At 39.9% G+C, this 144179-nt stretch overlaps 4 protein-coding genes and 1 long non-coding RNA gene across 6 annotated transcripts in view; 3 read left to right on the forward strand and 2 right to left on the reverse strand.

Annotated features, from left to right (window-relative positions):
* RPS10 (ribosomal protein S10) overlaps positions 1 to 571 on the forward strand; it is a 6725-nt gene extending 6154 nt beyond the window's left edge. The window contains exon 5 of the mRNA XM_063297627.1: positions 1 to 571. This exon is cut by the window's left edge and continues 517 nt beyond it. The gene's annotated coding sequence lies outside the window, so the exon portion shown is untranslated.
* A 6229-nt stretch (positions 572 to 6800) lies between these two features.
* LOC134493235 (uncharacterized) lies at positions 6801 to 9655 on the reverse strand. The gene is made up of 2 exons (XR_010067569.1): positions 9569 to 9655; positions 6801 to 8977 (listed from the first exon to the last, which is right to left on the reverse strand). It is a non-coding gene; the product is annotated as an uncharacterized LOC134493235 (long non-coding RNA).
* Positions 9656 to 10135: 480 nt separating this feature from the next.
* NUDT3 (nudix hydrolase 3) lies at positions 10136 to 47283 on the forward strand. Its single transcript, XM_063297625.1, has 5 exons — positions 10136 to 10260; positions 32761 to 32871; positions 36500 to 36544; positions 36907 to 36991; positions 42495 to 47283. The coding sequence occupies exons 1-5, from the start codon at positions 10162 to 10164 to the stop codon at positions 42665 to 42667; spliced, it is 513 nt and encodes a 170-aa protein (XP_063153695.1). The 5' UTR covers positions 10136 to 10161; the 3' UTR covers positions 42668 to 47283.
* Positions 47284 to 60680: 13397 nt separating this feature from the next.
* Positions 60681 to 79696, forward strand: SMIM29 (small integral membrane protein 29). Of its 2 annotated transcripts, none has more exons than XM_063297629.1 (6): positions 60681 to 60755; positions 60941 to 61030; positions 65137 to 65309; positions 66946 to 66971; positions 74144 to 74249; positions 77483 to 79696. In XM_063297629.1, the coding sequence occupies exons 3-6, from the start codon at positions 65199 to 65201 to the stop codon at positions 77543 to 77545; spliced, it is 306 nt and encodes a 101-aa protein (XP_063153699.1). In that variant the 5' UTR covers positions 60681 to 60755; positions 60941 to 61030; positions 65137 to 65198; the 3' UTR covers positions 77546 to 79696. The 2 variants fall into 2 exon arrangements, with proteins under 2 accessions (XP_063153699.1, XP_063153698.1); XM_063297628.1 differs by having other exon boundaries at positions 60747 to 60827.
* A 2525-nt stretch (positions 79697 to 82221) lies between these two features.
* Positions 82222 to 110883, reverse strand: HMGA1 (high mobility group AT-hook 1). The gene is made up of 5 exons (XM_063297630.1): positions 110494 to 110883; positions 98214 to 98322; positions 95416 to 95499; positions 88120 to 88173; positions 82222 to 83560 (listed from the first exon to the last, which is right to left on the reverse strand). Exons 2-5 carry the CDS (start codon positions 98313 to 98315, stop codon positions 83504 to 83506), a joined length of 297 nt encoding a protein of 98 aa, XP_063153700.1. The 5' UTR covers positions 98316 to 98322; positions 110494 to 110883; the 3' UTR covers positions 82222 to 83503.
* Positions 110884 to 144179: the final 33296 nt, after the last annotated feature.

The following is a 144179-nucleotide window of genomic DNA, read 5'->3' on the forward strand; positions in this document are numbered from 1 at the left end:
GCCCAAGATGGCTCACATGAAGGTTGGTCTCACTTTGTTTTATTCTCAGAACAACCACCCGTATGAAGTGAGTTGGGCTTAAAAGTGTGTGACTGGTCTGAAGTCATCCGGTGAGCTCTATGGTCAAGTGAGGATTTAAACCTGGTCCCAGTCCCAAAACTTAATGACTACACTTTTCCTGGTTCTAGCCCTTATAACTGCTGGAAATGGAACATTAGTTGGGGAACAATCTCTTGACAAGCAGTTGTAGCCATTAATCTTTATGATAACTGTGTGTCACAGCTCACTATCTGTTTTACCAGTGGAGAATTCAAGTGACCTGCACAAAAATACCTGATGAACCAAGTCTTTGCTGGCACCTGAACTCCAGTGGAAGTCAGCTGATCTTCAGTTTGGTGTTTGGAAGCACTACTGAAAGAAAATATGAGTAATAAGCGTATTGTTGAATAGTAAAGATGTGTATTTACTATTTATGAACTCACACAGGATTTGCTTCAGCTATGTGATAAAATGGGCTTGATCAACAAAAGCTTTTGTGAAATAAATTTGCTAATCTTTTAAGATACACAAATTTTTGTTCGTTTTTACTATGCCAGATCAACAGAGCCACTTCATTTGGAAACTAAAATGTCCAGTGATTCAGGAACTTGTTACGGTTTCCAACATAGTACATAGTTGGCTACGAGATACTGCATTAATGTGAAAGGAGTATGTTACTCTTGTTAATGTACATGGCTATATTACAGTATTCCAAAACTAGGTATATTAAGCTTACTCTATTCATTTTACTGGACAGATTTGATTAAAATCAAGCAATTTCTGCCTAGCATTCAATAATAATGTTAAAAGGTACTTATTTTAGATATATTAGGACTTAGATATTGTTGTGCTTAATAGCCTGTTATGTCTAAATGAAGCATGTAGCTGGATATACAGCCTCCTAGAGATTTAGGTGGCTAATTATACAGTTTGGGCATAGACACTTTATTTGGATGTATACAAAGTATATCTACATATATACTTCAGCTATTTTTATCACAGCAGCTATGTCTGAACATTGAGCTAAGCCTGTGGTGCTATTTGAGACAGTTATTTCATTTTGCTGCTTGGCCATTTCTGTGTAAAATACATGTACAGTTGTGATTATGAGTGAAACCGTATGGTTGCTACAAACCTGAATTTATTTTTAATAACTTGATATGGACCTTAACAAAAATCCCATTCAACATTATTGATTGCATATGGTGTTTTGGCCCTCGCTTATAGAATGTTTAGACTGAAAACCAAAACTTGTTTACTAGTTATCGAGTGGCTTATAGTGGAGAACCAAGCATCCTGAAAACAAAATACAGCTTATCAAAGTGTCTTAAAAATGCCCTGAGATACTCAGTAACCCCTCCCTCGCCAGAAATCATTATTTCAAACAAGCAACTGCACCAGTCAATTTTGAATTTAAAAATTACAGATCCATAATAGAGCTAATAGACTTGCTGATATTTGAAGAACATTCTTGCTTTATTTTAGATGAAGATGCAGCCTATTAAATACATTATTAACATTCAGATCAAGATTATTTATGAAGATAAAGCTTCAACGGTTTTAGAAATGTCCCATGTAGCTGGTCCTATAAATAATATTTGTTTTACTGAAGAACAGTTGTGACTGTCCTTTGGCTAATTAATGCATTTGTTCATATTATCCACAATTCATTGGTCAGTACCAGAATAAGGTAAGTGCCATTTCTTTATTTTTTTTAATTTGAAAAATAAAAAAAGTACCAGGCTTGATATAAAATGAACAAGAAAAGTAAACAGGACATAATCAAAAATACATTTTAAATGGAGTGTGTGTGTGTGTAGTATTGAGGAAACAAATTTGACTGAATTTGTAGTTTTTCAGAGCTTGGTGTTAGTTTTTCAGCTAAATAATTTTTACCTTTCTATATACTACTGGGAAATATAGAAGAGAACCAACCTCAAGTTCATTGTGTAATATCTGGGGCCATTTTTCTCAATTTCTTCAAAATCAGTCAAAAGCACTACGCTGGGGATTGCTACCAAAAATAATACATTCCATTTGGTTTACATCAGTAGCTATTTCTGACTTACGGGATTTCCAGTTATTGCAAGCAATTAGCAAATCCAATGTCAGCTTTACTTCCATAATTTCATCAGTATACATTAATTAGTTATTCATGTGAGGTAGGCTGAACTGAGAGAGCCAGTTTGGTTTGGTGGTTAAGGCAGCAGGCTAAAAACTGGGAGACTGATGGCCTAGGAAGAGAAAAGGTTGAGCTCGTTCAGTGTGACTCATTCAGTCATCCAATGAATTTCAGTGTTTGAGGAAGCTTAAGCCTGAGTCTTCTCACTGCTAGACCTATACTTTTAAGCATCACTACACTGTACTGGCTCTAACCCTACTAGTTATTTGATAAAAATGATTTGAATCTCTAGAGAGCTCTACTGTAGGATTCTGTGGCTTCTGGAAGGATGGCATATCATGAGCATATACACCAGCAAGCTGGAGGCTGAAATAACTTCTGGAATTGATCCTAACCTAAAAATAGCTGCTGAACGCTGATAATGTCTTCTGCAACTTGACCAGTTCTTGTTCTAATCATTGTGATCATGGATGGCTAACTAATAAGCTTGCATGTCATCTCAGAATATGAAATCACACAGAGGATGATTCTGGTGACAAAATAGGATATTGTTTGAATAGGAGTTACCAGTATTGCAAAAGTTGACAGCATTCTAACAAGTTTAGCATAGTAAGTTTTAGACAATTATCCAATTACAGGTAGTCCTAGTTTAGCAACCACAATTGGGACTTGCAACTTGGTTCTTAAGTGAAGCGGCCACTAAGTGAAACCATGATTGTGCTTATGATCTTGCTTCAGCTTTCCTTTGCTTTACAGACCTGCAAAGGTCATAAATGCAAGGATTGGTCATAAAGTTACTTTTCCATTGTAACTGCAAATGTTCACTAAACGAGGCAATCTGTCCTGACTAAGCAAAGACCACGCCAAGACGAGGAGGAAGTCTCTAGTGTTTTATTACTGCTACAGTAGACAGAAAATCCTACCAAACTGAAGAAGCATGGGAAAACCCAGACAAATAAACCTCAAAAGTCAAGGCGGGTCTGTTCTGGGTTTCTTTGAATGACAGCTCAAATTCTCTAAACTACGCATGCGTTTTCCCCCCTGGATAGGGGCCCCCTCCTCACCATCAGTACTCACGACACAATCGCTAAATGAGGACTACCTTTATATATTCCGATACACTATCACAAAGTTTGTCTAATTACGTTGGCTAACATAATTAGCTCAGCTTTGGAACAGATGGATTTTTCCTTTGATGGTATATTGATTTTATTGGACTATTTAGGTATATATTGAACCACTAAATCTTACTGATGTTAAAGCAGCAGCTACATTTTTAACAGTATTAGTAAGTGCTGTAGTTCATACTGTATATCTAGTGATTCCAACAGAACATGTTTTTATTTCCTATTCAAATGGAATACGTTTGTTCACTAGGAATTGGCTTATGAATTCTGTATCTTCAGGTAAAGCTCCAATATTACATAGTTCTGCCCATATCTGGATATCTCTGGTTTGTCCTAGATAAACTTCTTTCCTGCACTGGAAATGTCCTGTTAATTTTGGAAGAGAATCTCAATCTGTACAATCCATTTAGGAAATGATGTTCCTTCAGTCGGCTGCTGGACTCCTGGGCAGAAACCAGCTAGAGTTGCAATACAGAGCTGGCAACTGATGGGTAGCATGCAATATCCTGATCATATTTGCCAAAATAACTGATTTCCAATAGCACATTTTTCTCAACAGAAGATGTAAATGGAAATTAGAGGCCAATAGGTGGCAAATTGAATTTCTACCCTTCCATGCCCCTTTTTAGATAAGTTGTACAGCCAAAATTTGGCCAGTTTGAGGTCTTGATTGATAGATTGTTTTCATTTATGTGGCCACCTCTCTCCCACAAGGCGACTCTGGGCAGCATACAATGAATGTTGGCATTTTGGGTGGATTATGGTGTTTTTAAGGATGGAAGTGAGTAGTTTTAATCCCAGAAGCTTCCTATTCCTATCCCACTTTCAAACCCTGAAAAACCACTTTCCATGTTCCTTGTGGTCAGGGAAAATGGGAAGTGTTACCTACCCCTATGTTAATGAAATATATCTGAGTATATTTTTACCTATCCTAACAAGGCATATTTTAGCATTTTTATTTCTTCTACATTAGTAAAGGTAAAGGTTTCCCTTGACATTAAGTCCAGTCATGTCCAACTCTAGGGGGTGGTGCTCATCTCCGTTTCAAAGCCGAAGAGCCGGCATTTTTCCGTAGACGCTTCCATGGTCATGTGGCCGGCATGACTAAACGGAACGCTGTTACCTGCCCGCCAAAGCGGTACCTATTAATCTACTCACATTTGCATGTTTTCCAACTGCTAGGTTGGCAGGAGCTGGGACTAGCAATGGTTAGAGGTGGGCAAAATGTTCATTTCTTTAAAAAAAGGCAAACTATTTGCGAAAGATAAATATTTGGATTCAAAATAAATATCAGATATATTAATCCATACTTGGCTTAGTTAGAATTGTCTCCCCAAATTCTTTGCACTTTCATTTTTACCCCCAGCAAGCAGGATCCTTTCAACTTTTTAAATTATTAATTCTTTCATGATCTTCTAGCAGACATCCCTGCTTTTTCCCTCTTCATATTTTCCTAATTTGTCCCATGGTTCTTGGCAACACTGATTACATTTTGATAGAAAACAAAATGTAGTCTAGAGAAGAGCAATAAAGATGATGAGGGACTTGGAAGCTAAATTCTATGAACTATTTAAGGAACTGGGTACGTTTATGCTAAAAAGAGAAAGCTAAGGGGAGGCATAATAAAAGTCTTGGGCTGGCTGTGGATTTATTCTCTGTAGCAGTGTTTCTCAACCTTAGCCATTTCAAGATGTGTGGACTTTAACTTCCAGAATTCTCCAGCCAGCATGCTGGTTGGGGAATTCTGGGAGTTTAAGTCCACAGGTCTTAAAATGGCTAAGGTTGAGAAACACTAATCTGTAGTGCTCCAGGATAGGACAGGAGCCATTGGGTGGAAGTTTTCCAGGAGGAGATCCAAACTTGAAATGAGGAATTTCCTGTCAGAGACCTATTCAGCAGCAAAACAGTCTTGAAATGAGGAATTTCCTGTCAGAGACCTATTCAGCAGCAAAACAGTCTGCCTCCTGGAGCTGTGGGTGCTGTCAATGAGATTTCCAAATAAAGGTTGGACAGCCATTTGTACGGGATGGTATGAGGATTCTTGCCATGGGCAGGGGTTTAGACTAGATCTTGAAGGTCCCTTCCAATTCTATGATTCTATGTGTACCTAAAAGCTAAGCTATAACCCACACCATGGCATCCTTTAAAGATGGCCTGCATGGCTGCCAACAGAATTCCAGGTACAATTCAAAGCTCTAATGTTGACTATAAAGATTTCCATAGTTTGGCAGCAAGATACTTTCAAGGCTTCCTGCTTCAACTAGAGTCAAACCTTCCAAGACAGGTTTTCTAGAAGAAACTGGTTGAGGGGCCTTGTTTTTTCTGAGGGGAAGAGGGCTGGGGTCAGAAAATTCTGCTTTGAAGCTATGGCACCAACACTGGAACAGCCTCAGCCTAAAAATAAGATTGGTTCCTTCAGTAATGCCCTTCCAGAAACTGGTGAAAACTTAGTTTTTCTTGAGGGCCTTTGGAGAGTGTCAGTAGTGTTTTAACAGTGTCTATTATTAATATAGAACTGATAGTTGCCTCTGTTGTTGATGTGGAAACCAAGTCTGAATGGGTGCAAATCATTCTATCAAGACAGCTTTTGCAAACTTGCTTTATAGTCTCACTGATGTAATTTAAAATAAACTATATTTTTATCAGATACTTTTTAAATTACAGCATGTGCTCAATGAAACAAAAACCAACTCACATGGCTATACTGGCATCCTGAAGTTACTTGTACCAATATAGTTTCAGAAATAATTTCTCGAACAAAAAAGACCCACAACTCTTCCTAAACTGTACTACTTACCAAGTATGGAATTTTGTTCAGCAACAGGGTCTGTTTAAAATATCTGGTCACCACCAGCCAACAAAGCAGCATGGTTAGCTCAGGGCCCTTAATAGCTTTGATGTGATTCACTGCTGATATTTTGTAACAGTCTGTTACAATGTACTGTATGAACATAATGGGGAAACAGATCGTTTGTACCACAGAGATCCATCTGTGAATGGGCTTTAATATACACTGGACAGAAAAGTACCCTGTATTTCTGATTTATTTTCTTATCAAGAACAAAGAATAGGGGAAGTGGGTATGTATTTTGAGGAAAAAAACCTCTATAATGAGGTACAATAGTGCATTTTGTAAAGTTTTAGAGATGCTTTTTCAATCCTCTCCCATTAAGCATCCTCCTCCATTAAGCATCTGTAGTTTGCACATGGTGGAGACAGCAATGTGCACATGGCAACAGCATAAACACAGCAGAATTCTAATGTGATTCTATTGTTAATAAAACATAATGCAACTACTCCAAAGCATTCTTCAGTTCACTGGGATGTATTTTCAAATAACTAGAGGTATGCAGGCAACTAAAATTAAATGCCAGTTCAACAGTTTGTCATGAAGAAGTGCAATATGCTTTGAACCCAAAATGTTTCATGTTTCAAATTGAAACTCCAACACAAGCCTTGGCATTGATACTTGAAGTCAGGTCCTTCTAGCATTAGCAGCTTACAAAAAAGTATTGTATTTGATATTTTTTTAATTAAATCCCAACATGTCTCATGCAACTAATTTGAGAGCATATCCAACATATACTTTCAAAAAATGTACAACTATGGCAATACCTCTCCACCCTTATTGTGTCTGCAGATAGCCACCTGGCAGCCTTGTTTAGGGTGACCTGAGCCCTTTCGGATAAAGAGGACTCAGGAGTTCACATACAAGGCCATGCAGAGGAATTTGCAGAGCATCTGTCGGACAAAATCACTTAAATTCATTGATGCCAGCCTTGAAGCAGGTCCTGCAGAGATGTCTGGGGCACAGTCTTTCCCTGTTATCAGGGAGTGGTTTGAACAGGGTCCTCATGACTGTGAGCTTGGCCACCTGCTCATTAGATCCATGCCCCACCTGGCTGCTAAGGCTGCACTGGGGGTGATGTGTGGTTAGGTTCTAGCAGTGGTGAATTCTTCCTTGAGAGGGAATTGTTCCTCCACCTCTTAAGCAACAGCTTCAGTGGATCCTGGATGAAGTGGATTATCTGGACACCTTTCAGTCAGCATTCAGGCCTGGGCATGGGATGGAAATGTCATTGATCACACTTTTAGATGGTCTCTGGCAGGAGCAGGAAGGGGGTAGTGCAACCATCCTGGCTGTTCTTGATCTCTCAGTGGCTTTTGATACCATAGGCCATAGTATCCTTCTGGATTGGCTCTGTGGGGTGGGAGTGGGCAGCACTGTATTGTTCTGTTCTCTTCCTTTCTGTGGGACTGATACCAGTGGGTGTTGATTGAGAGTGAGAGGTCCTACTCTCTCCCCCTACTATGTGGGGTTCTGCAGGGTTCAGTACTCTCTCCACTGTTTTAACATTTACATAAGATAATCCATCACCATAGGGTGAGGTATTATCAGTATGCTGATGATACTCAATTATATAGCATGCCCCTGGCAAACTACACAATGCTGTTGATGTCCTGTCCCTGTGCCTGGAGGCTGTGGGAGTCTGGATAGGGAACAACAGGGTTCAGCTGAACCCTGACAAGACTGAGTGGCTTTGGGTTTTAGGGCCTTTTGGATCTGGGGCCTTACCATCTTTGGAGCTAGATGGAGTCGCACTGCTCTAAACAGACCTGGTGTGCAATATGGAGGTCCTTCTGGACTCAACAACTGCTCTGGCAGTTGTGGCTAGGAGGGCCTTTGTACAGCTTTGTGTTGTGCGCCAATTGTGCCCCTTCCTGGATCAGAAGGTTTTACTCCCAGTTACTCATGCACTAGTGATCTCTTGAATGGACTACTGTAATGCACTCTACATGGGGCTTCCCTTGAAGAGTACCCAGAAGCTTCAACTGGTGCAAAATGCAGCAGCGTGGGCTGCTGTTTGCCCCTAGAATGGCACATGTTAAGCCTGCTCCATAAGCTGCATTGGTTGCCAGTTTGCTTCCAAGTTCAATTCAAGGTGCTGGATTTGACCTTTAAAACCCTACATGGCATGGGACTAGTTATTTGAGGGACCTCTTCTCCCCAGTTACATCTACCCGTCTATCAGGTCCGGCAGGAGGGGCACGTTATGGGTCCCATCCACTAGAGAGTTCCATCTGGTGGGACCCAGGAAATGAGTTTCAGTGAATTTTATTTTCAGATAAATATGTGCAAATTCAGTTGATAAAGTCAGATGCAAGCTCTAATGGCAGCTTTTCCTCAAAAAGTGTATATAGTAATACAATTTTAAGGATGTAAAAGAGAAGTAGCCTAATTTCATATATTGGGTCTCAAGTTACCCATTAACAGGGCAGCTAGCACGCATACTCTGCATTTACACTTTAGTTCGCATTTTTCTGAGCTGAGTCCTGCATTGGAAACTACATCTGGCTCAGATAAGGCTCCTTTCTCACCTAAGTAAAATATTGGCGCTCTCATTAAATTTTGAGATAATTAACTATCACAGATTATGGGTTAAGAAAAAATAGCTATGCATGTTATTCAATATCTCGCTCTTTTTCAGCCATCATGCATCAGGGTATGCATGGCTTATATTGCACTGCTGTCACCTGCTCCTTTACAGGGCAGAGGTTAACTTTGTTGCTGAGGAAAGGCTTTTTTCTTTTGGCAGACATCTTGTATGCAGAGCCCATTCCTGTCAACTCGGAAGGAAGTTTGCCTTCTCTGTCCTCATAGCAGCACATCCGTGTTCCTGCTATTCACCTGAGAATGAAAAGCCATCTTATGTCAAGGAAAGAGAAAGAGGTTATGTTTCTATGAGGGTTTGGGGCCAGACAAGGCGACTTTTTAAATAAAGGAACTAATCCCCCGTACTGTATGCAGACACCCCCGCCCCATCACTGACATTCATCAGGATGAACCCACCTGCTTCAGGGTACCCTTACGGTAAAGGTACGAGAGCAGAACAGGGCGGGGACATTATACGTTGTGAGTGACAAAATCTTACAGCTTGAATGCTCGGAAAATGTGATTTCCCCACGAACGCTACCAGAAGATTTAGGCACTCGCCGGGATACGAAGTGTCCATTCCTTTGATAGTAACTACAAATGGGCCATTCTCGTTTTTTCTTGCCACCCCAAAGGAGACACCCTTTAATTAAGCCTATCTGAAGCCGCCTTACCCCTCCCTCCTCTTTACTGAAGCTTGTAACAAGACTTCTTTCTCTCTACGCATTTGGCGTGCCGCTGCTTCTTACAAGCTGGGCATTGTTTCTCTCGCGGTGCGCGGTTTGCGCAGCCCCGCTATTCAATCTGCGGCCCTGGGCAAAACGCTACGCCAGATGTCTTGCTTACTGTGGTTTTCGCGTACGGCGACAGCGTAAGAGTTCCACGGCAGCAGAGCACATATGGTAGCCCTCCCCCGTGTTCTCGACACTCTGACTTAGCGCGGCTGGGCTCAAGCCTCGCGTTGGGAGACGCTCTGCAACGGGTGTCCGGAGCGGAAAGGGGCGAGTGATTCCCAATCCTCGGTTACGCTGCTTGCGTAGTAGGCGCTGAAGAAGAAATTCTGGGCAGCGCTTTTCTCCACCCGCTGCCTCTGCGCCGTTGACGTAGTATGCCCCAAGATGGCGCCGCGGTCGTCGTCGTTGGCGGCGGTGGCCGAAACGCTGGCAGAAGCTGCGGTGCCAGTACTGGAAGAGCAGAGAGAGGGAACAAGGCGGCGGGTGGACGGCGGCAGCATTTGTAGCGAGTAGCGGTGCAGAGGGGGCTTCCCCTCCCTCTCGGCCGTTGTGTGAGGAGGCAGAGACTCACTGGGATAGCGGGTCCCCCGCCCCCTTCAGGCAGGGAGACTCCAACCTACCCGCGTGCGGAGCCGACACCCTTTTCTCGGCTCATCTCGCTGCTGCCTCCCTGGTGGGCCTTCCCACCCCTTTCCCCGAGCAGAGATGATGAAGCTCAAGTCCAACCAGACTCGAACCTACGACGGGGACGGATACAAGAAACGGGCGGCTTGCCTCTGCTTCCGCAACGAGAGCGAGGAGGAGGTCGGTGAGCCGCGCATAGGCTAGGTTGGAAAGGGAGAGCCGGAGGAGAGAAGTGGCGAGGGTGCTGCCGAAGGGCGGGGGGCGGAGAGGAGGCGAGGAACGCCGGTGTCCGGCAGGAACGGGACACCCGACATGAGAGGGGAGGTCTGACGAATTGGAGGGCTCTGACCGGGGGGAAATGGGGGGCGGAGACGCTGGGTGGTACTCGCCGAAGGACGGAGGATGGGGAGAGGGGCGGAGCTTGTGAGGGTGGCTGGTCCCGAAGAATTAGTCGGCTGAGCAGGGAGTGTAAGAATGGTCTCTCAGTGCCCCTTCGGCCCGAGCTTGCTAGCAGTTCCCTTTCCCCGTCCGGCTCTTACAGATGCATGCTGCAGTTAGTAAGAGCGTGACGGACGGAGTTCCTTGGTGGCTAATACTACGAGAACACGCGGCTGTTACTAGGCGAGAAGTGACTCACAACAGTCCTTGGCGCTCTCCCCTTTGTGAATCGTTTGTGAGAGCTGCAAATACTTTTGGGTGAAACGGCACTCTGTAAAAGACGGTACTCCGTTCCCCCCTTTCTCATCGAGGGAATGTGCGCACTGTGGACAGTATTGATCTCCTGCAGTACAGTAAGATACTGTGTTAATGCTAAATACTGTAAGGCTTTTTGTGGGAGTAATGACTTATTACAAATGCCCACGGTTTCTCAGAAAAGTTACACATCTGCCCAGGAGAAATAAGGGAGGAGGTACATTTATCAGGGAATTATAATTGTGTTCTTAAGAAGAATAAGAAATATGCAGTATGGTTCTTTATATATTGATGCAGTAAGCCCTATATGTTTCATTTGGCTTTCTGCCAGATGTATTGCATACTTTGGTTGTAGTCTGCAAGGGGGTGATGCATAGAAAATACTGGCATTAGAATTTGCTAAAGAGGAAAGGGTGTTTTTATTTGTTACTGTTATTGTTAAATTTTGTTAAAATTGTGGTTGTTACACATATGCCACAAGTAGACTGCAGAATGGCAAAGACTGCTTGAGTGAGGAGCAGGAATACTTTCTTCTTCTAAAATTATGTAAAACATCAAATGAATTGATTCCATTATATACACAACATTTTATAGTAAAGTTGTGCTTGCTTATAGCTGTTAAAAATCAGAAATAGCAACCAGCAAAACACTCGTATGGAGTAAGAGTAAGGTTTTTAGAATGAGAATAACAGGAAAAATAATAATACCTCTTGGTATCTAGAACCTTTTCAATAAACTCTCTTAAGTGTAGGAATATTTTTGAAAGTATAGTTAAGAAAGTCAGTGAGTTTAGCATACTAATGGGAGAAAGTCTTTCTTCCCAAAGGAAAAAAGCCTGCAGAATGAAAGACTTTCATCAGTGAAGGGTGATATAAACAAATATGGTACAGTGTGTGAAATTTAGCACAGATCTGCTGCTTCCATGGTCAGTTGAGCACATTACATAAAGTGGCAAGAAAGAAACTTAGCTCTGGATTTATAAGAGACCAGGTCAAAAAAAGTATTTGTCAGAAATTGCCAATAGATGGATTTGAAAGGAACATGACTTGATTATCTTGACCCATTTTCTTTATGTTCATTGAAGGAATACATCTGTACATTAATTCGTACTTGTATAGAATTCAACATGTTGCAGTATTTTGGAGTGCAATATTTAACTAAAACACCTGGTTTCTGATAAGAATGTGATCAGAAAAGTGATATAATTTAATTATAAAGTAATTTGTGGCATATATTTTAACTAATGTGTTAGTTTGTGAAGCACTATGTCTCAATCTAGAGAATAACTTTCTAAAGTAAGTCAGGTATTGTTATGCATTGCACTTTGGGATATGAGAATGAGAGAGCATCTTGGCTTCAGCCATATAATGGCTTTAGAGTAGAGTTGAGGGTAAAACTAACATCTTCCCAGAAGTTCTGTGTAAAGAGTGTAGCTCTATGGCTTCTCATTCCCATTTGCATAAGTAAGTATCTGTTCTGTTTGAGAAATGTTAGAGCAGAAAATACAGTAGTCTCTTGAAGATTTCTGGGCAATCTGTAGCAGCTCAGATTGTGTCAGTAGGCCAAAGTCAGAAGCTTGAAATTGATTGTGCACCTGCAGGCCATCTGCAGGGTGGCACTGCAAAACAGTGGAAAACAAAGCAGTTTCCTGTACCTACAAGTTGATAGCGCATGGAATAAGGTGCCTGGACCCTTAATAGGTTACATGGTGCAAGTGTATCTGGTTTTTTTTTTTTTTTTATTACTGTTGTCTAAGTTCATTATCTTTATCATATTTGCAACTGGAAGGAAGGGGAATAACATTATTAGGTAGGGAATGAAGTGGAAAATAGGGTTCAGCATGAAGAAACACTTAGAAGTGCTTCATGTTATCTATTGTCTTATGCTTGATATTATTTATTGCACTTAATAAGTAATGTTCTATTTTAAAAGTTCCTGAACTGTTGTGTCAAACACAATAAATAATTTATTATCAAATAATCATGTTACGATCTAGGATAGCTTCTAAGATGTACTGTATACAAACTAAAAATCACAGCATTAATTTTAAAAATGTTTTAATATGACTTTTTAAACACTATTTTCAGTTAACTAGGAATGGAACTTATACTATTTCATCACCATAATAAACATTAAACTACAAACTGGTATAATGATAGACAAACACCAGTAGAAATATAATAATATAGGAAAATATACAAACTCTAATACAATTAGATAAAGAAAATAGTATTGTGAGTAATAGAAAAGAAATAACTTTGCACCAACAGAAAAAAAATAAACCCATAAAATCAGTTAATTCCAAAAGCTTTTGATCCTGTAGTTTGTGAGAAGGACACTTTTAATGTTGCCATCTCTACAAGCAAGCTATACTCCTGCTGGGCATCTGTTGCATTTCAGTTGGTGTGAGTACATAATGCATACTGAATGATATGCATGGGCAAGCATTTACAGAAAGAAATGGTCTTAAGTGTATGGTAGTGTATAACTGAGCAGAGAAACACATGTAACTGGACAAATCTGGCACTTTAAAAATAAGGGTTAGTGTATCAGTACTTTTAGTTGATAGTCTTTTTTACCTAAAATCAGTTTAAAAAAGAATTCTTGCAAATGAATATGGTAATAAATTTCAGGTTTTTTTCTCTTTAAAGTGGAGTCCCTTGATGATCTCTCTGACCAGTTTTATGTAGATGTTGAATAACATTTGAAAACCAGAGCAGTCTTAACATTCTGCTAAGTCACTTACAGCTTAGCATAATAAATGACCTGCCTCAAAAATAAAAACAGCAACCAACAGTTATAAATGTACAGATCCCAGAATTATTTTAAAAAAACAACACTCTATCGCTATTAGAATCATTTAATGAATGGCCAGAGAGAACAGAGTGGTCTCCAGGGCTTATAGTAAAGCAACCTGATGATCCCTTAATGAAAACCTTTTCCAGAGATAGAACCACTGTGGAGAAGAGTCCTCTACCTTGTTATAATTAACAGCTTTAGAAGTGAGCCACACCAAGTACAATGTAATACGGTCCTTATACCAAGGCAGGTTCAAGGTTCTCCTCACAAAGTATGATCCCTGAATGGATGCTTGATGGACTGCCTTTGCAGTACAGAGCTGATTGATCACTGAGCTTGTTGGGGAACTACTGTGTGGGCTTTAAATGCAGAGTACCTTGTGCTTACTAATAGGTAAGCTTTCTCAAAAGGCACATTAGTTTTGGTATGCTCTGTCCCCTGAAATTGATAAAGTAATGTGCCAACTATTAACACTTTTTAGGTACCAGCTGAAGACCTATCTCTTTCTCCAGGCCACCTTTGTATGAATGTTGGATGGTTTTGGTTTGTTTTTGCCCTTGTTTTTTCCCTCATTTTTATTCTCTCTGAACACATGCATGCATTTGTATATAAAATAATTACAGTGTTGGAAATGGTATAAAATATATTTAATGATATGCATAATTTGCAGTAGATGTACAGTCATCTGATTTTGTACAAAATGTAAATAATGAAACTCTGATGAGCTTCTGAAACATTGAAGTTTCTGGATCTGTTTCATTATTTAAAAACATGGTAGTGAAAGCCCAAAGATAATGGGTTCTAGGATTTTTTCAGACTCCTTATTGCCCAAATACCTATTCCATAGGGTTGCATTGGAGGATTTTTTTTTTTTTCTAGAATAATTTTTTCCCAAGCCCCCAGCTGGATCAAACCCATTTTCAAACTCAGTCTATCTTTTACTGGCTTGTCTGCACCAAATTTGATCCAATTTGTTCATCTTTGGAGATTACCCTGCTGACAGACAAATGGACAAATGAGCCCCTTTACCTAATTCTTTTCAACATTTTCTTAGGTTAGAAAGAATAAAAATGAGGTATTTACTTTTGTTAGGAAACCTAAATATTATGTGTAGTACAGAAATACCAGAAGATGACATTCTTCTACTTTGGGATGAATGGGTGCTAACATACGTTGCCTTATAGTATTCAGCAAGCTATTAATATTTTGTGTTGCCATAGCGTTATGCATTTAAATATATATTTTTAGTATTAGTATATACAGAGATGAGCTCGTTTTGTTTTGCACTTGGGATAATGGCCTGCACAAAGTAGCATTTCAGAAATGTTAGTGCTTTGGAAACGTTTCTAGCCCCAGACTGTATAGTAGGAAACACTACACTCTGTGTATACCTCAAAGACGATCAGAGCCTCTTTTTCTCAGTTCCTTTTAAGATGCTACCTTAGCAGCACACAAAGAACTTTGTATCTGAGCTTTTTCAAAGGATTTCTTCTGTTGAGCAATATTCTACATACATAAAACGAGAAACTTCATCATGCAAGAGAATGAAAAATTCTGTGCAGGTCTTAGAGCCTTGCCTTTAATCGTTTGTTTCAAATTAAAATTAAAAATACATTTTAAGGATTTGGGAGCAAACAGCTGCTCTATGGTATAAGTGTATCAGAATACTTATGTACCTTCAGTGTTCTTCTGCAGTCTTTAGTAATTGTTCAGATGTAAAAGTCAGATAGTTTTTTCAGTTTTCATTAGAGGGTTAACTGTCACTCTTCCACATTAAAAACATTTAATGTTAATTTTGGTAATTTTTGTACCCTACAGTACTCTCATAACATAGGAAAACTAAGATTTTTGTCCCTTGCATTATTTTCGAACTGGTCCTTGCTAATGAATTAACAAATGTTATTATTCAATAAATATTATCCTTACTAAACTATATATATATATATATAGAGAGAGAGAGAGAAACAGTTGTAGCATATGAAGAAAATCTGAAAGAGCAAAATGATGATGATGCTTAAACTATGATTGACTTGTTAGGCCTTACTTAGCCAGGAGAAGACAATTCCGCAGGTGAAAAGTATTCTGACTGTTTTAAACTCTCAGGTTGGAGATGGTTGTTCTGTCTCCTTTGTTTGAGCAAGTGAAAATATAGATAATTCACTGTTAAAGAACAGGAATGATTTTTAAAAAAATCTTACATTTCCAGCTAGAAATTTCAATTCTTAAGTGGAAATTATATGAACTATTGAAGTCAAGGCAATGGAAGATCAAGAAAATTTTCTGCTAGAACTGGCCCCATACTGATCAGATCTGCAAAACATATACCACAATCAATACAAAGGATCTGCTAGTTAATATTGGAGTACCTCCAGGTCACAGTATGTTAATGTTTTCTACTACAGATTAAGGTTACTATGGTAACTAATCATTTTGGCCCGGTGAAGAGGTTGAATTTAACTGTCCCCTTTTCAGTTGTTAATTTTTGCACCTGGGGGGAAGAACTTGCCTGGACTTGTTTTAGTTTCAGTTTCCCTTCTGTATAGGCATGTAGAGAGTTAAGCAGCTCTCACTGAGAGCCTGTAAGAATGCAGAAGCTTTTAAATATGTTTTGCTTTCTGTAAATAAAATTATTTTTATAGAAATGCCTGGTGTGTGACTTTTCTGACCTCTCCTGGGCCAAAGGCTTTCCTAGCAATCTGCCAACAGGTTATGGGCCCAGTAAACAGCCCAGTAAAACCCAGAGAGAATAGAGTGATCAGCTCCACACCTCATGCGCAATTTAAAGGCAGGTAGCAAAGACCTGTGAAGATTTTCTTTGGAGCCACCTGGAGATTTTCCAGCAACTGCCGGTCTACAGGACAAAGAAGCCAGCTGAGGTGACTTGCAAAAGAAGGAAGAAGCCATGGCTACCTCCCAGCCCTCAGCGATGCCTCTGGAGAGCCTATCAGAGACCAACTATTGAATTGGGCCCTGAAGATGGATCTTCACAGAGAGAATCTTTGGCTGCCAACTGGTGAGCAACCCCCCCAAAATCCCAGTGCTGAATGGCTGAGACAGGATGAGCGGGCTAGAGCCACCATTATCCTGGGAGTTGAGGACAATCAGCTAGTCCACGTGCGAAGTATGCAGTCTGCAAAGCAACTTTGGGACGCTTTAAGAGACTTGTATATAAAGGCAACAGCAGGGAGTAAAGTTACCCTGACAAAAAAGCTGTACAAAGCCTACCTTGCAGAAGGAGATAGCCTTCCTGAGCACCTGCATTATATTCAGCAGCTGTTTGTTGAGTTGCAGGAGAGAGGAATGGAATTTACACCTCTCACAAAATCCTATATCCTCCTGTCCTCACTGAATGAAACATGGGACACACTGATTGGTACCCTGGAGGCTATGCAAGAAGCAGACCTCACCCCATCATATGTTACACAGCACTTGCTGAATGGGAGAAGAGAGAGGAAAGATCCCCCCCCCCATCTCTTCTGGAAAGTGGCAGTACCAGAAAGCAAGGGAAAAGAAGGGAAAGGAAGCTGAGGCCACAGCACTAGCCAGCCAGCGATGCTTCACCTGTGGTTCAGCTGGACATTTGCAGAAAGACTGTGCCTTGAGACCCAAGACTAGAAAGACAGAGAAGAAGAACACAAGGGCAACACAGAAGAAGGCTCTTCAGACAACCCAAATTGCACAGGTTGCTGAGAAGGGTAATTCTGATGTATGGGTGTTAGATTCTGGGGCCAATTGTCATTTATGTAATTGTAAAAGCTCTTTTGTGTCACTGTCTAAAACTGAAAGACAAAGTGTATCTTTGGCTGATGGGTCTGTGACTAAAATTATGGGACAAGGTGACTTGTATTTATCCTGCTTGGGAGAAACTGTAAAAGGTGTGTTGTATGTGCCAAATTTACAATCAAACCTTTTATCTGTGGCACAATTGGCTGCAACAGGGTATGTCATAGCGTTTAAGAAAAATGGTTGTGAGATACGTAAAAATGGAAAATTGTGTGCTACTGGTATATTAAAAGACTCCTTGTACATTGTGCAAAATGCAAGGAAGCCAAGCTGCAAGGCTGCAGTTGGCAACACGCCATATTATGACCAATGTGTACACCTGATGCACAGGAGATTTGGTCATGCTAATTTCAAGTATATAGCACAAATGCCACAGCTATGTGCTGACCTAAAGATAAAACCCTGTGACAAATACTTAGATTGTGTAGTTTGCAAGAATGCAAAACACTAAAAGCTCCTGTGAGTAAGCACAGTGACAGAGTTACAACTAGACCTTTGGAAATTGTACACTCTGACATTATTGGTCCTTTTGCTCCAAGTCTTGGACAAGCAAGGTATGCAATGACCATCATTGATGATTTCTCAAGATACACATTTATCTACATCTTAAAACACAAAGATGAGGCATTTGAAAAATTTAAAGGTTTTGTGACATGGGCAAATGGAAAATTCCCTAGGCCTGTATCTGCACTCCAATGTGAGAGAGGAGGAGAGTACCTTTCTCACAAATTCAAAAGGTTCCTAGTGGAAAAGGGGATAGAACAAATTCTTTCTAACCCTTACACCCCTCAGCAAAATGGTGTTGCTGAAAGAAAGGGCAGAACCTTGCAAAATGCGATGGAATGCATGCTTAAAGATTCACATTTATCTTTTAAGTATTGGGGAGAGGCAATATCTACTGCCTGTTATGTACAAAACAGATTGTATAACTCTGTGATTCAGGACACTCCATTCCATTTGTTTTCTGGTGTGAAACCAAAGGTAAACCATCTTAGAGTGTTTGGTAGCACTGCTTGGGTTCATATTCCAAAACAACAGAGAAGGAAAGGAGGCCCCACAACAAAGAAAGCCATCTTTGTTGGCTATGAACAAAGCCAAAGGAGCTACAGGTTCATAATGGGAGAGAAATTAATAATTAGCAAAAGCGCTTCTTTTGCTGAACAAAACTGGGGGAGATTAAACTCTAGCTCTCCAGTTGATCTGACCACCACAAGAGAACAGCAAGGACTTGCTGATGGTGATCTTTTGCCTGATGAGGACATTAAACCAGAAAAGCAAACTGAAGATCTGTCTGATGAGACAGATGCTTCTCAGGAAAGTGATAGGAGTCAAAATTTAAGCCCTGTATTACCTCGCAGATCTCAGAGGAGTAATAAAGGCGTTCCTCCATCACGTTTTCAGGCTGAAACAGTAAAGGCTTTTCACATATTCACAGAACCTGAGTCTTTAGAACAAGTGAATGCTTTACCACCTGAGATTGCACAAAATTGGCATTCTGCCATGCAACAGGAGTTAGCATCCTTGAAAGAAAATAAAACATGGAAACTGGTAGATCTACCTCCCAATGAACACTGTCTAGGTTGCAGGTGGTTTTCAAACTGAAAAGGGATGCTGATGGCAAAATCCAAAAACACAAAGCAAGGTTAGTTGCAAGAGGGTTCACTCAAAGGAAAGATTTAGACTTTGACAAGACCTTTGCACCAGTTCCTAAAGAATCAATTAGATTACTGTTAAAAATTACTGCACTCAAAGGAATGTCAGTTCACCACTATGACATTCAAACTGCATTTCTCTATGGTGATTTAGACCACAAATTAAACATGCAGCAACCCCCTGGCTATGAAAAAGGGGAGAATCTAGTCTGTGAACTGCAGAAGTCCATCTATGGGTTAAAACAAGCTGCTGGATCCTGGAACCAAAAATTAGATGAAAAACTGCAGAATTTTGGTTTTGAAAAAGGAAAAGCAGATCCATGTGCATATATGAAGAAAGACAAACAAGGCTGTATGTATCTGTGCATTTATGTTGATTTGCTGCTGTTCACACCAACAGAAAAACAAAGGCTTGATTTTGAAGCCTGCATGAAAAGCCCTTTCACATTAAAAAGCCTTGGAACTATAACAACCTAGGTTTGGAAATACACAGGAAGAAGGATGGTAGCTTTCTGTTAAACCAAAGGGGAGATAATGTTAAAATAATGTGAATGGAAAGACAGAGTTGTCAAAGAAAATTGGTTTGCATCTTATTCTGTAGTATAAAAAGGGGAGTGTTAATGTTTTCTACTACAGATTAAGGTTACTATGGTAACTAATCATTTTCGCCCGGTGAAGAGGTTGAATTTAACTGTCCCCTTTTCAGTTGTTAATTTTTGCACCTGGGGGGAAGAACTTGCCTGGACTTGTTTTAGTTTCAGTTTCCCTTTTGTATAGGCATGTAGAGAGTTAAGCAGCTCTCACTGAGAGCCTGCAAGAATGCAGAAGCTTTTAAATATGTTTTGCTTTCTGTAAATAAAATTATTTTTATAGAAATGCCTGGTGTGTGATTTTTCTGATCTCTCCTGGGCCAAAGGCTTTCCTAGCAATCTGCCAACACAGTACAGCTTTGCTTATACTGTATAGCAGTGGTGTGCCGAGAGAGTTGTCAGAAGAAAATCTTTTCTGCAATCTCATCAAAGTCATTGTCTAAACCATGCAAAGCAAACCCTTGCTAAGCCTGAAACATTCTGGAATGAAGTGCTTTGAACTGATGAAACTAAAATTCAGTTGTTTGGCAACAACCACAAAGAATAGATTTGGAGGGAAAAAGTGAAGCATCTAACAGCTTGCCAACAGCTTGTTATGTGCAGGGTGGCTTTATTGGGTTTGTGTGGCAGCTGGCAGCACAAGAAATACTGTGCATAATGGATATGGCTAAATATCAATATATATTTTAAAAGCTAATGAGTGAAGTGAGTGAAGACATTATGATCCAAAACATATCTCCAAATCAACCATGAAACATTTATTGGAAAGAGATAAAGGTTTTAGAATGGATTTCACATTTCCCAGACTTGAATATTATTGAAAATCTGGGTGAGAACTTCTGTTCAGTTAGAAATTCATTGGAACATTTGGCCGAGGATACCTAAATTTTGGCATGCAACTGTGTATGTCTCTGATGTCTGTCTGCGTGATTTTTAAAGTAACTTATCAGAAATAATCTCTTAATTCTTAGTTGTCAGCCCTGGGTAGAGTTAGAAGATAATTACATTACATAAAACATTTTATGGAAGTATTTTATTATTACATGTTCAGCGTTTCAGGAGTTGTGAGCCTAGAGACTTTTCCATAGGCTTGTTCTCGTTAAAGACTACATGGTTTCTGAGAAGAAAATAACAATTGGAACATCTTGCTTTGTAGTGAATTCCACTGCTTAACTATTACTAGAAATTGAACATGGTTTCATCTCACCACCCAATTGCTTCCCTCCCCCCTTTGGTAAAATAGTCTCCCTTTCTTACTTTGCCTACAAAGAACTATTTGCAAAGTAGTGTTAAACTTTCTCATGTTCCCTTTTTAAATCTGTTCCTGACAGTTAAATTTCATAGTATCTGAATTTAAACTTGCCAGCAGATTTCACAGAAAGGAAACAAAAAGAGTAGTTACAGAGTTGTTCATTAGATTAAAACACGTAGTGGAAAGCTTCCTGAATAAATTGAAATCATTATCTTGTCTCATGATGATAGATAAAACTATCAGGAGGAATGTGGCAGAGTCTTTTCACCTCTTAGCTGAGAAAGATACTTCTTTATTATTTTAGTAAGTAGAGCCTTAGAGCTATGAAACTTATTTCTGTTATACTATGCCATTTGCTGCTGGGCTTTTATAAAAGTTTTAATCCATATTTTCTCTCTGCCATTTGATCCCTTGGTTGACAAATCATGAGAATGCACTTAGTCTTAAGATATAAATCTTGGTTGTGCTCTCATAAAGTCATTTGAACAGTTTAATCAGTATAAATAAAAGGAGAAAACTCTTTTACCTGAAAGTTTGAAAAAATATTGTCTGAATCTTTCTCAGTGGAGCTTTTCAGTACAGTCCATTCACCTGGAACATGATCTCTGTGAAATTAGGTTTAGTATTTTAGCTCAAACATTTAGTTTTAACTTAAATGTGCACTTGACACACCAGTTCAAATCAGTGGGACATAATTCTGGATTTCTTACCTGATACTTGCTGAATAACTACTTAATTAGAATAGTTATTTCAGGATTCAGTTGTTCCTTTGATGATAAACATGCAAAAAGTTGCATTGATTGCATGCGCCCAGAGCAGAATGCAATGCATTTTTAAATATTGGAAAAACAGTGAAAATTTGATTGTTCTCAAAAATTCTTAAGATTCTTTTTCTGTTCTTTAAAGATTGAAGAAGTTACAGTTACATTATGGGGGATGGGAGGAAACAGTTCCAGAAAGTTTACTTTTGATGTCACTTAATAGTTGATCAGATTTGTGAGGGGGAGCCCTGGATAACTGAACATTGTATTGCTCATTTTAGTGCCTGTTTTTGTATTTTAAAGTATTATGTCACCTAATTTCAGCTTTTATTAAGCAGATCCTTTAATTAGTGTCTTCATCACTTATTTCCTTCTCTTTCTCTCATCCTTCCTTTACTGTAGGGCCCTTTTAAGGCCTATCTTCCTCTCTCTCCTTTTTCTTTTTTCTTTAATTTAAAAATAAATCAGAAAAGGCAAGGAATTTGGCAGGTGCAAATTATACTGGAGAGAGCACCTCTTTCTCTTTGTACTCCACACTTATTGAGATCTCCTGAACATGTTTGTCTGCAGTTGAGATGAGCTCATCTGATAGCAGCTAAGGACTATGCCTGTAGTGTTGCTGTTGCAGTTCTTGGAATTCATTCCTTGGAGAGTTGAGTTTGAAGAGTTTTATTATCTTTCAAAGTGACCCTTAAAACATAGTTTTAAACTGGCCGTTTTATTTATTTATTTATTTAATCATTGATGATGTTAGTTTTACTTCTTTTGTTTGTTTTTATATCTTGATTTTAAATTTTTCATTGTGAAACACTGAGAGATTTCAGTAATTGGTGATATTCAAAATTACTGTACAGAATGAATGAATGAAAATTGTAAACTCCAGTTGCTTAGATATCTCAATCCTGTTTAGGTCTGTATAAAATGGATACCACCTTAGCTAAATTCAGGAGATAATATAGTGAACATAACTACTATCTTGTTTGGTCAGGCCAAAGATTGTTCAGTGTGACATCTTTAGTAGTATTCATCTGGATGCCTGTGGGTGGAGGGCTGACAAATACAGAGCACAAATGTGATAGATTTTCTTCATATCTGATATTCAGTATCATATTTTTGAACATATACATTCCATGTTGTTTTTCTATATATTACTAAAAATCTCCTGTTTGTGTGTAACCTTTAACTGGGCGAAGCGGTGCATCTTAGGGTAACAATTTTTGAACCAAGGTACCTCAAATGGGCTAACTTACAGAATGAGTCCAAAATCCAGAATCTATGACTCCTGTGGAATTGAAATTTAGAAATTTTATAAAGCATTTCCCTGGAGAAGATGCTGATGCTAGGGAGAGTGGAAGGCAAAAGGAAGAGGGGCCGACCAAGGGCAAGATGGATGGATGATATTCTAGAGGTGACGGACTCGTCCCTGGGGGAGCTGGGGGTGTTGACGACCGACAGGAAGCTCTGGCATGGGCTGGTCCATGAAGTCACGAAGAGTCGGAAGTGACTAAACGAATAAACAATAAAGCATTTTATGACATAAAATTATGTCTTTCTTGGCTTTGGATTTTCTTCTCTTGGCAATTTCCACAGTTTGTTCTGACATCCAGTTTGCTATCTTCTGTTCTTCGTTTTCGGCAGTCTCTTTTCACATTCATCCTTAATGACTTCTTTAAGTTCATCCCACAATTCCTCTGCTTCTCTATCATTGAGGTTCAGGACTTCAAAACGTTTCCTGATGTTCTCCTTGAAAATGGTGGGTATATGTTCAAGATCATATTGTGGGAACTGATTGGCTTCTTTTTTAGCTTAACTAGGAACTTATACATGAACAGTTTGCAATCTGTTCCACAGTCAGCACCTTGTCATGTCTTTGATGCTATAATTGAACTCCATCTCTTTTTCACAATAATTTAGTCTATTTATTATCTGAGTAGTAAAAAAAAAATCCCAAAACTCTGGATTTTCTGCCTTGAGAAATTATGGTTGTAACAGGCATGGGGGGTTGCCAAAATAATTATTTTGAGAATTTGAGAAAGTGATATTAGTATTAAGGACTGGCTTAAAATATATAGTTTATCTTCCTGCCGAAGACTCTTATAAAATTCACAATACAGTAAAATATAATCCATTTCAGGATCAGTACCACTACAGGGACAAAATCTTTGAGTGATGGGAATTTTTTGAAATCCACCTTTAGCATACTTGATGGCAACACATTTAATCTGGCTTTTGAAAAGTCTATTCTGTATTTGCTTATATACAGTCATGGGAAAAAGTAAGTTCACCCTCTGAGTTCTATGGTTTTACGTATCAGGACATAGTAAAAATCATCTGGTCCTTAGCAGGTGTGATGACTCGAACACTTGAGCATTCACTCAATTATGACTCATAAGCTTGTGCTTATAAATCTATTTAATGAAGCGAAGCGTTCAGTACAGAGAAAAAGTTGCGAATAGAATTTCCCATGTGTTTCTACATTTTAAAATCACAGTAACTTCAAACTTCCCCTCCACTGCCCTCTTTGGTATGTGCCCCCTCCTTTTTGTGTGAGCATCTGGCTGTAATGATTCTTCCTAGATGACCTTGGTGCAAGGAGCAGCTAGCCCAAACAAGATGATTCCCACTGCATCCACGCTCCCCCTCCCTGCTGCCTACTGGTCAACTCGCAAGTTGACATGGGTTGCTGGAAGATGGATGTGAGTCTGATAAGATGTTCTGTGAACATTTGATTGGGGAGCCTGACAGCAGGTCTTAAAATTAGGTAAAGACAACCTCAGATGAACAACAACACATGACATATTACACTGTGTCATTATTTATTTTACAAAAATAAAGCCAAAATGGAGAAGCCATGTGTGAAAAAATAAGTACGCCCTATGATTCAGTAGCTTGTAGAACCACCTTTATCAGCAGTAACTCGAAGTAATTGTTTTCTGTATGACTTGATACAGAATGATCAGTCCCTCACATTACTGTGGAGGAATTTTGGCCCACTCTTCTTTACAACATTGCTTCAGTTCATTTAGGTTTGTGGGCATTTGTTTATCAATCAAACCTTTATTGGCATTATAAAAGCAATAAAATACAAAAGGCATTAGCATATCAGAGTAACAAAGAGCGATACTCATTGAAAGATTTGGTTACATTTCCTTTTAAGTACTTCCTCTAGGAATTTGGCAACAATTTGGGTGGTTTCAAATACAGCATCACTCAGCAGATATTGGCAAAATGATACAGTATCTACAACATTTAACGACTATTTACTCTGTAAAGGTTTTAAGAGTAATTCATGCCGAAGAGAGACAAATAAGTGGCAGTCAAAAATGATGTGACTAATTCTATCCAGACCGCCACAGAGACAGAGCCTCTCATGGTTGGGAATGTGTTTGTACCTTCTGAAGAGTACCTCGAAAGGAAAAGTGTTTACTCTGGCCAGAAAGAAGGCCCTATGCTGAGATGGTACCACAAGATCATGTAAATAATGCACCATCTTGCCCAGATGATTTTCTATACCAAGCGTAGCAGGTGAACAGACACAAGGTTGAGCTGGTCTGAGTTTATGATATTCTAAGTCCAAAAATCTCTGTTTAATAATACTAAATACATAGGTTTCATCCAAGAGATATAAATCCTCAATTGCAATCCCGATTTGCCTGAGCTTGGACATGATATGTTGAGTCCAAAGTGAAGTATAGTTCTCTTTTTTAAGATAACAGACTTCGAGGAGCAGCTCTAAATACAATTCTAAGCCAGTATTTAATTGTTATTATCCAAGCTTTAGTTTCAATTAAGCTTTTACCAGTTTCTAAGCAAATTGTGGGATAGGAGACGCAATTAGGAGCCCCTAAAAGCTGCCTCAAAAAGGATGCCTGAATACCCTCTACTTTGGAGTTAAAGACTCTTAGCCAAATAGGAATACCATATAGTATTTGAGAGAGAGATTTGGCTTTAAAAATTCTAATTGCTGCAGGTGCAAATTGATTACCTCTTGTAAAATAGAATTGTTTAATCTGGGCAGCCGAACAGTTGGCCAAATGAATTTATCTTATTACGATGAGCTACCCAAGAAAGTTTATAACTAAATGTAATGCCAAGATATTTAAAAGTTTTAACTTGTTCAATTTCTGTACTACCCATGAACCATCTCAGCGAATGCCATCTTTTGGCAAATATTATTACCTTTTATTTAGAGAAGTTAATGGTGAGTTATGTTGATAATAATTATAAAATGCCTCCAAGTATCTTTGTAAGCCCACTCTCGAACAAGAAAGGACTATAGTATTGTTGGCATAAAGTAACAGTGCTGTGGGAAGACTGCCAAGACTGGGGTGGGGATGACCATTAACTGAGCTAAGGGAGTGAGCCAGATTGTTCAGAAAGAGGTTGAAAAGGTGAGGGGCAAGAACACAGCCCTGCTTAACCCCCTTCTGAGTGGGTATTCTCTCCGTTAGATGACCCTTGATCGAATATTTAACTTGACAAGAGCTTTTCTTTTTCAGCCATTCCACTGTAGATTTGCTGGTGTGCTTGGGATCATTATCCTGTTGCATGACCCAGTTTCAGCCAAGCTTTAGCTGTTGGACAGATGGCCTTACATTTGACTCTATCATACTTTGGTATACAGAGGAGTTCATGGTCAACTCAATGAGTGAAAAGGTGCCCAGGTCCTGTGGCTGCAAAACAAGTCCAAATCATCACCCTTCCACCACCGTGCTTGACAGTTGGTATGGGATGTTTGTGCTGATATGCTGTGTTTGGTTTTCGCCAAGTGTGGTGCTGTGCATTATGGCCAAACATCTCCACTTTGGTCTCATCTGTCCAAAGGACATTGTTCCAGAAGTCTTGCGATTTGTTCAGATGCAACTTTGCAAACCTAAGCCATGCTGCCATGTTCTTTTTAGAGAGAAGAGGCTTTCTCCTGGCAACCCTTCCAAACAAACCATACTTGTACAGTCTTTTTTCTAATTGTACTGTAATGAACTTTAACATTTAATATGCTAACTGAGGCCTGCAGAGTCTGAGATGTAACTCCTGGATTTTTTGCAATTTCTCTGAGCATTGCATGGTCTGACTTTGGGGTGAATTTGCTGGGAAGTCCACTCCTGGGAAGATTGGCAACTGTCTTGAATGTTTTCCACTTGTGACTAGGTGTCCTCACTGTAGAGTGATGGACTTTAAATTGTTTGGAAATGGCCTTATAACCCTTCCCAGACTGATGGGCAGCAACAATTGCTTCTCTAAGGTTATTGCTGATGTCTTTACTCTTTGGCATTGTGTTAACAACACCTGAATGCTCGAGACCAGCACAGCCCTAAAAATTCGGCTTTTATAGAGGTGGTCACACTTGATGATGATCAATTAATCAAGGGCGCTTTGATTGGTAATCAAGGGCATTTGATTAGCAGCACCTGGCTGCTACTTAGCCTCTTAATATGTATGGAAGCAGTAAGGGTGTACTTACTTTTTCACACATGGCTTCTCCATTTTGGCTTTATTTCTGTAAAATAAATAATGGCATGGTGTAATATGTCATGTGTTGTTGTTCATCTGATGTTGTCTTTACCTAATTTTAAGACCTGCTAAGGACCAGATGATTTTTATTATGTCCTGATACGTAAAACCATAGAACTCAAAGAGGGTGTACTTACTTTTCCCCACGACTGTATAAGCTACTCAAATATTTAGTGAGTTGAAAAATATATCTGGCCTGGACATTTGATTGGTCCACCCCCAGCGACTGATGGACCCAGCAGGGTTTCAGAGGGAGCTGGGGGTTATACCCGGGGATCTGCTGCATGGTCCAGCAGAGGCCCTGGCTGCTGCCTGGAATAGGGAGGTGGCTGGGGCCTTGGACAGGATCGTGCCTGTGCGGCCTCTCTTGCCCCATCGAACCTGACACTCCCCTTGGTTTACGGAGGAGCTGAGGGTTCTGAAGAGGGTTAAGAGGTGCCTAGAGCGCCGCTGGAGGAAGACAAGGGCCGAATCTGACCGAACACAGATTAGATCTGCTATTAAGGCCTTACTTGTGGCGATAAGAGCGGCGAAGCGTCAGTACTTCTCCGGTCTTATTGTGTCTGCAGAATGCCGCCCGACGGCCCTGTTTAAAATTACGCGATCTCTTTTGGGGAAGGTGGGCTCAGTGACCCACCTGCAGGGCTGTGCAGAGGAATTTGCTGAGCATCTGCAGGACAAAATTGCTCGGATCTGCTCCAAGTTAGATTCTAAGCATGAGGCGTGGCCTGGGGAGATACCAGGGGAACGTACTTGCCCAGTTATCTGGGAACAGTTTGATCCTGTTGGACTTGAGGAAGCGGACAGGATCCTCCGGACTGTAAATGCCATCACTTGCCACCTAGATCCATGTCCCTCCTGGATGGTAAAAAACAGCTCAGGAGGTGACGTGGTTGGGTCCAGGTGATGGTTAACAAATCCTTGAAAGAGGGGGTGTTTCCGGCTGCCTTTAAGGAGGCGTCGATACACCCCCTCCTCAAGAAACTATCGCTGGACCCTATTGTTGTGGACAATTTTCGTCCAGTCTCCCACCTTCCCTTTTTGGGGAAGCTGGTTGGGAAAGTGGTGGCATTGCAGCTCCAGAGGGTTCTGGATGAAACGGATTATCTAGACCCCTTTCAGTCAGGTTTCAGGCCTGGATATGGGACAGAAACAGCATTGGTCGCACTTATGGATGACCTCTGGTGGGGGCAGGATGGAGGCAGTGCATCCATCCTTGCTCTTCTTGACCTCTCAGCGGTTTTCGATACCATCGGCCATGGTATCCTTTTTGGCCGGCTCAGGGAATTGGGGTGGGTGGCGTGGTCCTGCATTGGGTCATCTCTTTCCTCCAGGGTCGGTCCCAATCGGTAGTGATAGGAAGTGAGAGATCTGACCCTCGGCCTCTTCTTTGTGGGGTGCCACAGGGTTCTGTCCTCTACTCCTTTTCAACATCTATATGAAACCACTGGGTGAGATCATCCGTCACCATGGGATGAGGTGTCATCAGTATGCTGATGGTACCCAATTATACATCTCCATCCTGGGTGAAGTAAGTGATGCTGTGACTGCCCTCTCTTGGTGCCTGGGGGCTGTAGGGGTCTGGATGGGGAGCAACAGACTTCAGCTGAACCCTAGTAAGACGGAGTGGCTGTGGGTTAATGGCTCTTCCGTATCTGGGAAATTGTCATCTTTGGTTCTGGATGGGGTTGCACTGCCCCAGACAGACCTGGTGCATAATCTGGGGGACCTCCTGGACTTGTGGCTCCTGCTCGAAGAGCAGGTGGCAGTCATGGACAGGAGAGCCTTTGCACAACTTCGTGTCATGTGCCAGTTATGCCCTTTCCTGGATCGGGAGGCCCTTCAAACAGCCACTCATGCCTTTGTTATCTCCCACGTAGACTGTTGCAATGCACTATACATGGGGCTACCCTTGAAGAGTATCCGGAAGCTACAGCTGGTGCAAAACGCAGTCGCGTAGGTTATTTGTGGTGCCCCTAGATCGGCACACACAATACCTCTACTACGTGAGCTGCACCGGGTACCAGTTTGCTTCCGGGTCCAATTCAAGGTGTTGGTTATCACCTTTAAAGCTCTACATGGCATGGGGCCAGGTTACCTGAGGGATGCCTCTTCCCCATTACATCAACACGTCCCACCTGATCATGCAGAGAGGACATGCTGCGGACCCTGTCTATGAGAGAATTTCGTTTGGCGGGGTCCAGGAAGCGGGCCTTCTCTGCAGTAGCTCCTGCCCTGTGGAACACACTGCCCCTGGAGGTGAGGTTGGCCCCATCACTCCTGGCCTTCTGGAGGAACCTGAAGACTTGGCCCTGCCATCTTGCTTGGGGCGGAGAAAGGAGTAGCTCTGCTTGGGGATGGCTGGCACCCTAGAACGCTCCTCACATACATGAACTGTGTTAGATCTCACCACTTGGACTTTATTTTTACTTCTGTTTTTGTAGTTATTTATTAATGGTATTTATATTTTTATATATTGTAATGGTATTTTATATTTACTGTTTTAATTGATTACCTTTGTTGTAAACCACCCAGAGTCCCTCTGATGGGAGGAGATGGGCGGTGACAAATTTGATTGATAGATAGATAGATAGATAGATAGATAGATAGATAGATAGATAGATATCTGTAGTTAATTCCAGAAGTTAAAGGTAAACACAGTACTTTGGCTTTAGCGATTAATTCCTGCTCTGAATTGTCCCATAGTCTTTGTTTGATGAGATGAGATGCTGATGACATACCCCTGGAAAATAAATAATTGGGATCCATGCCAATTTGACTAATCTTTTGAGCCATCTGTTTAAACCATATATCTACAAAGGATTCATTTAGGATTTCCTGAAACAATCCTTCCTTGTTTTTAAAAACAAATACTTGCAACCAAAATTTAATAGTGCTTAACTAAGCCTTTGTTTTCAAAGGACATTGCCCAGTTTCCAAAAGAATAACAGACTTTGGAACACAGCTTGGGACACTTAAAAGAGAACTTTAAAATTTCACCTGCAATTGTGCTAAGTTATTATTAGTAAATGTGATCCAAATTGAAGCTCCATATAAAATTTGAGATACAATTTTGGCATTAAAATTTTTCATTGCTGCAGGAACAAATCTTCCTCCTTTTGAGTAAAAAATTTTGAAGCAAGTGTCATAGTAGATTTTGCTTGCAGAAGTATTGCTTTACAATGATGTTGCCAGATTTTTAAGTATGGCTATTAAAACAAGGTTTTTAATAACAAATCAATGAGCTGGGGTTTTAAGTGTTTTATGTAATATTTATTAATATTTTATTTCTTAAACTGTTTTATCTAATGCCAAGTTTAGATCATATTCATTGCTGTGGGTTGATGGCTCCTCTGTATCCGGGAAGTTACCATCTTTAGTTCTGGATGGGGTTGCACTGCCCCATTCAGACCCAGTGCGTAAGTTGGGGGTCCTGCTGGACTCACGACTCCTGCTCAAAGAGCAGGTGGCAGTCATGGCCAGAAGGGCCTTTGCGCAACTTCGTGTTGTGCACCAGTTACTCCCTTTCCTGGATCCTGAACAGTCACTCATGTTAATGTTTTCTACTACAGATTAAGGTTACTATGGTAACTAATCATTTTGGCCCGGTGAAGAGGTTGAATTTAACTGTCCCCTTTTTGGATGTTAATTTTTGCACCTGGGGGGGGGGAAGAACTTGCCTGGACTTGTTTTAGTTTCGGTTTCCCTTCTGTGTAGGCATGTAGAGAGTTAAGCAGCTCTCACTGAGAGCCTGTAAGAATGCAGAAGCTTTTAAATATGTTTTGCTTTCTGTAAATAAAATTATTTTTATAGAAATGCCTGGTGTGTGACTTCTCTGATCTCTCCTGGGCCAAAGGCTTTCCTAGCAATCTGCCAAAAACTCATGCCCTGGTCATCTCCCACATAGACTATTGTAATGCGCTCTACATGGGGCTACCCTTGAAGAGTATCCGGAAGCTTCATCTGGTCCAGAATGTGGCCGCATGAGCAGTTATTGGTGCCCCAAGATCGGCACATGTGATACCACTGCTGCGCGAGCTGCACTGGGTACCAGTTTGCTTCTGGGTCCAATTCAAGGTGTTGGTTATCACCTTTAAATCCCTACATGGCATGGGGCCAGGTTACCTGAGGGACCGCCTCATCCCCCTAACATTGACCCGCCCCACCCGGTCATGCAGAGAGGGCATGCTACGAACCCTGCCGGTAAGGGAATTCTACCTGGCGGGGTCCAGGAGGCAGGCCTTCTCTGCAGTGGCACCCGCCCTCTGGAATATTCTGCCCCCGGAGGTGAGACAGGCCCATTTGCTCCTGGCCTTCCGGAAGAACCTAAAAACCTGGTTCTGCCGCCTCGCTTGGGGTGGGAGGGGCACCAGTTCATCTTGGGGGTGGCTAGTATCATAGATCTCTTCCCAACAAACAAGATTTGTGCTGCTTGGATTTTATATTTTATATCTATTTTATTTTTTTATTGATCTATTTATATTGTAATTTATATGTTTTAATTGTGATTTTATTGTAAACCGCCCAGAGTCTCCTTTTTGGGAGAGATGGGCGGTGATAGAAATTTGAAAAATAATAAATAAATAAAATATATCTGACTTGATTTTGGGCCTTTGGGCCTTAAATAAAAATTGAAATTGAAATATAGTTTATCTATTTTTGAAAAGGCTTTTTTCCCCACCTATTTTCTGATTTGTGGAAAAAAAGCCTCATGGCCCCTGACAGAAACAGTCCTTCAAGGGTGGAAACTGAATAGGCCCTCCCTACTACGTCTTCCTGGATAGGCAGAAATCCCTGGGAGAAGGTATCCAACATGTCTGTTGACACTTTCAGAAAATTATAAGTAGATGGTGGAATAAAACAGCTTTGTAAAAGTCACACTGATCATTCCACAGTAAGCTTCATATGTTAGGGTGGCAGTTTCAGTAGTTTTAATGCTTTCTGCCATATTCTTTAGAACAGTGGCATATGTATGATTTCTTGGAATTCAGCTTGGCCTTTGTTATAAGCAAAATTTAAGAATACTCGTAGATGAATGCTGCCAAGGTTGGTGACAAAGTATTTGTAAATGTGATTTGTTTCATAACTACACCCTTTGCTACTGTTACAGTTGTCCATAGTGTATGTGCTTTTTGGTGATCGTTAGGCTCTGTGCTTCATCTTACATTGAGTCATTTGGGAGAAGTAGGGTGTGCATGTATGCAGAAGTAGAGGGGAAAAGTTTGTCAAAGTTGACAGTTATCTCTCTATTTCATGTGAACATTTATATAATCATTCCGGTAAAAACTGTTCTGCTTCGTATCTCAAAGCTGGTTCTTAAACGGAATTTAATTTTTGCATATTTCCATTTTCAAATAAGTTTGGTGTTTAAAGGGCTTAATAGAGTAGATTGTCTGCTTCTGTTCCTGCCTGTTTTTGATGTATATTTCAATCAATCCACTTTAATTTCATTTAATAAAGACAGAGAGTGGAGTCAAGTACAGCTGGACTTTAGAAAAAAATATCAGAATACTCTCAGGAATTGAAAAATTATCCCTAAACTATTTCTAGTAATTTTACATAGCAGGATCACATCCTGAAATTGTAGAATTGCATAATTAAGGTGTAAACATATACACAAGCTCTGTTGTTATTTATAGGTGCTGTTAGTTAGCAGTAGTCGTCATCCTGACAGATGGATTGTCCCTGGAGGTGGAATGGAGCCTGAAGAGGAGCCTAGTGTGGCTGCTGTGCGAGAAGTTTGTGAAGAGGTATGTCTTCAAATCCTGCTTGGATTGGAAGTTGTTGTCCATTCTTCCTATTTGTTCCTTTCATTTTTCAAAATTGTCCATGTATTAATAGTATAGTATTCTTTATATACCTGTTAATGAGCAGCAGAATTTGTATACATGTTTGTAATAGTTGTTATGAACTGTGGCGTGGAATTTAAAACTTTTCCGTTGAGAAATTATCTCTATGAAGTATATTGTTTTCATAACAGTTGTCTATAGAAATGTGGTAGAGGGAAGTCCATTTATCTTGAAAGCTCACAAAATAGTTTGCTTTTATGTAAGCCCTCCTCTCTTCAACATATTCATGATATTTACAGATGTGATCCCCTTCAAATTTATCTCAATTTTTCATCTAGTCCCCTGAAGTAATAAAAATTACCAGCGATTTCATTAACAGAACCTTAAAAACATGTGGGTCAATTTTTTATGCATCTGATGATCATCATTAACCCATACAAGGTTAATTCCTGAAAAAGAATTTTAAATCTATCAAATAAGAAAAATAATGGTCATTTTTGTCTTTTGAATGATAGTAGATTTGGATTTCCAACTTGAGAGTTGGATTTGTCCCTTGAATCAAACTGGGTTGTATCTGAAAAGAATTAGACTACATGGCATGGGACCAGGTTATTTGAGGGACCACCTCTCCCCGTTACATCTGCTCATCCCATTGGTCCAGCAGCAGGGGCATGTTATGGGTCCCATCCGCTAAAGAATTCCATCTGACAGGATCCAGGAGGTGGGCCTTTTCTGCTGTGGCACCTGCCCTTTGGACCATCATTCCCACAAGGTGAGATTAGCCCCAACCCTACTGGCATTTAGGAAATCCCTGAAACATGGTTTTTTCAGTAGGCCTGGGGATCCCAGAGAAACTGGTGATCTCATAAGTTGGTTATACTATGTGTAGGATGCTGGTCCATTCTCCCACGGTTTTATTTATTTATGTTTAACTGTTTCAACTGTTGTTTTAATTGTTTTTAACTGGTTGTTTATTGTATGCTGCCCAGAGTCATGTTTGTGAGGTGGGCAGCTATATAAATCTAATAAATAAATAAATTTTCTGAATTGCTAAATCAAGTTTCAAATAAAAATATTGCCTTATTTACTTTCTAAGCTAGGCCCATGTTAACAAATCTAAGGAAGCCCTATGCAATATCTCTTACTGCATCTCTATAGTATTTGGCCAAATTTATTTTAAAAGGCATCATTTGTGGTAGAACAGTTGGATCACCCATTAACAAAACATTTCAGCATATTTATGTAAAAACTCTAATATATTCATTTATCGGTTTAGAATACATTTTTTTCAGTTAGATTATTTGTGTTTTCTCACAAATAGACAGTATTTTCCCCCCAGTGCTATAAATCTATCTGATCCATTACTGAGTTGACCAGTGCATTTATTTGAAGTTTAAGAACCATCATGGGCTATTCAGAATAATATTGTAGAAGCCGCTTTTTTAATTCTTTGTCCTATATAATGTTCTTTACAGACATCTGCCTCCTGAAATTTCATGTGCAGTAGTGAAAGTTTGTGATAGTTTGCTAGTATTGTGGCCTACCGGGTGATTTCAGCTTCCTCTAAGTCCTAATAATAGTTAAAGAGATTCTGATTAAATGGACAACACCCCAGAACAGCATGCCGTGTCATGTTTTTGACACTTGTCCTGTTTTTGTTGGGAAAAGTATGTGAAGCTTCAGATCGATTTATTTGATGAGGTTTCTGTCTCTCTCAATTCCCATGGGCTCTGAGCAGCTTACAAAAGATCATTTAATGGCACCTCCTTTAGCAGCACTGACTTCAACTGTGTTTCTTGTATTTGTTAAACAGTCCCGAATATGTGTTTGGAGGTATTTTGGCCCATCTCTCTTTACAGAAATACTTCAGCTAGTTGATAGGGTTGTCTTGAAGGACTTGCTCGCTTTGGGTTGTGACACATCTGAATTGGAATAAGGTCAGGACCCTTGGTCATTCTAAAACCCAAAGTTTCTTCTATTTCAGTTCACAGACGGATACCTGGACATACTCATGTAGAAAATACTGGTACATTCCAGAATCCATTGTTTCCTCAGTGATTGCAAGCTGTCTGGATCTCGAGGCTGCAAAATAACCCCAAACCATGATACTCCACAGCCAGGCTATCATAACAGCCTGAGGACGTAACTACCCAGGAAGCTTAATTTTTGCCAACATTAAGATTAGCTGCTTGTTTTGAGCAGAGTGACACAAACAGTGACTCTCAGCCCTCATTTTGTGATGACTGGACTACTACCATTCTCCAAGGTCTGGGGTAGGGATTAGGTTGAGGAAGATTTGGTTTGAGACAAAGGCATATAATCCTTTGTGGAAGGAATTTGAATGAACAATTATAAGTGTGAAGAAGGTGGAGACAGTGAAAAAGAGAAAAAGGGTATGTGGGGAAAGAAGTGTGTGGAAGTGGTGAAGAAGGAAGGAGAAGTGAAGAATATATTGGGGAATATATGCTGCTCCAATCTAACAGGACCAAAAACAAGAAGGACAGAGTAGTGGCATGCAGCAGAGAAATGGGAAGGTGGCTGAGGAGATCGTTATAAGGCTGAAGAAGATTGAAATGTTGTCTATGACACTGAAGGCAAAGGTCAATAGAGGTGATGGAGAGAGCATAAATTGGATGAGTGGGATAAAGAAATAAGTGGAAAGCAACAATGTCCTACATCACTGGGTGGTTGGTTAGAAATAAGGAAACAAGTGACTCTGGGTAGGTACAGTGATAGTCCTAAGCCTTATCCTTACCTGATTTGGGTGAGAGCACAATCTAGAGGGGTGTGGGAGTGAGGGAGTTTAGGGGTTGTATCTTGGGGTTGTCTGAAGACATTAAATGTCAGGTATACCTGTGAGAAATCTGTAATTCATGATTTGATCTTGAATGAGAGTATAGATCTGGCATATATCATCAAGATCTGGAGAGGTGAGAAGAGGAGTGTTCTCCCAGAAATGTGCCCATCTGGGTTTTAGGTACTGCATCAGGTGCAACCTTAAAGCAGGGAGGGTGGGTAGGTTGGAATTGTTATCTGATGACTCTGAAAATGACCAGAGGCACTGTTGCACAAATAACTGGATATGAGGTGTTATTTGTGAGCTTGCACCTGAGAAACAAGGTAACAGGTTATGGATGCTGCTGCTATATTAACCCCCCAACTGTACAGCTTCACTCCTACCTACTCAACCTTTTCACAGGTTGGCATTGGCATTTCTTTAGATTTTCAGTTCAGGAAGATTTCAACTTAAATCCCTGGGGAGGGAAAAAACAACTTCTGAGTTCAGGGCCAATTACTACCTTGTTCAAAGTGATCACAGGCCATATCCACACAGGCATCTGCACATTAGATCTGGTTTTTGTCTCGGAGCCGATCACATTGTAGGTCACTGTATTGACAATTTGTCACAGTATTGACAAATTATGCATATTTCTAAAGGGCTTGTACAGTGTAAGTCATAGTATCACAGGATTATATATAGTTCTAAAGAGTTTGTAAAATGTGTAATTTAAGTTATAACTGACATTTGAAATAATTTGAGCTATAACTTACATTAAATGCCTTTTTCTTCTCTTTGAATATATCATAGGCTGGAGTGAAAGGGACATTAGGAAGATTAGTAGGAATTTTTGAGGTAAGTACAAATATCACCAGGGTTGATAAAACATTTTTCTATGTGATTGAAGTCTGGAGACAGGTAGAGGTTCTACTAAGTTAGAAGATAAATTTTCTCTGATTTGAACCCTCTTCAAGGTTTGGAGGAACTAGAAAAAAGTAACATTTGCAAATGTAGGACAAAAATGCTTGAAGAAGTTTTATTTATATTTTAACATTCTAGCTGTATTTGAATCTTTGTAATTAACTTATCAAGTCCTAATTGATGATTGCTGTTGATGAGACTTATTGTAAGTATCTTTTCAACTCAGAAATAATCCTTAGCATTTTTTGTGGTTTTATATTCTTTCAACTTAACTTTAATGTTGATCATCCTTTCAGAACCAAGACAGGAAACACAGAACATATGTTTACGTACTTATTGTCACAGAAGTATTGGAAGATTGGGAGGATTCTGTGAATATTGGTAAGACAGGCACATTCATTTGTGTTCTGATTCTCTTTAGGAGGATAATAGCTGAGCCCCCCTATTTAGATTAAAGTATATTTTATTTATTTATTAAATTTAGCCACCACCCATCTCCCCCCAAAGGAGGGACTCTGGGAGGTTTATAACAATATATAAATAAGAGTTTAAAAAAATCAGATTTGGAAGATTTTTTCAAGCTGTTGCAGAGTTTGTTACACTTTTGTTGCTTAACATCTTTTTATATTTTCATAAAAATAACAAATATTTACATATTGAAAATATGTCAGTTTCTCATAGCTTGATAGTTCATGATCAGATCCTTTTTTCAGAATCAGTTGTGCACTTTTTTCAGTGTTCTGAACAATATGCATGAAATAGCTATTCAGGTTGCCTTCCTGTTCTTATTTTTCTATTTGACTTTAGGCTTCTGAATATTAGGATAAAAATAGGGTAAGACAAATGGCTGTCAATTTAAGAGATGAGTTAAGGCTCTTCGCATGTTTGTAAAATGCACAGAAATGATAGAACCTCCTACCTTATCTTGCCTGCCGTGTAAGTCCCTGCTTATTTTATTCACGTACGAGTTTGGTTCTGTGCACCCTTGGCCTCTTCGCATCAGTTATGTTCCTCTACATGTTGAGAGCAGTAGAAAAAGTACTGTTATATACTATACTTGATCTTAGCTAAAAGGGCAAGAATTGATATGTCACATATATGAATGTTCAGAATATGAGTTTTGTTATATGCTCAAATGAAAGAAAAGAATGCTCTTTGGAAGAAATAGATCCATGCTGATTTGGAAATAATCCCTCTTAAACGTCTGTGGAAAAAAACAGAGGAAATACATATTGGAACCTGGATGAGAGGGCATAATGATAAATAACACATTATAGAATGTCAAATTGACAGTCTGTGCTTCTCTGATTCCTCCCTTCTCCTTTTTTTGAAGAGAGGACTTTTTCCTGTTTTCAGTCTTCTGGCACTTCACTCATTCACCAGGAGTCTTTTGGCAGTTTTACCCATTCTTAAGTGATTTAACATTTCCATCTTCTGTGGTGATTTTTTTGACTTCTCAATCTGGTTTATAGCTCTGGGATTCCCTTCTGGTTGATCATCAAAATACTAATCAGGCCTGATCCTATTTGAATTAATAATTATTATATAAAATTGATTTTGTGTTGAATATGGCATCTGATTTATAAAATTGAATCTCCATCTGCATATACATACACAAACTATTGTGCAAATGCATATCCAAACCATGCCCCTACACACAAACTGTGTTTCTCTCACATTTATATATTCATACGGATACTCAAATGCAACCCTTTTTCTCTTTTCAGTAGAAATGGCAAAAAAGAATTAAAAACAGGATAGAGATTAGAAGAGATACTTGCACTGAGAAGGGAGGAGAAATGCAGGACGGGGGGAGAAAAATTGATGGGTATGAGGTGACTGGGAACAGGAAGAAAAAAAAGAGGCTGTTCTTCATATGTAGAAAGTGACTATCTACAGTGAGGCAGGAGGAGGGGCAGAAGATGCTACCAGAATCTTTGCTTCGCTTCTGGAAGATACATGTGAAGTTTAGTGAACCAGCAGGACCTCCATATGTGTACTTCATGTGCTTTTTTTCTAGAGTCCTTTCAGTGAGGCAGAAGAATGCTCTTTTCACAATAAAATGTGTACAAAGTCCGAGGGGAATGGGAAGTTTTTCATCCATTGGGTCTGCACACATTTTTTCCTTTCCCTTTTTCCTTTCTGTAGTGTCAGCCTCTATTCTGGGAATACAATTATTCCCTGGTAATTCTTTTGAGTTAAAAATAACTTAATCTTCCTTTGATTAAATACAGTAATGCACATGTCAAGGAACAATAGTCTTTAAAATATACTTCATCCATTTGTCACAGATGTTTATTAAATTAATATATTCATGTCCTATCTTTTCAGTATAAAATGTTTTCAGAGTGGCTAACTTGACATTATGAAAATAAACTAGAAACAATAAATTAAAAATGCAATTTGTAATAAAGATAAAAAGGAACAGTAAAATAGCAATTAAAACAGTTACATAGGTAACCAAAGTGAAGGCTAAATGTTATTCCATATTTTGTGAACTGAATGTTGAATATAGCTCTGTCCAGAACGTATTGAATGCCATTTGGATTATTTAAGCCATCCATGTAAGCTACTAATTTATATGGATAGAATTAAATAATCACATTACTGATACAAGGCATTTGTTCATACCGGCTGCCTTAATTAAATTGTATCAGCATACTGTTCCTGACTCTTCCACTACCTGATTTCTGGTTTTCCTTTCTCTACACATGGTGCTTATCACCAGTCCTCTTAATTATGTGTCAGCAAATATTCCGTAAGCTTCGTAAATTCCCTAAGTAGGATTACTCTTACCGTATCAGAAGGCAGTCTGCTGTTGGCCTGAGAACTATCATATTTGCAAAAGAAAATATAGTCTTTATAGTGGGCTATCCTTGAAATGTACCTGAGAGAAAATAGAGATATTAGAGGGTTTTTTTTTTCCAAAAAATGAAGTGTTTGCAGGTGGGGAGCGATGAAAAGTAAGGCAAAAGAAGGCAAGTTAAGTGCAAAGTAATTTATTTCAGATTTGTATGGAGAGAATAGGGAAAGAAATTAGGCTAAAGTAAACTCAGAGCAGCTGAACAGTTATGCTTCAGCGTTGAGTAGAAAAGGGGGTGGGTGGATTATAGTAGAGTAGGCTGAGAATTAGAGAGAAAAGGGTAAGAAGAATGGGGGATATATAAGATCGTTGTTTGGAAAAAAAACAGAGAAAAGAGAAAATGGGTTTCCCCTCCTTGGGATGAATCCTGAAGAAGGCAAGAAGAAAAAGCATTCCCTGGCCACAGCAAAATTGTATTGTCAGTGGGTAAGAAGTTAAGTGATAGATTCTCCAAAGGTATAGAAGTGGATTTCAGAGGTCAGTCAAACTGGATATTACCAGGAAATTGCAATGAATTTGAGGTTCTAAGATTGGTTACAATTTTAAGACAAAACCTAGTAACATTAAAACAATGTAGGGCAGCAACTGGAAGAACTAGGTGAACACAGTGGTGCTTGCATTTTTTTGAATAAGGGATTTTTGATTTATATGGGTGTATTTCAGAACCGAATGGAAGGTCACATAAACTCAAATCAGATCAATAACCAATTGATAAGTGCTGCAGGTTTGGCATAATACTTCCTAAGTGTTCTACACTTACAGGAAGGAGAGGGGTATGCTTTTTTCCATGTCAGTAAAGGGTGCTAGATAGAGCTTCACATGCATTCTGTCTTGGTTTATTAACTCTCACCAGTCGACATTTGAGAGAAAATGGACGGAAGAAGAAACAGTAGAAGGGCAATAGAACAACAGACAGTAGAAGAAACTAAGAAACAATAGAAGGGCAGGTGGCAGCTGTGGCCAAGAGGGCCTTTGCACACCTTCATCTTGTGTGCCAGTTTTGCCCTTTCTTGGATCATTCTACTCCATACCCTCCTCCCCACATACTGATGCCAGCACCATGTACCATAAACGGTTAGGTTTTACTGTGCCCATATACTGATTCCCTTCACACCAGAGAAAAGGCAACAGTTTCTCTTACCTGTCTCCTCTCCTTTTTCTGTTCCTTTGCTATGTACATATTATTAACCTCTCTGCAATGTTTTGATTTGTTACCCAGATTGCCTTCTTGTAATTATTCTGTAGTTACCTTTTTGTAATTTGTTCTAGTCTATTTTATTGTAATTTGATGATTTTATGTTGCTTTGTAGTTTTGTGAGCCATCCAGAGTCAGTTGGAGTTGAGTGGCATCAAAATTGAATAAATAAATCTGATTTGGGGGGAAGAGAACAAATTGGTGTCTTAGTAAGCAGTATTGATTATGAATAGAAATAATTCATGTTGGGATTCTTTTCTCAAATATTTAATTGCTTGATAATGATACAGACATTTGCCCTATTTTAGTTATCTCTCCTTATATCCTAGTCTCACAGTCTTACTTGCATTCCCCCCAAACACCAAAATTAAAGTATGCAAGGAAAGCAGTAAGTGAAACAGAAATCTTAGTGCCTGTAGCTGTCATATGCTAATTCGAAGAGGCTTGGGGCTGAAAGGCTAAGGAAAAAATGGGGTGCGTGGCATTTGAATGGTAGATGAGAACACCATATGAGACTGAACTATATATTTACTGATATATGATGTGCATTTTAAGGCAACAGCCTAATTTTATAATGTCCCATGATTTTTGAGGGAGGATTATTTCCTAATCTTAGATTTTCCATGTTTGTGTACTTGAAAAAGAACCACACCATTTATAATTTACATAGCTATAACAAGTTCCCAGTATAATTTATGTTTTTATTTTTCATTTCATTCCACACTTCCTCATAATCATATTCTAATGGAAGTTTTTGCACTTGAAACAAATTCATTAGAAAATGAACACTGTGTTACTTGACTGAAGGCTTGTTAACAAAATGTTTCCTTCCCAGCCAGGGCCGCAACTGGGGGGGGGGCAACTGGGGCATGTGCCCTGGGCGCTGCACTGGGGGGGTGCCAAAATGAATGCTGGGGGGCGCCAAAATGAGTGCTGGGGGGGGCGCCAAAATGGGTGCAGAATCCATGTTTGCCCTGGGTGACACAGACCCTAGTTGTGGCCCTGTTCGCAGTTACTAACTAAATTGCTTAACTGAAGACTGCATTACAATACAGGTAGTCCTCACTTAACAACGATTCATTTAGCGACAGTTTGAACTTTCAAAAGTGTGACTGGTCCTCGCACTTATGGCTGTCACAGCATCCCCGCGATCATGTGATCATGATTCGGGCGCTTGGCAACTGGTTTGCATTTGCAACCATCACAGTGTCCCACAGTCATGTGATCACCATTTTCAACCTTCCCAGCCAGCTTCAGGAAGCCAAATCAGTGGGGAACTGTGCGATTCACTTAACAACCATGTGGTTCAGTTAATGACCACTGTGATTCACTTAACGGCTGCCACAAAAAAAGTACAATCATGTCAGATTCACTTAATGACTATTTCACTTAGCAACCGAAATTCCAGTCCCAGTTGTGGTTATTAAGCGAGGCCTACCTGTAAACTTCACAGGTGATACATAACACACAGTTTTTCCTATAACTGATTTTATGAGGAGGAGGATTGGTTAGGTTGCTTGTGCCAAAGGCTTCTTTGAAGGCATGTTATGTTCTTAATCTCATTTAGAATGAAGTTCATAACTGTTTAAAAACTTAAGGGTACTTATTACACTGAAGACTTTTTACTATCTAGTGTATCTTTATTGTGAAAAATTGAATAGTTCTGTTGCATTTTGAAAAGGTAAACCTACGTAGTTAATTATTTATTTAGTAATAACAGTCATTGGCATAACAGTTTGCAGTTGTGAAACAGTAGCATATAGAGAGGACTGTAAATACTCCAGTTATTATGGTGCTAACATTTCCCCCTCTCTATTTATCTGCAGGAAGGAAAAGGGAATGGTTTAAGATTGATGATGCCATAAAAGTTCTGCAGTATCACAAACCTGTACAGGCTTCATACTTTGAAACCTTAAGGCAAGGCTATTTGGCTAATAACGGCACTCCTGTTGTGACCACATCATTCTCAAAGGAGAGCACGCTATCTGACATCAGATGACTGAAGATAATCCTATAAGAGAAGTTTGAAAAATAGACTGGATTTCCTTTCTTCCCCTCTTCTCGCCGCTTTCACATGTGTCCTTTGATAAACAAGACATGTGCAGCAGCCTTTGGCAGAGCAGATGTTTGAGTGTTGCATTATAGTGCAAAGTGGGTGGTTTGGGGTTTTTTGTTTTTTGCTTTTTCTTGGATATGTATTTTGTAATACACATTTTGTGCATGAAATGCCCCTTCCCTATTAACAAAATTTTGACAATGTGAACAGCAAGGCTATTAGTTTCATCTATGCCTTGTCTTCTGAAATGTTCTTGTATATATTATTCCAGCCATAGCCAAATCTCTTATCTTTTCAGTAAAAAAGGCTACAAATGTGAGATCAATTCTTTATGTCTTAGATTTTGTACAGTAAGGTACTGTTGAGGTCTGTGTGGTGGCCACTTGCTCCACATCTGCATGTAACATTTTTTAGAGGGAGAAATCTAACACTGATTTTGCAAGATTTTTTTTTTTTAAAAAAACAAGCTGCTTCTATAAAAGAGGGCTTCATAATCTTGTTTGCCTTGTTCTTTAAAGAAATTTCTTTATGACAGTGCTAGTGGCTGGGCCAGTTTCATTCCCTGCATCCTATTCCCTGACCCAAACTTAATACAATGAGACTTGAAGGAGACTTGTAAAGCATCCCTGGTGCTCAATTCTTTCTACAGTTTCAACCAGTATGTCATGTAACAATGGACAGAACCACAAAGAATTGGTCACCATTCATTCAAAAGCATATGGCCTCAGAAGCTTAATGAATTCCAACTTCAGTAAATAGGAATCAGGGATTCAAAATGAGTTTTCAAATGTGAACTGGAACATCGAGCACTAATGCTTTTTAATTGTGTGAAATTATTTCTCTTCCTGTTGCATACTGCTGGTGTCTTTTTGTTTTCTTTTGTCCATATGCCTTACATCTTACTGAACTGGATATTGTAATTTGTGCTAAAGCATTGGATTGTACTTTGAGTGTCACCTCATGGTGGGACAGTCACTTTATGTCCCTGAAAAGAATTCCCAGGGAAAAATTTCAAGTGTCCAGTCTCCTTTGTCTGTAATATTGTATCACGGAGCACACTCAAAATTGTAGACTTAATTTCTTAAGCGGCAAAGGTACAGCTAGTTCCCAAGTAAAATTGTTTGTATGGAGATCTATGTCATTTAATAGGATAGTTAACCTGATGCATTGGCACACATCACATTTTTGTTTCTGTTGATGTTTCATACTGTCTTGATTTGCCAACAGTGTTGTCTCGTTTTTGGAAAGGGCTGTGGGAGGGGGTGGATCTGGGTAGATTTGGGGAGGGGCATTAGTTCATCCCTGGCTTGAGACAGGACCTAGTTGCTATATTTGGTGACTACTTCTTTGTCACAGTATAGCCAAGATGTGAAATTAAACCTGCAGTACTCCAATTTAGTAGATAATTCTCTCTTCCCCATAAATGTTTAAAAACATAAAAAAATACCCTGAAATAGTCCCACAACCTGATGAAAAGTAAATTAGTATACTTTTTTCAATGGACAGTTGCTATAGAAGCTGAGTACCAATAATATTTCTTATTTCTTAATTCCCTACTTTCTGTTAATAGGATAGCATTCCTTAATATGGGATCACTGAAGCCAAAAGCAATACACAGAAAATGCTGAAAGGCACTGTTGAAAAAAAGTGGCTTAAACTTTATCTGGAACAGATGAAAAATTATGTTATGCCACTTTACTGCCCTTCATTTTAACAAATAATAAAATTTAGCTGAATGAGCTTGGCTAATGTCTTGAAGCATACAATAATAATTTATCTTACTAAGTATATGTGTGACACTTTCCGGGATAGCAAACTGTTGCCTTTAGCTAAAGGCTTCGTGTCTCATTGAACTGATTAGGACACAGATAGCTGTTTGAAAGAGAACTGAAACTCCTGATGGAGTGACTGCAGTTTTAATATCTATAGCATGCACACTTTTTTAAACTTCTAAAATGTTTTTATAGGGCTGTTAAACTGACACTTTAGGATAGAATATTGTTAATGATATTCTAACAGTGATTTCTTGTTTGTTTGGGTCAGGAAAAATAAATTGTGCCAAGAAAGTAGTTTAATGTGGGATGAATTGATGCTGTTTATACAACTGCACTGAATTGTTGATGTTTGCTTCTGAACTGGAAATCGAAGATGTGTCTCCTGGGATATAAACTGTCTGGATTATTGGTAAACTTCCTCCTGTTTACTAAAGCTCACTATTTCACCTCCTTTTAATGCACTATATCCATAGCTTTCCCAGTATCTCAGGGTACTCTGTAATAAATGAGCCAAGAAACTGTAGTAATACAATGAAACTTATTCACAACATTTCTAATTACACTGGAACTTCCTACATTGCCAGAACATGCATCAAATGTGGTATAAGGAAGAGAATTTCAAATACAGTTCATTCTAAGTAGGCAAGCTGGTCGCCATATTGGACTTTAAACATCTTAAATCTTCAGATAATTTGGGCTTTATTCTGGACTTGTTGATTAAAATGCAGAATGTTTTGGTCTTTACTTACAGAATTCTTTACATAGTGAAATCAAGTAAAAATCATGTGATAAGGGATTCTTTACCTATAAAATGGTTTAGTAATTATGTCTGGCCATCAGACATTCTGGAGATTAGATACGTTCTCCAAAAAGGGTGTATTGCTTAGCTGCAGATTTTATTTTTGTATGTAAATTTCTGGTCCTTCACAGTTTCAGAAGAGATTCAGTATTCGCAAGAATTTGTTGAACTTGCATGCTTCTTATTTAGACAAGTGTTGGAACAGTACAAGCAGTATTCTGGATTTGTAGTTATACAGCGACCAGTAACTTGTTACAAGTTCAAATGTGGTACCAGTGTTCTCATCAAGTCTAGATGGGCTTTTGCATTATATATACTATACATCAGCCCTTCTTAATAGGGCGGTACAGTGGTCTAGACATCGTTTGGAAAAGGCACTTTGGGGCATGAATGTAGCATCTGACTGCAAGTTTTTAAAGCAGCTGCATCTTTTCCTTAGGATCACATGGCTGTCCACTAGAGCTGGATCCTGGGAAAAAACATGGCTACTTTAAAAAGTTGCAGGCAGTTGCTATGTTCCTGTCCCTGTGTACTCAAGCATTTTTTTAAGAATGAAATCCAGAGCATTGTACAGCCCTACTTTCTAACTCAGGGTTGACAGTGCTACTTAACATTGTTTTTGGCAGTGAATTTGCACATAACCTCTAGCTAAACCTAAGTTAATCTGAAGCAGTAGCATTATGAGTGAAAATGCACAACTTCTGTTATATTTTCCAGGATGGTTTTTCTTATATCAGGAAGACAAAACCAGGTTCGGGCTGTCTGCAGTCATATCTAACAACCCATGCATAAAATACTGTAGTAATTTTCTAATAACATCCCTTCTCTGTTTTGATGTAGATTAGAAAGTGTGGGATATAGCAGGTAGAATATGCAGGAGTACTTTGATATGTATATTACTCTTTTTGGTTTAACCTTGAATCAGTTCCCATTAAAGTGTCTGAAAATGGAGTAGGAGGATCAACTCTGGAGTTTAGCCTAAAAGTGTTGCAATTATTTTAATAGCAGTTTAACTTTTCTTCCACTCAAAATATTATATTTGTTAACCATATTCTTATTATTTGTTCCTCCCTCTCCAGTCGCCTCCTTTTTTTCAACAAGCTTATTTTGTTTATTTGTTTTTAAATCTGCCAATAAAAAACAAAGTGCCATATTATCCTAGTTAGTGGTTATGTAGGAATATGCAAATAGATATGTTAGCTATCCAGTTTGCATATGTAAACTTGTTCAATTTATTTTGGAGGCAGTTGAATTTGGTTTACATGATTCGCATAAATGCCAACATTTCTCCACCCCTCTTTGTTTTGCTGATGTGATAGGCAGCAACAGTATGCTATGAAATGGATAAATGGATGGATCTCTTTTCTTCCCCATTCAGGTTTGTAGTAGATTCTTAAACATGTAGCTCGGAGGATGGGGAAGGAGACCTTCCATGCCTTCTTTCTTTCTGTAGCTTGCTACCTCCAAGTATACACCATAAGAAGTATTGAAGAGAAGTATTCTGGGATATGCCTATAAATTAGAAGAATGTTGAGGAAGTGTTTAGAGAGAAAATTGGACTTAAAATCCAAGCCAGAGAAGAATTTGTGGAGTATCAATTGAAATTAATATTTTGAACCTCTTGGAATTCATAGTTCTAAGCCTAGAAATACAAGTCCAGCAACTACATGCAATTGCTCCTAAGCAGTGAAATTCGAATTAAAGCATGTGTTAGTGAAAATTCTGGAAGTGTTTATGTGGTGGTCATTCTTGATTTGCTTGTTTTCTAATGTTAAAAGTACAATTGCTCCTGAATAGAGATAACATCAAACATTGTGCTTAATGCTTGCTTGGTTTTGTTTGTCATTATAGCTATCTCCAGGTAGTGGGAATTATTTTGGAAGGGGTGGGGAAGTGAAAGTCAGTAGTGCTGTGGGACTATTTTGCACTGGAGGGGTATGTATGTATACTTCAATCCCTGTAATAAAAAAGCTGCTTTTGAGTAAGTTTTGCCACCTCTTGTGACAACAGATTTTATTAGAAACTGTATATTTTCAATGTGATTGCATAGTGTGAATGTTGACTTGTAAAATGATGACATTTAGTATTTCATGCAAACATTTGAGAAGTATGGTAATTGTTATTTGAAATCTTCTCTAACTTCACAGTCTCTTAGAAAGGTGGTTAGCCTCTTCAGTAGGTATGTTTTTTTCTGAAGTATCAGAGATGACTTATAAACATTATCATCAAAACAGTTACTTCATATCAAAATTCTGGAGACATTTGATTTTACTTATTGTTTATCCATGTCTGCATGTAGATATTACAGAGGCTGCTTTTCAGCTGAAGTGCTGCATTCCTGATCAAATTTGTAAGCAGTCACTTTGAGTTAGTTGTCACTTTGTTGTGAATGTCTGAGCCTGTTTGGTCGGCAGGGATGCTACATTCACAACCTTGAGACTGAGTGTTGTGGTTGCCTCCAGAGATGGATTTTTTTTTTCAGTAGGCTTAGTTAATGTGTATGTCACTGTACCCTGTATTTGATATGACAATACTGGATCTGTTAACCCTATGAGGGAGAGCAGACTAAGAAACAGACACTGTGCAGACCTAAAGCAACCTTTACTAGAACAGCTATAGTAACAGTATCTTGCAAGTCTGATTGTGCTTCCCTCTTTTATCTCCATGTGAATTAAAGGTGGTGGTGGTGGGTTGTTTGAGGCATTTCCATAAACCACTTTCTTGGCTTCAAGTCTCATTTCTCTGATTGTTGCCTTGTTAACAGATCTTCCCTCTGTCCTCCAAGGCTATCCCCTGTACTCACTACAGAAACTAAAGAAGCTGTTTTAACACACACACACCCCTTAACTATCATAAAAAGGTAGAATCCTTGGAGCTGAGCCTGACTTTTGAGGCTATATGACAACCCTGCACAACATATGGCCTGGGCCACGTACAGCCTGCCAAGCAACCTTGGGTGGACTGCCAGCATTTTTTGAAAACTCAGTAAATCCACAGCCTCCAGGAAGGGTCCCTGAAGTACCTCCAGACCTCACTGGCCCTGCCAGCTTCACTGTTCTGTGTTGCTCTCGCTGAACAGTTGATTGGTGAGCCAGCTAATCTTTTGCAGCCCATGATTATTTTTAATTTATCAATGTGGCCTTTTCCCCTCAGTTGTGTGGGCCTGCGATAGGGGCATCTGTATCATTTACTTGGCAAATAAGATGGAAGTGGTTGGCCATGGTCTTTCTCCAGGATGGTTTTTTTTTCAACTTCCCAGTCTAGCCTATAACTTGGTGATCTCCTGTCTGAGTAGTAACTATGTCTGACCTGTTTAGCTTTTGTGAGGTCAGCCAGGTTCAACTAGATGCTGACATATTTACCTTCTTGGCTGTCTCTGTACTAGAATATTTTTTTAAATGATACACTTACCTTGGATCCCAGCACAGAATGCAAAATTCCGTCTGAAATACAGGATAACCCCATCCAGTTCTTTTTAATTTCCTATCATTAGAGGTAAATTCTTCAGAGTATTAAATGTCAGTGATACTTAAGACAAATATATTAGTTCTTAGTGAACCAATGGATCAATAATAATTGCACATCTTACATTCTGTAATACAAATAAGAGCATAAGATTAATGGTAAAGGAAAATGAAAGGGTTTTTTAATGAGGGTTTGGACATCCTTCAGTTGTGTGGAACATAAGCCCTCTCCTGTGATTGTAATCATCTTTCCAGTAGTACCAAGGGTGCCATCTGTATATTGACAGAATCCACTACTTGTATTCTGATTGGGATAACATTGTCCTACTCAGTGTTAATACGAACATTTCATGGTGCTTGTGTGAGATGCTGCATTCTGACTCCATTCACTGAATGCCAGTCATGCTTAATTACATGTACATCCAGTTATTCACGATTGGCAATCATAAGGCCACTTAGTGCATACTCTGTCCATAATCTGTAGTTAGCAATTGTCGCTGTTACCATGAGCAATGTGCTTTTTAAAAAAAATTATTTATTTTTGCAATAAACTCTTTTTAAAATACTCCATTTAGTTCTTTTAAACTATTAAACCATATTGGCCTATCTCACCAGCCCTAGACTAGCACTCTAATCACTGTGTTAAAGGAACAAGGCTACTGATACATTATGCAGACCTATAAGAAAATTATGGTTTTGTTTTAATTGCACTGCTTAATAATACTTTCCCTTTTTACAAAATATACTGATAAAACATCTAAGCTCTTTTGTGTTCTAGTCGATTGTACTTCAGTTTGAACTATCATAAAGGCACCTTACATGTAACAAGAGTTGCAAATTTTGTACATACTTGATGGAATAATAGGATGCAATTTCTAAACAAATGTCCATAGGATTAGGTATTGCACTTGTGTATGCCCACCATAACATTTGAATCTGAATTCTGTGCATCTATAATATTGTTTGTACACATGATAGAATCTGCACACATTGCCCTGGTGAATATAAATATGATGAAATACTGCCATTTTTCAAACACTGCGTGCTCTAGCAGCTTTTCAAGCAGCACAATCTCCCTATTTAAATAAATGCACTGAGAATTGAGAGAGATGAAGGAGGAATCTTCACTATTAGGGGCCTAGGGTTCAGCTATTTACATACAGAGTAAGAACATTCCCTTCTACAATTCATTCCAGTAATGTGAGACTAAATACAAATAATTGTGTGTTTGTGGTCCCTGCCTGGCAAAAGCTATAATTTTGAGTGTGAAACTTAATTAATATACATCTCAGTGTTGGAAGCATAGTATTTTTACTGAGGAAGGTGTCTGCTTCAGATGATTGTTTTTTAGTAGAAGTGTTAGGTAACAGTGGGTCTCAGAACATTGTAAATGATACTTCTGAGGCTGATTGATCTGGGTTAGTTTGGGCTACATGGAATCCACAGCAGCTCCATCATGGCTTAGAATACTTAATATTTCTTTTCCATGTATTATTTCTCACTGCTATATTGGAGACTGTGAGTTCTAGTCCCGCCTTAGGCACAAAGCCAGCTGCGTGACCTTGGCCAGTTGCATTCTCACAGCCCTAGCAAGGAGGCAGTGGCAAACCACTTCTGAAAAACCTGCCAAGAAAACTGCAGGGACTTGTCCAGGTCCAGGCAGTGTCAGAATGAGACATGATGGGGGGGGGGGGATTAAGATAGGATTGTAAATTAACACACCCACTGTTTTACTATGGTTTATGTGTATATATGTGTATGTGAAGTGGGGGAGCAGGAGGAAAGAATTTCCTAGCAAGTAAAGAAAATTCCTGGTTTAATAAAGTGGAATTACTTCAAAAACTGTTTTCTTTAGCGGATACAAGTATTTTTAGTGCCACCAGAGAGCAGAAAGCTTTTGAAAGAGATTTTCTAAAGGCTTTTAATTTTGTGTAGTTTTCTATCATATGATGAAAAAATAATTTCCATTGTCCTTTCCAACTTATTTCAAATCAGATCTCACAGGGAACTGAAGGACAAAATATGGACATTGGGCATCTTGCTTGGCATCCACTCCCTAATGCACAAGCTGTGCTTGGAAGGAAACTAGAGACTATTCAAATCCCACTATTGATGTCCTAGCTGAATACAAGAAATATATATTAGTACTTCAGCACTTTATAGCACAATTCCATGTATCTCAGAAATAGGCCCTGTTGAATTGAATTAAATTTACTTTCAGGTAAGTACATAACTTTGCAGCCCTAGGGTTGTAAATTCTTGGATTCCTAAAGATGTTCACTTAAAAATAGAAGTGAGCCATCAGTGTTGAAAACATCTTGAACAGTAGTGATTTTTTTGTTCGCAAACATGTACAAAGAGATGCCCGAGTATGGCTGTGGTCATAGTGAAAATATTTTTAGCAGAGGATTGGAAAATAATAATTACCCCCATCTTGTCAGCAGCATCAGCTTTGGTAACAAGCTTGTTTCAGCCATCAATAAGATGTCATATTTTTAATGTAAATGTTAAGAAATCTCATCTATACTCACAGGTAGGTAGCAATATTTATAGTAGAAGAAAGTTCTCTACTGTATAATATTACTCAGAACTATCAGTCTATTAACAAGTGAACAGTTATCCCAATGTAGGCTTCCTTTTTACAAAGTAGCTGCCACTTAGGTGACTCACATTTTATAATGCAGGCTATTGTTCCATTGGGGGGGGGGGTGAAAGGAGGATGACAAGGCTACATTTTACTAGCCTTTCTATATCCATGCCGCTGTTGGTTTTTTCAGAGGGCAGCTATGACTGAACCACCAGCCTAGACTTCACAGTAAAAAGAGAGAAAATCATGTCTGTTATATAGTACTAAAATTAATTTGGCAGTACTTAGGTTTAGTCAAAAGATTATACTAAGCTCACTTATCTTTTTCTGTTTGGACTCCTAAGCAAATGGTAAGAATTCAATTGAAATTAATAAATTATGAGAGGGTATTAATTGATTTTAAATACTCCTTTAAAGGAGAATGTATCTAAAAAGAATAGAGGTAGATTGTCAGTGAATTTAAAGTGGTGACTTAACGGGTTTCCAATAAAAAGCAGTGAATATGAGTATGTTGGGGGGCGTGGTGGTTGAGTGGTTAAGACACCAGGCTTGTCAACTGGAAGGTTGCAAGTTCGGCGGTTTGAGACCTGAGCACCACGTGATGGAGTGAGCTCCCGGACTCGCCCCAACTCTTGCCAACCTAGCAATTCGAAAGCATGCAAATGCGAGTAGATAAATAGGTACCGCTTCGGTGGGAAGGTAACAGTGTTCCGTGACTGTCATGCTGGCCACATGACCATGGAAGTGTCTTTGGACAATGCTGGCTCTTTGGTCATGAAATGGAGATGAGCACTGCCCCATAGTGTCAGACACGACTAAATGGGAAACTTTACCTTTTCTTTGAGTATGTCATTACCCTCCAACAAAATTATCCTCTCCATTATGCAAAAATGGACAATGGTTGTACTGCTGGGAGTGTAAAATTAATGTGAGTTTAGCTAAAAGAATAATTCAGAGGTTTCTTTAGAAAATACTATAGGCATATTTGCAGTGTCTGATCTTCTAGAGAGAGACTCTCAGCATCTGATCAGTTTTGTATCTTCTCTACTATTTGTAACTTAAACTAAAATTGGGAGAACTTAGAACCGGAAATTTAATTTCAAGAAAGGGACATTAATACATTGCCAAAATATCGTATTTTACTTTATATGGGTTAATGTCCTTGGAAACAATTGTTAGCTCCTTTCTCCAAAAGTGCAGATCAGTAGGATGATTATATTGGTATTTATACTTCCCATTTACCAGTAAGGCTGCCTGGGTATGAAGAACTAAGGTTGATAACACTACCAGATGTTAGTAGTTACAATTGCTTTTCCTCTCCTCACTTAATTTTCCCATTTATATTTGTCCTGATCTGTTGAACTAAAGAGAGACATGAGCTGTCTCTAAGAAACAATGCTGATAAGGTAGATCTACAACTAGGCAAGGGAAAAAGCAAAGAATGAATAGCTAGTAGAAGGGGTCATAAGTGTTCTTACTGCCCTTTAGATTCTCAATTTTAATTTTTGTTTAAACATGTCTTAAACACTGAGCAATGATTTAAATGCAGTTTTAACATTTGCCTTCTATGATGTCTAATATATTCCCTTCACAGCCTTGGAATCATAATGACATTCTGTAGGAACAGAATGGCAGCCTTGAGGAATTCAGAAACCCAGGCCTGGTCTTCCCACATGGAATGCAGGGTCTCTGTCGGCTAGGTTAAAGGCACTGCTTTGTTGGAATAAATATAAGCTGAGTCCTAACTAAAATGTAACAATATAAATTGGAGAAGTTCAAGCAGAGGAGGAATGTTTGCTTTTTACAGAAGTCCTTTTACATCATCATGTTGCCACCATGCTGGTGATGCTTAATGGGCTTAACACTCTTCCTGAGAGGTGCGAAGTCTAACTGTGCAGCTCTGATCTTCAAAATTCAACAAGTCTAGAATGAGAGTACAGAGTACACACCTTTCTCTGGAGTAGAATGAGAGTACAGAGAAGAACAATGATCCCTGAATTGTAGAGTGATAGGTCTGGGGAGGTTGAATGACAGGCTTGGCCCTTGTAACTTGGCTGGCAGGGGAGTAAAAGGCCTGAACTGCTTTTGACTGGATTGATGGTTTGTGAATAAAAGAGTTAAAAAGAAATACTTCTTTTATGCTGGTCTATGACCAAAATAAAATTGATTGATACTTCTTTACGTAATGTGTGGGTAAAACTATGGAACTTGACTGTCTGAAGATGTGGCGATGGCTACCACTTTATAAGGTTTTACAGGAGGCTGCATCAATTCATTGAAAATGGGGCTTTCAGTGGGTACTAGTCTGGACACTTGTATACCAGCTTTGGAACTGAAGGTGATTTGCTCTAAATACTCACTGCAAGGGAACAGCAGTAGAAGGCTATTGCCTCACCTCCTACTTGTGAGGTTTTTAGATGGTTCAGTTAGTCATGGTTGGCATGCTGTCTGAAAACAGCCACTTATTTGTAATGGTGTGGTGGGAGGGGCAGTTCTTTTATCTGTCTTACAACTCTTGGTTCAGGATCCTAGATATGAATAGTTCATAATAAATACACTACATATGGACTGAGGATCATTTCTCTTCACCGATTTAAGCTCCTGCTTCAAAAGGGAAACAATACAGAGTATGGAAGATTGTGTCTTATGAAGCAGTTAGGAAATCCAAAAGGATACCGTTTTAAAACTAAAATAACATAGACAGGACCAAAATGGTTTTACGTTCAAATTCTCCATCTCACAAGTGGTGGAACTAAGACCAGTTTTGGCATGCTTCCCCTTCATGAAGTCTGGTCCTTATTGTATACAGTATTTTTAAATATCCAGCATTTATCCTTCATTTCTGTAGGAAAACAAACCATTGCTCTTGAGAATATAGTTAATTCTACTGCATTCAGACCTCAAATCCTCCTTGTGCAGATGCTGCGCTGTCTCTTCTGTCTGTCTTTGCTTCCAGTCCATAATTACAAATGGCTGTGCTCTCCTCACTGGGACATCTCATAATATCTTCCCTTGCATGACTGCTCAGCCTCCTTTTATTCCAGCTGAATGGGCTCTTCTGCTCTTTTATGCCCAGCATGGCTCAAAGGTAATACCAATTAGGGCAATCTAGTTTTGTTCCCCACTCAGGGCTGAGTATGCAGGTTTACAGGTGACAAATGCCTATTACACTGCTATCCATGCTGTGGAAGCCAAAGTTCTCCAAACCATCAGAGCTAAGTTTGTGCCTGGCAAGAAAGAAAAGCAATCCTTAGGATCTCAAAAGAGAACAGGGAGTGTGAGGGTTAAAACCAGGTTTTGGAGCCACACAACAGGATTCGTCTCCCTGTCCTCATCAAAATTGTGTTTTAGCACCTATTTCCAACTCTACATTTTGGCTCAATTGTTGAAGATAGGTACTTGTTGTTTAGGGCTAGGAATACTGCAGGGAAATTACTATCCCCATTTACTTCAAGATGGAAAAGAAGGTAAATTCAAGACAGACCGTATGCATGAGGAATAAACAATGATCCAACTGGGGCTTTATAATGCAGTTTTCACATGAAGACCATTGACCTATTGAATGCTTTGTCTGGATTGAGACCTGAATTAGTTGCTTTCCAAACTGCTGCACATGGGACTGAAGACTTACTTTCCAGCCAAGATCTGACACTTGGTGGGGGTGCGGGACTTTAAATGAGGTGGAGTGCTCACTTTTTTTCTTGCACCACACTGTAACAATATAAAACATGTCTTCATTACTGATAGATTGGTACAGTGATGGCTAGCAGAGAGAAAGTATACTGTAAACTGCTATGAATCACTACTGTTGAAATAGCCAGCATATCATCCCTACATCTTGTTTCTAGCATGAGGACATCCCTCTAACCATATACTTATATTTATTTTTTTATTTTTATCCCACCTTTATTATTTTTATAAATAACTCAAGGTGGCAAACATACCTAATACTCCTTCCTCCTCCTATTTTCCCCACAACAACAACCTGTGAGGTGAGTTGGGCTGAGAGAGTGTGACATGGAAGATATGACATGAATGCACAATGTCTTTTACAACCAGCCCCAGCTCCCTCTGAAGGCAACCTCTACCCCACTTTTCTTGTTCCATTTCAAAAGTGGTGGTTTCAGCTTCTGACAGTGCAAGGTGTGCTAAGCAATCAGTCTTTTGCAAATCATTCCAAGGTAAGTTTAGAGCTGGGGGCTATTGCTGCTGGCCATTTGAGGCTAATGCAAGCCATGCCCCTTCCTCAGTTCCTGGCCTCTGATTTTTAAGGCCATTCACCTTTTAGCAGTGGAAAAAATCAGGGCTCTCCTGCTGCCAAAGAGCACATCTCGCCCACTTCTCCTGCCAACCTAAAGCTGAAAGAGAAAGGAAGCAGGTCTTTTTAGTGCCAGTTTTCCTCTCCCCCACCCCACAAAACAAAGTGGCTGAAGAACCACTTTCCACTACTACACTTCCCACAGCTTTACCACAGGAATGGTAAAGTGGAGCATAGAGCCCTGAGGTTCAGCTGCCCAGTCCTTTGCACCTTAGCAATGAAGCCGGAGAGGCAATGCTTTAAACATATCTTAGGTGCTGCACTGGAGCTGGGGGAGGCAGGTAGTTGTGCCACCCCTTCCCCTGTTCCCCATGGCAAGGGAAGCCAGAGGTAGCAGCTCTTCAACCTGCACTCCTGTGGGGACGAGGGGAAGTGCAGGCTGCAGAGCTGCTTCTGATGCTTCCTTTTCCTTTGTGGAAAGGAGGTTGGGTGAAGTAGCTGTGCAATCCTATCTCCCCACCAGTTATTTCTCCCCTGCTTTATTTGCCACCGAAGTTGGGAGAAAGAAGAAATGGGTCTCCCTGCTTTTCTTGCCATTGGCACTGGTGGAGAGGTAAGAGGAGTTCTCTGTGGGACTGAAGAGGTGGCAGCAGACCACCATTAACTGGCATCAGAGATGATACGCCTTCCCTTCCCTCACCCCCCCCTCTGTAAGTGCAGACAGAACCCCAGTTCTGCTTTGTTGCTAAAGCCAAATAAAAGGTTAAAAAGCAGCCAGCTCTTTGAGCTGGAATATTTTTATGCTGGCTCCCACAGTTGAATGTTCATGCTGCTGTGAGAAGAGCACCTTTTCAGCTCTGCATTCATACTAGCTCTTCTGGGGAAGAATACAGAAAAACCTGCAAGGTTGGTTATTGAGGAAGTGAGCTGCTCAGTGTCTGCGCATCTTCATAATGCTGAGGAATTGCCCTTATAGGGTGCGATGATATTTGGGGCAGCGTTCAGAAGGACTGGCCTGGCTGGTTGTCTTAGCAATGTGCTGGTGTGCTCTTTCTGCTTAGCTGAGCAAGAGGGATAGTCACCGTGCTTCTCATAAGGACTGTCAGCCTAGTATTAGGTGGCTTTTTCAAGTTATTAGTTAACCTGGCCTTGCCCCAGTATTGTTTTTATATGGGTTTTTCTATTTATCTAGCGTTGTACTCTGATGAACCTTGGGAAAGCAAAACAAGGTTGGTTGTTCTGATGAAATCACTTGCTAAGCTATCTGGAAGGCTGAAATGAAGCAAAATTCATGTGGCTAGCACAGACAAGGTAGATGCCATAGTTCTTTTCTTGAGGAATTTGTTCCCCCTTATATCTTGTATAAAATACTACAGCTGTGTTTACAGGACACATTTATTCAATTTTCTGACTTTCCAGACACAATGGCTAACTAAAAGGACCTGCTAGAATGTGGTTGGCTAGCTGTGGTTCAGTACCTAATGAGCACAACCAGTGTATATTTATTTAAATATTTTAATCCCTGCTTTTCTGTTTAAAAAACACTCAATTTGCATTAACCTTTGGGGGGGGGGGTTGCCTGAAGGATTCATTGTTAGGTGTTGTTTCATCTGGATTGAAAAATGAAAAATTGGGGACTTTCCTGTCCTTTTGTTGCTTCTTATACATGTTCATGTGAGCCAGTGTGATACAGTGGTTAAGGTGCTTGACTAGGAATCAGGAGACCCAGGTTCTAGTCCTACCTCAGGCACAGAAGCCAGCTGGGTGACTTGGGACCACTATTTTGCAGACCTGGCCTGGAAAGTCAAAACATATCTATCTGCCAACCCACACTGGACTAGTGTGGTGGTTGAAGAAGAGGCCTCCATCCTACAGTGGATTGATTTGGGCTGGTGATGATGATTATGATATATAAATTAAAAAAAATCAGATTTTGTAAAAACAAATTGCATTCTCCAGAACTTTCTGAAAGTAGTTGTTTCATATTGTGTGGTTATTAAAACCAAGTTAAAACTATTAGGTAGGTTTTTCAGTCCTTCACCATTTCATTTTATGTATATGAGTTTATGATGTAAACAAGGAGTGCTGGAATTAAGTCTATCATCATCAACCTGGTCACCAGAACTTTACCTATGAATGAGCTGACTTTACCATTGCAGAGATTTTCCATCCAGGGCCTCTTCCATCTGACTGGATGGAATGGGGCTGATTCATACAAAGTGGTTCTTGAAGTGTCATAGTTTCACCTTATTTAACAATAAATTGCCTCCATGCTGAGGCCTATAGGAGGGCCCATTCTAGAGTGACATTTTGTCCTGTCTGGAATCACTCTCCCCTGTAAAAAAAATGCTATGAATTAATAGCACTTAAATACCAGCTGTAAACTTTTCAAAAACAAGTTCTGATGCATTTTAGGCAATAAATTTTTCCTTGGAATGCTTACCTGGGGGCAAAACGGGTTTTCCACAGCTATTATATGGACTGAGCAAATGAATGTGGAATTTACTGATGTTCTTAATAATTCATATACCTCTAAAGTGATAGTACTCTAAAAAAGCTGACATGTCCTTATAACATCCTAAATTGTATGTATGTCACACTGGGAGCCAGCCAGCACCTCCAGTGAGACTTGTTCTTTTTATTCAGAAACTCAGATGCATGTTTCTACGCATCTGAGTTTCTGAATAAAAAGAACAAGTCGCACTGGAGTCTTACTTGTGTTTTGGCAGTCTTACTTCTGGCAGTCTTACTTGTGTTTTGTTTTGTTTATTTCCTGAACTAAAAGCTCCACGCATTCATCCACATATGCATACCTACCCAACCCAAAGTCTAGCTGTTCAGGCTATCTTGGAGTTCCAGAAGAACCAAAGCAGGTACATATATGGTAGCTTGTTTGATGTAATGTCTCCAAATAACTATAGTTCACATGTATTTTTATATCTTCCAACAAGTTCACCAAAATTTGGCCAGCCCAATCTCGGCAATTTTCTCACACCTCCCGGTATTTTTCCACCGGACTTGCCACTGACACCTCACCTGGTGTTTCAGGAACCATCTTTTGTTATACAAGTGGGAACCAAATCTCCGATATATTGTTGTGTCTTCATCAAAATCATCATTCATCACATGCAGCATAAGATGAGATCTTCCTGAACAAATCTTTTTTTTTCTTTTTGATCTGTTTTGAGTGGTCTTGTATACTCCATCTTTCACACATGTTCATTTGCACAAATACATGCATGTATAATGATTGCATTATATATTAGTAAGCATATACTCACATTAATATAATTATACATGGTTAATTAATTGATTATATGTAGTTAATATTCAAATATCTATCTGTGTAGCAAGTATCACCTTTTTCATTTATATATGTTGCTGAGGCCACTTCTCAATATCTTTGCTAGGGAAAGACAGCACCATTCCAGGTATCACATTCTACTCTTGCCTATCTGATCATAAGGAACACTAGTCTGAATGGGCACACTGAAATCAATATTCTCTGTGCTGCTCCCCTCACTAGCACTTCTCCAAAGATTTGCAGCACCTTGAAGTTCCAAAGTAGGACCAAAGATGTTCTGGACTAGTGTTGCTTTACCAGAAGTCACTGAAAAACTATCTGAAATATTTAGGATTCATCTGAATCTAATACACATGGACACTTGCTGTAGAAGGTAGCGGTCTGCCAAACCGTAGCTGTTATTTAGGATAATGTAATATAAGCTATTTTACAACAATCTGGTTCAAGGTTTGCCAAACTTTAAGGTCCTTATGACTTTCCTTAACTCCAGTGGGATAAAAATGAAGACTGCCATGACAAACAGTGGAGAAAATTCTGTATTTCATACTCATGGTTAAAATACTCAGTTTTCAGTAGGAAGATTTAATCTGATTTGGTCCTGGACTAATGAAATTACCTTTATATTTAATCTTCATGTGTTATTTGAGAAAACTTTTTGTAAACATTGAGAAAACATTTTGTAAACCTTGAAAACTGGCAGCTTCTAATCAAGCTGTTCTGAGAATACCTGTATAACATTTTTCATAAGAAAGAATTAGTCACTTCCAGGTACTTGAATATTCTCCAAGGAAGTAAAAGACTCTGGATTGTGATTGGCCTTCTCTCATAAATTATTAGACATTGAACCATGCATTTTTGCTATGAAATTAAACTTTATAAACGTGCCCATCAGAGTTTGATACCTTTCTAAATGCCTTGCAAATTTTGGGCCATCAGCACATCCCACAGCATCCCTCTTGGTTCTGCACTGTAGAAAGAATCCATTCATAATTTAGCCCTAATCAATTTCATGGTGGGTGTCTGAATTCCATATGAAAGAGGAAGAAACAATTCTATCCCCCCTTTTCTAAGCCATATATAGTTTTATAAAAACTTCATTCTGTGCCTTTATATTTGCTTATACCTTTTTTCACTGAGGCAAAAATTTCCTTCCTTCCCCCCCACCCCGAGTTCTGAATGAGTTTTCTACATTTTTTTTCCAGTTCTGTGACACTTTCCCCCCCTAAAAATTAGAAGCTAGAACTGAAAGCAATGTTCATGTGAGATTGAGTCATTGTTATGTAAAGGCATCATAAGACAGATCCTCTTATTTCCAGTCCCTTTTCGGCTAATTCTTAGGATTTGTTTTCCCTAAATTACCTCTGACCATCACATTCGACGGTGGGTAGTGTTACACAACTGCCAAATACAACTGCAAAATATTTATACTGATGAGTCACAGCCGGGCCAGACTTTGACGTGCACTACCTTATACTGGAACTTTATATAATTTGATTTTTTGTTGCCCGTTTTTAGAATCCAGTTTCAAAGTACGCTTTCGGGGATTTTCGCAATGCAGTTCAGAGAATATCAAATAGCAAACGAGAACCGGGGTCCAGGTACGACGCAAGGAGGCGATCCTCTGTTACGCCAAACCCCGACGACACGGACACTTCCCCTCGTCACCGTCTTTCTCTGGGCTTATATAGGCAGAGACTGCCCTCTGCTGCCCCCGACGGCCAATCGCGCGTTACCTGGCCCAGCCTTGGTTGGGGATTGGCCGCTGCTCTTCCCCTCTAATGTGCGGGCTCGGTCACGCGCCTCTTGGCTTTTCCTGTCGGTGTTTGGAGGGGCGTGAACTGCAGGTACGGGGAGGGCGCGTGTGTTTGTTTGCAGCTACCAAACGGGGAAAGGAGGGGGTGAGAAGAGGAAGAGGGGTAAGAACTGGGACCGCCCCAGTGAAAGCAAAGGGACAAGTGAGCGAGTCTGTGGGGAAATGGCTGGGAGGTGGAAACGCGTTGATTGTCTCCTGTGTTCTCTCCTCCCCCAGTTCGAGGTGCGACTTCCGGGAAGAAGATGAGTCTTGTGGACGTTCTTTTGTACACGGAGCTGCTGTTATAAACCTGGGAGTGCCGAAAAGGTACGCTCTGCCGTTGCTAGGAACAGGAGAAGGGGGAGAGGAGGTAAGGCTCGGCTCGGGGACCAGGTGGATAAGACGGGACCGGCCCTGAATTCTTGTTTGCCAGAGGACGTTGTTCCGTGATTTGCAGGCTTGTGCTCTGTTTACTCGGAGGTAAACTCCGCTGAATTACGTAGCCCTTCCCAAATTCCCGTCGTCTCCTTGAGGTGAGGCCCTGTTTGGTTCAGTGGAGGCTGCTTCTGTTTGTCGAGATCTGTTTGAATGGGGCCGGGCAGAAGGCTGGCTGCTGGCTCTAGAGCAGTGTTTCGCAACTTCGGTAACTTTTAAGATGTGTGGACTTCAACTCCCAGAGTTCCTTGGGAATGCTGGCTGGGGGATTCTGGGAGTCGAAGTCAACACATCTTAAAAGTTCCCAAGGTTGAGAAGCGCTGCTCTGGGACTTTTCTGAACCAAGCTGAGTAGTTAACTTTGATTTAAAAAAATACAGGTTCTTTGGGGGCAAGGTTTTTTTGGGGCATATCATTGCAAATAAGGTAGCCTCTTTCTGCTCTTTCAGGTTTTCATGATTGTGGTCATACATAGATTTTTCTTTAAAATAACCCAGCACTGGGGTGACTCAATGATTTCCTTTCATAGGGCTTTAGGTTTTTTTATTTTATTTCATAGAAACCAGGGGGGTGTTGAATCATGGGATATAACTTATGGTCAAGTTCTGGAGAAATAATTTCATCTGAAGGAGCTGTGGGGTTGCAAAATGTAAAAAGATAGAGTAGATATGGGTGAGTAAATCAATATTGTCAAAGGATTTTTTTTTCAATGACTATGTTAAAACAAAACCCAGTAGTTATATAAACACTAATGTACTCTTTTCTTTGGGGGTAAGCTATGTTATTTGAGGTGAGGAAAAGGAGGGTGAGATAGAAAGCCAAAGAAGTTAGACATGATGTAAGAAAACGAAACACAGTTAAAAATATGTTACACCAATGCCACACACTGCACCTTCTGGAATCTTTCTGTCCTATTTTTACTTCCACCATGTCTATATACTGTTTCATACGTTTGTCTTTGTTCTTTAAACTTCTGTTTTTCCTTTTTTTCAAGATCTAATCAACTCCACCCAGCCATGACTTTCTCAGTCTTCTCCTTCCTTTACCTCATTCATTCTTTCTGAATGTCCAAACCACCTCAACATACATCTTTCATATTTGCCACTCACTTTTGGGTTTCCATTTACTCACACCCATACTTTCTTGACCCAATCTTTGTTTTACCCACACACTTCTTAAGTGCCCTGTTCCTGCTCTATTTAACGTTGTATGTTTCTCCTGAAATGCCCAACTCTCATGTCCATTTAATGAAGTATCATCTTATACCCATCTAGTTTTACTTCTTTCAGAAACATTCATTGTTTGCATTGTAGTTTATACCACTAAATACTTATCAATCAGCATCTGTATGACTTAAAATTTTCTGTACCCCTCATTGTATCGTACAGTAACATTCACTGAAAGTCATTGGGTTCTGAGCCAACCATACAGCATGATCTCCATAGAAAAAACATGTACATTTGTGTGCCCACAAGTATTGCTTATATATTACACATTAATATGTTAAATCAGCAAGGCAACATCACACATCCTTGTTTACTCCCTCATCAGTACTAAACCATTTGCTAAGCATTCCATCTATTTTCATGTATGCTTTATTTTCATCACAAAGTATTATTATATTCAGTAACCAACCTGCAATTATACATTTGTGAAAAATGCTCCAAAATAAAGTTTATTGTCTATCATATGCTTCCAAATGTACAGTAAACTTCCTTTGTCACACACATACATTTTTCAGTGAAGTTACATTTATGAAAGGTATATTTAATGGATGGGTAGTGACCACCAGTCTAATGAAGCAGACCTTCTCAGTGTGGAACCCTCCAAATATTTTGAGATTTTAGCTGCTAGAATTTCTAGTCAACTTAGCCAATTTGTAGCTTTACCTAGGAAATTATGTGGTTGGTCTGACTAACAGTTACTTCATAATATGGATAGCTTGCCAAATGTATAGTAAAGTTATTATTTAAAAGGACTGCTAGATCAGGAGTGCAAAGGTTGAGGCAGCCCCCAGATGGCAGTAAAGGGTTAGAGTTTTCTGTATCTCTTTGCTTCCATCTAGTGGTCATCTGGATGTTTGCAGCCTAAATCTGATAGCCATACCTTACTCAGTGAGTGTGCTTGCTGGAAGTTTGTGTGTTGTGATCACAGAATACTGGGAAGGGCCAGGTTGCAGACAGATGAAATGGATGAAAGGCCTCAATTCAAATCTCCACTCTGCCAACAATTCTGAATTGTTGTGGCTTTCAGAATAAATGGGAATGTGCCATCCATGTGTGCTCAGAATGTGATGTTTTGCTATGTGTTTGGGGTTTAAGAATGACACAGGAAGTATCTAAAGAAATGCCTTCTTTTTATTAGGTTAATTCTCTCCGACAAGTATATATCATAGATACAGGTAGTCTTCACTTAACAACCAGTCGTTCAGCAACCGTTTGGAATTATGACGGCACTAAAAAAATGGCCTTACAACTTGTGTCCAAAATTACGACTGTTGTAGCACTCCCGCAGTCACATGATCAAAATTTGGGTGCTTGGCAGCTGGCCTGCATTTATGACTGAGGGGGTGCTTCAACTCCCCCCCACCTATCTCCCCCCCATCTCTGCCCCTTTGGAAGCCCTGCACCTGCCTTGCGGGGTGGCAAGCCCAGCCGCGCAGCGCGAGGCCACCTGTCCTGGCCACGCAGTGGGAGACCACCATAGCAAGCTCCAGCCTCCCCAGCCTGCATTCCTTCACCCAGCTGCCTCCTCTCCTGGTTTCCTGCACCCACCTTTTGCCTTTTTCGCCCAGCTGCCCCGGGTGAAGCAGAATTGCCTGGCTGCTTTTGCTGAGTCCTTTTTGGACCCGGCTTCTCCGGCGAATGTTTCCTCCATGTGGCTCCCTTCAGAATGCTGTCTTCAGGAGCTTACACTATCTTCTCAGAGCCTTTGGAGCCTTTTGGCTCAGCAAAGGCAGCCAGGCGTTTCTGCTTCACCCGCGGCATTATACTCTGGTATTGAATTACAGTTGTAAAACAGATATTCTCATAGGCAATTATTTTTTATATCAGTCCTTCCAATCTATCCTTTCTTTCTTTATCCAGTTTTAAATTCCTTAAGATTTGATCAAGGATGAGAGGGCTGACCTGATGTGCATTACCAAAACCAGGTTGGGTGCAGAGCGGGGTTACTCTCTCAGAAATCTGCCCTACCAGGTTTCAAGTGTGGCACCAACTGTGACTCCGGGACAGTGGTGGGGGTGTGGCTCTTTTTATTTGGGAGTCTGTAGTTCCATACAGAAAGACATATTGTATCTATGTGAATAACCCAGATTGCATTGCTTGGTTCTGAATTTGTGCTTGTCTAAAGGGGTGGGAAACCTGTGGTCTTCCAGATGTGGCTGACTTGCAGTTCTCCAGCATTGTTCCATTGGCTATTCAGAGTATGTCTGCTGAGAGGTAATTCATCAACATCTGGAGAGCCACAGGTTTATTACCCTTAGAGCAAAACAAGTCTTCCTATTTGGATTGATAGGTGAGCATATTAACTTGCTATGTAAATACTGCTGGTAGAATGTGCTGGAGGGTGGGGGTTGCACAGTTCTGCTATTACCCACTATGGGAAATATCTAGAAGGAGATGGATGAAAGGGCTTTTCCAGGGGCTATTTTAGAGGTCAGCTGTACTAGCCAGACCAAAATACCAGCATTATTTCCATTGCTCTACTCTTCTATCTTATCACTCTCTTTTGTCTTGGAATGGTTTGTTTTCCTTACCCGTTAGCCCTTTTTCTCAGCTTCATTTAGCTGTGGTTCATGTCTCAAGGCTAAATATTTTAAAGGATTTCATTCAGTGCGTATTGACTCTAGTGTGAGGACCAGAACGTGATATGCTTGTGACTGTCTTACGTGCAGTTGTTTGATAGTCTTATGGTAGTGCATTGGGGAGGAGGAGAAGAGTGGTTTATGGCAACTTTAAGAATGTGTTTTAATCTTAAATATCTTTTTATCATTGTGAGGTGGACTTCCCAATAATGACAGGAGCTGCTTCTCCGATCCTCTCAAGCAAGTTTTCTATGCCATGAGTAACACCACCATGCCCACCTCTGCTGGGCCAACCAATGACTCCCTGGTGGGCTATGTTTTAGTGCCGTTTTTCCTTATCACCATTGTTGGAGTCGTCATGGCAGTGGTGAGTGGACTCAATCAAGCCAGAAGAACTTGGTCTCTAGACCAGCATGCTGGTTGGGGAATTCTGGGAGTTGAAGATTACACATCTTAAAGTTGCTGAGGTTGAGAAACACTGCTCAAGATTTTGTCAGTAATGGAATATGCAAGAATGTTTTCTTCGAAAAAATGAAAGTATCAATTCTTAGTCAACAGTCTTCTGTTGTATCAATTGCTGGCTTAATCTTAAAAGTCAACAGTCTTTTCAGATAGGCAGTGCCATCATTTTAAATTAAAAATACCCATTTTGTGAACACTGAATCTCAGGAGATCCCTGTAATCTCAGCCACAAAAATACAGAATTAAACTTATTTTTTAAGAGTAATATGTGGGTTCTTTGTCACTTGTGGGTGTTATGTTACCAATCTCTGCATTAAAGGTTTTTTGGGGAAAAAAGCTGGTGTCCTTTACTTAGCTCCACAAGTGTTTCTGCTTTTCATCAACAGCATTTTCAGATTGCCCAGACTGAGCTGTATATGGATTAACAAAATATTCCCTAATCTTGTTCTCTCCAGATTGTTGGGACTATATCCCAGATCACAGGACACCTGGGAGGGGAGTATGGCTGGTTGGTTTGTTGCTGCTTGTGCTTTGTTTTTGTCAAAGGAGAAACAGTTGACTGGATGCAGGAGTGCAGCAGGGTGATAAACTTGTTTTGGCAAGACCTAAGTCTGGAAACATTGCTCAGTAATACATTACATAAATAAAAATAAACTGGCCTCCCTTCTACAAGCAAAGTGTTTTCCCCTTTAGAGTGAGCAAAAGGGTTTCTCCCTTACAATTCCAAAAGCCTTCAGTGATGCTTAGCCTGGAGTTCCTGGACATTCTGAGACGATCTTATATTATCAAGTTGGGGAAAAGTGAATGTTTTTGCTTGGTTGTATACCTAAAATGTTAGTGCCTAAAATGTCAATTGATTGAAGAATTTTATAGCTTGGTGGAGATGTGTAAGTAAATTATTTGAAGACTGTTCTGCTTTTGACTTTTCTGTTCAATGCATCTGAAAGCCACAGCCCAAACATTTTATTTTATCAAATCGGGCCCTTGCGACTCTTAACTCCCTCAAGGTGCTCAGAAACTGATAGCAGCTTTTTAATGGGCCTGTCAGCTGTCATAAAAAGGATGCCAAAATAGGACTTCGCTTAATCTGTTCCACTGAAAAGATACAATCATTCCCAACCTGGTATCCTATAGTTCTCATCATCCTTGGCCAGTATGATCAAAGGCTCTGCCAGCTGAGGGAAGTGAAGTAGTTGTAATCCAGTATTCCTGGACAACACCAGGTTGGTCTCAGGAGACATTGGTGAGATTTTACTTACATAAAGCTACTTCTCTCAATATCTTTGTTATTTGACACTGAAGGTCTCATCTCTAATGAGTTGGGCGCTCCATGTATGTTAGTATTATGTGGCGTGCCTCTTGTTAGAATTGCACCTTGAAGGTAGACTGAGGAAGCAGGTGTTGTCCCTGATGTTCATATCCCTTGTGTTATTGCCCTTTTTCTTGTTTTACTGTATGCTTCATTTCCAGGCAGAAGAAATAACGTACAGAGCATATCCATACTTCTCTCATAGTTTTCTCCTTCCCCATTCTCATTGCAGATGATGTACATCCAGAAAAAAAGGAGGTAAGAGATTTCAGTGGGAGATTGGGGTACTTTGTCTTTTCAGACCTATCTTCTTGCCAGAAAGAACCCTTTTTACACTGCTGTAAGTTACATACTTATGTTATTGTGGGCAGAGATAGATCAGTTCATTAAATAACGTAGAGTGGAATAATGCACATTGCTCTGTATATGTTGGTTCAACTATTACCTGTTTCTTTTCTTTTTTTCATTAAATGGCCCTGGAAAATGGCTTCTGGGAATTGTGGTAACTGTTAATAAGAAGAAGCATTCTGATATGAAGTTGACTAGTTACTCTCTTTTATGTTGTAAAAATAATACATTTCCTTCAATATCTGGATCCATTGTAGATACTTACGAATATCACATTGGAGAGCATTGTTTTCTGATATAGTGAGTAGTGATAATTGTTTTAAGCACACTAACATCGAGTCTCATATGTTGAGTAATGGTAGGAAAGGGGAGTTCAGCTTCCAATGTGATGGGGAACGTTTGGAATTTTGGAAAATACAGGTAGTCCTCACTTAACAACCACAATTGGGACCAGCAACTCCATCGCTAAGCAACATGGTAATTAAGTGAAACATCATATGACCATGACAGACTTATGACCTCATTTCCACTGTGGTTGTTAAGTGAATCACCTGCAGTTGTTAAGCGGGACATCATGGGACCACAGCTTGCAATTTTACTGCTGACTTCTCCATTGACTCTGTGAGTTGGAAGCCAGCTGTGAAGTGCACAGATCTACCTTAAAACCATGACTAACAGAGCACCTATACAAACTGCAGCATCCATGCAGCAACAATTCTATGGTTTTAAATAAGGATGAACCATCACATCAAGTACACTATTTTTCTTTCCAGACTTGGGAAAACTAGGATAGTCTAGATTTCCAAAAATGTTTCTGGATTTCACATGGGAAAATAAAAGAGGTAGCTAGTTCATTTATATATTCTGAATAAGCATCAACAGAATGTAAGTATAATTATAGGTTGGTGCAGAATAAATATTTAATGTGCAGAGTGGCTTGTCAATAATGGTATAGACTGTTCTTCTGGATGCTAAGTCATCTATGCTTTGTTACTATTGTCTCAGTTACTTTGATGTATGGGTAGAACCTCCAAAGTGTTCCTACTGACAAGTATAGTCACATATGCAATGAAAAGCTTATTTAGTAGCTCTACTAAACTAATGCTGCTTAATATATTAGGACTACAATTCCCTGAATTCCCAGCTCACATGGCCAGTGAGAATCATGACTAGAAATTCTGGAGTCTGTTGTTCAGAACATCTGAAGAATATCAGGTTGCTGAAGACTGGCAACTGATGATTGAAACTTCAGATAAATTATCAAAATATAAACCAGCTCTGTGACTGAAACATGGATCCTCCCTTTAATGTTTGTATCAGGCTGCAGTTCCGGTATGTTTTAAGACTGCAACCATTATACCTGTGCCTAAAAAAATCTATGATCTCATGTCTTAATGATTATCGCCTGATAGCACTCACTCCTATTATGATGAAATGTTTTGAGAAGCTGATAAAGGACCATATTGTCTCCAGATTTCCTCCATCGTTTGATGCACTTCAGTTTGCTTACCGGCGGAACCGCTCTATAGAAGATGCAATCTCCTCTGTTCTCCATTTGAGCTTGGCACATTTAGAGGAGAAGAACAGCTATGTGTGATTGCTGTTTCTTAATTTCAGCTCAGCATTTAATACGATTGTTCCTCAGCATCTGGTAGACAAACTGGGTTCTTTGGGTGTTAGTACTCCTTTGTGTAATTGGCTACTTGACTTCCTCACTGATATACCCCGGTTGGTGTGAGTTGGAAACTATCTCCAGCCCTATTTCCTTCAGCATTGGTTCTCCTCAGGGCTGTGTCCTGAGCCCATTGCTGTTTACCCTGATGACCCACGACTGTTGGGCCAGGTTTACCACCAACTCCGTTGTGAAGTATGCGGATGATACGGCGGTGGTGGGTCTAGTCAGGGATGACAATGACTGGGCTTACAGGGAGGAGGTGAAGGGTTTGGTGGATTGGTGTAATATAAATAGCCTGGTTCTAAATGTTGGAAAAACCAAGGAGATTATTACTGACTTTAGAAAGAACCGGCCCAGCCATACACTACTCTTTATTAATGACATAGCTGTGGAATCAGTTAGTAGCGTTAAGTTCCTGGGTGTGCAGATAACGAACAGTCTGACTTGGTCTCTTAATACTGCATCTTTGGTAAAACGAGCACAGCAGCATCTGTATTTTTTGCGCTGGATGAGGATGGCACATCTTCAACCTCCCATCCTTCTTACTTTCTGTAGAGGCACTATAGAGAGAGTATTGACCAACTGTATTTCTATCTGGTTTGGAGGTTGTAGTGCCTCAGATAAGAAGTCTGTGTAGAGGGTGGTGAGGGCAGCAGAGAAGGTAATTGGGATCTTGTTGGCAGAGTGCTAGAAAGCCTTTGGCCCAGGAGAGATCAGAAAAGACACACACCAGGCATTTCTATAAAAATTTTATTTACAGAAAACAAACATATTTAAAGGCTGTTTGCTGAGAGGAGAGATTTCTCTCAGCTGCAAGCCTACACTGCAAGCCTGTCTCATCAGACAGATATTCTCTGCAAGCCTACATAGAAGGGAAACTGAAACTAAAACAAGTCCAGGCAAGTTCTTCCTTTAGGCAATGCAACCATTAACACGTGAAAAGGGGACAATTAAATTCAACCTCTGGCCAAAATGATTAGTTACCATAGTAACCTTAATCTGTAGTAGAAAACATTAACACTCCCCTTTTTGTACTACAGAATAAAATGCAAACCAATTTTCTTTGACAACTCTGTATGTCTTTCCATTCACAATATTTTAACATTATCTCCCCTTTGGTTTAACAGAAAGCTACCATCCTTCCTGTGTATTTCCAAACCTAGGTTATTTGTTACAGTTCCAAGGCTTTTTAATGTGAAACGGCTTTTCATGCAGGCTTCAGAATCAAGCCTTTGTTTTTCTGTTGATGTGAACAGCAGCAAATCATCAACATAAATGCACAGATACAGCCTTGTTTATCTTTCTTCATATATACACATGGATCTGCTTTTCCTTTTTCAAAACCAAAATTCTGCAGTTTTTCATCTAATTTTTTTGGTTCCAGGATCTAGCAGCTTGTTTTAACCCATAGATCGACTTCTGCAGTTCAGACTAGATTCTCCCCTTTTTCATAGCCAGGGGGTTGCTGCATGTATAATTTGTGGTCTAAATCACCATAGAGAAATGCAGTTTGAATGTCATAGTGGTGAACTGACATTCCTTTGAGTGCAGCAATTTTTAACAGTAACCTAATTGATTCACCTGTAGTAACTGGTGCAAAAGTCTTGTCAAAGTCTAAATCTTTCCTATGAGTGAACCCTTTTGCAACTAACCTTGCTTTATATTTTTGGATTTTGCCATCAGCATCCCTTTTCAGTTTGAAAAACCCACCTACAACCTAGACAGTGTTCATTAGGAGGTAGATTTACCAGTTTCCATGTTTTATTTTCTTTCAAGGATGCTAACTCCTGTTGCATGGCAGAATGCCAATTTTGTGCAATCTCAGGTGGTAAAGCATTCACTTGTTCTAAAGACTCAGGTTCTGTGAATATGTGAAAAGCCTTTACTGTTTCAGCCTGAAAACGTGATGGAGGAACGCCTTTATTACTCCTCTGAGATCTGCGAGGTAATACAGGGCTTAAATTTTGACTCCTATCACTTTCCTGAGAAGCATCTGTCTCATCAGACAGATCTTGGTTTAATGTCCTCATCAGGCAAAAGATCACCATCAGCAAGTCCTTGCTGTTCTCTTGTGGTGGTCAGATCAACTGGAGAGCTAGAGTTTAATCTCCCCCAGTTTTGTTCAGCAAAAGAAGCGCTTTTGCTAATTATTAATTTCTCTCCCATTATGAACCTGTAGTTCCTTTGGCTTTGTTCATAGCCAACAAAGATGGCTTTCTTTGTTGTGGGGCCTCCTTTCCTTCTCTGTTGTTTTGGAATATGAACCCAAGCGGTGCTACCAAACACTCTAAGATGGTTTACCTTTGGTTTCACACCAGAAAACAAATGGAATGGAGTGTCCTGAATCACAAAGTTATACAATCTGTTTTGTACATAACAGGCAGTAGATATTGCCTCTCCCCAATACTTAAAAGATAAATGTGAATCTTTAAGCATGCATTCCATCGCATTTTGCAAGGTTCTGCCCTTTCTTTCAGCAACACCATTTTGCTGAGGGGTGTAAGGGTTAGAAAGAATTTGTTCTATCCCCTTTTCCACTAGGAACCTTTTGAATTTGTGAGAAAGGTATTCTCCTCCTCTCTCACATTGGAGTGCAGATACAGGCCTAGGGAATTTTCCATTTGCCCATGTCACAAAACCTTTAAATTTCTCAAATGCCTCATCTTTGTGTTTTAAGATGTAGATAAATGTGTATCTCGAGAAATCATCAATGATGATCATTGCATACCTTGCTTGTCCAAGACTTGGAGCAAAAGGACCAATAATGTCAGAGTGTACAATTTCCAAAGGTCTAGTTGTAACTCTGTCACTGTGCTTACTCACAGCAGCTTTTAGTGTTTTGCATTCTTGCAAACTACACAATCTAAGTATTTGTCACAGGGTTTTATCTTTAGGTCAGCACACAGCTGTGGCATTTGTGCTATATACTTGAAATTAGCATGACCAAATCTCCTGTGCATCAGGTATACACATTGGTCATGATATGGCGTGTTGCCAACTGCAGCCTTGCAGCTTGGCTTCCTTGCATTTTGCACCATGTACAAGGAGTCTTTTAATATACCAGTAGCACACAGTTTTCCATTTTTACGTATCTCACAACCATTTTTCTTAAATGTTATGACATACCCTGTTGCAGCCAATTGTGCCACAGATAAAAGGTTTGATTGTAAATTTGGCACATACAACACACCTTTTACAGTTTCTCCCAAGCAGGATAAATACAAGTCACCTTGTCCCATAATTTTGGTCACAGGCCCATCAGCCAAAGATACACTTTGTCTTTCAGTTTTAGACAGTGACACAAAAGAGCTTTTACAATTACATAAATGACAATTGGCCCCAGAATCTAACACCCATACATCAGAATTACCCTTCTCAGCAACCTGTGCAATTTGGGTTGTCTGAAGAGCCTTCTTCTGTGTTGCCCTTGTGTTCTTCTTCTCTGTCTTTCTACTCTTGGGTCTCAAGGCACAGTCTTTCTGCAAATGTCCAGCTGAACCACAGGTGAAGCATCGCTGGCTGGCTAGTGCTGTGGCCTCAGCTTCCTTTCCCTTCTTTTCCCTTGTTTTCTGGTACTGCCGCTTTCCAGAAGAGATGGGGGGGGGGATCTTTCCTCTTCTCCCATTCAGCGAGTAAGTGCTGTGTAACATACAATGGGGTGAGGTCTGCTTCAGGCATAGCCTCCAGGATACAAATCAGCGTGTCCCATGTTTCATTCAGTGAGGACAGGAGGATATAAGCTTTTGTGAGAGGTGTAAATTTCATTCCTCTTTCCTGCAACTCAACAAACAGCTGCTGAATATAATGCAGGTGCTCAGGAAGGCTATCTCCTTCTGCAAGGTAGGCTTTGTACAGCTTTTTTGTCAGGGTAACTTTACTCCCTGCTGTTGCCTTTATATACAAGTCTCTTAAAGCGTCCCAAAGTTGCTTTGCAGACTGCATACTTCGCACGTGGACTAGCTGATTGTCCTCAACTCCCAGGATAATGGTGGCTCTAGCCTGCTCATCCTGTCTTAGCCATTCAGCACTGGGATTTTGGGGGGGTTGCTCACCAGTTGGCAGCCAAAGATTCTCTCTGCGAAGATCCATCTTCAGGGCCCAATTCAAATAGTTGGTCTCTGATAGGCTCTCCAGAGGCATCGCTGAGGGCTGGGAGGTAGCCATGGCTTCTTCCTTCTTTTGCAAGTCACCTCAGCTGGCTTCTTTGTCCTGTAGACCGGCAGTTGCTGGAAAAATCTCCAGGTGGCTCCAAAGAAAATCTTCACAGGTCTTTGCTACCTGCCTTTAAATTGTGCATGAGGTGTGGAGCTGATCTCTCTATTCTCTTTGGGGTTTTACTGGGCTTACTGGGCTGCTTACCAGGCCCATAACCTGTTGGCAGAGTGCTAGAAAGCCTTTGGCCCAGGAGAGATCAGAAAAGTCACACACCAGGCATTTCTGTAAAAATAATTTTATTTACAGAAAACAAACATATTTAAAGGCTGTTTGCTGAGAGGAGAGATTTTTCTCAGCTGCATATTCTCTGCAAGCCTACACAGAAGGGAAACTGAAACTAAAACAAGTCCAGGCAAGTTCTTCCCTTAGGCAATGCAACCATTAACACGTGAAAAGGGGACAATTAAATTCAACCTCTGGCCAAAATGATTAGTTACCATAGTAACCTTAATCTGTAGTAGAAAACATATTAACAGATCTCACTTCCTCTCATTCAGGATATAGTGCATACACGCTGTCTGTCCAGAGCCCGAAATATTGTTAGTGACCCCTTCTACCCCCATTATGGCTTGTTCTCCTCGTTGCCCTCTGGGAAAAGATTCTGCTGCATCTGATGTGGAACAGCTAGATTAGGCAACAGTTTTGTCCCCTGGGCTAGTAGACTCCTGAACTCTTAATAATCCCTTCTCACTCCATGGGTACACATGCTGGGTGTAGGACTGATATTTATTAGGGATAAAGTTTAGAGGAGTGGAATGGGTAAAGAATGTATATTACATATTGTAGTGATTATGGTATTCTTATTTTATTGCTTGAGCCAATGCAACAAAATTTCATTTAATGTATACTTGGTGTATAGTGAAATGACAAAAGTTTTATCCTATCCTATCCTATCCTATCCTATCCTATCCTATCCTATCCTATCCTATCCATCTATAATTATTCTTCCCTAATAAGTGCAAGGGAAGAAATAGTGGTCTAGTATATTTGAACTCTAAATTACTAGAGACTTCAAATTGTTTATTGTACTGAAATTGTGACGGTTACAACTGTCAACCTTATCCCTGACATTGCTTTATGATTTAGATCTACCTTGCTTGAGCCAGTGACAGGGTCATGAGAAAAAAGGGGTAGCAGCTTTTAATTGCTTGAGAACCATCTTAGGTTACACTCTGACACATCTGCCTCCTAGATACGATCGACTACGCCATCATTTGTTGCCAATGTACAGCTATGATCCTGCAGAGGAGCTGCATGAGGCTGAGCAGGAGCTTCTAGTGGAGCCAGAGGACACTAAAGTAAGCTTACATGGGGTGTATTCTACACATTACACACACCTATTGCAGAGCCATGTTTGAGGATATGTACAGTTGTGTGTGTATATGTGATTTGCTTATGATACTATCATTTAATTAGGATTGATTGCTTGAAAATAGAGGCTAGGGGAGGGAAGGAAGCAGTTAGCAGTATATTTTCAAATTATCTGTGATTCAGTTTGCTCTGATTGGGTCCCTCAACCTAGAGGTGCAGTAGAACCAGGAGCACTTCTTTTTTGAACTCACCATGCACTGCTTGACTGGTTATACTTAAAAATTATTAAAGAAAGGGAAGAATTTTCAAGAATGGCCCAGAGCCCCATTAGCTTTCTTAGAAGATAAAAATGGTGATGATTGCAGTCTAATCCTTTGTTTTGAAGGGTACCCTTCTCTTCCAAAAAGTTACAAAGGTAAGTGGGTGTAACAAGACCCCCTTTTGGGTATTGGGAGCTAGGAGGAATGACAGACAACATTCTAGTGATTTGCCAGTGATTGTATTTCCTGTGGCATCTATTTTATGAATAGGCAAGCCTCCTCCTTAGTCATTTCGCAAGCACAATAGGCAAGCCGCCTCCTTAGTCATTTGGACAACATGTTCTCCAAACGTAACCCCTGAGTTATGTTGTGTCAAGACAGCATGAATTGTCCTACAGTTATTGTATGAGCAGTGAGTTCTGTTTTGTCTATTCAGGAAAGAGGGGAAATAGAATAGTTTATTTATTTATTAAATTTATACACTCTGGGCAGCTTACAAATAAAAAAGTCATAAAAACCATTATAAAAATACAAAAAATTCAAAAGATAAAAGGTAAGAGAGGAAAACTAAAAGGCGGAGAGAGTGTCTTCAAATCACCAACCACCCCCAGGGCTGCCTACCACTCTTGGATCCCCAGGCTAGTTGGCAGAGCCAGGTCTTAATGCTCTTCCAGAAGGCCAGAAGAGTGGGGGCCAACCTCACCTCAGGGTAAGAATGTTCCATGGGGGAGGGGGTGGCAATGGCAGAAAAGGCTCTCCTCCTCGACCCTGTCAGTTGAAATTCTTTAGCCAATGGGGTCCATAACATGCTCTTCCTGCTGGGCCGGGTCAGTGTGATTGGGATGAGGTGGTTCCTCAGGTAACCTGAGCCTGTGTCATGAAGGGCTTTAAAAGTCATAACCAACATCTTGAATTGGACCCAGAAGCAGACTGGTACCCAATGCAGCTCACGCAGCAGAGGTGTTACATGCACAGCCCTAGAGGTACCCATAACTGCCCGCGCCACCACATTCTGCCCCAGCTGTAGCTTCCGGATACTTTTCAAGGGTAGCCCCATGTAGACTGCATCGCAGTAGTCCATGTAGGAGATGACTAGGGCGTGAGTGACTGAGAAGGGCAAAGTGACTGAGAGAAGGGCAAATGCCCTCCTAGCCATGACTGCCACCTGCTCCTCAAGCAGGAGTCATGAATCCAGGAGGACCCCCAAATTGCGCATTGGGTTGGTCTGGGGCAGTGGAAACCCCATCAAAGACTAATGATGGTAGATTCCCAGGTACAGAGAAGCCCTGCACCCACAGCCACTCTGTCTTAACAGGGTTCAGCTGAGGTTTGTTGTTCCCTATCCCCACAGCCTCCAGGCACTGTGAAAGAACATCCACAGCATCGCTTAATTCACCTGGGACAGAGATGTACAATTGGGTATCATCAGCATACTGATGATATCTCATCCCGTGGTGACGGATGATCTCACCCAGAAGCTTCATGTAGATGTTAAAAAGGAGCAGAGAGAGCACTGAGCCCTGAGGCACCCCACAGAACAGGGCCCATGGGTTGGACCTCTTGCTCCGTATCAACACTGATTTGGACCAGTCTTGGAGGAAGGAGGTGAACCAGTGCAAAACTCTGCCACTCACTCCCAACTCCTGGAGCCAATCCAAAAGGATACCATGGTATCGAAGGCCGCAGAGAGGTCAAGAAGAGCCAGGATGGATGCACTGCTCCCATCCCGCTCTTGCCAGAGATCATCTAAAAGCATGAGCAATCCTGTTTCTGTCCCATGTCCAGGCCTGAAACCCAATTGGAAGGGGTCCAGATGATCTGTTTCATCCAGGATCCTCTGGAGTTGCAGCACAACCACCTTCTCTATCAGCCATATTCTATTCTATATCAGAATAGTTGATAGTTTCATCCCAGCTTACAGTTTGGGGCTATGCTTTTTTTCTTGAGCTACATTATTCAGACATATCACCTCTGGGATGTTCATTTGAGTTAGTTTGAGCCCCTTTATATACTCTCATTCTGTTTTTCTCATAACATCATCACTATTGTTTTTTTCCCTTAAAAATGCAAAAAGTTAAGAGCCATATGCATCTCTGGGATAAATTGCCTGCCCTAATGTAATACAGAAATGTTGGTGTACATCACAGAGCTTTCTCCCCGAAAGTGCCTTGTGTCTTTTTAGTTGCAGCCTTTTACAAACGAAGTAGGGAGGTTGCTCTTAAGAAAAATTCAAACCTTTCATTCTCTGGCACTTTCAGGAATGTGTGAGATGCAAGCAGAACAAGGGGAGGAGGAAGGGTCAGTTTTCTTAAGTCTGACAAACAGCATGTTAAAAAGTTGCAATTACAGAACTTGCTTGCTCACTGAGATTACAGACGGGCGTGAGCATAGCTAAACAAGCCAAGTATTATTTTTATAATACTGACAAATAGGACATTTGACTGAAAACTTAAAGTCATTATCACAAATAGAATGTCTATATGGGCTGTACTAGAAAATAAAGATGTGTTAACAGTGTTGAAATGATAAACATTGAAAGAAGTGGTCCCTGACTGTCCATTTTCATGGCTGTATAAAAGAGGAAGTGATTTGCCTACAGAAACAAAAACATGCTTAAACCTTTCTAAGGGTGGTTCTATACAGCCAGTGCATGGAAGCTGGTTTTCTCTCTCTCCTCCAACAAAGAATGCTGTCTCCATTTTTGCTAACTGAAGTGGCTTTCAAAACGATGCAGTATTGGCACTGCAAGGGGAGCACCCACCTCCTTCCCATTAAAACTTTACCAGAGGATTTCTATTCAAGCAGCTGAGGTTAGGGAAGCAATACTGTAGTTCTAACAAAAACGGCCGGGTTATTATTTTCAGTCATAATGATAGGCTGTGGAAGCGGTTCATAGTTTGAAAAGATGCTATTGCTGAAGGCATGGTGGTGATATTAAGTATGTGTGCTGTGTCTTACAGGTGATGCGAGGTTGGGGAGGATACCAGCCCTATCGTAATTCATTTATGGATGTGAAAGCTTGATGCAACTGAGCTGAGACTGACCACAGAGTATAATGGATGACCTCTTCTATGTGGCATGTGTGCCAACTTGAATGCCATTAACATTGCTGCCTTTCTTTACACTTCAGCACTATAGCCTCTTCCATGACTTCCAGTAACAGAAGGTGAATGGGTGCCAGCCATGTCAAGGAGGTTGGCACTGAGCACCTGGAACAAAGAGCAGCTTAGGGAGTTGGAGAGTTGTGTTTGGAAGTAGAACAGCTTGCTGTGCGGCATTCTTTTTATCAACTGTCTCCTGATTTGCATTTTATGTGGATGATGAGATACCGGAGTTTCTGAAATTTTGAGTAAAATATTACTGAATAGCTCTTGCATTATGGGTATTAATCCTCAAAAGCTCAGCTTCGTTAAAAAAACAAAAACAAAGCCATTGGCCTCCACTTCCTTTTGTGAATAAAGAGCATCAGAGCTGCAGCTGCTGTAATATTCCAGCACATTTGCTAGCTGCCTTCTCTCCTTACTTGCCTAAGTATGTAAAACGGTATATTATTTAAAGTGGTTGGATTCCTGTGATGTGTTGCTGAATAGATGCAAGCAAAGGGAATAAAATCACCAGTTGCATAGCTCAGTGCTTGAGGGGTGGTGGTGTACTTCTTTAAATAGGTATGAGTACATGATATCAGCTTTGGAATTGTTTGCATGCTACATGCTGGGAGGATGCAGTTTAGCTAGGAGGGTCGTATAGATGCTTAGCATGTCTATCAGAAGGGGCCATAGTTATTTCTGAAAGTTGTTTCCTTTGGTGACATGTTTGAGCTCAACAGGATGGCTCTTTCTATGCTGACTTTGCAGTTCATATTTAGGAACTCATCTCTGTTTTGTAAATAAAAACAATCCTGACCACCAGCGTCAGTGGCAAAACATCAAACTTTTCCAGTACTGTAACCTGTTAATGCCTGTCTTTGTGAATACAGCTTGTTACCACTGATGTACCTATGGTGGACCAAGGACGTGTTGGTGCAATGGTATCATTGCTGCCTTGCTGAAGCTGAAAACTCTGTGCTGCCCATTGCTTGCTGAGCCCAACTAATGGACACAGATTATGCACCTAATGAGAAAGCTGCACTGGTAACTTTGAGAAAATGTCTTAAGAGTATTTTGTTTGCTTTCATGTCTTTTTTCCTCTGAAATTTTGATTTTTGGCAGGGTTTGTGGGTCTTCCACTCATTTTAAGAATGCTGGGATGCGACTAATACTGCATATATCTGATGCCTTTTGTGGTTGAAATAATGTATTCCTAACATGAAGGAAAAAAGAAATGTGAAGACTGTGGTTCTGGAAATAAAGTTAATTTCTCCATAACAAGACTGCACGCACATGACAATGCCTATTGCAACTGTTGCTTCCATTCCCAAACACATAAGGTGGAGCAGCTACATGGGCTAAATTAATCTGGTTTGAAGCCACCATGAAGAGAAATAGTTGCCACTCCCTGCATCATCTTCCAGTTAAATCAATCTGTACTCTGCAGCTAATTTTTTGTTTTATGTTGTCAGCGATCTGTATGTCTCTAATCTGTATCTTCTATTGTCTGTTAACTCCTTGCTTTGCCATGGGTCTGCAGGCAAAAGACTGCAATGTCATGATTTACATAGTGAAGTTCTCAGTTCCTAAATGTACTGAATGCTTGCTATCTTATATGTACTGCATTTACTAACACATCACTAGATGTCTGTCTCAAAATAGAAATAGATTTCCCAAATAGAGATTAATTCTGCATTTCCATTCCTACAGCAGCTGAAGAATAGATTTAATAACAACCTCCTTCAGTTTGAGGCATTCTAAGTGTTAGATTACTACTCTCATTGTCCTATGGCTGGAGTCCATTTTGTGTGGGGCAAAATTAAAGCTCCTGTTTTGATCTTTCTAAAAAATTAATTCAAGTCCAGTGCACTAGTTGGATTTAGATATATAATTGGCTGATACCCACTAGCACCAGGGGCATCAGGTCAGGATTTTTTGCCACTTCTTTGCCCAGGCAAATCTGTTCTACAGAGTTGAGGTCCTTCCAGAGCAGCATGAGAGGCAGGATTGTTCTATTTTTGGAAACTTGAGTGCTTTTTTGGTAAACACCCATTGGATGCAAGAATTAAAATTCTAAAATCAGCTGTACTAGTGTCCATTATTTGAAAACAGGAATGCAGAAGCAAAAATAATCTTTTCCTATTTATAGTGTATTCGAAGTGACATTCTAACCAAAGTATTCTGCAACGTACCATGATGGGAAATGGTTGTGAAACATAAATTTGGGATCCTGGTCATAGTTCACCTTGACTTTACAGGAGTCCCATCCAGTTAGCTTCAGAGCATATTGCCATCATGTGTTTTGGCCCAGAGGCCTAGCAAAATTATAATTTTCAAATCATATATCGAAGAGCATCTGGGGGCTCAGGTACTATTTCTTGGGTACGTGTCTCTGTTGAGCATAGGCTACACTTTTTTTTAAAAAGGTACCTTAAATCTGATTATTCTTACAATTATTAGGGATTAGGAATCGGTTAGATTCTTTAAAATGTAGTCATTTTTAGTTTCTTTTCAGATTAGGGTATAAAAACCATGATATTGGAGCTAAGAAAGTTAGACTTTTCTATGTTAATATACTATTGTGACATGATAAACTGCACCAGCTGTACTTCTCTATTCAACTAATGAAACTTGTATACAGTTGCAGCCTTCCTGGTGTCTGCATTTCTCTGTCCGAGACTGCTTCTCATGTACTTTCCTCACACAGGAATTCTAGTGTGAGGGTATTCAGGCTGATCTGGCAATTTTAAATGTTTATGGTGTTTAAATTTCTGGTAATAGTTCTAAAAATACCGGGAAGCAGGGATTTCATGGCTCTCCCTTTAATCAAATACTGTAAGGTAGCCCAAATACATGTGCAGACTATGGATATTAGGATGAATAAACGAATTGGATTATTTTCCCTGAAAACCCATGTTTCAAGCAAAAGGGGGGGGGGGACAGTTTAGAAAGAAAACGGCAAGATCAACTAGCCCTTGGCTGCAGTGTTTTAGAACTTTTTTCCTGTTGCACCACCAACTAATTATAACTGCTTAAAATATGTGTCAAATCTAGTTTAGGCTTAAGAATACAGTATGTTTTAAGGCAAAATATTGCCTGGTACATTAAGAACAGAGCAAGGGAAGATGTGGCAAGTTTGATGACAAGAATCCTCTTTGTGCCTTTTGAGGACCCCGAGTTCGTTTAATTTTTTTGGCCTGCTGTCCATAAAAAGAGGTTTGAAACATCACTCGTTTTATTCAAGTAAACTACAGTCTTTAGTAATAGACAAATTTATACAATAGCCTATAAACTACTGATCATCCCATCCTTTTCCGTCTCAATGTAACAAAACCCACAGATCACTTTAAAGAGCTATGCTTTTGCTAACTGAAATTATCAAGCATGGTAAGGAATGGACATTTCATCTAACCCTTTGAGAGGGAAAAGTCTGACTTCTCTTTGCTATTGCCCTGATAAAGACTAAAAAGACTGGTGCCTGGTCAACAGCAAACAAAGTTAAATCCTTTCACTTCTGAGTACATGACATGCATTGCATGCAAAAGATCCTGGCCTTCAGTGTCTGGCATGTCCAAGTAAGATGAAGAAAATGGCCTGAAATCCTGGAGTGTTACTGCCAGTCATCCTTTGCCAATATTGGGCTAGATGGAACAATATTAATACAGAGTCCTATGCTCTTATTTAATCACTACCAAAAATAACCCTAATTTCTTCAGGCATTGTGCAAATTATGCTATCCTGGCTAGAAAGATGAGGGTTTCAAAACAGAGGGATCATTGCTGTATATTTGTAAAGAGGCAGAATCGTGCACTAGCCTCCGAAGATGAACAATTGTCAATCTGTTGAGTAGATGCTGAAGACCGCTTGATAACTTTAATTTAGTGATCAATGCAGGAATTGCTGCAATCCTTACTTAGAAGGTTTGTGGCTTTTACTTAATAAAGAACAGTTACTTTCCACATCGTTTGCCTGGAGATTCAATGCAACCCCTTCAGTTTTGTTCTCTCTCAAGCGTGTGCTTCATGAAATACACAGTATACAAATGCACAAGAACGTGGGTAGGCAGAGGGGTAGGCTGTGTAGTTTCAGTGCACGCAGCGTGCCTGTAGACGTCTCCTTTGATGCCTTACCAGGGCACCTAACGTTTTAAAAAAATCAAAAATATTTCTAGAAATCTTGCGGATCCCATGTCAGCATTCGAAGAAAATAATAAAGGGTGGTTGTAGTCCAGTGCTTGGTTTGGAAGTGTGTCCACTTTCCAGAGAAAAGACAAAAGTTAAGCTAGGGTGGTTTAAAGGGGGTTGGTGAAAAGCATTCTGACCAATTTGCTTTCTGCTAAATTGGTGTTTTGTAACTAGGGGGCACTTCATAGGAGAACTTACTATGAACTCTCAAAATTCCTAATATACCCACAGCTTTGAAAAAAAATAGTGCTCTTGATAGAAATGGGTATGTTTTGAAAAAAGCAGCATAAAATCGTATCTACACTTTCAGAAATAATTCGTGATTTGGGGTTCCATGGTAGAGCCTAGTATTTATAGCTGATTCTTAAAATAGTGTCCACCTTCACAGAACCTCCCTCTCCCCAAACACTAATCAATCTGACAAATACAAGCTTTTATCCCTTTTTAATAGCACGTTTTAAAAGTCAACTGAAATGAAATTAACTGTAGTGTAAAATGTCAGTTCCAGAGAAAAACCAGACAGAACCTGTTGAAATAAAACTTTGTAATCAGTACAGCAGCAACAAACAGCAGCAATCTATGTTTTAAGAGAATGAAACTCGAACGTATCCAGAGGTAGTTGTGAATGAAGAAGGAAAACCTTGACAGACAATGTATATTGGAAAGACAACTGTCAACTGCTAACTGTGCTATTCCCAATGGAGAAAAATCACAAAAACCCAGAGAGACCACGAAGGGAGAGAATTTTGCCATCCTGCTTTCCTTGGTCATGGCAAAGTCTTGTTCAATATCCTTTCTGTGCAGAATGACTGAGCACCAAGTGAAAAACGTTTCAGTTGTACGCTCCTGTTTGTGCACTGGCAGCTGGGGACAGGATGGAAACGGAAAAAAAATGGAAAAGGAAAAAAAAAAAGGATCTCTGGTTCCTGGGGAGATGATGAGAATTTAGGTCAGATTCACCCCAAACTCCTCAGCCTGTTGCAATCCTAAATGCTTTGGCCTTAAGGCAGCTGGTTGGGGCAGGGCAGCACGTTGTCGACAAGAACACACAGGCCCACTGCAAAGGATTAGATAATTCTTGAACTATTGAAAATTGGGTGAAAAAGGTAGGATAACCTCCTCTCAATTATTCTTCCCTTACATTAGGAAAAAATAATGTCTTCATCCTTTTAATGTTGTGGCCTTTATCCCACTATACTCATTTCCCAGAAAAAATAAAATCCGCACAATGCTCTCAGTCCTCCTCCTCGGCAAACTTTCTGCCAGTGCCAAGTTATCCTTTTGGAGAGTATTATGGTCTCTCTGAAGCGGAAATTAGGATTGATAAGGAAGAACTAGGCTGTCCACTCTTTTCAACATGAATAAGTGGTTACTATAAAGATTTATAAACCCCTTTCTCGATAAGGAGTGTTCTGGAGAAATAGATCAAAAAACAGATATAATACAGAACTACATGAATTGGTAGGCTAAACTCTTAACCCTGTCAAATGAGAGGGGAAAACAAAATACAGAGTTCTCCCATTAAACATTACACATCAAATATGATGGTTGATCTGTTTTTACACTGTACTCTAGTGTTGCTGTTTTGACTGTGAGAACGTTGGAGAGATCAGGTCAGGAAAGGGGTGAGGATTCTTCGTTCCTTCCTCAGTCCCAGAACTTGACAAGAAATAGGAAAACTGAGCTGTGAGGTAGAATCAGTTGGCTATTCTCATTGCTCCTCTTCTGAAGACTCCTGGGAGATGTTGACCTCTTCTTCATCTTTCTCCTGCACAGGAAGAAAATAGTATCGGGAATACCTGCTGCTATATTGCTCTTGCTTTAAGACTAATCCTCATACTGTAGCAGGAGTGAGGAACATCTGGCCTGCAGAGGTCATTCCTCATTGCTGCACAGAGACAGCTGTTGCTCCTTCCTTGCACAGGGAGGAAGGTGGCAGTCAAAAGGAGGACTTCACAGGATGGCTTTCCTCTTCCCATTGTCATGCAGACCAACATGCCCAAGCAAAAACCTGTTCCTTTGTTAGGATTCATTTTCCATTTTTGTTTTATAATGTCATCAAAGCACCTACAAAATGAGAACCATCCAAGTTCTGGAGCGTTCGCTTTTGACAGTCTCTCTTCCTATTACTCCAGAAAGGAGGCAATTTATTGTACAACTGATTGGGATCATACACTGAAATCATAATTTTACAGAATATAGGAGTCTGCAGTTACCATAAAGTTCATTAAGTTCAACCGCTTGTTCAGTGCAGGATTTCCCCAAGCTATCCTCAACAGGTAACCATCCAGCCTCCATCTGAAAACCTCCAGCAAGGGGGAGTCCATCACTGTTCTAGACAAACTGTTCCACTGCATATACTTTGTCCTCTTTGGAAGTTCCTCCTAATATTCAGAGTGAATCTCCTTTCATTTAATTTCAACCCACTGATCCTCATTGTACTATGATATCTTCAGACTTCTGTTTTACAAGCCAAGTATACCTAGCTCCTTTCCTCATACAGCTTGTTTTCAGACCCCTTATTCTGGTAGGTCTTCTCTAAAGCCACTCCAACTTTTCCATATCTTTTTCTAAGTTAAAGGCCTAGAGCTGGACAAGTTATCCAAGAAAGACCCAACCAGTGCGGCATACAATGGAACTAATACAACATACCTGACAGGCACAAGGATAGGAGTTACCATAAAATAATGTTCACTACAAACACCTACGAAGTGAACTGCTTCAAACACAGAATTCATCTTGGAGTTTTGAGCTGTCATATACCCAAGCTGCCACAAGAGGGACAGAGTAGCATTAAAAACAAAAAAAGCAGGTCAAATGTCTAAGCTCCCCCTGCAGTCTCCTTAAAAGTTTATCATATCCAAGTAAACTCCTAACATCCACACTCTTCTAAACCTAAATAAGCAATCGTTTGTGTATGCGGGGAAATATTTCTTCCTGGAGGTCTCTCCTGCCTGCTCTTTTAAAACTAAAACAAATGCTATTGGAATGAGATGAGTCATGGTTGAGTGCATGTGTGAGTCAGCAACCTTGACTTCCTTGTGTTTCATTCATAAAAATACGCATTTAAACCACTGTGAAATGTGCCTGCCAAGTCTGTTCAGCAAGTTCTAGGGCAAGAGAGATCATTTAGCAAAGGAAGGAAATAACCACCTCTACTTAACCTCTCTTTGCTAAAAGAAGACACGCAGTGAGGCTCCTTTCCCAACCAAGTCTGAAAAAGCTTAACAGGCTCAAGAGAAGACAAGTGGAATGGGTCATGAAAATGACGTTTGCAATTTAAATGGAAGCGTAGTTCAGAGTAAGTTAATACATCCAGGTGATATTACAGATAGAGATAGAGCAGATTAAACCCTAAATTAGTTACAGTTCTTGGGAGTAACCCAATGTGAACACTAGAGGAAATGAACATATTTCTTGGTTTACCATTTTAATTTTCATTAATCGCCCCATTGGAGTGCACTCCAAATAATATTTTATTACTGTCCTTCCCCACATACCCTACTTCTCAGGGAGGGGCTTCAAAAATAATAGCATAATCTGAATATTTGAACTCATGTATGTCTAGCTGAGTATCAGCTTTAGGCAGAAAGGCAGCATAATGTTGCAAGCATGACATTTTAGCAATAGCAATTGCTACAATAGGATTTCTATTGCCAAATGTCCAAGTTTTAAGGAATTAAGGACCAAATATGTAGTCTAGCTTGTAATTTTCTATGTCAGGATTGAAAAGAAACCAGTTTTTTAAAGCGTTCACTGCAAATCTCATTCCCCATTTTGGAAGGCTGCCTCTCTGCTTATTAAGAAAGCTTCCAATTAGCTGTTTCTGGCAAGGAGTGCCCTACATTCAGCTCCTTATATTTTGGCAGCTGGTGACAGATGTGAACTGCAGTGCCATCAGCCACTTCTGATATTCAGAGCAAGATGGAGTACAGCAGCATGCTTTACATTCTAAATTAATGGCACAACTATTTTGAACATTTTCAGTTTGTTTGTAAGAATAAATGGGATTGCAGCAAAACATTTGTTATATCACCAACTCCTTCAATGAATGCGTCTTTCAAAGGCTCTACCCAGCCTGGAATCTTCTACGGCTAAAGTTTAGTTCATTTGAAAGAGAATCTTATTGCCTCCAGGGGCTGCAAAGCTTTGGCATCCTTGGGCAAGATCCAGTAGCACAGCCTGCCTTTCCTCCACAAGTCACCTCATCCACGAAGTCCCATATAAATTTTCTACAGCAACCTCAAAAATGTAAGGTTGGTATTGGCAATGTCATTCTTAATGCGCTTGTGGATTTCTCTCTGTTCTACGTGACCTTTTTGGGGGGTGGGGTCCCCAACAAAATATATGGCAAGCTGGCATGCTGTAAAGCACATCATCAGCTTCCAGTATCCTGTTTATTTCCATGAATAGCCTACCCAGGCATACTCAAACATAAAATAGAAAAATATGAAAACTATCTGATCTGAAGAGAAACCAGAAGAGTGGGAAGGTGCAGCTCAGAACTGTGGAAGCATGAACCCTGCCTAGAAAAAAAAATGCAATAGTAAACTGAGAGGATGGAGTGAGTCATGTGGGCTTAAAGGTGTGATAAAAGCGTTTGTCTCAGCTTGTCTTGTGATAAGTGATTGTTTTGTGACAGACCACATGCAATGAACAGCTATTTGTGACTGGACAGACCTCTCCTCTGGTAGCCATTTCGTCAGCCCCCCCGCCACATACTCTCAGAATACCAAAAATGTCCATTTGTTTAGAAATGGTTGGATCCCTGAGTTAAGATTGCTCCTGGGCACAAAATTGTGATATTTGACAAATTAATTTGGTAGCTTCTGGTACAAAGTGTATTTGGGTTCACCACTTTAATTTAGCACAATGTCCTAATTTCACCATAGAATTTTATCTGGGCCCCTACAGGAAATTTAAAATGGACACCTGCAGCTGATTCTAAGGTAAACCCAAAGCTGAGTAAGCCACTGATTTAAAGGGACTTGCCAAATATTCCTCCAACGAACATCTAGTCTTGCATGTTGTTGCTATTTTTATTACGAGATATATAGGGAGAAATGTGAAGAGGTAGGATATACTTCTGTCTACATGAAGAGGGTGTAATGGAACCTAATTATTATCAGAAAGAAGAAATAAACTGTAGTTATAGCAAAGTCACACAATCTTGCCACTGTGGTGAATAAAAGTAAAACAAAAGATAGAGCACATGATTTTACTAGGACCAACTGGAAAACCCTATTTTGTTGGTGAATTCTTGAATGTAGACCAGAATCTCTTCAGGGGTTATTAAAAGGAACGATGGCTTTAAGCAATCAAGGCCAGATGAAACTGACTGAAACTCACTCTGCAAGAATGCCATACTGGTAACACTAAATCTGTGCTAGTTGACAGAACAAGCCACTTCCTGTTACTCACTCCTGGGCAAGAAATAATAATAATAAACTGAAATGCATGTAGAAAATGTTGAAAATATAGGATTAAAAACACGATATACCTCAGAAAACCTCCCAAGCAATTAGACATAGCTTTGACAGGCAACATACCCTTGAAATTTCCAAAACAGAAGCATTGCGTTCCCTTATGCTGCACCAATAGCTTCCAGAAGAGTTTCTAAAACCCATCAGATCCATAAGAGAGTTGCATCTCAATTCATATTATCATAGAAAGATTCAAAAAGAGAATATACGCAACAAGATGTCTCAGTCCTCTTATCTAGCTTTATACCGCATTTTTCACTTGACATGGTAAACCTACCTCCTGCTGAGTATGTTGAAAAAGTGGCTATCAGAGAGGAATGAAAAGCATTGTCAACTCATATTCTGAGATGATGGCACCAAAGGCTGGTGTTATGGAACACCACCACTGATTTGTTCTTCAGACCTGGTCCCTACTCCTGCATGCACCATTTCCATCACCAGGTGCAAGCCCTACAGAGTATGCTGAAGACTGTTACATCTTTTCTACCTAGTAATGGTGAAAAGGATCTATTATTGATGAGTAGCCTTTGCACTGAGTTAAACTATATTAAGTTTAACTCAGTGCAAAGGCTAGACTCAGCTTATGAAAGGCTTGGGTCAGAAGTTTGTTTGCAAAATTCCAGATTTGTGAGCAACAGCTATGAATAGTACACAAACCTGAATTTGACAAAAGTTCATTACATTCAACATATTCATCTCTCTTAATCCAATAATTGTTTTCCCCATCCAGTGTACCCACTAGATGCAAACAGACTGAGATTCAAGAGGGCTATTCAGAGACTAAAATAACCTCTCCCTTTTTTCTTTCTTTCTTTCTATAGAGACCTCTTTTAAAAAAACTTACTGATTTTTTCGGTCGACCTCGAGGCTTCCTTCCGGGTGTAGTTACAGCAGCTTTCTGAAGAAACAAGGCATAAAGATGAACTTTAAATGAAGACACAGTTACAAGATGTTGCCATTTACAACAAACCCAGATCAGTTTTAGATTGGTTTGTATTCCTTTTTTAATTAAAAGGTTGTTGTGATATTCGAGCACTTTTGTCCAGAGGAAGTCACTGAAAATCAGTACCAGTAGAAGGCAGAGTTTCATTTAACATGATGAATTTTAAAGGAAACCATTCATTTTAGAACAGACTGTCTCAACTTAGCATCCTCCAGATGTGTAGGATGAACCCCTATTACCCCAATCTGGGTGTGTGAGACTGGTGGGACAAAGTTATGGAACTGGTGACCATCTGGTATTATCTTATATATGGTACTATACTATACTGTATGAACACTAGAGCTTCAAGCTATTAGGCAATATAAGATTTTAAATAAATAAAATAGATAATAAATATCTGGAAGGTACCTGGTTGAGAAAGGCTATAGTAGACCTGATTCTGTCTGAGTGCAAGCACTCCATTTTTAGGTTTTATTCCTGTAAAGTTAGATGCTCAACTTTGGGCATTATACTAGGAAACCTCAGGAACTACCACCTAATTCAGCATCAATCATATTTTGCTGTAAAATATTAGCTAGTAAACTATGACTTAAAATGAACACAGAATGACTGAATTTATGCATATGAGGAAAGGTTTGGAATCTGAATGTTTAAAATCAAAAACTTTGAAACTCAAGGTCTGTTTAATGTGTAGGATCATTCAAAAACCAGAGAAAAGGTATCAGCATTCCTGTATGTTATTCTTGATTATCTGGATGGATATTACAAGAAATATATTCAATGTATGAAATCAACGTTACTTGCGAAAAGGCATCCTAATGCTACTAGTTAAATTGTAAAATGATCCTTAAATACTCCTGCTCTTAACAATGTTCCAAACAACCAGCCATTAACACAAGACTCAGAGGAGCCAATAATGAAACAGAATAATGTTGATCAAGATAGCTCCAATCTATGATGTGAAACATTTTTTCTTCATCTGAACACAGCTACTCGTTTAATTTCCACAGCTGCTAAGCTAAATAGGAGTAAGAAAAAGTATTAGGTATGTTCGCTGCCTTGAGTTATTTTATAAAAATAAGAAAGGTGGGATAAAAATAAAATAAATAACATAAAATAAAATAAAATAAACAAAACTTGCAATGTAGGAGGTATCACAAACACGTAAGATCTCAAAAATTCTAAATTAACCTTGTAATCTGAGGATGTGATTCATACACTTTAAATACTTGGGTTGGCAAAAGTCTGTCTTTCAGTTGGCTTCTGTCTTGTCTTTTGGCATCAGTGCCACTAGTCCCTCCCTTGTTATTCTTTACCATCACAGCCACTCTCAACAGAAGCCATCTGGGTTCCAGCACCATGACTCAGAGCATGCAGGATATGAGTCGTGTATTTTCAAGACAGGTTTGAAACCAAATACAAACATACATTCTGTTCCTGGAACTTTCTACAAATCTCTTTCCCATTAAAACTCTTCCCCAGCATGTGTATGTTGTTCCTTTAGGCAGGAGTCAGGAAGAAGACAGAGATCTGTCCTCTTACCATCATCTGACTGGCCTTTGGGGTAGTTAGTACTCTGCTAGGTTTCTGCTTCCAGATACAGCATCCCAAAACATTCATACTCTGTATACAGCCCACTCCCATTTTTCTGCTTTAACTGTATTAAGAAAAACTCTGGCTGTGCAGTTCAAAGCAGAGGGTTATTTGAGTGTCAGGTTATTCCACATGCCAAACATCTTGTCTGAAATAGTTCCAAACAGCAATGAGGAACTAGCAGGATCAGTCTGGATACTGGAATAGAAGAGTGCTTTGGAAAGCAGATCATTTTCATGGCACCTCTTTGCAATTCCATTCAACTATACAGAGACAGTTGTAGGAGAAACTGTCAGGCCATGTGCAAAAGCTTGGCCATCACAATAAACTGTACCTATTGCAGAATATGCCTAATGTAAATTTGCTCTAACATCCGTAATAGCTATTTTGGATTCAAAAGGCCCCAGGAACACACTTGCCCTGTATAGATCTGATAGAGTATTCATGAGGAGTAACAGGAACAATGTTAAGAGTGAACTGGTAGAACGAGGTTGCCATTTACCAAGGCTAAAAAATATTCCCAAGTGATGCTGAGTACTCTTGTATGTGGGTGTGTCTAATCTTTTCTCCAAATCATAGAACAGGCTTGGTAAAAGTCACTCCAGAACTAGGTACAGAACAGAGATCCACAATTCCTACATCAGTAGGAAGTGTCTTCTTTATTACTAAGAGGAAGAGTAAAACACAACAGCTGCTGGGAGCCAGGTGCACAACAGAAAGAAGCAAATGTCTCCAGAACTTGCTGCATGCTCTCTTCTTGCTATATTTTATAATCTGAACAGATGGTGAGAGGCTTGGGCTAAGCTGAGGTGTCTACTGAAATAACCTTGGCAGCTTGGCTGCCAAATCAGGATCAAGCATCTGTTGCTCCAAAGCATCTGGAACAATGAAAAGATTCTTCTTGGTATCTAGTTGGAAGTCTTGGGGAGAGAGAGGGGGAAGAAAGACTATGCCCTTTATGGCTCGGGCCCAGTATTTCTGATTACATACTGCATATGTAAACAGCTGCCAAGTCATCAACTGTGGGATCATTTATTCAGTTCCTTGCTTTATTCCCAACCTTTGCTCAGTTTCAGCCACACAGCACTTGATGCATCAAGCCTTCATTCTTGACTAGCATGTGAATGGTACAGTCAATGTGCTATTAAGGATTAGCAGCTACAAAACAGAGGGAGCCAGGAGGTTAAGGCCTCAAAATCCAGAGGGATGGGAGAGAGAAGCTACCCCTCACAGTGCATTCCCCTAATAATTTACAATCTTCCTTCTGGGTAAGTGGGACATATCCCTTTCTGTTCTTTACAGATTCCAGCTGCTCGGAGACATACATTCGTACACACACACACAAAAGTAAATGTCACCAGCTGTCTAGCTAATTCAAGTATCTTTTACTGAAATGCTTAGATTTGGAAGTCTGTAGGATTCCATTATTTGTTCTCCTTTCCCCACAAGCTCTAAAATAAACAAACGTATGCTTATTTACAAGCATAGCTTCTCTTTTGAAATAGTTTTTCAATAATCAGACAATCATATAATGTGTGTAAGGGCTGTAAAGATCATCTAGTGTGGTCCTTGCTCAATGCAGGAATCCACTACTATAGCATCCCTCTGCTTAAGCTCTTGCCATTAGAAATTCTTTCTGATATCTGAACTATATCTGCTTCACTGTAACCTAAAACTGCTTTTTCTCTTGTCTCTTGAGTCAACATTTAACAAACCTACCCTATTTTATACATGATAGTCCTTCAATTATTTTTCAGGTTTATATCTTGCCTTTCCTTCAGAAGCTGAAAGTGGCATACATAATGCTTCTTCATATTGTTCTCCACAGCAACAATCCTGTGATAGGACGGGCTTAGAGTGTGTGACTGGTCTGAAGTCACCCAGTAAACTTCCATGGATAAGGCTGGACTAGTCTCCCCACCTCTAGCCCTGCACTTTTGATAATTACTCAGGTGGTCCTCATTTAATAACCACTTGTTCAGTGACTGTTTGAATTTATGACAGTGCTGAATGAGCAGTATTTATGACCAGACCTTGTTCTTATGGCTGTCACAGCATCCCATGGTCATGTGATCACAATTTGTTACCTTCTCTGCCGGCTTCTGTCAAGTGGTGTCAATGGGGAAGCTGGCAGGAAGTCAGAAGTCATGGTCATGTGAGATCCTTGCTTAATGACCTGCGTGGTCCTCACTTAATGATGGCAACCAGGACTGCTGTCACTAAGATATCCTTCCTACTGCAGTGCCCAGAACTGGATACATTTAAGGTATAAACTGCCCAACACAGAATAGAGAAGAAACAATGATTTTGTTTGTTGATTTTGTTAGTATGCTTCTATTGACACTGCACTGAGGCAATTGCTTTTTTTGCAGATGTGTCACACTCTTAGCTTGTGGTCCACCAAAACACCCAGATCCCTTTTATTCATGCGTTCCATTTTTCTTACACACAAATGAAAGATTATGCATTTGTCTTGTTGAAGCTTATCCTGTTACCACTGATCCTGCTTTTCAAGACCCTCTTGAATCTTGGTGCTGTCCTATAAGATGCATGCCATCCCATCTTGGTGGCATCCACACATTTTATAATCATATTTTCAAACACTGCATCTAAGTCATTTAGAAATACATTGAACAATGCAGCCTTAAAGCAGAGTTGAGGTGCTCTGCCCTCGCCTAATCATTGTTATCTCCTACCATCTTCTCCAAACAGCAGGGCTATCTCTTCCATTTCTAACAGTAGGCCTATCTCTTCCATACTGACACAGCCAAAAAAGTCTTTATTAGTTTTTTCTTCCCTTACAAATTTAATTTCCATTTAGCTTCTCTAATTTTCTTTTTGCAGATATTAACTACTTGTTCGAATATTTCTTTGGTGATTACACCTATCTTACATTTCCTATGTATGTCCCTTTATTTGAATTCAATCAAAATCTCCCTATGCATCTACAACTGTTTCTGAAGCTGTCCTCCACTTTGTTTTCCTTACTGGAATGGTGTGCAATTTTGCTTCTGGTATCCTATTTTATCTTGTGGTCCTCTTTCACCTAAGGATTTCAGTCCATGGGATCCTATCTAATACTTTTCTGAGTTTGTTGAAATTGGCTTTCCTGAAATCTAATCTTCATTTATGACTATGCTCTCATTTCCCTTTCTGTAGCATCTTGAAACTCAAGATGATGTGGTCATTTCTTCCCACTTCAACATCTGTTCTCTATTTTTTAGGATCAACTGTAGGAGAGGCAATCCTCTTTTCTCTTCTTCAACCTTCTGGAAAATGAAATAGTTAACAAGAGCAGTAAGGAATTTTGGGGATCTACAACACTGAGTTTGTTTTCCAACACATGTATTCATATAGGTTTAAAGTAGATGTTGCTGGGGTGGCTTTCACCTGAATGTTTCATGAGATAATAGGGAAAATTGATAGAGGGGAACATATATAAGGGAGGACTTGGTTGTCAGAACCAAGCCTGCCTCTGACTCAGGAAGTGAAACTTCTTCAGTCAGAGGAGGAAATGGAAACTTATTGGTCTGAAACTGGGAAAACAAAACTCCAGGCTGAGCCAGCAGTGCGGGAAGAATCCATGGCATTGATTGGGCATGATTCAGAGAACTTGAATAGGCCAATCAGCGCGTGCCAACGATGAGCTGAAAAGCGTGCGCAGGAAAAAGCAGCCCGACTGGCTACAGGAGACTCCAAGCGCACCAAAGAACGTTATAAAAGGCAGCTGTGCGGAGAGCGGGCTGCCAGAGACAACTGATCCTACAAGCCTGCAGCTTCGGAAGAAGAGTCCTTACTGGCGTCGGAGGCAGTGTCTGTGGCCGAGGAAGAATCAGCACCTGAGCTCCACTCCGAAGAGGAAATGAATCTTGTGTCTACTGCAACAGAGGAACCAGTGTCAGCCATGCCCAGCAGCCTTCACCCTGCATCCAGCCTTGAAACTCTGTGGTTGTCTCAGCAGCATAGTCAAGCTGAGAGGTTCTCACGTCGCCGCTTGTCCTCAGTCCTGTGCAACTTTGCAGACTCAGTCATGTTTGGGATCTTCACAACTATCTCATTCAGAATCTGGGTTCCCGGTCAGTCCGGGGTTTCCAGCCGAGTCCAGCCTTGCTTCAAGTTCCCAGCCTTGCTCCAAGTCTCCAGTCCAGAGAATCTAGCTGAGTCCGGGGCTTCCAGCCGAGTCTAGCCTTGCTTCGAGTTTCCAGTCTTGCTCCACACGTCCAGTCCAGAGAATCCAGCCTAGTCTGGGGCTTCCAGCTGAGTCCAGCTTTGCTTCGAGTTTCCAGACTTGTTCCAAGCTCCAGTCCTACTCCTAGCCACAATGTAGTCCAGAACCTTCAGTCTAGCCCAGTCTTGCTCCGGGTTCCAGTTCTGTATCAAGTCCAGAGTTCCAAGCCAAGACCAGCTTTGTGCTCAGTTCGCAGTCCTGTTCCAAGACCAGTGTTGTTCCAGTCTGAGATCTGCTGCCTCCAGCACACTGCGTTCCAGTTGCATCAAGCCTTCCTGTCCAGTGAGAAGTCCTGTTTCGCTGTCTGTCGTGCCCAGTTGGGCTTGTTGATTCAAGTCTCCATATTTCAAGGACTTAATTATCGTAAATATTTAATAAAGAGTGTTTTATAAGACCGTGCCTGATTGTATAGTCTGAACAAGACATTGGTGATCCATAGAAGGGTGCTCCTTCCCTCCCATATCTACAAATTCTACCTTTCAACAGCTTTCCAAATGTTAGGGGAAAAGACCCCATGGTACTTTAGGTGCCATATTATTACCATATGGAAAAACCAGACCTAGAATTCTTATACTCTCTAGTTTCATCCTAGAAACTTCAAAAACATCAGATTCATATGCACAAAGAGATAAGGAATTGGAAAATGTTATATTTAAAAAAATATATAGAAAAAATTTGGAAGCTACAATAGTCCATTTGAGAAAAAATATGTAAGAGAAAATGCCTAACCTTTCTAGAACTGTAACTCACCTCTTGTAATGGTATGTGGGAATGATCCTGGGAGACAGGGGAAAGAGCCGCAGCCAAGGCAACGGTCGGATAAAAGTTAGCTTAGCCAGTAGAAGGAATGTGAGTGTGGCAAACATCTCAGAAGGGACCCTCCCTAGTTTCTTGGGCTGCAAAAGTGATGGGGAGAAATGTACTTTCAGACTTGCAAGATTCTGTTAATGTAACCTTACAATAAAGTAGAGCTAGTACTTCTGAGTGTGCTTCTTGTCTGGACTACCTTGCAAGGTTGACATTCATTCTGCAGGCTAAGCTGCCTCTTATCCAACCGTTGCCCTGGCTGCAGCTCTTCTCCCTGTCTCCCAAGGTCATCCCCCCATACTATTACACCTCTTCACTATTGCTAGCTGGTCTTAGGAAAGGCATTAAAAGATTGTTCCAATACATTTAATGTGTGGAGAATGCCACTGACCTTCCCTATGGCTGGTTCATTCTCCTGTGGGATAGCTATTTCTGTTCAAGCAATTCTCCAGAACAGTCTTTACAGTCACTGTCAGTTGACGTGTAGGTATATGTGCATAAAAATAACAGAAAAGAGTACATGATTGAAGATGATTTCCAATTCATTATCCAGCATCCAGAATACCTACCCTTCCCTTTGAAGTGGCCTTGTTTTTGCTCCCCTTTGGTCTACCACGTGGTCTCTTGGGTATTGGTGCCTCACTGGGTTCTTGCTAGAAACAAAGAGTATTACAATAACTGACAGAGAAATAAATGTAACTAATGCTTGCATATCCTCTCAGGGCATTTTGCTCCCTACCCAGAAGTCACAATAAAAGAAACTAAAGAATCCCACCAAACTTCAACCAATACAGCTAATTCAGAAACTTGATATCCAGGCACATTAATTTCTGGTACAGTCTATAGTGATTGAAGTATACTGTCAAATATGTACCACCATGGCATATTTTAAGTGGTACAGCCTACACAATTTTTCCTATACTTAATTTTATCATATGGTGGACACTCTTCAAATATTATATAGCTACTGTTTCTAATTTCCTGTAACATTCCACTTATAGCTGTAGTATCGCCTTTCTTTCTCCAGAAAAATTGTCACACTGTACTCCTTCAGGTAGGTAGAAGAGGTGGCAGTTGATGCTTCAGATCAGCAAAAGGACAGACAGGCCTGATTTTGATCTTTGTCATGCAGAACCAAGAGCAGCTATAGTATAGATAGAATCAGGGCTCCCAAAACTTTAATCAGTGACTAAAAACCCACAACCGAGCCTCCCATTTGCAGCCCCTTAGCACATCGACACAATGCAACAAAAATTAAGCAGCAAAATGACCAAATTTTGCTTGTGTAAGTTTGATCCATTTTTCATTGCGGTTGGTGGCTTTGAGGATGGGAATGAAGCAATTTGCAAGAGAGGTTTCCCAGTCTTAGTTTTACTCTTAACTCCCTCAAAAGCTAGAAAGAGCTCCCTCAAATTAACTAGGGCCTGTTCAATGACATCATTGTCACTAGAGAGCCTCATAGGACTCTCCAGATGTTTAGGAGATTCTCTTGTGACACCCTGACTTCTCAAACAATGCTCATTCCAGTTAGATGAAAAAAAGTCTGAAAAAATGGCTTATATGTTTTCTTCTGGTAAAATAAAAAAGAACATGGAACTGCCATTAAAGTTAAAGCTGTATTTAGGTATCTTGGAACAATACTTATTTCTAGAATCCAGCCCTATATATACACCCAGGTTATATGCTTTTAAGTTATTTGTTTCTTTATTTAATTTATTTTATAAATTTATTCACTGCCCATCTGCCCCTCACGGGGGGACTCTGGGCGGCTTACAATAAAACAGGATTAAAATTCAAAACCATTCCAAATACGATAATACAATACAATAAAAATATAATAGAATCTAAATGGCTAAAAGATTTTAATCAGTCCGTGAGTGTAACAAGCCCCTCAAAATCACTTTAGGGTGCTATAAGTTATACACACGTGTATAAGTTATACACACAGAATATTAACTGAACCAACTTTTAATAGCGTGTACATTTGGAAAATCTACTGAAAACCAGCTTTTCAAATATGCTATAGTGAGAATGTTACTGCAAATACACAGCTACATTTCCTCCCTTATTTAGTGAGCCCTATATCACTAAAGAGAAATATACTTTGAAGTAGCAGAAAGGATCATGGCCAACATGCTTGCAGGACAGGCTGTATGGAACGCTGTTTCTTAGTTGCTTACAGGCATTTAAACTTGACAACAATAAAAATACAGTAGGACTGAGAAGCCTCATTTTAATAAACTGCACTGTAATGGACTCTTACCCAATTTTTAAATGATGTCATTACAGAAGTGATGCAAATGATGTCATTGTGATGACATCACACAAATAACATAAATTTCCATGATGCCTTACTTTCCAATTCAACATACTTCCTTCAAAAAGAGCTATGTCCTTCCTACAATAAGTGCACTGAAATGAGGTTTCACTGTAAAGGAAAAAATCAATAGGGACAGAGCAGAGAGATTGGGCAGAGAGTGAAGATCCAAGAATTGTGAAGTGATTCCTTCAGCTATCAAAATCTTTTCTTGGATGATATTACAAGTGGCAATACAGTAATACAATAGTACAATATTACTTATAATACAGTAGTGTGAGAAAATATGTGAACCCTTTAGACAGACAATGTTTGCTCAGTGTGTTCAATGAAAATATGATATAGTACACTGTATTAGGTGCTTTAGAATCTCTACTTAAAAGGACTTAGTTGAAGCTCTGATCACATTATAGGTGACAATACTGTAGACAGTTTTAAAGGGTTCCCAAGCTTTTATCACTTTAAACTGAAATAATCTCTAGAAGGAAATTCCATTCTTTCTGGGATCAAAAAAAGCTACTCTAAGGCAGCACTGAAGTGAATTGCTCTCCCAGTGTATCAGGATAATGCATTAATTGAAGACAGCCTAAGCTTTTTTGTGGCTAAGGTACTTTCTAGATGCTTCAGGAAGGAAAATATTCTGATACTTGTGAAGTATAAGAGTCGTTGTTATACGAGATGGGTGGTGAATAAATATGATAGATAGATAAATTTTAAAAAATGGCCAAAGATTCAGAATTCGCTTCAGTACTCCTCTATAGAACTGCGGTTGTCCCAGACAGAAAGGAGTTAGACTATCCCAATTACTGCCAGCATCATAAAGCAAGATGCCCTGATTCCCAGAGTTCTTTCACTAAGTATGTAAAATTAATGTCCTACTGACCTGTAACGTTTATTGTCTATCATCAATAGCTTTGGTTGCACCACAGTAATACTGCTCTGTATTTCCCTTTTACTATGCTTTAAGCAATAACCAGTCAGAGGCAAGATTCATAGTACACCTTGCAAAAGCTTCCCAGTAACACAAGGGAAGTTGAATACTGTACAAACCTGAGGTTGCTTCCTGGGCCGACCTCGTCCTCTCTTCTCTGAGACATCTTTGTCTTGTTTAGCAGACAGGGGTTGGCTTGATTTTGCACTGGATTCACTCATCTTCCTTCTTTTAAAAGGACGGAAATAAAAATGATTATTTTTTTTCCTCTCAAAATGTCAATATATGTAGATTTCAGAGGACTGAAAGTACATTTTATTCTGGCCACTAGATCATCAAATCTTACGAATAGGTGTGAACAATGTAAAGCGCCTCTAACAGGCTCTGCCATCTCCCTGCCTAGACAGAGAAAGAAAGGCCCACAGAGTCTATGCTTTCAAGAGGTACTCTTACCCAAGCAAAGAGGAAATGGCCCTCTATTTGCCTGAGTAGGAAAAGCTGAGTGCTTTGAAAAACAAATCTATTCAGATCAGCACACTCCAAAAGCATCCAAAGGGCTCCTGTTCTAAATTTCTGTGTCTGTGTGTGTATCTGTCTGTCTGTCTGCTTCACTAAAGTACAACATACAGGCTAACACGAATATCATGAATGACCATTATTAGAAGAGTTGGCTGCGCTACTCTGTCATCCTGCCAAGCATGAGTCTAGAACACTTCCGATTTTTATTAAAGGCTTCATGTTTTACTGGGCTAAGAATATCAGTGCTTCATAGAAGTTAATCAGACTCATTTCACATTTATTGTGGTACCCACAGATTATGAGCCAGCTCTTAGAATAATTCTTCTACAACTACCACCTGATTAAATATGTAATTAGTCATTAGTTTTATTCCATGAATTGATTATTTCATCAATGAACTATAGAAGAATAACCAAAGTTCAGAATGAAAAAGAATGTGGTTTGTTTTAAATAAAGCCTGCAGCAACCTGTGCATTCTTCACAGCAAAAGGCATTCCCTGCTGTAGAAAAGGAGACTGTGTTTACAGGCATCTGCATCTTTTGTTTTTTTAGTAAGCCCTTGTACTTTAAGGTGTAATTCACTGAAGATCCTTTTGAGTAATTTTCTAAGCAATAATTCAATTAAGGCTTACAATTGCTATAGCACTACCAGTGATAAAATTACAATAAAGAGAAATTAATATCCTAGCATTTTGTTTCTTGCATAGTCCATCTATGCTTCAATTGTAGAAATATACAAAGGAAACTTTATTTAATCCTACTGGAAGCACTCATGTTCAATGACCTTTACCCAGCCATTACTAGGATAGTATCCTATAACACTACAGCTTTATACCAATGAATTCAGACCCCACATGTAGCTGCAGAGATGGCCAATCACCTGTATATTCATGCTAAGCAATAAGGAAGATATTTTCTCCCACACAAACTAGTGCAGATAAATTGTAAAATAATTTCTGATAGAAGGCATGGGGGGGGGGCACACGAAAAGAAGAGGGGCAGCCAGCCCAGTCTCCCTTACTTGTCCAATCCAAAGATCCAGATTGTGCAAGAATAAGAATTTAGGAAGCTAGTTATCACACAAAGAATTTGAAAAATAGGGAACATAGGGCAAGTTTATTTAAAGCCAAAATGCATGTAGTAAACATATTTTAGAAAGTGTAAGGTCTTCTGTAAGACAAAAATTAAATAGAACTCTACAAAAGTTACTAAGGACAATCAACAGGAAAAATGCATTACAATGACTTATGACATCCTATTTAAATTAGGTCTAAGCCAATCATTCCCAGTTTGAAGCCATCAAATGGGCTTAGGTCTTTATATCCCAAATCCCCATCTAGCACGGCCCATCAGGTTGAGAAAGAAGGGCCTAGATATCGTTTCCTCTTGAAGGCCAAACTCATACCAATTGTGCTGTTATCACTATGACAACAGCACCTTTCTCTCGGTGGGACAAGAATCACACAAGCTCTGTCCTACAGGAGGAATACAGTATCTGAAATGCCACATAGAAATGGGAGGGATGTTAAACCTTACTCATACAGCACTACGTTGATCAAAATGAGAATGTCAACGTGCCTCATATACTTTTGGGTTGTTCTGCCCTTAGCTACAATCCCAACAGCACACAGCAATATCCTACTTCTTCCTGCATCTATATGTCTGCATCTTGACAACTGTCAGAATCTATCAGAAACAGGGCCACAAAAAGGATAGACTACCTGCCAAGCTGTTTCCATGGTGACCCCTAGGACCAGGGGGAGTCACTACGCAGTGACTCCCCCACAATAAATACCAATGCATCAGTTTGAAATGCAGGGCACCACCTTGTCCCCAGTTCTAAAAGGCTCACATCAACCATGTTTGACTAAACCATTTCACTGGCCTTTGGGTAACTACAGCCTATCATCCAAACACAGATTCTCTCTATTGGCCCCTGAACAGAAAAGAGAAGTCCTCAGCTTTTATATGCATTCTAAATAGAGAGGTCTGCTGAGATGCTGGCATACAGATTCTTTCGCCTAGCTGTTGGCAAGAACTGACAGCATCTTATCAGAAAACCCACAAAGGATTTTGACTAAAAAGAGCCAGGGCTGTTTGTGTATGATAATCTAGAGATTTATCGAGGCCCCAGAGGAGGTTGAGGTCAGCCCCAAAAACAGTACATAACTATCCCAAAGAATGAAAATCAATCAATCTCTCTCTCCACTTGAATGTCTAATGTAACAATATAAAAAACAAAGTCAATGTCCTAATGCCTTTGGATACCAGAGCTTTTCCTCCTCTTAAATCAGATAACAGGGCTTTTTCCTCTTAAGTCAGAGTCTTGTTTACATCCACGTGCATGCAAACATGTTCCTTGGTGTATGCCAGGCTCTTCTCCTGCCTTTAATGTTTGCTTAGACCCCTTTAAAATAAATAAATAAACAAATGAATAGAACCAGTTTGGTCTAGTGGTTAAGGTGCTGGGCTAGAAACCAGGAGACTGAGAGCTCTAGTCCCGCCTTAGGCATGAAAGCTGGCTGGGTGACCTTGGGCCAGTCACTCTCTCTCAGCCCAACCCACCTCACAGGGTTGTTGTTGTGGGAAAAGTAGGAGGAGGAAGGAATATTAGGTATGTTCCCCACCTTGAGTTATTTATAAAAATAATAAAGGTGGGATAGAAAACAAACAAACCAAACAAGAAAGGAAGAAAGAAAGAAAGAAAGAAAGAAAGAAAGAAAGAAAGAAAGAAAGAAGGATGCTGTAAAACCCCTCCCCCTCTTCAACTCCAATAATATTTTGCAGCTCCATATAGATTATATATTTATCGTTTAAAAAAAAAGTGACTGTGTATCTTACCTGCCATGAAAAAATAATTTGGGATGGTAGAGAGTGTATTATGGGGGCTAGGGGGGAGCAACTTCACCAGTTGTCCTTCTGGCAATGGGAGTTTTGTGACCAGTTGGTTCCCCCTGCCATTGTTTTGAGTATGAGCTGCTCTCCCCATCCCAGGACTACATTTTCTGAGCGTTCTCACAATATGCTCTTAATTTCCAAATGTGCCTTTCCCTGCTCTTAAGTACACCATTGGAAGCTTAGTCTGTGGCACTGACAACTTGAGATGGACATCTTGAAACTTCCCATAAGCAAAGGTCTAAAGAATACAGTTCACAGGATTAGGTGTTTTTAAGATATTCAGAACACTTGGTAAAGCTTTATTATTCACAAATATTGCCAGTAGCAAAAGTTCATTTATATCCTTATTCCTAATTGCAAAGCATGCAGTTAAAAGACTTCACATTCCTTTAGATTACAATATTATCTAAATAATTTTTCTTCACAGCTTATATGTTCAAAAAGCTGACAAAAGTCCATTTTTCTAACCAAACAAAATAAACCAAGAAAACAAAATTATGAGAGCTTTTATGAGATGACCATATGAGATTTTTGGACTTAGAATCAGCTGCCTGCAGGATGTAGATATTTCTAGGAACACTGTTTAAAAATAAAGATATACCCCAGGCAGATTTATGAACTTTGAACACAGAAACCTACTAGTCTTTTTACAAATATATATATATTGACTCATGCTCAATTATGGAAGTGACTCATACGTTTAAAAAAAATCTGCATTTTTAAAAGAGCCAGACACCTATAAATAGTCTTTAGAAATCTAAATATTTAAATATGATCACGCTGACTATAGAGTAAAACCTAGTGAATTTAGTGTGATTTACTTTGGAATAAGTTTATAAAGGATTGCACTATAACTAGTTTTTCAGGAAGTGCTATGAAAATATGGTCTCTATGCCAGCTCCATCCAACCATAATTGAAGGTGGCCAATCTTTTTCAGTCTTGTACCAACCTTACTCTTTCTGCACAGGCTTGGTGCTACATAAAGGCATGATCAGCAATGTTGTAATATCACTGGAAAGTGCACAGCCAGAATATTCAAATCCTTATTTTGGGGGGAGTTTAGGAAGTGTTTCATCCCTTAAATCTCTCAAAATAAAAAAGGGAAAAAATGGTCCCATTCAATTTGGGGTTGCAAAGGGGTTCTGAGACAGGTGCACACAGCCTGTAAGCTCCCCACATATGATATAGATAAATAGATCTACTCACCTAAGGTTAAAAAGCCACCATCACAAACCGCACTCTGAAGCCATCAATACACTTTTACATAAGTACATATTTATCACACTATTACCTTTTGGGGTAAGTGAAATTATGCAAAAGAAGCAAGAAAGAGTAAGCTGAAGAAATTAAACTAAAATGAAACCAAAAAAAAGCATAGCTAAAACTATGTTACACTGACACTATTCACTATACTCAACATACTTTCCTATCCTTGAAAACCACCCTTGCATCTCCTATACACTGATTCATATATTGCCTTTTGTTCTTCAGATCTCATCAGGTCCATCCAACCATGACTTTCTTGGTCTTCCCCTTCCTCTCAAGCTATTAGTTTGTTCTTCATATATTTGTTTTGTAATTTGATCCTCATTCACTCTCTGCATGTCCAAACCACTTCAATGTTTTTTCATACTGGTCACTCACTTTTGCATTCAATTCACAGTCACTCATCATTCATTCATTCTTGACCCTATCTCTTTTTAGTTTAGCCACACACTTAAGTATCCCATTCCCACTGCATTCAAAAGACTTTTATGTTCCTCTTGACATATCCAGCTCTTACTTCCATACAATTAAACGGGCAGAAGCATGCTCTTATACACAATCACTTTTGCTTCTTTTAACAAACATTCATTCCTCACCATAGATCATATGTAACCCATTACCTTTCTATTTGCATGTTTTAAAATTTCTCCATTTCCCCATCTTCAGTAAACATTTTAACAAGGTACACAATATCCATTTGCTCTTTTTTTTGCCATATAACATACAATCATTCATCCCATTTTCCCTTTGAAAAACTTTTATTTTTGAAATATTAATTTTCAGATCAAAACTCCTCATTTCATTGTACAATTTAGCACTTCTACAGATCATAGTTTCTCAGCCAACAAGGCATTTTCTATATGCAAAAGTATACAAATTCACATGCTCAACCAACATATCTTTATCACCACCACACACATTCCTTCTACATGTATGCATATACATATTAAACTAAGAGACATCACACATCTTACCCCCTGCATAATGCTGAAACTCTGACTAAGCATTTTATTCTCACAGACTTTACTTCAACTGTGTAAGGCTCACTGCATTCAGCAACCAATTTTCAACATACCCTTGCAAAATATTCCATAATTCAAGCTTATTTACTTTATCATAAGCTTTGTCCAAGTAAACAGACATATACATTTTTTTTCTTTTTTCAATAACATGCTGAAGAGAAAAAGCTGGGCTGCATATCCTTTGCCCAGCATAAAACTCTACTATACTTCCCACTTCTTTGAATCAGAGTTCTGTCAAACCTGTTCCCAGGCCCACTTAACATCCTAATCCTCCTGTAGTTTTAAACATTCACTTTTGCTACCTTTCCTTTTCTGTGGGGGAACAATAATGGCATTCTTCCAGATATCAGGCACAGGTGCAGGCTTCACACACATTAAATACTGCCTAACCACATCCATATTTTAATGTTTCTTTAGTGACACAGTATTCCTGCAGTCTTATCAGTCTAAGATTCTCACAGCATTTATTATTTCCATTTCATTAGTGTTTTCTTGGACACTAAGATATATTGTTTCAACTCCAATTTTTGACATATCACTTTCATTCCCACATATATCTCTCACTCTTTCCAACATATCTTCACTACAGTTTCATCCCAATAGTCATTCTATTTTCAGTTGTTTTACTTTTTTTTTTCTTTTTCCATATCCATTTCCCCCCATGATTCTTTGACACTATCAAGACATGGTCTGCCCAACATTCAGAAGGTCAGAACTTTATATATTTCACTCAGTCTCTCATTATAAACAATAAAACCAGTCATACTTTTGGATTTATATTCCTTTGCCATACGAATGAATTACAAATTCAAAACAGACCTTTTTCTAAGCATATACTGATTATGCAATCATTGTTCTCCATTATTCTTGAGTCTCTGAATGGCCTCATCACTTTTTCTGTACTCTCTCATCTTATTCCCACCCATTCATTCATATAATCTAGTAGAATAATTTATTCCATTAGATTGCATTTAATTCAGAATGTTACATAACTTTCCCCCAAATTTACCTCTGGTTTTTCCATTCTCACTAGTCACATGTAGCATTCCCTGCTGAGGACAGGACTTTGGGCAAAGCCAGTCTTACTCCTCAAGAGTAGGGAAGAGGAAGAAATGCCATTGCATGCAAGCTAGGATTTCAGTTCTAGAAACTCCCTTGTAAACTAACATACTGTTGTCTTCATCCCATGAACTAGAAAGTATGTTAGTGTACTGACACACACTCAGGATATACCAACAGAATCAATACATTTTCAAGAAATATTATTCTTTTCCCTTCTAAAAACCTGCCAGGTTGGACTGACGAAAGTGCAGAAGGCTGTTATTTCATAGAGCTGGTACTGATTTCCTGAACATCGGAAACCCTCACGCACATGAAAACCAACTGAAGAGGTAAAAGCAACTATCTTCACCAAGGTATTAAGAAAACCTGAAATCCATATTGAGGCAATATTTTTATCAATCCAAGTTTTTAATTCAAATTTCCATCAGAATAAAAATACAGATGGTAAAAGCCCTACATGGCATGGGTCCAGGTTACCTAAGGGACCGTCTCATCCCCATTACATCAACCTGTCCCACCTGCTCATGCAGAGAGGGCATGCTGCGGACCCCGTCTGCAAGAGAATTTCATCTGGCGGGGTCCAGGTGGCCGGGCTTCTCTGCAGCAGCTCCCACCCTTTGGAACACCCTTCCCCTGGAAGTGAGGCTAGCCTCCTCTCTTTTGGACTTCAGGAAACAATTGAAGACCTTGTTTTGTCACCATGCTTGGAGTGGGAAGAGGAAGAGCCACTCTTGGGGTTGGTTGGTTCCCTAGTCCTGCTGAGGTTGGTCTTGTCCCCCTTTGGGTGGAATTAGATCTGCCATTACTTGGATCTCATTACATTTTATATTTATATTTATTGATATTTATATTTATTGATGAATGATATTATTTATGATTTTATTGAATTTTAAACTGTTTTATTGTGAACTGCCCAGAGTCCCCCGTATTGGGGAGATGGGCGGTGATAAAATATGATTGATAAATAAATAAAAGGAAAAACTGTACTTGGTGTCATCAAGGGTCACATTGTTTGAATTGGGCAGCCTTATAAATCCAATAAATAAATATATAATTCATCATCTACTAGTAGGAATGAATTTCTACTTTTGGATCCTCTTGATGTCTTGTGGTCGCTTAAAACTGGAACATGTAGGAATGGTATTTCCTATATATGCCATATTTGTTCTGAAAAATGGATCTGGAGAGGGTAACAGGAAAAAAACTTAAAATAACAGAAATCATAGGATCTCAGAAACAGGACACAAAAGCAATTCAATAGTGCATATACCTGAGAAGATAACAGATAATAGCTTTATTATGCTATGAACCTCCTTTTGGAGTTATGAGTATAAACTAGGTTTCCCCAATCTGGTGCTGTCCAGATGTACTGTAGTACAACTTTAATTTCAGACAGCTTGCCCAGGAATGACAAAAATTGCAGTCCAATACAAGTAGAAGACACCAGCTTGAGGAAGACTGACATATGTATTGAAGATTCGACTTGTTCTGAGTGAGAAAATTATAGTACATTTGTGGAAAAATGGCTATATGCATTATAACCCTACTTATATCATACAAACTCAGAAATATTTTGGTCTGTAGCTCTTCTACTTTCAAGGATTATGCTTTATAATAATATCAGAAGTGGAACTATACCAGGTTCTAAAACAACAACAAGGGACATATATAGGCAATTCTCAAGACAAATAAATTGAATAAAAACCTGTTTGCAGCAAGAATAATATTCATTAAAACCTTGGTATTACATTTGAAAGTCTGTCAGATTACAGCGAAACCAAGATTTAATGGATCACATTTTATTGGACTTTCAGTGCAACATACCAGATTTGCATCCCTTCAAATAACAGGCAAGTCTTTAGCATTCAAAGTAGTCTGCATGATTAATATAAATTTACATCATTTGCAGCAGATAATTAAATTTGGATTTAATAGACATCTAGATATTACAGATTATCCTCCTCAATTGTCTGTTAAAACCAAAGTTTCTGGCTGAAAAAAGAGATAAGGCTGTATAGATCCAGAAGTGACACACATTCTGCTCCCTCTTGTTTACTTGCAGAATCTTCTGAAATTACATACAGGGATGACAAAACAGCTAGTATTTTTTATCAGCTATTTATTTGTATACAGATTTGTATATTGCACATGTACTTGAAAAGTATAAATCTTATCCAGTAATATTACCAATTATAAACAAGCTGAAACAAAATATTGGCAGTGAGGAACATAGTTTCAATTTCTTCTACAGTAATCTTAAAGCAAGCCTTAGTTCTCCAGCAAAGCTATACATGCTGCTTAGCATGTCCTAGTCAATCCACCACTAGCAGATGCTCTTCCTCTAGCAGTATAAAACTGGGCTCTTTTTAGGCATTAATTTAAATTTAGGTAACGGTCCATCTAAAATTGGACTAAAACTTCTAGACCAGAGAGAGACAATGTAACTTGGTTTTTACAGCATTTTGAACAATGCAAGGATCCACAGGTCAGTTGGATGAACAAGAGTTGTTGCATATCTAATAGAGAATAATTCTTAGATTTACAATAGCAATTCCCAATTTGGGAAAAGTATCTTCTAAGACTTACCATTAGAATCACATGGAAAACACTTAACCAATCAAACCTTTGTATTTTACATAGACCGTATTACAAGGTTGTCTTCCATTTCCCTTAGGAATTTGCCATTTTCCATGAACTGCTAGGTCATTTATCTTATTCAATGACTATGTTCACATAGCCATAGCTTGTTTTAAACAGAATTTGTTGAAGAAGCTAGATCTACCAATAGAAGAGAATATATGTAGCTCAGGTTTGAACTGTGGAGTCTTTGGTTCTCTCTAAGCTTGTTTGTTTGCTTGCAGATGTTTCATCACCCAACTAGGTAATATCATCAGTGCAGCACTAATGATGTTACCTAGTCAGGTAATGAAACATCTGCAAGCAAACAACCAAGCTCAGAGCACCAAGGACTCCACAATCTAGATCTGTTCATTAAATCATCTGATTTATCTGATTTACACATGGTAAGCCATAAATAATGGTTTATGATATGTAACCTAACACCAAAACAAACATTATGGTCATAATGTATGAACTAATGTATTATTCCCTCCCCCTCCGCAAATCTCCAGGATTCCTGGAGATGATGAGTTTTGCTGAGGCTATAAACATTTAAGGGCAACTTATATCCTTCGCAGGTACTAGCTGCCACTGAATGTCCTCTTGCTGCTGCTGATGGAGAAGGCAGTGAAGAGCAAGAATCATCCCCACCCACCTTCCTTGCCCTGTCCTTACAGACAAACAATTGATTCAGATTTTGGAAAGAATAAGTTTTATCTCAACATGGAGAAAAAAAACTCAACACTATGCTACAACAGTGAAAGTTAATCTCCAGATTTAAAGTCATTACTGAATGCAGGAAAGTGTAAACCATCCTTTTTCCACATCCTAAAATAGTGCAGGGAAGAATGAGAATCTGTGGATACATTTCTCTGTGTGGGAAAAAGGAAAATGTTTTAAAGAGTACTGGCTGAAGAAATGATTATGCAGCACCCCTCCCCCCCTCATCACCACATTATTCTGGGAAGTTATCAGGGCCAAAAAGATCACCCATTCCTCAAAATGAAGTTGAATGCCAGCAGTCACAACCTGTCACCCCTAGAAACAGCAATCCTCTGGGGTTTCCCCCCCCCCCAAATACAGAAATCTGCCAACCCTACTTCCAGGTTCTCACACCCCTGGATGTGCTAACACTCTGCTTGCACCACAACTGGTTCTTCTATCTGATTAATGACAAATTAAATTTTGAAAGACAACAGGTTGCTTAACCCAAGATGGCTGGCCTTAATCCAAGTCCTCCCAGGAGCTGGGGCACCTTCTGAGCAAAGGCTTGGGTTTCCTTACAATATGCTGGGGGAAAACACACAAACATCAAATCAAGAACTTGAAGAGCCTGTTTGAAAATAGGGCTGGCTTTGGAGATCCCTTAATGGAGCATTCCAGGGGGTTTCTTTTGAAGCCCCAGAAGACGGGCTATTAAAAGCAGCCAGCCCCACTTGAAGGGCATATAATAAAAGGAAGTGATAAGGAAGGCTGGAGGGCCACACAGGAAGGTTAACAGAACTGGAGACTTTTTAAGAGCTCTGTCCTGCAGGGCACAAATGTTCAGTCCCATGAGGCCTTGATTTCAGGGAGGAAGTGTGATCCTCTTTGTCAAGAGGAAAAAGTGGTGAATGACTTTTTTTGAAGTTAGCAAGAAGCTTTATATAACAGAATATTGATGGGGAAAGTTACATACTCCCCCATCTCCTCCTTTTCTACTAAAGCCAACCCTCCTGATCAGTGGAAAGAATTCCCAAACCCTTTCTTCCAACCATTAGTAACATTGAAGTATCTTCTCCAAGCTATTTCCCCAACAGTTAAACCCAATTCTACCACCATCAGCAAAGCACCAGCAATAAGCTGGCTAGGCACACTATTTTCAAGTCTGAACATATTTTTGATTTAAGTTCTCCAATATTTGCAAATTGAGCAACTCACTTAATCAAGACTTGGTGCTAGATCTGTCTTAATCAGAGTCTTCATTGAAGAAATAAAAACATTCGAAATTGGTAGCAGCAGCTCACTTAAATCAGACACACATATTTTGGGCACAAGTGTGGGACCCCCAACAAGAGCCAAAGCTGTTGCTCAAAAATATAGCCCAAAATGATACATAGGTTTTACAATGCTTGCGAATGAATGAATGAAGTAAATCCGTCTAACTGAAATGCTAGTCAAACCTACCAATCTTTCAACACAGGAAAAGCTATAGCTCAGATTATACCAATTTTCTTTAAAAGAAAACGAAAGCTCTGGCATCTTCCCCTTTAAAAGAGCGGAAGGGGGTGTTTCTATAAAGCCCAATGCACCTGCTATTTGCACACACAAAATTTTTTTCCAGATCTGCATGTCTATTGGAAGAAACATACTGAAAAAATTAATAAGTGGACGAAACTGGTGTCGCGCGATTTGAAAATGAACACAGCCCCGGCGTGCGTGTATTTGTAAGGCTCTCGAGAAAGAGAAGGGGGGCAGGGAAACCTGAAGCACCAGCCGCCAGAGCCCCAACGTTATAGGAGTCTCGCAGATAGGAGCAAGTTGCGATAAGCAAAGCAATTCTAACCTCTACCTCCTCTCTTCCGGCGTTAAAAAAAAAAAGAGGCGAGAAAAGGAATTCTAACCATCGGACCTGTGATCTGCTGTAGAAATATGTCCATCAATTTTCCCACTCTGAAGAAACCCCGGATCAAGTGCATTAGAATTTAACACTAAAGGAGAGTGCTTGAGCAAAATCATATCTTCTCTAGCTACAAATTACAAGGCCACTCTGCCTTTCCCAGTCGAGTGAGCTTTGCCAAACCCCCCCTCGCCCCCCGCATGCACAACCCTTCCTCTCTACTTGCAAGCACGCTGAGAATAAAAGGCAGGAGAGTATTTTATTCCGCATGCCTTACTTGCTTCCTACTGTAAATCCGAGCACAGATACATCTTTTTTTGCAAACTGAAAATGACTTCGCAAAATCTGTTTCTAAATTCTGCAGATGTTAAATAAAATAACGCAAACTTTTTTTTTAGAAAGCACAAACTTACAATTGCTCTTATTCGCGAATCAGTATACGTTTTTCCTTGTGTGTTGTGGTGAAATGAAAATAATCCCCCCTTCTGGTTGCTGATGGTTGCAATTGCAGATCTGAAGCAGAAGGCAGAGAGACTTGCAGTGGAAAAAAAAGAGAGAGAGCGTACAAGCAGACAGGCCCCCTCTTATTTATATAAATTTTAAAAAAATGTTCCAAGAGGAAGGAAGCTGGGTCAAAATCATTTGCAGAATTTAAAAAGTAGGAGAAAAAAGCCTCCTCTAAATCTTACTGGAGACAATCCAGAAGCTAAAAATAGCAAAATCACACTCCAAATTAAATAAGGGCAGGCTGACTGGCTAAAGGGAGCTTAGCCCTTCCAGTGGAAGAGAGAAAGAGGGGGAGGGAGGGTAAAGGGGAAGGAGGCGGAGCCATTCAGCGTCTGCATCATCACCTGTGGGTGGAGGAAATATAAAAGAAAGCAGCAAGGGTGATTTTAAAAGGCTGCTTAGAGGGCTCGGGAAAAAAAAGCGGCGGCTGCGCTGAACAGCGACGAACAAAAGGAAAACAACGGCAGGAGTACTGCCGCCGCCGCCTTTCCTCGCGCCAAAAGATGGGGAAGAAATGGGAGGGAACGCTTTGCAAAACTTTAAAAAACAGGATCACTTCCAATTTGCTTTGTTTCTTCGTTTGAGGAAGAAGATGGGGGCTATGTTTCGTGATTTGGGAAGCTCATGACCCTAATAGGGCTGAAGCTGATTAGTATTAGTTTTTGGAGTATAATTTGGGGGGTCTAGCTGAGACTGTATGTATGTATTGGCTATTGGTGTGTAAAGGTTTATTTTGGGACCAAAAGTCCTGGGTTCCTTGTTTGTAAATCTGGCCTGGGATTATTGACCGTGGAAATATATAACATGGGGTAACTCCACGTTTGCTTTGGGATGTGGAGATATCTATAACCATTTTTTTCCGCCAGGCTTCTGATGCATCTTTTCTTTCAAATAAGAAACTGAGAGACTAACTATTCTCTCTAGGTCTGAGGAGTGTGTTCATTGCATATTCCCTGAGTAGAAAATTACAGAGAGTCTTACCTTTCAGTTTAATGGCTTTAAAAATACTTCCTGCATTTGATTTTCACATTTCTGGGTCCTAAGTCTCCACCTGGTGCCATCAGTCTCAGGCATAATGAGGTGCTGTAAACAGTTCCTCAGTTTAAGAAAGATCTCTGTCCTGTGTACCACACTTATCTGAACGTATTTTGACTTGTAAAGTACCTAAAACCTATCCTTGTGAAGAGAAGGACGAGATCGCCCCTTGTGTGATACATCTGCAAGGAAATAGTATGATTAAATTCTGTGATTCCTATGAACATCTCCTTTGGTGACTGCTGCACTGTTTATATAATTCTTTGGTTTTAATATATTTCAATGAGAAGCTGGCTTGCTGCAGAGCAAAACACCATTCTGACATCTTATTTCCAGGAATAAGGCCTCAGAAGCTTTCTTAGAAGATAAAATGATGGATGTCTAACTGCACCCCAGGGTGTTGGTAGGGAGTGTGGTGGAGAGCAATAAGGCTGCTGCCTGGTGAATGAATGTTTTGTAATGGGACTGGCCCTGATGTCAGCCATTTTGAGAGAGCACTACCACAGTCTTGGAAAATTCCAAATGCGCCGACCAGCCCCTGCTCTACAGTATTGCATAAAGTGCACACTGCTTTGTCATTATGCAGCATGCAATAAAAACCCCTAACTGTCTGGATCATGCACTTTATGTAGCTTTCTTCAGGGGTTCCTTTATCAAGATGTTATATTTTTATATTTTATCAAGCCTGCCTTCTTCATACTATACAGGACTTGAAGAGAGTGCTGGTTAACTTAGGAATGCTGACACATGGAAGAAAGAATTATTTTCTTGTTGCTCCTTTACATGATCATAAATGAAACCCTTGATGACATATGTTTTCATAATTGGTACCTGCAGACAAAGAGGTTATATACTGGAAACTTCATTAAATACAGTGGGGCTAATTCACAAGTAAATGTGCATAGGGTGGCACCCTTCAGGTTTTATGAAGATATTAGGGGGGAACAAAGGAAAGCAAGAACTTTCTTGAACCACTGAAGAAATGATGAGAACTGGGGATTTAAATCAGATATTTTTTCCTTGGTTTTCTTACAAATAAAAGATAACAGTTTTAAAAAAAAATTCGTGCTAGAGGTTACACTTAGCTTTTGAATGCTGAGGGGCTGTACTCCAAAAATGTGCATGGGCTTGGGTATTTAGTTTTTAAATGATAATTAACAGGATTATTACTCCATATGCTATATATTTCATAATTTTCCCATTCTGTCATATTCAGATGTACAGGTCAACTGAACCCTTTGGACTAGCTTTCGAAGCCCCATCAAAGACTTCCAGCGATTGCATATATATCAATAAGATTAAGTTTCATTGAGGAACAACTGTACTTCTTTACCTCCTCTTCCAGATTTAACCTCCTTTTCTATTATGGTAGAAGTTTCTTCAGGATAAATATCTAAACTGAATTGATTGGCAGAATAAACCATACAGGATGGAAGATTTGAATCAAATAGGGTCAAACACCTCTTTAAATTCAAAAAAAAGTGTTGATTGAAGTTAAATGAAATCTCCCATTTTTGTAGGATAAAAACCCTTTAGATTCATTTTGGAGGTGCTATATATATATAGGATAGATATAGGTTAGATATAGATATAAATGAATGATAGATATTACTGAAATTTTCCCCTTCCAGTTCTAATCTCAAGCATACAGTAATAGGAAGTTAATTCCATTTAACCCAGTGGAATTAATTCTGAATAAACATGAAGAACTAGCTTGTGATTTAATGCATATAGTCTAATGGTATAAATGCGTACTTGAAAACAAATTCTCCAGTATTAAAATAGTACTTATTCCAAGAAAGGGTATATGCAGAGTCTACCTTCTTTATTAAAATGACTGATATTAATAGGATTGGTTTTGAGTAAATGTAGACTAAGTTACTGTTTTTAAGTCACAAGTCTATAGATATGTACTCCTGAACAATCTTCGTCTAGTTTAATATGTCTAACATGCAAGTAAGTATATTTAAGCCTGCATCTTTCATGGTTTGATATCAAATATTCATTTATTTGATTGTTTCTGTATTAAATTTATAGGCCCCCTATTCCATCACCACTCTGGGTGGTATACAGTATAGATCTAAAACAATAGAATACAAACAATACAAAAATCAGGCATCTGAAAAAAAACCACAGAATTCTCATAAACAATCATCTCTGCAATAGATTTGTAACCCATTCTAGAACCCAAGTGTTTTAATGGAAACCACCTATACTTTTGAGTGATTTTATGACCCCACCTCTCCTTTATTTTTTAGCATCCTGGTAGCTATAGAGGCACTTGTTCCCATGGAAAAGCAACATTGTGAAAGTATTTAATGCGTTATTTTGATTCTTTTAATGTGTTAACAACTGGAGAAAAGTCAATTGTATATGATCAGTAATTTGTACACAGAGCACTACTCTGTGTTGCGCAGAAGGGCTTTTGTAAGCAAATTACGTTTTTATACTTTAACCCAATGGACTTTTAAGATCATGTGTAGAGGCTTGGGCCCTGTCCATCCATTCATCTGTCATTGAGCAAGGTTGCTTTCTGAAACCTAAACACATTTGGTATGGTCAGAGAAGCTGGGGAAAGAAAGACTGAGTTTCAAAATGGTCTGGATCTTTCTGAGTATTGCTAAAAAAAAAATAAAAAAATAAAAAAAATCTCCTGATGTGTTCCCACAGGAGAGGGAGTTGGGCAGCAGCTTGAAATGCTGATTCTTAAAAAAAAAATTCTCAACAACCTCACCAAGAAAGGTCAAATTACACAAGAAGAACAGAGGTTGATGAAAAGCAGTGGACCCATCCTCCCGTGCTTCTGTGGACGCCCCAAGATACACAAGCCAGGCATACCACTTCAGCCCATTGTATCATTACCAGGGACTCCCACATAGAACATAGCTAAAGAGCTTACAAAGAAACTTAGGCATCTCACAGAGGAGAGTGAATATTCTATGAACTTCCCACTACAGTGCCTCCAGAAAATCAAAAACCTAAAAATAGAAGAAGATGAGATCATGGTGGCATTTGACGTTACAGTTCTCTTCACATCCATAGACCTGGCACTAGCGAAAGAATCCATGGCTGCAGTTCTGCGCAACCCACCTGACCTAGCCAAATAACACCAAAATAGAAATACCCAGGATAATGGACCTCATCAACCTCTGCCTTATGACTTACTTTCAATTTGATGGAGAAATATACCAACAGATCAAATAGGTGGTACCATGGGACCACCTATTTCAGGACTTATAGCAGAGATTGTAATGCAGCATCTGGAAAGGATAGCACTCCCACACATACAACCCAAAGTATGGATCCGGTATGTGGGTGACACTTTCGTCATAATACAAAAGAAACAATTGGAAGAAACTCATGAAACTATCAACATCTTTCATGGAATAAAATTCACAAGGGAGGAAGAAAACAACAGACTATCATTCCTGGACATCCTCATCAGTAGAGGAAATGATGGCAAGTTAGAAGCACAAGTCTACAGGAAAGCTACTCACACCAACCTAGTACTCCATTACCAAAGTAACAATCCAGCCTCCCACAAGAGAAGCTGTGTAAGGACATTATTCAGACGAGCACTTACGCACTGCAGCAACCCAGAACACCAGAAAAAGGAAAAAGATCATCTATACAGCATCTTCCAGCAAAATGGATACCCGCTCAACTTTATCAAAAAGTGCCTCACCACCCAACCCACTACAACCCAGCCAACAGAAGCTATGAAAAGGATAACAGTGCCATACATCAGAAACGTCTCAGAAACCACCAACAGACTTACAACCGCAGGGCATCACCGTAGCACATAATATGCTTTCAAGAGTTTTAGTTTAAGTAACCCAAAAGACCCAATAGCCCAAGAAGAAAAAAACGAGTTATTTACAACATACAATGCAAAGACTGTTAACAGCCACTATGTAGGACAGACAGGAAGAAGACTAGCAGAGCACATCCACGAACACCAACCAGCAGTCAGAAGACACAATGAGAACTCCTTAATCTCACAACACATGGACAAACTCAACCATAGTTTCAACTGGGAAACTCAGCAGCCTAAACCAAGCCAAATCCAAAAACACCAGAGAATTCCTGGAAGCCTGGCACTTAGACAAAGCAGCCATCAACAGACACATAGAGGTAAACAACATTTACATACCATTCAGAAGAGACTAGAAAGCCAAAAGACCAGTACATCCCTTGCCAGCAATCAACACCCAGATATGCAAAAATCAACACTAGGATTAACACCAGATGAACCATCAAACAGCACAATACACCCTAATCAAGGAACTATTAACTCAGGCAGTCAACCAAGCAGCAAACAGCAGCCCAATCAAATAACTCCCAAGGAGAGAACAACACCCCTACCAACACAAGCAGGGCAAGCCAGTATATAAACTGAGAGCAAGGCTCTTTGCACTGAAGATGTTGCCTAGTCTGGCAATGAAACGTCTGCAAGAAAACAAGCCTCAGAGAGCACCAAGGACTCCACGTATTCTAAACTACTCGCCCTGCTCATCGCATGACCTAAGTCAGAATATGCAGCTCCAACTTGCCCCCATGTGTCCCCATGTACATCTACAAATACACAGACATAGAATATGAGCGGAGAGCAGAAACAGATTCAGATGTCCTGCATATTACAGAAGAAACACAGAGGTCTCTTATGCCCACTTCAGGTAAAGTGGTTGGATGGAAAAAGGTCTGCATGTTTTCCTGACCTTATTTTTGCCTACTTTGCAGGGTGCTTCCATTCAGAGGGCTCAGGGTTCTACTTATCAAGTATTATATAATTATTCTGTGTTTCCTGTTTCAGCATTTCAAAAAAATATTGAATAATTGGTGGGCAAATGTCCTAAAAGTTGCCACCAAGGATGAAGTTGCCTTTGGTTACATGACTTTTGGAATAATGAGATTTAATGTCCTGTATTAGCCAAAGAGGGTTACAATAAACAATGTGAAAATAATTTTCTATATGTAAATTAATTAGATTGCTAGAATAAAATCAGATTAATACAAAAAGATTTATTTTTGTGCATCCTGGGTGTCTCAGAAAAATTTCAGTAAGGCTTGGATATTATTATCCTGCTATCAGAACAATAACTGATATACAGATATTTTGGCCTTGTCCTATTATGTTGCATTTGGGGTTGAAATCAAACTTAATACGATTTGATCAGTTGCTGTATGTTAAAGTCACAAGCTCAGTTATATCCCCAGTATTTGGACACTATCAAAATATCACAAATTGTAGAATTTTCAAGCCTTGGAGTTTATAGAAAGAATTATTATACAACACCACAATAAGAAATGTATGCCTGATTTGCAGCAATGTGTTTTAATATGTATAGTCTTTTTTCAACAGAGGGCTGAGGGAGACTTTCAAATAATATGGTTAAAGTTTTGGGAGTTTTGTTTATAATATAATTTCTTTTTAGAACATATTTTTCTTATGTCCCTTTTTACAATGGCGATACTTAGCAATGTTGATGTTTTGTTGGTCTTTAATGATATTGTATGTATTTGTAGTTTAACTGTAATTATAATACAAGTTGTTACCAAATTTTAATCAGACAGGAAAGAGTATTTATCAAGTACGTGGTGATAATCAAATTTAGTTTTAGTCCTAACTGTGTCTCTATGGAAGGGGTTGTTGTTTATTCGTTCAGTCGCTTCCGACTCTTCGTGACTTCATGGACCAGCCCACGCCAGAGCTTCCTGTCGGTTGTCAACACCCCCAGCTCCCCCAGGGACGAGTCCATCACCTCTAGAATATCATCCATCCACCTTGCCCTTGGCTGGCCCCTCTTCCTTTTGCCCTCCACTCTCCCTAGCATCAGCATCTTCTCCAGGGTGTCCTGTCTTCTCATTATGTGGCCAACGTATTTCAGTTTTGCCTTTAATATTTCCTCAAGTGAGCAGTCTGGCTTTATTTCCTGGAGGATGGCCTGTTTGATCTTCTTGCAGTCCAAGGCACTCTCAGAATTTTCCTCCAACACCACAGTTCCAAAGGATCTATCTTCCTTCTCTCAGCCTTCCTTACGGTCCAGCTCTCGCAGCCATATGTTACTACGGGGAACACCATTGCTTTAACTATGCGGGCCTTTGTTGTCAGTGTGATGTCTCTGCTCTTAACTATTTTATTGAGATTTGTCATTGCTCTTCTCCCAAGGATTAAACGTCTTCTGATTTCCTGGCTGCAGTCAGCGTCTGCAGTAATCTTTGCACCTAGAAATACAAAGTCTTTCACTGCTTCTACGTTTTCTCCCTGTATTTGCCAGTTATCAATCAAGCTGGTTGCCATAATCTTGGTTTTTTTGAGGTTTAGCTGCAAGCCAGCTTTTGCACTTTCTTCTTTCACCTTAGTCATAAGGCTCCTCAGTTCCTCTTCGCTTTCAGCCATCAAAGTGGTATCATCTGCATATCTGAGATTGTTAATGTTTCTTCCAGCAATTTTAACTCCAGCCTTGGATTCCTCAAGCCCAGCACGTCACATGATATGTTCTGGGTTCATCTGAGAATAGGTAGGGTGAGAGTATACAAGCCTGCTGTACTCCTTTCCCAATCTTAAACCAGTCCGTTGTTCCGTGGTCTGTTCTTACCATTGCTACTTGGTCGTTATACAGATTCCTCAGGAGGCAGACAAGGTGACTTGGTATCCCCATACCGCTAAGAACTTGCCACAATTTGTTATGGTCCACACAGTCAAAGGCTTTAGAGTAGTCAATAAAACAGAAATAGATGATTTTCTGAAACTCCCTGGCTTTTTCCATTATCCATCGGATATTGGCAATTTGGTCCCTAGTTCCTCTGCCTTTTCTAAACCCAGCTTGTACATCTGGCAATTCTCGCTCCATGAGTTGCTGAAGTCTACCTTGCAGGATCTTGAGCATTACCTTACTGGCATGTGAAATGAGTGCCACTGTTCGATATTTTGAACATTCTTTAGTGTTTCCCTTTTTTGGTATGGGGATATAAGTTGATTTTTTCCAATCTGATGGCCATTCTTGTGTTTTCCAAATTTGCTGGCATATAGCATGCATTACGTTGACAGCATCATCTTGCAAGATTTTGAACAGTTCAGCTGGGATGCCGTCGTCTCCTGCTGCCTTGTTATTAGCAATGCTTCTTAAGGCCCATTCAACCTCACTCTTCAGGATGTCTGGCTCTAGCTCACTGACCACACCATCAAAGGTATCCCCGATATTGTTATCCTTCCTATACAGGTCTTCTGTATATTCTTGCCACCTTTTCTTGATCTCTTCTTCTTCTGTTAGGTCCTTGCCATCTTTGTTTTTGATCATACCCATTTTGGCCTGGAATTTACCTCCGATGTTTCTAATTTTCTGGAAGAGGTCTCTTGTCCTTCCTATTCTATTGTCTTCTTCCACTTCCACGGATTGCTTGTTTAAAAATAATTCCTTATCTCTTCTAGCTAACCTCTGGAATTTTGCATTTAATTGGGCATATCTCCCCCTATCACTGTTGCCTTTTGGTTTCCTTCTTTCTTGGGCTACTTCTAGTGTCTCAGCAGACAGCCATTTTGCCTTCTTGGTTTTCTCTTTCTTTGGGATGTATTTTGTTGCCGCCTCTTGAACAATGTTGTGGACTTCTGTCCATAGTTCTTCCAGGACCCTATCTACTAAGTCCAGTCCCTTAAATCTATTCTTCACCTCCACTGCATATTCATAAGGAATATTAGTGAGCTCATATCTAGCTGATCTGTGGGTCTTCCCTAATCTCTTTAGTCTGATCCTAAATTGTGCAATAAGAAGTTCGTGATCGGAACTACAGTCAGCTCCAGGTCTTGTTTTTACTGACTGTATAGATGTCCGCCACCTTTGGCTGCAAAGGATGTAGTCAATCTGATTTCGGTGTTGTCCATCTGGGGAAGTCCATGTATAAAGCCATCTCTTAGGTTGTTGGAAGAGAGTGTTTGTTATGCAGAGTGAGTTGTCTTGGCAAAATTCTATCAGCCTATGTCCTGCTTTGTTTTGTTCTCCCAGGCCATGCTTACCTGTAATTCCGGGTGTCATTTGACTGCCCACCTTAGCATTCCAGTCTCCTGTGATGAAAATAACATCTCTTTTAGGCGTGTTGTCCAGTAGGTGCTGCAGATCCTCATAGAACTGCTCTACTTCAGCTTCTTCAGCATCTGTGGTCGGGGCGTATATTTGGATCACTGTGATGTTAGATGGCTTGCCCTGAATTCAAATTGAGATCATTCTATCGTTTTTTGGATTGTATCCAAGCACTGCTTTAGCCACTTTACGATTAATTATGAAGGCTACTCCATTTCTTCTGTGGTCCTCTTGTGCACAGTAGTAGATCTGTTGGTCATTTGATGTGAAGTGGCCCATTCCAGTCCATTTCAGTTCACTGACGCCCAGAATGTCTATCTTTAATCTTGACATCTCACCAATAACCACATCCAATTTGCCCTGGCTCATAGATTTTACATTCCAGGTTCCAGTGGTGTGTTGATCCTTAGAACATCGGATTTGCCGTTCACCACCAGCACCGTCAGCTGCTAGCTGTCCTTTCGGCTTTGAGCTAGCTGCATCATCACGTTTGGGGCTAGTTGAACTCATCCTCTGTTCCTCCCCGGTAGTATTTTGACCATCTTCCGACCTGGGGGTCTCATCTTCCGGTGGTATACCAACATATCTCTGGTTGTACTGATCCATTTAGTTTTCAGGGCAAGAATACTAGGGTGGGTTGCCATTACCTTCGCCAGGGATCGTATTTAGTCTGACCTCTCTGTCATGACCTTCCTGTCTTGGGTGGCCCTTAACGGTTTAGCTCATAGCATCATTAAGGTGCTCAAGCTCCAGCACCACGACAAGGTAACAATCGTTTGCTGAAGGATGGCTTTTTCCATTATCCAGCGGGTATTGGCAATTTGGTCCCTAGTTCCTCTGCCTTTTCTAAACCCAGCTTGTACATTTGGCAATTCTCGCTCATGAGTTGCTGAAGTCTACCTTGCAGGATCTTGAGCATTACCTTACTGGCATGTGAAATAAGTGCCACTGTTCGATAGTTTGAACATTCTTTATACCTGTAATGTGTTAAAAACCCACTTCTGAGATTGCCTTAAACTGTTCGTTTGTGTGTATGAATTCAACAATTTTGCACTTAATGATGCGGTTAAAGTTCCATTTCTCCAAAACAGTCACTTTGAGGTCTGCCATTAAGTGTTCTGGGAGGTTGAAACACTGATAGTACTTTGTCCTTGTTTTGAATCCTGATGTCAGACTTGTATCCATTAATTCTTTTGCACAAAGTTTGTCCCGTTTCTCCTAGGTAGAGTCCTGAGGAGCATTGCTGGCAGATAATGGCATATATCACAAGAGGAGGAGGATGTAAAGGTACCTCTAATCTTGTGTGTGTACTTGTTGGAGCTGTGATGGTGCCTTTGGTGTAGATGTGGGGCCAAAGTAGACATCTGGATTTGTGGGAGGGTCTGGTTCCCATGTTAGCATCATTGTCTTCTTTTTTGTTGCTTGTGAGTATCTGTTTCAGGTTGTGTGGTTATCTGTATGCAAGCATGGACCTGCCACTCAGTGCCTGAGAAAGTGTAGTGTCATTGTCCAGTATGGGCTGTAGATTATTAATAATCTATATGGCATGTGGCCAGGTTACCTGAGGGACCGTCTCATCCCCTTCACATCGGCCCGCCCCACCCAATCATCCAGAGAGGGCATGTTACGGACCCCATCTGTAAGAGAATTTCATCTGGTGGGGTCCAGGAAATGGGCCTTCTCTGCAGTGGCCCCCGCCCTTTGGAACATCTTGCCCCTGGAGGTGAGGCAGGCTCCTTCATTCTTGACCTTCCGGAAGGCCCTGAAGACTTGGTTCTGCCGTCTCGCCTGGGACAGGAAAGTGGGTAACCATTCTTGGGGGTGGCTCGCACCCTAGAGTCCCTCCCACCAGCTTGGAATTTTATAGCCTCTTGGATTTTATATTTATTGCATTTTATAATTGTAATGTGTTTGATTTTTATGAGATTTTAACGTTTATGGCTGTAGTTTGATTTTATTGTAAACAGCCCAGAGTCCCTCTTTTGGGGGAGATGGGCAGTAATGAAATATGAATAATAATAATAATATAAATAAATAAATAAATAAATAAAATGTTTGAGTGGTTTGAGCTGTGAAATGTAGTTGACAACCAGTGGTGTTCAATTGTTCTATTTCTGTTGTCCTTCAGCATGCATAGGTAGGACTCTCCCTTTGTCCTGTTTAGGTAATTCTTGTATAAGAAAAGCAGCTGAATCCACTGTTCTGATTTTTTTTCCTTCAAGAGCCTTAAATAATAGTGTTGTCATTATTAGAGGACTGAGGATTTCCTTCAGACTTAATATATCTGAGATAAAGCTTACATTAAAAAAATGTTATAGAATAGGTACAGGTAGCTCTTTATGTTTTCTTCACAGACACGGTTTATTCATTTTTTAATTTTTTTTCTTTCTCTGTTTGGAAACTCACTAGATACCCTGACTAGTAACAAAGGAAAAACCCATTAATCAACTATGAGTTTCTTCCTGCATGTAGTGCTGTCTGGAAAAGCCTCCTAAGGTTCCCTGGAGTGTTACTGATAACTAGTTCTTGGAAACAATGCAGTGCTGTTGGGCTTATCCCAATGTACTGTCCAGATGTTCATAGGCATGGCAATTAATAACTTATTCTGTTCATTGCTAACAATACAGTAGCACCCTGTTATCTCTTAGAGTCCTTCTATGGAAGGTAAAATAAAACTGTGATTCAAACCAACAGCTGTTATGCCAGAGGGCTTGCAACATAGCTGTATATAAGATAGAAGATGTAAGTAGTGTGAAGGGTGAGAGGCTAAGAAGAAAAAGGATATTGGCCGGAAGGCATGCAGGCTTTTGCCAAGTGCTTCTGTTGGCATCAGAGATGGATATTGGCCGTGGAGATACAAATAAACAAGCTTGTCTTTCAACAAAACCTGAGTGTGGATACATTGGGAAGTCAGAATGAAAGGAAGTTTTTGGATATTGTCACTTCTGAAATGCCACATTTGTGTCCTTATCTATAGAACATGGCTTGTTTGCCCCACGTAGACACTGACTACAAGTATCACATTGGAATATAAACAGATTTGCAAACTCTTAATATTGTGAGTAGTAGCATTAATTACTTTATATTGTTACTAGCATAAATAAGGGGAACGATTTGGCATCTGGATTGCCTACAAGGGTTGGTTTCTCTATCACTGTGGTATAATCTTTGTTGCTGGGAAATAATTTGTTTTAGTTTTGGTGGCTGTCTGTCTGCAAGCTAATATATAAGTAATATGCATGCCTTGTGAATGAGAAATGGTATGTTCAAGGCAGAATGTAGATACCTGGTAAGTGGATTTCTGGTAAGATAACATTTCAGTGGATTTAGATGGATTTTTAGGTGACAAATAGTTATTCTGTTCATAGCCTGCAAAAACTATTTCTGGGTGCTGATCTGAACATATTATTTTTAAAATTTCCTTATGTACTGTAGGTGCAACAGTTTGAGAAATACTTGATTTAAACTCTTTAGTAATGATCCTCTGATAAGTCTGAACAGATATGGATGTATTGAAAGACTTGGTTGCAGACAATGGATTTGACCCATTTTCTCCCTGTTTTTTCTCACTTCTTTGCCATGGCTCCTGTTGCTTGTCTAGCTGCTCCTTTGCTGCTTGGTTGTGGTCTCCTTCTTGTCTTGTGCCCATACCACTTTGTTCTTTTTTTCTTCTTCAGGCTCCCTGCTCTGGATTCCCCCACCCTTTTCTGTCCCCTTTCTGTTTTGCTCCTTACAGCAGTAACAGCTCATCTCTTCCTCTGATCTATTGCCTCCTAACTGTTGTTGTTTATTCGTTCAGTTGCTTCCAACTCTTAGTGACTTCATGGTCATCAACACCCCCAGCTCCCCCAAGAACAAGTTCGTCAGCTCTAGAATATCTATACATCTTGCCCTTGGTCGGCCCCTCTTCCTTTTGCCCTCCATTCTCCCTAGCATCAGCATCTTCTCCAGGCTGTCCTGTCTTCTCATTATGTGGCCAGAGTATTTCAGTTTTGCCTTTAATATCATTCCCTCAAGTGAGCAGTCTGGCTTTATTTCCTGGAGGATCTTGAGCATTACCTTACTGGCATGTGAAATGAGTGCCACTGTTCAATAGTTTGAACATTCTTTAGTGTTTCCCTTTTTTGGTATGGGGATATAAGTTGATTTTTTCCAATCTGATGGCCATTCTTATGTTTTCCAAATTTGCTGGCATATAGCATGTATTACTTTTACAGCATCATCTTGCAAGATTTTGAACAATTCAGTTGGGATACCGTCATCTCCTGCTGCCTTGTTGTTAGCAATGCTTCTTAAGGCCCATTCAACCTCACTCTTCAGGATGTCTGGCTCTAGCTCCGTCAAAGCTATCCCCGATATTGTTTGACCACACCGTCAAAGCTATCCCTGATATTGTTATCCTTCCTATACAGTTCTTCTGTGTATTCTTGCCACCTTTTCTTGATCTCTTCTTCTTCTGTTAGGTCCTTGCCATCTTTGTTTTTGATCATACCCATTTTGGCCTGGAATTTACCTCCGATGTTTCTAATTTTCTGGAAGAGGTCTCTTGTCCTTCCTATTCTATTGTCTTCTTCCACTTCTGCGCATTGCTTATTTAAAAATAATTCTAACTACACTGTCTCCTCCTAACTACACTGTCCAATCTCCAGGGTCTTATTTCCCCTTATTCCTTCAACAAATTAATTTTCTAACCTACTAACCAGGTTGTTGCACATGCAACTACATAAGTGGCACCTAAGTACAGTCAACTGACTGCAACACATACATCCTTTCAGCTTCAACCCAGAACAGTTGCCCAGAACAGTTGATTGTATTTAGATGCCCACTTCATAGCTGCACATGCATGATTGCCAGAACCTCAGCCCAAACCCTGCTGTAAATAAAAGATATTTTCTCAATAGGGTTTAATGATACTCCTACTCCAGTGTAATAGAACTTAAAGGAAACTGAAACCATTTTTTTCTGTTCTAAGAACTGGATTTCTGTAAAGCAGTTTGAATAATATTAATAATCTCTTTTCTGTCCATAACCAAGAGGTGGCCATGCTCTTATTTTTATTGAATTTCTCTCAAATCAGTTTTCACAGAGGCTCAAAACAGGATAGAGATACATGGCACAGGTTTTGTGAACACCAGGAGTTAGGAGACCAGTGGGATTGTTGGGAAAACCAGTTCTTGAACTCAGGAAAGCAACTGGTTTAATAAGGGGGAGAAACGCACTATAATTTCCAGATACTAAACCTGTTTAGTGGGCTATTTTAAGCTTGGGTTGAGAAGTGGAGGGGAAAGAGCAGGAGCTAGGTAAAGAGCCTTGCAAGTTTGTTCCAAAATGCTGGAGCCTAGTACTGAGTTTTTAGTGGAGCCATCCTCTACTTCTTCTGACAATTCAAATCTGGATTCTGATTCTGATTCTGATTCACAGGGCCTCCAAGCTCTGCATTAAGAGCAAACCATCTGAGAAACAAAAGTGTGCTGTGCTAGACTGCTTGGAAGAGCACTTTGGGAGTGCAGATCTGCTTGCGGATTAAGGCCTACTCCAGACATCTAGTAGCCCATTTCTGCAGTTAATTATGATCAGCATCAGTTGTGTCTAACAGAAGTGTCCAGTATTAAGTCTCTGTCTCAGAGTAAACACTAAAACAATATTTATGATAGACTGATTTTACTCCACAACTCCAGACTTAGTAGTTTTTTAAAACAAAATTCTACAGTTTGACAGGAGCTGAAGGTGCTTTGCTGCTGATATTGGATCTGCCTGATTTGAAACCTAGTCTGGAACTTAATTATGGCATTGTCTGTGATGGTTTTTATCTTGGACTGTTTGACTACTCTTGTGCTGTTGTGTGAAACCTGGGACAACACAGTGAGTACAAAGTGGTAGAACCTGATGACTAGGTAGTCTGTGGTGGAGCAGCAGCATATGTTCCTAATATAATGCAATGTGCCTTGAGGCAGGCACTGGTATACAGGTTTTCATATCCATAACAGCTAATAAGGAGTTTTTTGAGCAACTGCTGTTGTATTGCTATTTTCTTGGAGAACAGTGATATTCAGTATATAACTAGGAACGTTGGGGCGTTTGTCCAATAATAAAATCCATAGAACCAGATAACTCAATTGTAGTGTTACTGTTTCAGAAACAATACAATCTCCAGAATTGTTTGGTTTGTGTATTTTGAGTAACTGATAAAAGATGCCTGGTCAAACAGGTATGTATGTAAATTTGATCCTGTACATCTACAGGACATTCTTTCATTAGACAGTGTAGATCCTTTTAGTCTTCATCTATGAGATTTGAGAACTGAAGCCTGTAAAATGCAGAATTGGAGAATTGCCTCTCAAGCTATTGCTTATGATGATAATAGCACCTCCTTTATCAGCTAATTTAGTCATTATGATAGTTTTGTTTCAGAAGATTTGTATGTTGTTAAGACTGTGAAGTAAACTATGTTATCTCAGCAAACTTTGAAAACTTGTGTACCAAAACACGAATTGGTGCACCAAAACATTTTTGTCATCCATCAAGCAAGCCTCAGGTGAGTACACCATTACAGTATAAACATAGTCTCACTGTACAAGAGAAAGAACCCACATCAAATAATTTATTATATTTTCATTGTGATTTCTACTTTGTCTCAAACTGAGATAATCAGCCAAGATTCTTCACTGATTAGAAAAAGTTTTACCTCCTAACAACTATATAGCAGGGTAGCAATGGTACTGAGTTGCTCTCAGGAGTTCTGTCTCAGGAGAAGACAGAATAATCTTTAATTATTTTGGTGCAAGTATTTGGTGTGACTCATGTGGAATGGTATTTTTTTCCTTTTGAATTCATATAGCTCAAAAGTTACTGTTCAGGATTTTGGCCTAGCAATATGCAAAAATAGCCATATACAAGGATAGTTCATATTCTTTTTTTTTTTTAAATAGCCTTTCTGATTTTTCTGGTTAGCCTGCCATTATCATATTAATCAAAAATCATTCATACAACTACTTCCCAATAGACTTAACTCAATCTTAGTTGATGCTTGAATAGCAAGTAAGTGGGTAGCCTTATGGCTATGGAGCATAAAACTCCCATCAATCATGTCCGCAGTATTATACAGTGAGAAGGGCATGGAAGAGTTGAATAGCTCAACAGTTGTATCTTTATATAATATCTGGCCACATTCATTGCAAATGCAGTTCATGCTGGACTTAGAATAAGATTGTCCTGTTGAGTTTGCAGATTAGCCCTATAACTACATCAAATTGCTGTTCAGCAGCTTTAGTAGATCCTCTGTCAAGCACAGCTGAGTACCAATACTTCTATCATATCCCTGTAGGTTGGAAGGCAATCAGTTGATTTCAGTGAGGCATGGAGATTGTGAGAAGGGATAAAAATAAAAAGGCATTGACTAGCTGGGCCTGTTTTCCATTACTAGGGCAATGGTAATTTGTAGAGAAAATCTTTTTTAAAAAAAACAGCAAGCTAAGCCTTAAAACATGTTTATCTCTTTTGTTTCCTTGCCAGTCTGTCATGCACAAACATGCTAGATAAATCCCTAGTCTCATGCGGATCCTGTGGAGATCGAGTGCCTCTGGCACAGATGCTTGTTTACTCAGGAGCTATGCTTTGCCATTTAACACCTGTGTGCTCCATGGTAGGAATTTCTCTTGGGAAAGAAGAATGTCATGTTTCTGAAAGTGTTATTGGGATAGGCACTGTTTAACACTGACTGATTATCAGGTGTTGTCATTCTCTGCTTTCATGTTTTGGCATGTTTTTGGATCAATCTGATCATTATGTCCTTCTTTTAGCATGGCAAGTCTTTGACAATTGCTAAAGTACTTTCTCCTTCAGTCTTTACAAAAAAAATATTCAGGCATTTTAGATATTTATTAAACAGTAGGTTAATTGTTTAAGAACCATGAATGTGTTTGAATGTAGATCATCGTTTGGTTCTAAAATATAATGCAACTCATCCAGTTCTCCTCTGATTTTTATTTACTTGCCACCTGCCTTAATATGGTGTTTACAACTGCCCCATCTCCATTGTAGCAAATCAGCAGATTTTAAGGTTACAACAGCTCCTTATGAATATCTGCTGGATTAGGATAAAATGCTTTATAAAATCTTACTTTTACTCCCACCTCCTTGCTTCATCATCTTGTTGACACCATTTTATCATTATATCAAATATTTCATTTGTAAAGAATAGCTTGAAATGATATAGTGAGCCTACACAAAGTTTGGGAGCTGTGGAAAAGCTAGTTTATCCTACTGGAAGATTGGCTAAAACCAAACCGTAAGAAAAAAAAGTCATGGATATGAAATGTGATGACATTTTCTTTGGCCAGTGGAAAAAGACATACGGCAGCAATGGCAAAACTAATGGTATATATACACAATAGAAGTTTAACTAAATTTAAGCAAGAATGGATCCCATAGATACAACATATCAGCAGCATGGCAAATATCACAGTCTGGCTTCTAAGGGGGTCTGAATGTCTACAGGTATTGCAAATTAGCAGATGTATGAAAAGGGGGGAGTTAGAAACCTAATAGTTTTTTTATTTTTATTTTTCCTTTTCCCACTATTTTTTGGTACTTTAATCCTTGTTAAATTTGCTCTGTTTATTTATTTTTCCCTTTCATTAACAATAGTATATACGAAACAATGTATATACTAAGTAACAATACAGTGAAGAAAAAAAAGTACAGTACAGTATTGTATCAATATTAATTACAATTTGGGGAGTCAATATTACAAGCATAAAATTATTTGGCTTTTTCATCCAAAGTTGAGTATAACTTTTTCTTATTTTATTTATTTATACAGCAAATTTATATAACATTGAAAAATGAACTGCTATGACTCACATCAAAATATTTGTTATATGATAAAGGTTTTGTTCTTAAGCTGATTACTTAATATTACTTTTTTTCTTCTCTATTTTCAATACTGTAAGCTATCTAAACAGTAGAATGTTAATAATATTTAATCATGTTATGTAAACATCACTGTATTGAAACAATACAATGTATCAAGATTTATAATAATATAATAAGGAAAAAAAGAAAAATTGCCCAATTTGATATCTACAAGAACAACCCATTGAGGTAGGGTTGGCTGTGAGAATATAAGTGAGCCAAAATCATTTGGACTTCAAACATCACGATTAATCTATTAAGGTCTACAATACATTGATTTTCAGTTCTATTTGTTGGTTCCTTTGGCAGGGGATCAGCCTAATGAAGAATCCCTGTTGGGTAACTTAGGCTCTTACTTGTAGATGGCAGAAGAAAGTTCATGTTAAATGGCACAAAACAGCACAACCTTTTGATGAGGTTTTCAAGGCATATCAATTGCTGGGGCTCATATTTAATAATACTTATACCCCCACTCTTCAAATCACAATTCAGTAAGCTTTAAATTCTTGTTAGCTTATTTTCAAAAACAATATACACAAGCATTTTTAGGAACACTTGTCATGCTCACATGTAAGTTCAATGTGTGTTTAGACCTTACGGTCTTACTGGACAAGAATTCTGGAAATTGTATCTTATCTTCTTCAACTAGGGAAAATGCTACCTTATGACATTAGGAAACTAATGAGCTTCATTAGGATGATCCAGAAGTGCTATAAGAAAGAAGCTGGAAACAGGCCTAAAAAGAGAAAATGGTGTTACTGATTAACCAAGGTAATGATTCTTTGTGAGTGATGCAAAGGGTCATTAATAGGGACTTGGACTGCAGGGAGTCCATCTGTCAAGATCTTTAATCAAAGTGTTTTATTACAACTAGTATCTGCTGCAAAACAGCAAGGACAGATGCACAGTAGCAAGTCACTGATCATGTAAGGCAACACAGCTGTCATTAAAGATCTTCTCTGAATAGCTGTTCTGTTAAGAGAACCTACTTGTTTGGGATACCTCCTTCATCTCTTAGAATTTGTAGGGAGGAATATTGGGAAACAATAGTGCTGAGAAATTGTAAGGAAGGGTATTTTATATCACCAAGGCTTCACCTCTGTACATTATGCAGCCTATACTGTATATACTGTAGGTAGAGAAACGAAGCAGATTCTAAATTGCTACTGCGTGGTCTATGTAGGACTGCTATCAGCATGATCTGATATTGTTGAACAGCTTTAAGACCATGTTACCAATTCTGGATTGGGCCCACCTACTTGCCTTTTTTCTCTAGAACCCTGGAAGTAAGTAAAAAGGTAAAGATTCCCATTTAGTCATGTCTAATGACATACTAGGGGGCGGTGCTCATCTCCGTTTCCATGTCCAAAGAGCCAGTGTTGTCTAAGGACACTTCGACATCATGTGGCCAGCATGACAATCACGGAAATGCTGTTACCTGCCCGCTGAAGCGGTACCTATTTATCTACTCGCATTTGCATGCTTTCAAATTGCTAGGTTGGCAAGAGCTGGGCCGAGTGTGGGAGCTCACTTCACCACGTGGCACTCGGGTCTCCAACCACCTAACTTGCAACCTTCTGGTCAACAAGCCTGGCATCTTAACCACTGAGCCACCAAGCCCCCTTGGAAGTAAGTGGAAGGTGGTTAATTTAGGGTACTGTAAATAATTTACTCATTGCAGATCATTGCAGTAGATGCAGTGTGGAGGGCTGGATGCTTTTTTTTTTTTTGGAGCCCTCCTTGGATCTATAGCCAGACTGAGTCTCAGATGCATACTATTTCTCAACAAATCCAGGTAGATGAATCCTGAATGCTTCCAAAGCCATAGAGTAAAATAGAATCTTGAAATGGTTTATTTCAAAGCCATCAATATCTTAAATATGATAATAAAATTATGAATTATGAAAGTGTTTGAGGACTTCCGGTGGGGACATGGACTGAACAGCTGTGCCCGTGGGCTCAGGAGGCAGAACTGACAATGTGGCAGTTTTTTGGGGCTTGGGCAGGTTTTCCTGAAGCCCAGGAGTCTTTTTTCGGAAAAAGGAAAACACCTAGAATCACCCCATCTGTCCTCCGGACGGCAGCTTGCAGCCAGAACATTGCAAACAGTGTTCACACTCAACTGGTAAGAGCTAGCTGGGAGGCAGGGACGTCACCATTTCCAAGCCACGCTGTAGCCTTAAAGGGACACTAAGACCGGCTACCCCATTTCTAAATCACCCAATTTAGATTTCTACAGCAAGGAGAAGTGGGTTCTCTTGGTGCTTATCATTTTTGGGATCAATTTTAAAAAAAAAAAAAACTTTTTAAGTTTTGGACTTTGTTTTCCATCCAAATATTAAGGAGGATTGAGAGTAAATAATTATTTCCCTGTTACTATTTTTGTACTAAATTTGAAGATATTAGCATTTTTCTACATGTTGAATCGGCTCTTTTGAACTTTCAGTTTTCTGCTTCTACTTTCCCTGGAGAACTGTCTGCATATCTCACTTTCACTTATGTAAACACATTTTGGAATTCTTTCATATCTTTGACTTTTGCTGGTCAAGCTCCCAGGGGGCACCATAATCTGCTGCTTGAGACATGGAGGATTTTAAATAGACTTTCTCTGACTTCCAACAAGATTTTAAACAGATTCTTTCTGATTCCTACCACGTTTTTATGGAAGGCATTCAGGACATTGTGGAAAATATGAGTTTTAAAATGTGTCATCTTGTTGGGGATGTCATGAATGAAATTGAGGAATTCAACAGTGACAGAAATGTCTCTGACTTCTGTTGAAATGCTGGCTGAAGATTGGATAGTTGAGTTGAAGAAATTTAAGGGAGAGAGCGAGTTGCACGCCATACATGAAATTGATTTTCTGATGGAAAGCCATGGAAAAGAAGGGGTTATTATGTATGGGAGGTCTCCTGAAGAGAAGTGGGAGTTTTTGAGGGGGGAAGTTGGGCTGTTCAATTTTTTAAAGAAAAAAGCTCTGTGTGCATTGTGGGGACATGCAAATGCTCTGGTTTATTTTGAAGTGGGATAAGGGTTTAAGAATATTTATCTGGATTGCTTTTTGGGTTTGGCTGATTTCATTTATCTTTTAACGATTTGGATTAAGATTATTAAGGTATAATAAAAATAATAAATGTCTGGTTTTGGGTTTAATATGATTAAGATTATTAAAATTGTTGTATTGTCAAGTACAATGGCAGACAATTTATATGTTTTTTTAGTTTGATCTTTATTATAGTAGACAGGAATGTATAGAATAGTTTGTTGTGAAGGAAATAAATAAATGTTATCGGGGGGGAAGTTGATTAGGAGGTTTATATATATATATATATTTTAATATAAGGGGAGGGAGCAACTGTATTTAGTGATTTTTATAATGTGCCAATGGAATGATTTATAGAAATAATGATCAAAAACAAAGATGGCAAGGACCTAACAGAAGAAGAAGAGATCAAGAAAAGGTGGCAAGAATATACAGAAGACCTGTATAGGAAGGATAACAATATCGGGGATAGCTTTGATGGGGTGGTCAGTGAGCTAGAGCCAGACATCCTGAAGAGTGAGGTTGAGTGGGCCTTAAGAAGCATTGCTAATAACAAGGCAACAGGAGACGACGGCATCCCAGCTGAACTATTCAAAATCTTGCAAGATGATGCTGTCAAGGTAATGCATGCTATATGCCAGCAAATTTGGAAAACACAAGAATGGCCATCAGACTGGAAAAAATCAACTTATATCCCCATACCAAAAAAGGGAAACACTAAAGAATGTTCAAACTATCGAACAGTGGCACTCATTTCACATGCCAGTAAGGTAATGCTCAAGATCCTGCAAGGTAGACTTCAGCAGTTCATGGAGCGAGAATTGCCAGATGTACAAGCTGGGTTTAGAAAAGGCAGAGGAACTAGAGACCAAATTGCCAATATCCGCTGGATAATGGAAAAAGCCAGGGAGTTTCAGAAAAACATCTATTTCTGTTTTATTGACTATTCTAAAGCCTTTGACTGTGTGGACCATAACAAATTGTGGCAGGTTCTTAGTGGTATGGGGATACCAAGTCATCTTGTATGCCTCCTGAAGAATCTGTATAACGACCAAGTAGCAACAGTAAGAACAGACCACGGAACAACAGACTGGTTTAAGATTGGGAAAGGAGTACGGCAGGGCTGTATCCTCTCACCCTACCTATTCAACTTGTACGCAGAACACATGATGCGACAAGCTGGCCTTGAGGAATCCAAGGCTGGAGTTAAAATCTCTGGAAGAAACATTAACAATCTCAGATATGCAGATGATACCACTTTGATGGCTGAAAGCGAAGAGGAACTGAGGAGCCTTATGATGAAGGTGAAAGAAGAAAGTGCAAAAGCTGGTTTGCAGCTAAACCTCAAAAAAACCAAGATTATGGCAACCAGCTTGATTGATAACTGGCAAATAGAGGGAGAAAATGTAGAAGCAGTGAAAGACTTTGTATTCCTAGGTGCGAAGATTACTGCAGATGCTGACTGCAGTCAGGAAATCAGAAGACGCTTAATCCTTGGAAGAAGAGCAATGACAAATCTCGATAAAATAGTTAAGAGCAGAGACATCACACTGACAACAAAGGTCCGCATAGTTAAAGCAATGGTGTTCCCCGTAGTAACATATGGTTGCGAGAGCTGGACCATAAGGAAGGCTGAGCGAAGGAAGATCGATGCTTTTGAACTGTGGTGTTGGAGGAAAATTCTGAGAGTGCCTTGGACTGCAAGAAGATCAAACCAGTCCATCCTCCAGGAAATCAAGCCAGACTGCTCACTTGAGGGAATGATATTAAAGGCCAAACTGAAATACTTTGGCCACATAATGAGAAGACAGGACACCCTGGAGAAGATGCTGATGCTAGGGAGAGTGGAAGGCAAAAGGAAGAGGGGCCGACCAAGGGCAAGGTGGATGGATGATATTCTAGAGGTGACGGACTCGTCCCTGGGGGAGCTGGGGGTGTTGACGACCGACAGGAAGCTCTGGCGTGCGCTGGTCCATGAAGTCACGAAGAGTCGGAAGCGACTAAACGAATAAACAACAACAAAGGGATTGATTATGGAAAATGGTTGTATATCCTTGCTGTTAGAAGTCAGAAGTCACCTCTTTTTCTAATTTTGAAAAATTTTCTCTTGCGTTCCTACCCTTTTTTAGTTTTTTCTTTTTTTTTCTTTGTAGTTTTTTGTTTTTCTGTAGCTTTTATCTTTGCTTGAAACTTAATAAAATTCTTATAAAAAAAGAATTATGAAAGTGTTCAAACTTTGCTCAGAAGCTTACATGTTTCTGTACCATGTAATCTAAAATAATTGATTTATTTTCTATCTCCTACCCCTTGGGTTGATGATAGAAATTGTCATCTACAAAAATTTGGTCCAGTTGTCCTGTATTTGTGTTTTATTTTGGCAACCCATCTATAATCTGATGGTAGATTGAAATTAGATGGATGGACTAATTTAATAGGCAATGGAAATAGCTGTGCGCATAGTTGAAATGGTCCTGTGGGGCTTTTGTTGTAGACTTGGGCATCTGCAAAATACTACTGTTACCAAAAATAATATTTTAAAAAATCTGTTTTGTACTTCTGGTCTCTGATACTAAACAATGGATTTCTTGAAAGATCAGTTTGTCAGTTCTTAGCAATTCCTTGCTTTAAGAAAAGAACCCAGATGCATTCTGATGTAAATATTTCACTTTTGGTTTTTTGGCATGATGGATTTTGTAATTTTAATATTATATAAATAAAGCTGTCTCTGTGTTTTACTGAGAAGAATAGGTACATTTAGACAAGCTGGTTACTATACACTAAGCCTACCACATTCATGAAATTTATGAGGAATCCAGATGCCTAACCTTTTTGGGTAGTCTTGGTTTCTCCCCCCCCCTTTTTCTTTCATGCTACAAAATAATAATAAAAACAACAATCCATTAAGGAGGAAAAGGCAGAATAATTACATAAAGGTGGTTTCTCATGAGAAAGTTTGCAGTATTACCAAAATGAAATGATTTGGTGGTAGTATATATGATTTAGTGGGGTACATAAGACCCATAAATGAAATAATTTGATTAGGATTCCCAACCTGCAGAACTGATCATTGTGAACATGGATTTATATTCATGTACAGCAATATTTATTTCCATCAAGTAGGCTGATTTCCATTTCCATTCTTCGTAGGATGTGCAAAGCATTCAAGGGAGTGCTTTGTGAAGTAAGTTAATGTGAGCAAAGCAACCCTTCTTAAAACATTTAAGCAGCCAGATCCTTGGGAAGACTTGCTCTGGTTGTCTGGGTATGTCTACATAGAAAAGTATACATATCCTGTTGGGACTGCCAGTGGAGTGGCTGTGTATGAATACATATGCAAATAGCTGGGGACAGCCTTTGAAGTAGCAAGTTTTCCAAAAGAAGTGGCTGATTTAACATTCTGAAGACGGATGCCACGCTTACCCTAAGATGCTTTGTGAATTGTCCTTTTCAGATCCTTTGCACAACCCTACATCTTTATGCTAAATGAAAGAACAACCCTCTTTTAAGATATATGCAATAGTGATGATGATGACAATGATGTAGTTAATGTTTTTTTTTCCTTCTTGACAGAGGAGTTCATTCTTAGATTTCCAGGAAACACTGCATGAGACAGTGAATATATGCTGACATTCCACCAGTCATGGTGTTAAACTCCTACAAAGTGGGTCTGAAACAAAGCAAAGTCCCTGTTTTTCCTCCCTTCCTCCCTTAAATTCCTTAATCAAGGTCAATTTACACAACAAACTGTTCTAATCAAGCAGGCTGACATATTGGTAAATAATTTGTAAAGCAAGTAACCACTAATATAATAAGCAGCATTACAGAGTCTTTAAAATATTGAAGTTCAAATCTCCACCCAATCAAGAAGTCCTTGGGTGATAATAGCCAGTTGTTGTCTCTCTGTTTTCTCTTTCTCACTGGATTGTCATGAGAATAAAAGTACAGTAATGGAGAGCATTATATATTGCTGTTTTAATCTTAAGGGAAGGGAGGACACCAAGTATCTCCAAAGTATTTATTATATTTCTCATACTTGCTGAAAGAGAAAGTAGCCTGTCAGAATACTGAAGACTAAAAGCACTTTCATTAAACTGAAAAAAGTGTATTAACTGGTCTAGGCAATTAGGCTGGGCACACTGTTAGCTTTTTTCCTAAAGGTTATGAGAATGAGAATGACCGAATACCTGGAAATGGCATTTAGAAGGACTTTGCTTTCTCAAATGAACGCTTACAAAATTTGCCATTTACTTTACAGCCAAAGAAGGAAAATAATGTTCTTGGCCAGTGGCCACAATGGTAGGCAATCTTCTGAACTGCTGCAGCAGAGACTTCCACTGCAATAATGCAGGATTGTGCTGCTGTTTGTGCCATGCTGCCATTAGGTAAGTGTGAGATGGGCTCTATTTTGTCCAGGAGCCTGTCAAATTGTCAAACTGCAAACTAGTCCATCAGTTTTATACCTGATGTTCATATGGGACTGCAATACATCCAAAGATCTGGGAAACTTCAGAAACATCAAGACAGAGCAAATGAACTGAGATGCCTGGCCAGGTTTCAAGTATGGCACCAGCTGAGGTGTCAGGGCAGGGGAAGAGGGGTGGCGGTCGTCTGGGAATCTCTAGTGGACTTCAGGGGCACTGCTCTACAAGTGGCCAGCTGTGAGACCCTGTTCTTCAAGTTGGGTTCCCGAGAACAGTTGGGAGTGTTGCTACTGTACCAGATTCCCTGCTGCTTAGCAACCTCCCTGCCTGAGCTGCTGGAGGCTGTCTTGGGGCTGGCGGTAGAGTTCTCCAGACTTATGGTTCTGGGACACTTCAACCTGCTGTCCCTGGGGTGTGCCTCGGAGGCAGCTCGGGAGTTCATGGCTACCATGGCAGCCATGGGCCTGTCCCAGATTATTCAGGACCCAACTCAGGACAGTCCCAAGAAAACCCCAGACTTGGTTTTCTTGTCAGAGCAGTAGCAATGTGATCTGAAGGGAGAGTTACATCTATTCCCCTCTGTCATGGTCAGATCATGCCCTGGTGGCCTTGAGTTTCTCTTATGCTGCCCTGCTTCACAGGGAGGCAGGGCCCATTCAATTGGTCTGCCCTTGGTGACTGATGGATCTAATGGGGTTTCAGAGGGAGCTGGGGGTTATTCCTGAGGATCTGCTGCACAGTACAGTGGAGGCCTTGGCTGCTACCTGGAATAAGGAAGCAGCAGGACCTTGGACAGGATTGCGCCTGTGTGACCTCTCTTGTCCCATCGAACCCAGCAATCCCCATGGTTTACAGAGGAGTTGAGGGTTCTGAAGAGGACCAAGAGACATCAAGAGCGTCGCTTGAGAAAAACAAGGACCAAACCTGACTGAACACAAGCTATTAAGGCCTGTCTTGTGGTGGTAAGAGCAACGAAATGTCAATATTTCACTGCTCTTATTGCATCCACAGAATGCTGTCCAGTGATCCTGTTTAAAGTTACTCAAGGTTTAAGGTTACTCAATCCCTTTTGGAAAAGGTGGGCCCAGTGACCCACCTTCACAGCCACACAGAGGAGTTTTCTGGGCATCTGCAGGATAAAATCACTCAGATCCGCTCCAAGTTGGACTCCAAGCATGAGGCATGGTCTGTGGAGATGCCGAGGGAGCGTACTTACCCAGTTATCTGGGAACAGTTTGATCCTTTTGGGCCCAAGAAAATGGACAGGGTCCTCCAGTCTGTAAATGCCACCACTTGTCAACTAGATACATGCCCCTACTGGCTGGTGAAGGCAGCTGGGGAGGTGACATGTTGTTGGGTCCAGATGATCGTAAATATATCCTTGGGGGAGGGGGTGTTTCCAGCTGCCTTTAAGATGCGCTGGTGCACACCCTCCTCAAGAAGCCATCACTGGACCCTACTGTACTGGACAATTTTTGTCCAGTCTCCCACCTCCCCCTTTTGGGGAAGGTGGTTGAGAAGGTGGTGGCATTGCAACTCCAGAGGATTCTGGATGAAACGGATTTCTGGACCCCTTTCAGTCAGGTTTCAGGCCTGGACATGGGACAGAGACTGCATTGGTCGCACTTATGGATGATCTCTGGCAGGAGCGGGATGGGGGCAGTGCATCCATCCTTGCTTTTCTTGATCTCGGCGGTGTTTGATACCATCAACCATGGTATCCTTTTGGAGTGGCTCAGGGAGTTGGTGGGCAGCGTGGTTTTGTGCTGGTTCACCTCCTTCCTCCAGGGCCGGTCCCAGTCAGTGGTGATAGGGATTGAGAGGTCTGACCCTCGACCCCTCCTTTGTGGGGTGCCACAGGGTTCAGTTCTCTCTCTGCTCCTCTTCAACATCTACATGAAACCTCTGGGTGAGATCAGTACGCTGATGATACCCAATTATATATCTCCGTCCCGGGTGAGGTAAGCAATGCTGTGACTGCCCTCTTTCAATGCCTGGGGCTGTGGGGGTCTGGATGGGGAACAACGGGCTTTAACTGAACCCTGGTAAGGTGGAGTGGCTGTGGGTTAATGGCGCCTCTGTATCTGGGAAATTGTCATCTTTAGTTCTGGATGGGATTGCACTGCCCCATTCAGACCGAGTGTGGAATCTGGGGGGTCCTTCTGGACTCAAGACTCCTGCTCAAAGAGCAGGCAGCAGTTGTGGCCAGGAGGGCCTTCGCACAACTTCATGTTGTGTGCCAGTTATGGCCTTTCCTGGATCAGGAAGCCCTCCGAACAGTCACTCATGCCCTCATCATCTCCCATATAGACTATTGCAATGCGCTTTACATAAGGCTACCCTTGAAGAGTATCTGGAAGCTACGGTCCAGAATGTGGCTGCAAGGGCAATTCTTGGTACCCCAAGATCGGCACATGTAACACCTTTGCTGTGTGAGCTGCATTGGGTACTGCTTTGCTTCTAGGTCCAATTCAAGGTGTTGGTTATCACCTTTAAAGCCCTACAGGGCATGCATCCAGGTTACTTGAGGGACCAGCTCATCCCCATTACATCGACCTGTCCCACCCAATCATGCAGAGAGGGCATGTTGTGAACCCCATCTGTAAGATAATTCCATCTGGCGGGGTCCAGGAGGTGTGGCTTCTCTGCAGTGGCTTCCGCCCTTTGGAACATTCTTCCCCCGGAGGTGAGGCAAGCCCCATCTATCCTGACCTTCTGGAAGAACCTGAAGACCTGGCTCTGCCACCTCGCTTGGGGCGGGGAGGGGAATAGTTATTTTTGGGGATGTCTGGCACCTTAAAGTGCTCCTCACATACATATGAACTGAATTAGATCTTTTACTGCCATCTAGATTTTATTTTTATTTATTTTAAAAATATTTATATTTTGTATTTGTATTTACGTTTTATATACTATTTATCGTTTTATTGTTTTTAACTTGTTAGCTTTATTGTAAACCGCCCAGAGTCCCTCTTCTGGGGGGAGATGGGCAGTGGCAAAATTTGATAGATAGATAGATAAATAAATAAATGTCTCATGTAAATGAGAGAGTCTGTACACTGCAAATAATTCCTACTTTCAGTTTGCTGTCGATTTGACACGGGGAAAATTTTCTTCTACCACCAAATACAGCAACCATTCTAAGCAAAATAAAACTGGACACATCTCCATATCATCTAGTACTGTATGTTCTCCTTGATGATAATTATTTGTTTCTAATCCCCAGAGACCATGGTAACTGGGAACAGGCAGGCAGCAGTGGTTTTGAATGGGAAATTCTGGCATTAGCAGAGTGAAGCCATTTTTCTTCCACTGAAGCTGCTTTGCACAACAGAAACCACTGGTTTTATTCTGTAAGTTTTGCAGAGCCGCACAACAGCAGATGGCCAGAAAATGACACTTCAAGCTTTCAGTATAGTAGGGTTCTTCTGACACTGTTGTAAAATTAATTTGTCAGGTTAGTATACATTGGAGTCTTTAAGGAGGTGCATAAGACAGAACTCTTCACAGTCCTTTGCTGCCGCCCTGATGTTCAAGAATTCAGACAAAACACTTGTTAAGTAGTAACTAAGATGCTGCTGCTATTCACGCTGAGGAGAAGGAAGTAAAAAAATCCTTTGGCTTATGTATGTGTGCGCTCACGCATTTCACTCTGTGTTTGAAGCATGTCGTAAGGAAGAGGATTTTAAAATGGCTCTCTGAGGTCATATCAAACCTTCCTATTTTCCTTTCTCCTTTCAGAACAGTTCTTCCAAGGTAGGCAGAATATCAATAGCAGTGATGAACCTGAAGTGGAAGAAAGCTACGCATTCCAAGAATCTGAAGTGATCCCTGCTCTGTTCATTCATTTTCCAACAAGCTAATCTAACACTTCCCTCACTGACAGTTCCCCAGCTTATTCCGCTGGATCTGTTGCTCTTCTTGAGAGTTTGAAATTCGTCGGAGGCAGAAGTTCACTGTGGCAAAGGGAAGTAAGTTGTGGAGAGCAGAGTGCTTGTCTCTGCTCCAAGGGAGCCTTCACCCATGCCAACATTCTTTGACAACTTTCCCTTTTACTCAGCTCCGGTTTGAAAAGTACCCAGTGTGAAGGGACTTCCCTCTCATGACTCACATGCTGGTCATACGCAGCAATGACTCAGCAGGGTTGACACCAAGCCAGATGTTCTCACAGGATCTGTAGCAGAAGGGGAGGAAAGGGAGAGGTAAAGGCAAAATCAGGGCAAACTGGGAGAGAGGAAAGAAACAGGGAGAAACAGAATGAAACACCCAGCTGGACAAAGTCTATAGCACAACTGGCTGCTCTAGGCAAGTTCTCTGTGGCCGTGTTTCATGTATATAACTGCCCAACACATTTTGATGTCTGATTATTGGCCCAGGTAAATCATTATTTTTGGCTGTCATTGACAGCAGCTCTAAAGCAGACGTTTTCATGACATCTGCTACCTGGTCCTCTTTGAACTGGAAATAGCAGGATTTAAACCTGAAATCCACTGCATGTAAAGCAGCTGTGATTCTAGTAAGCTATTGCCCTCTCTGTCTTTTTAGAGTATATTTATTTATACAATTTACAGGCAGCCTGACTCCTGACAACACTGGGTGCCTTACAGTTAAAAACGAGACAAAAAACAGAAAAACAAATCCTAAGTGCTGCAAAGGCAAATGTATAAACAACAAAGCCATCCAACAGGGGCTCAACCACCATCCTGCCCCAAGGCCTAGGAGAATAGCCAGGGCTTTAATAGCTTCCTGAACATCATCAGGGTCAGACCCATCCAGATCCCTGGGGGATATTATTCCAGACAGTGCAATAGAGAAGGCATGCTTCCTGGGTCCCGCTAGATGCTGCTGCTTAATCAGTGGCAGCCAAAGGATGCCCACTGTGCCTGATCTCACTGGATGGACAGAAATAACTAGAGACAGGTGGTCCCTCAATAACCAAGACCTATGCCATGAAGGGCTTTATTGGTGAAAACCAGCACTTTGAATTGCACCTGAAAGGCAACCAGTAACCAGTGCAGCTTGTGGAGAATTGGGATCACTTGGGCATAACAAGGCATGCCCATCACTGCCTGTGCTGCTTCATTCTGGACTAGCTGTACCTTCTGAGTGGTCTTCAAGGGCAGCCCCATGTAGAGTGTGTTACAGTAGTCCATCTGTGAGGTGACTAAGTTGTGAGTGACTGTCTAAAGGGTCTCCTAGTCCAGGCACACTAGATATACCTATGCAAAGTCCCTCTTGGCCACAGCTGCCACCTGTTTTTCAAGAAGGAACTATGAGTCCAAAAATACACCCCCCTCCCCCGATTGTGCACTAGTCTTGAATGGGGAAGTGCAACCCCATCCAAGACCAAAGATGGAAAATATCCAGACCCTGGGGGCCTCAGTCTTCTCAGGGTTGAGCCTGGATCTGTTCCTTTCCATCCAGACCCACACAGCCTCCAAATGGGTGAGAGTGTCAAGCCCTGTGGCACCCACAATTGAGGAGTCCTGGACTCAATCTCTTCCCCTTGTTAACACCAACTGAAATCAGCCACAAAGAAAGGAAGAGCACCATCACAAAATGATGCCCGCAATCCCAAACCTCCCAGCCAGTCCTGAAGGATACTATGATTGATGGTTTTGAAAGCTGCTGACAGATCAAGAAGCACTAGAATGGATGCACTACCCCATTCTGGTTCTGCCACAGACCATAAATAAATACAACCAGTGCTGTCTCCATATTGTAATCTGCCCTGAAGCCTGACTGAAATGGGTCCAAGCAATCTGTTCCCCCAGGATCCTCTGGAGCTGGAGCCCAACCACCTTTTCAACCAAAAAAGGGAAGGTTGGAAACTGGTCCAGGAAAAATTTCTTAAAGAGGGGGTTCACCACTGTTTTCTTCAGGGTTGAATGGATGACCCTCTCCCTTAAAGAAGGCGATATCCCACATGGAGCCAACCACAGGTCACCTACCAGGCAGCCTTGACCAAGCAGGAGGGACCATAATCTAATAGGTGGCTAAGCCCAGTCCAGAGGACCCTGTCCACTGCCATAGGAATCACAACCTCAAACTCTCTTCTAATAACCTTACAAGGCTCTGACTCAGACACCTCAGCTGGACCTGCCCAATTGGAATTCAACTCTGAGTGGATCTGAGTGAATTTATCTGCCAGATGGCAAAAATAGCTCTACCAATGGCCTAAGAGATGTTCCTGTGATTCATCCCTCCCCAGCAGGGAATGAGTCACCTTAAACAGGGCCACTGGTATTCTGTTGTACCAGATATAGAATTAGATGGCTCTCATTCCTATCTAGTTTTACCTTATTAAGGGAGTCTCCCCAATCCTTCTCTAGTCATTACCTTCACTACACTTCAGTTAGCTGCTAACTCCAGTTCATTTACACTCTTAACTCTTAGTTCATTTCCAAAGGGTTAGAAGTGAAACACATGCTAACTCCTCTGCTGAGCTGGCACTCAGACTGCTGAGTTAGCCCAGGGGCCTTGTCAGTAGAGAAAAGGATCAATAGAGAATTCTCAATGGAAAAAAATCTTGATTTCTTAGCAACATCAGACTCTCTTCAACTTGATGCAGGCCTGTGGTAGGGAGGACTTCACATTAATTTACATAAAGCCATTCAAAGTTACTCTGTTCTCATATTATCTAATTTTATCTTGCTGACGCAAGTTCTCTGGGTATCCTCCCCTGCTAACTCCAGAATGCCCTTCCCAGTAAGACACACCTGATTATCTTTAATACTTTATAGCATACTTTATAGTTATTAATACTTTATTATTTATTAAACATTTTATTTAGTACCTTATAGTCTTTCTAGCAACAAGCAAAACCATTTTTATTATTCCAAAGCTTTTAATTGAGCATATATTTTTTAAAACTTGACAATAATAAGGGTGCGATTGCATCTGTTACCCAATTTTAGGTAACAGCTGTGATACTGCATAAGAAAAGTACCTCTGGATAATTTTTCAATGCTTTTTTTCTTTATATGTTTTCTTTATATGTCTTTATATGTTAGAAGCACACACACACGTATTGTAGGTATCATTTTAAATTCAGGGTTTGTCTGTATTTCTGTACATTTTTGCCACTTTGACAGATGGCTCTGTATCTTTTAGCTTGGGCATTTTCCACCTCTTGTATTCCTTTCCTATTTATCTAATTGTACTTTGTTTTAATTCAGGTTTATGATCATGATGAAGTTGCTTGCTTAATGTTTTAAAGTTATATGTCAGAGAAGCTCTTAAACTAACCTACTTTTATTGCTTACATGTATTTTTAATTGTTTTACTTTGCAAAAATGTTTATAATGTGATTTTAAGATTTTAAAGCACCCCCAGAAATAGTCTGTCTTGAAGGATGGCATACAAAATGTAAAAATGAATAATAGTAAATAACTCTTAAGAAATAATGAGAATTTCTCAAATCTCTGCATGCTGCATTGGGGCCTATCAGTAGAAATTCTACTTCCACTGCAAATACCACCTTTGGAGAGGTAATTTTTATCTGGCTATCTTTTAATGCTATTTATTGTAAACCGCCCAGAGTCCCCCATTGGGGGAGATGGGAGGTGATATAAATTTAATAAATAAATAAATAAATAAATAAATAAATAAATAAAATAATTTTGGTGGAACCACAACATGAGAATAAAATCTTTGAATGCCTCCCATAGCTATTCAGAGAATGGGTGGTGAATAAATTTAAATCATATATCATATCACATCATATATCATATCACATCATATATCAATATATTCACTTTCTGCAGACCTAATAATGATCAGCCTCCAAGTAGCACCTGTTTCTATTAAAAGTAGATTAAATGCAAATATGCATTTAAACTGTGTTGCTCCTTACTAATAAATATCTGCTGGAGCATGTGGAGGGCAAGAGCTCTTCAGCTATAGGGAAGGGTTGCTGAATGTGAAGAAATCACCATTTCCAGTATGAAGCCTGCTCATTTCAGGGGAAGATGTGGTCACTTATATCAGCCAAGCTCCAAGCTTCCCTGCCTGTTTAGGTCTTTCACATTTTCTTGTGGATCAGTGCTTTACTAGGCTTTCCAACTCTGTGGACATTGCGACTCATAGTCAAAGGAATGTGA

This window comes from Candoia aspera, chromosome 3, assembly GCF_035149785.1.
Source record: "Candoia aspera isolate rCanAsp1 chromosome 3, rCanAsp1.hap2, whole genome shotgun sequence".
In the NCBI taxonomy this organism is placed as follows: Eukaryota; Metazoa; Chordata; class Lepidosauria; order Squamata; family Boidae; genus Candoia; species Candoia aspera.

Coding starts and splice junctions, on each gene's coding strand:
- HMGA1 (XM_063297630.1), bottom strand. CDS start 98,315: ATGAGTGAATCCAGTGCAAAATCAAGCCAACCCCTGTCTGCTAAACAA. Junction 95,500..98,213: donor GGCCCAGGAAGCAACCTCAG/GTTTGTACAGTA, acceptor CTTTGTTTCTAG/CAAGAACCCAGTGAGGCACC. Junction 83,561..88,119: donor GAGGTCGACCGAAAAAATCA/GTAAGTTTTTTT, acceptor CTTCCTGTGCAG/GAGAAAGATGAAGAAGAGGT.
- NUDT3 (XM_063297625.1), top strand. CDS start 10,162: ATGATGAAGCTCAAGTCCAACCAGACTCGAACCTACGACGGGGACGGA. Junction 32,872..36,499: donor TGCGAGAAGTTTGTGAAGAG/GTATGTCTTCAA, acceptor AATATATCATAG/GCTGGAGTGAAAGGGACATT. Junction 36,992..42,494: donor GGAGGATTCTGTGAATATTG/GTAAGACAGGCA, acceptor ATTTATCTGCAG/GAAGGAAAAGGGAATGGTTT.
- SMIM29 (XM_063297629.1), top strand. CDS start 65,199: ATGAGTAACACCACCATGCCCACCTCTGCTGGGCCAACCAATGACTCC. Junction 65,310..66,945: donor TTGGAGTCGTCATGGCAGTG/GTGAGTGGACTC, acceptor TTCTCATTGCAG/ATGATGTACATCCAGAAAAA. Junction 74,250..77,482: donor TGGAGCCAGAGGACACTAAA/GTAAGCTTACAT, acceptor TGTGTCTTACAG/GTGATGCGAGGTTGGGGAGG.